Source organism: Astatotilapia calliptera, chromosome 5 (assembly GCF_900246225.1).
Source record: "Astatotilapia calliptera chromosome 5, fAstCal1.2, whole genome shotgun sequence".
NCBI lineage: Eukaryota > Metazoa > Chordata > Actinopteri > Cichliformes > Cichlidae > Astatotilapia > Astatotilapia calliptera.
Genome location: NC_039306.1, coordinates 7,677,185 through 7,820,492, shown reverse-complemented (window position 1 = coordinate 7,820,492; position 143,308 = coordinate 7,677,185). Strand labels below are relative to the sequence as shown.

General features: G+C 38.7%; 10 protein-coding genes and 1 long non-coding RNA gene across 21 annotated transcripts; 5 read left to right on the top strand and 6 right to left on the bottom strand.

Annotated features, from left to right (window-relative positions):
• Positions 1-6,008: 6,008 nt before the first annotated feature.
• On the bottom strand, positions 6,009-11,412 carry LOC113022020 (potassium voltage-gated channel subfamily A member 2). The gene is made up of 2 exons (XM_026166981.1): positions 10,234-11,412; positions 6,009-9,270 (listed from the first exon to the last, which is right to left on the bottom strand). Exon 2 carries the CDS (start codon positions 9,131-9,133, stop codon positions 7,637-7,639), a length of 1,497 nt encoding a protein of 498 aa, XP_026022766.1. The 5' UTR covers positions 9,134-9,270; positions 10,234-11,412; the 3' UTR covers positions 6,009-7,636.
• A 6,988-nt stretch (positions 11,413-18,400) lies between these two features.
• On the bottom strand, positions 18,401-24,293 carry kcna3a (potassium voltage-gated channel, shaker-related subfamily, member 3a). The gene has a single exon (XM_026166980.1). The coding sequence runs from the start codon at positions 23,924-23,926 to the stop codon at positions 22,376-22,378; it is 1,551 nt and encodes a 516-aa protein (XP_026022765.1). The 5' UTR covers positions 23,927-24,293; the 3' UTR covers positions 18,401-22,375.
• A 40,556-nt stretch (positions 24,294-64,849) lies between these two features.
• ngfb (nerve growth factor b (beta polypeptide)) lies at positions 64,850-85,594 on the top strand. Of its 3 annotated transcripts, XM_026166977.1 has the most exons (3): positions 64,850-65,119; positions 78,462-78,598; positions 82,817-85,594. In XM_026166977.1, the coding sequence occupies exon 3, from the start codon at positions 82,828-82,830 to the stop codon at positions 83,434-83,436; it is 609 nt and encodes a 202-aa protein (XP_026022762.1). In that variant the 5' UTR covers positions 64,850-65,119; positions 78,462-78,598; positions 82,817-82,827; the 3' UTR covers positions 83,437-85,594. The 3 variants fall into 3 exon arrangements, with proteins under 3 accessions (XP_026022762.1, XP_026022763.1, XP_026022764.1); XM_026166978.1 differs by lacking the exons at positions 64,850-65,119; positions 78,462-78,598 and adding an exon at positions 80,478-81,151; XM_026166979.1 differs by lacking the exons at positions 64,850-65,119; positions 78,462-78,598 and adding an exon at positions 81,158-82,195.
• Positions 85,595-90,851: 5,257 nt separating this feature from the next.
• tspan2a (tetraspanin 2a) lies at positions 90,852-100,258 on the top strand. The gene is made up of 8 exons (XM_026166975.1): positions 90,852-91,104; positions 93,492-93,594; positions 97,467-97,564; positions 98,488-98,562; positions 98,661-98,750; positions 98,847-98,918; positions 99,071-99,154; positions 99,232-100,258. The coding sequence occupies exons 1-8, from the start codon at positions 91,036-91,038 to the stop codon at positions 99,295-99,297; spliced, it is 657 nt and encodes a 218-aa protein (XP_026022760.1). The 5' UTR covers positions 90,852-91,035; the 3' UTR covers positions 99,298-100,258.
• A 969-nt stretch (positions 100,259-101,227) lies between these two features.
• On the bottom strand, positions 101,228-106,591 carry slc25a55a (solute carrier family 25 member 55a). The gene is made up of 10 exons (XM_026166974.1): positions 106,443-106,591; positions 105,633-105,765; positions 105,194-105,319; positions 104,821-104,876; positions 103,449-103,539; positions 103,233-103,351; positions 102,894-103,089; positions 102,633-102,787; positions 102,432-102,507; positions 101,228-102,329 (listed from the first exon to the last, which is right to left on the bottom strand). Exons 2-10 carry the CDS (start codon positions 105,650-105,652, stop codon positions 102,170-102,172), a joined length of 999 nt encoding a protein of 332 aa, XP_026022759.1. The 5' UTR covers positions 105,653-105,765; positions 106,443-106,591; the 3' UTR covers positions 101,228-102,169.
• A 4,103-nt stretch (positions 106,592-110,694) lies between these two features.
• tshba (thyroid stimulating hormone subunit beta a) lies at positions 110,695-112,125 on the bottom strand. Its single transcript, XM_026166345.1, has 3 exons — positions 112,042-112,125; positions 111,759-111,956; positions 110,695-111,179 (listed from the first exon to the last, which is right to left on the bottom strand). The coding sequence occupies exons 2-3, from the start codon at positions 111,918-111,920 to the stop codon at positions 110,901-110,903; spliced, it is 441 nt and encodes a 146-aa protein (XP_026022130.1). The 5' UTR covers positions 111,921-111,956; positions 112,042-112,125; the 3' UTR covers positions 110,695-110,900.
• A 1,658-nt stretch (positions 112,126-113,783) lies between these two features.
• slc5a8l (solute carrier family 5 member 8, like) lies at positions 113,784-120,744 on the top strand. The gene is made up of 15 exons (XM_026166973.1): positions 113,784-114,493; positions 114,797-114,862; positions 115,125-115,176; positions 115,432-115,499; positions 115,971-116,125; positions 116,389-116,529; positions 116,618-116,747; positions 116,850-116,938; positions 117,226-117,338; positions 118,257-118,324; positions 118,463-118,549; positions 118,688-118,881; positions 119,680-119,789; positions 119,918-120,003; positions 120,112-120,744. Exons 1-15 carry the CDS (start codon positions 114,140-114,142, stop codon positions 120,223-120,225), a joined length of 1,827 nt encoding a protein of 608 aa, XP_026022758.1. The 5' UTR covers positions 113,784-114,139; the 3' UTR covers positions 120,226-120,744.
• Positions 120,745-121,144: 400 nt separating this feature from the next.
• Positions 121,145-122,509, top strand: LOC113022013 (cell wall integrity and stress response component 2). Its single transcript, XM_026166972.1, has 4 exons — positions 121,145-121,243; positions 121,411-121,884; positions 121,996-122,148; positions 122,235-122,509. The coding sequence occupies exons 2-4, from the start codon at positions 121,428-121,430 to the stop codon at positions 122,360-122,362; spliced, it is 738 nt and encodes a 245-aa protein (XP_026022757.1). The 5' UTR covers positions 121,145-121,243; positions 121,411-121,427; the 3' UTR covers positions 122,363-122,509.
• A 145-nt stretch (positions 122,510-122,654) lies between these two features.
• On the bottom strand, positions 122,655-131,108 carry sycp1 (synaptonemal complex protein 1). Of its 3 annotated transcripts, none has more exons than XM_026166966.1 (35): positions 131,043-131,108; positions 130,531-130,660; positions 130,244-130,328; positions 130,099-130,142; positions 129,849-130,013; positions 129,660-129,727; positions 129,479-129,552; positions 129,326-129,384; positions 129,146-129,212; positions 128,919-128,992; positions 128,695-128,803; positions 128,314-128,408; positions 128,036-128,220; positions 127,879-127,946; positions 127,739-127,800; positions 127,517-127,633; positions 127,305-127,409; positions 127,063-127,166; positions 126,846-126,963; positions 126,674-126,744; positions 126,502-126,583; positions 126,341-126,403; positions 126,198-126,260; positions 126,060-126,122; positions 125,831-125,947; positions 125,625-125,735; positions 125,445-125,537; positions 125,279-125,353; positions 125,085-125,171; positions 124,848-124,994; positions 123,888-123,938; positions 123,672-123,743; positions 123,489-123,593; positions 123,253-123,318; positions 122,657-123,155 (listed from the first exon to the last, which is right to left on the bottom strand). In XM_026166966.1, exons 2-35 carry the CDS (start codon positions 130,657-130,659, stop codon positions 123,015-123,017), a joined length of 3,135 nt encoding a protein of 1,044 aa, XP_026022751.1. In that variant the 5' UTR covers position 130,660; positions 131,043-131,108; the 3' UTR covers positions 122,657-123,014. The 3 variants fall into 3 exon arrangements, with proteins under 3 accessions (XP_026022753.1, XP_026022751.1, XP_026022752.1); XM_026166967.1 differs by lacking the exon at positions 131,043-131,108 and adding an exon at positions 130,891-131,032; XM_026166968.1 differs by lacking the exon at positions 123,253-123,318 and having other exon boundaries at positions 122,655-123,155.
• On the top strand, positions 131,068-136,875 carry LOC113022015 (uncharacterized). Of its 6 annotated transcripts, none has more exons than XR_003272393.1 (5): positions 131,068-131,117; positions 132,578-132,646; positions 132,832-132,898; positions 136,379-136,516; positions 136,809-136,875. It is a non-coding gene; the product is annotated as an uncharacterized LOC113022015 (long non-coding RNA). The 6 variants fall into 6 exon arrangements; XR_003272392.1 differs by having other exon boundaries at positions 131,071-131,117; positions 132,575-132,646; XR_003272388.1 differs by having other exon boundaries at positions 131,086-131,143; positions 132,575-132,646.
• Positions 131,704-140,673, bottom strand: LOC113022012 (monocarboxylate transporter 1-like). Of its 2 annotated transcripts, XM_026166969.1 has the most exons (5): positions 140,387-140,673; positions 136,814-137,082; positions 134,264-134,407; positions 133,370-134,143; positions 131,704-132,687 (listed from the first exon to the last, which is right to left on the bottom strand). In XM_026166969.1, the coding sequence occupies exons 2-5, from the start codon at positions 137,028-137,030 to the stop codon at positions 132,452-132,454; spliced, it is 1,371 nt and encodes a 456-aa protein (XP_026022754.1). In that variant the 5' UTR covers positions 137,031-137,082; positions 140,387-140,673; the 3' UTR covers positions 131,704-132,451. The 2 variants fall into 2 exon arrangements, with proteins under 2 accessions (XP_026022754.1, XP_026022755.1); XM_026166970.1 differs by lacking the exon at positions 140,387-140,673 and having other exon boundaries at positions 136,814-137,624.
• Between the last annotated feature and the right edge of the window lie 2,635 nt (positions 140,674-143,308).

The following is a 143,308-nucleotide window of genomic DNA, read 5'->3' as shown; positions in this document are numbered from 1 at the left end:
GACTGCAAAACCAACTTGTACAAAGATTAAACATACAGTAGTCTACTGTGTTTAACTGTTCTGGTGTATCTCAAGTTTGTGGGTTGTTGTGCATGCCCCCAGCACAATACACAACAAACTGAAATTTATCAAGGCCATTAATCACTGGTTTCTATGTGACCTACACCCCCGTTCTTCATTATGTAAAATCTTCTTTTTTTAATTGAACACAGGTTTGTTGAGTTTGTTTAAATCAGTTGACTTCAGAGTATCTGGCCATCAGTAGGATGTGTTTAACCCAGCCCATCTGTTATCCCAGATAAGTGGAGTGTGCGGTCTAGTGTATGAATGTATTGATTCTCCATTGACTATGAAGGAGAACGGTTAGATGGTCCTACTCCATCTAAACTCCCAGGGCTACATTATGTATCTCATTAGACTCAATTACTGATTAGACAATCAAGAGTGTTTATGCAGAGAACAGCCTAGTATTTTTTTTTTCAAGCAGCTGTTTAAGCAAGCTCAAGTCTAATCTTGAGCTACTTAGATTTTACACTTTTTATTTCTCTATTTACCTTTTTTGTTATCTCTAGTTTCCAGATGTCAGATGTAGGGACGTGAAAGATTGCACATAAAACAAAACGATGTTTTATATTTTATTTTAATATAGAGTGTATATAAAAGCTTAATCAGGGCCTTCCAGCCTTTATCTCTCTTAAAATTTACAGAAAAGCATTTCCCACTGCTACTTCAGTTGTTCAAGGGCAAAACTAAATTTGAAAAGTTTGAAATATTTGGTATATGTGAGAAAACAATAAATTTTGATTTTTTTACTGGCTTTGATCATCTCATGATCCTTCAGAGGGAGGCTGACCCTTCAGAGGGAGCTGTGAACCACTAGTCCACTTTCCTTAACCCTGACACACTGTTTGTGCCCAATTTGACACATTTTGAGAATTGACAACAGTATAAATGACCTAAAATGTTACTTTTCAGTCAGAAATTTGATTACTTTTCCTAAAGTGACCCAAAATGTACAAAACGAAAAACATATTGAACCTGTTACAGATGAAATAGACCTTATATCTATTCAGATGGACTTTAGACCCACCATTGTGAGTCAAATGAAGGAAAATGGTAGTTTTAGGGAAATCCTGAAACTGTCAAAATATAAAAGGCATGTCTGTGTGTGGGGCAGTGGTGATAGAGTTAATATGGGACCTTCATATTGTCACAAGAGCTGTCTGTCTTTCCACCACATTTGCTCAGGTTCCTGCAGAAACAAGCACTTGCTGGTCTTTGGAACAGTGAAACAGTGAAGTACAGGAATGATCATATATGGGGCACAGAAGGAAGTCAGATTCAGAAGGTGTCTTGACAGAGACACGAGATCTGCACCTTGACCAAAGACCTATGATCTATGATAGACACGTGATATTGTTTGATATTACAAGTTTTTCCTTAAAAGCAAGTATCCTCCCTGCTCACTGGAACATTTTTTAAGACTTAATCATCCATTTATAAATGTCAGGCTATTTATGCATTTTGAGTTTAAAAATATAGCATAGAATTTAATGCATTCTTGCATTAAATTCTTCTTTGTATAGATTATACATGGAGTTAACTTTGTACAATGTATACAGTTAGGTCCATATGTTTTTGAACAAAGACACCATTTTTGCACACCACCACAGTGAGTTTTATATAAAGAAGGAATAAAATATTAAAATGAAATAAAAAAAAATTAAAAAAATGTGCTTGTAAATGTGCTTCGGGCTTTAATTCAAGGAGTTTTACAAAAACATTGCTTTAACTGTTTAGGAATTAGATTAAACAGAGCTGCCATTCTCAGAGGCTTGAAATTTTCTAATATGATATAATCATATTTTACATCACTCACAGAGGTATTCATCTGCTAAATTAATATTTAACTTTTAAATCTTTGGAATTCAATCTCAATGCTTCTTCCACAAGGTGTTTTTAACAAATTGATTACAATTACAGACTTTGTGTAGTTTCAGCAATGCCACCCTAGAGGGCAGTAATCATTTCTTCCATCGCTAAATCGTTCTACAACTAAAACTGAATGCAAAAAACCCTTCATTAAAAAAAAAAAGCTAAAATATAATAAAATGAAATAAAATAAGCATGTGTCTTGTACACTGCTCTAAACAGCTAAATTTAACAATTTCAAAACTCATGACACTATTTCCAGGACTGGATTTAATTAGAATAAAGCTTAACACCTTGTAATAACAGGGTGTGGTCTGATGCTGGGCAGCCCTGTTGGATTAGCTCCAAGTCCCACAGCACTCATCTCCTAATTACAAGCTGGTAAGCACAGTGCAAGCCTGTATGACTACTCATCCATGCTCCTGTGGGTATGCTACCATCCCTGACAAACAACACACAGTCTCACTCGTTGCTCCTTCACAACAGTTCTGTGGCAGTGGCAGCAACCTGCAGCAGGGCTTTGTTCCTGCTGCCTGTGTCCTTGCTCAGGCTGCTCTGTCCCATCTGCCTGTCACTGTTTGCCCCGGTTTCAGCAAAGAGGCTGCAGAGAGCTGCACTGCATCGCTGGATCAAAGCAAGACTAATGACTAAAGCAGAGCTGTAGCTACAGCACCAAGGCCCCAAGTGCTCCTGTTCACAATGCATTGCTGTAGTTAAAGCACAAGTGGACTAAAGATAGAAGAGCACAAGGCAGCAGCTTGCAAAACCACTCAGGTGTAGATGTGTCTGGTGAGAAGATAACACAAGATATCATAAGAACTCAAGAATAAAAGAGTACTTCATAGATATATAGGAAATTTCAACGGCACATTTTATGGATCTAAACGAAAAAAACCTCAAATAAAAAAATAAAAAAACCTTTATTTAACTGCATACAAAACAAGCTGCTTTTATTAGTACATTTTTTTCCTAGTATGGATTTTTACATTTGGATGTCAAGACCAGAGATCCACAGAAAGTTCACTGAATGATTGAAGGATTTCTTTAAAATTCTTTCTTTCTCTTCACCTTTCTGTGTCTCTGCTCACATTCTCCTCCTTCTCCTATCTCTTCCACCAACAAAAAGCTATTAATAGAACACCCTGCTCTCTCTTTTAAACTGCAGGGAGCATATTCCGTGCACTTAAAGGGAGGCAGAAACTGAAGATACCAGGAGGCATCTGAAAATGTCCTCTACACTGCCCGTGGCTACAAAGATGCCGGCTGTCCTAAGAATAACAACAAAGAAGCTTTTGATCGATTTACGGCATTTTGTATCAGCACAGATGCTCTTCAGCTAAAATTAGCACCTCAAATCATTTTCAGACTAAATACCTTGTTAACATTGTGACGTGTGGGGGAAAAAAGGGTGGATAAACAGTTAAAAAACACCTCTGCTTGTACTGTGTTCATGCCAAAGTCAATAAAACACATGATTTTATGACCAAAAAGGGGCAGAAATGACACACAATAAACACACACAACACAATTTCAAATGAGTTATTATTGGCTTCATTATTGATATTACTTTTTCATGGTTATGATCATTTGGAAGGATTATATGCCTTTTTTAAAATTCTGCATGTTTTTCTTGTCCTTAGATTGTCCTTTTTGTTGTAAAGTGCAGATAATACTATGTTTTAAATTCAGACTTCACATACAGTATATAGTACATGGTTTTTACTCCATCATCCATTGGTTACTATTTACATTATTCTGTCATAGTTCATTTCATAGAAAGAAAATCCATTATCCACTGTATCAACATTGATGGATGTTTTCAGGCCTCTATGAAATGGGGAGGACAAGGGAAGAGGGGGGGGGGGGGGGGGGGAAGTGAACAACTGTACAAATTTCAGTGGATGCCACACTATCAGGCTCTGGGGTCAAAAGAAAAAAAAAGTCTTAAACACACACATGCATTAAGATTGCATATTGACTGTATTGTTTCCTGTATGTATGAGCCTTGTCACACAGAGCTGACATCGCGGTTCAAACAAACCCCAAAGATCAGAGAGCTCATATTCACATTCAGCTAACATGTGAGTGTTTGACATACAGCAGCAGAATATTGCAAAAGTGTTTCATTTTTGCTTTGAGGTTTCTTTCAAATGCTTTGTCAGCTCTTGGGATCGACATGGAATTTATGCCCGATAAAACAGAAAAAATGTACTGAACCTTCTTTCCCCCCCAAACTACCAGCTAATAACAAATCTCTGCATAGATTTCTCAGTGTATTCACTGTTGGGCACCCTTCTCATGGAGTGGATTTGCTGGTGGGTCCCTCAGCAGGTGAGAGATGAAACTCTTAGAGGCTGTGGTGCTCCCCATAAAACAACACAACTTCATGTATAATTGACTTTGTTTAGACTGAAAATTTAAAAAAACAAACAAACATTGTGCAGATTAAATCTGTAGGTTTACAGATAAGCATGATTCTACTTGTCTTTGTGCTTTAAGCAGAAATAATTGCTGATATACAACTACAACATTGTGAACTCCAGTAAATGAGTTGCTACAGTGAAGTTGGCTGAGGTACAATAGCATGCCTACTGTCAAACAAATAGTTAAATGCTAACGTGTAACATTTATGTTAAATTTCTGTCCAACAAAATGGTAAAAACAAAGAAATGACAATAGGATTTGACGCATTGGCATGCATAGACATATTTTTTGGTCAGACTGTGAGTGTTTTCTCTTTTCCCCACATACAAAGATATGCAAATGGCTGTTGCATAAATGCAGCTATACAACCAGGCTAATACACTGACATTCAGCAGTTCTCCTTCTCTCTCCCTCTCAGACTCACAGAGACACACTCACACACACACATGCACACAACTCAAACACCCAAACCAATACTCAACTATTGATCAATAAGCTCTTGGTTAAATTGTGGAGCTCCAAAGAGGTTAATTCTTTCTTTCTTTGCATTTTTTTAAGAGATAGCGTGTATGCTTTTCACACCACCACCTCTACCATATGATCTTGAGAATGTTGCTAATCAGCTGGTTTTTGTTTTCGGTCCTACTTTGAGTTATGACCTTTTCAGGATCTCAGTCCACCTTCAAGCTACTCTTAAAAAAGCAACACATGCAGTTTACTTACTAAAATTCCCTAAAAATGTTTTGAAGATACAGAAAAACAGATTTGGACAAAGAGAGGATGTCAGAAGCCTCGGGTCAGGCAGTTGGACGAGCACATATTGGCAGCGATGTTGTTAAATCACTTTGCTCCTGCAGTTTGAAACTGCAGTGAGCAGAATGAAACCCTTAGAATAAAGATGTACATCCTGACATGACAGAATTCATCAAGACAGTTCTTGCTACAGACCTCCTCCTAATCCATCACCTTTCTAATTACAGAAGACATCCGTGAAAAGATGTAGAAAGGCAAGAGACTCGGATATGAAGTCCGAGGACCCTTGGGTTAGACAGTATCTGCTACACTACTGCTAATTATCACTTCCCATATTGATGTTACTGCCTTTGACTGTTACCTTGGCAGTGTTGAGCAAACAGTGGAAAATCTTACCTGAAAACAAGAATCAGAACCTAATTCACATTTGATGGTAACTTTTAAAGACAGATTGTGCTTCTGGCATCAGAGTGTTTTCAGCGGACAGCCAGACTCTATTTAGATTCTGGCCAATTTAATGTCAATAAAGGCTTTCTGAGAAAAGATTCTGGTTAGGGATGACACAGTTCAGTACCACACTGCGTCTTTCAACAACTACTTCACAAAAGGCAGTTTTGTATAAAGTGAAGCAAACGTCTAGTGTCTAAATCCAGGACGTGTATCAGGTTTGCTGAGAACTCACCAGCAAAGAAAATGGCTAGTGGAAGTGTGTCTTTGGCACTCCAGACAGGCTCCGACACAGGTGAACAACAGTGTTCATAATTATCATTTAAAAAAAAAAAAAAACATGGCAATGATCTGCACATTGTGGAAAGACTCTTGCTTTCTCTTAAAAGTTTGATATTTTAGGTTTTTTTTTAATTCTCATAAAAGTATATGAGCATTATATATATGTGTGTGTTTTGTCTGTATACATTTACTGTTTTATACATAAGAAATAAATATGTCTATTGTAATAATTATACTCTTTTTGTCTTAGAGGCTTCTTCTTTGAGCTTAAACACATGCTAGGAATGTTTCTGAGGTCATGCAACACTAGGAGAGTAGCGTAAACCCAGATACAAGGCAGTTTGGGGGAAGCATTTTTCTATACACTAGTCCTTAAAAGTTAGTATTTTGATCGTGAGGACGTGATCATGTGACAAACCTGTGAGAAAAAACACCACTGCAAGTCTATCACATCTGCAATTGCGATAAATGTCCAAAACTAGGGTGTGAGTTAACGCTCAAAATCACAGCTCGTAGCTCAGTTTACAGCGACCTGGCAAAAGTTAATTGGTAATGACTTCTACGTGGAATGTTAATATTGACAAGGATACCATATCCTGTTACATGTAGGATTTGGCTTTATGATTATTTCTTAAGAAATCCTCTGACATAGTTTTAGGTTCTTGTAACAGCTACCTGCAGGCATCCTTTTAAAAGTGTGGATTTGTACAGAAGGCAGTGTGCAAACAAATATACAGTGGTGTGATGAAGCAAGTGGCAGTCGAGAAACAAGTGGAAATTTCTCAGTCAGATAAAAATGTCATGCAATTATCTACTGACTACGTTTACTAATAACAGCACCTACCTACTGGCTATCAGATAAGTCACAGTTAGTCTACCCATCTATATATGAATAAGTACTTTATGTGTGAAACTGTGGAAAACAAACAAAACAAGAAGAAACATTCAAGTTGTCCTCAAAGCTCTGCAGTAAGACCAGTTTGGGTGAATGGAGGGAGAAAGCTTGCATTGCAATACGTACAGTACATGTAAGACCAAAGCAGTGAAAATTCAAGGCCATTCTCAGTCATTCATCAGATACTGATGTCTACTGGGAACAAAGGTGTCAAACCATGAGCTTAGTGCTGATGGCTGTCATTCATCCTTGAAATTATGTGGTGTACTTAACCACCAACCTCGTCACAAGTCACCCACAGGCCGTGCCAGCGCTGGACTGGGCTTGCTTTATGCTCGCACGTCCTTTTTATCTCTAAATAGTGTAGCATAGGACAGTTTTGTTTCACTGGCTCCAGGAAGCAGCATATGTAGCGCACAAGTAGGGCTCTTCAGAAGCGCATGGCAGAGCAGTGTGCCTTGGGAAATGAGGGATCAAGGGACAGGGGACTTAAGCGGGACTTGTGTGACTTTTTTTTTTTTTCATTTTGAAAGCGATTCTTTTCTCACTGTGTTTTCTCCACTTTCTTTTTGTGCACTACTACTGTGAGCGGGAAATTTGTAGGTCTTATCATTTACTTTTCAAAACAGTCACACAGAAAAAAGCCAACTCCATGCAGAAATGCTAAATTTTCAATTTCCACTCATTAATGAGGAGTTTTAAGGACAAGCTGTGACGAGTGAAGACAGGATGGGCGTAGAAGAAGTGAATGGTATTTGCAATATTTTTCAGTCAATCATCAACAGCATGAATTCTATTGCCTTGATATTTTCAGCACACATAAGATGGGAGGATGTATGCCTGTCCCACCCAGATGCTCAGCTCCACATTTCCCACTGTGACAGGGAGGAAAATATAAGATGACTACACATCTGTAAGCATTTTGGTGATGTTTACATAGTTTGTGTTGGCCAGCGTGCAGTTGGCTGTCTTTAGGTTCTCCTCCTGAAAGTCCTCGTTGCTGTTGTTCACAGCCTCCTGGATCTCCATATAGTCCGATTTACTGATGGTGGAGCCACTCCGACTCTTTTTCAGCTCCTCCGCTGAATCAGCTTTGGTCACGTTGACCTGCAGATACTGCGCCTGTTCTTCACCTTCAGTCTCACGGTGATAGAAGTAGTTAAAATTGGACACAATGACAGGCACGGGCAAGGCAATGGTCAGCACACCTGCAATGGCACAGAGGGAGCCCACAATCTTGCCACCAATCGTGGTTGGGACCATATCACCGTAGCCGACTGTTGTCATTGAGACCACAGCCCACCAAAACGCATCTGGGATGCTTTCAAACTGTGACTCTGGCTCATCTGCTTCAGCAAAGTAGACAGCGCTTGAGAATAGGATGACTCCTATGAAGAGGAAAAAAATGAGGAGGCCAAGCTCTCTCATGCTGGCTTTCAGGGTCTGACCCAAAATCTGAAGCCCCTTAGAGTGACGAGAGAGCTTAAATATTCTGAAGACTCGCACCAAGCGGATGACCCTGAGAATGGCTAAAGACATGGCTTGCTGACCTGCTTGACCATCCTCTGGTCTGTCTGCTAGCTCTGTGCCAAGAGTGATGAAGTAAGGGATGATGGCAACAATATCAATAATGTTCATTATATTACCAAAAAATCCTGCTTTGCTGGGGCAGGCAAAGAAGCGCACTAGAAACTCAAAGGAGAACCATATAATGCAAAGAGTCTCTAGGATAAAGAAGGGGTCAGTGAAGTAAGTGGCTGTGTAGCTGATGATTGTGGTGTTGGTCTCAGGCGAAAAGACTTCTGCTTGAGACTTATGCATTTCCTCTTCATCATTACGGAAAATGGGCAGTGTCTCCAAGCAGAAGCTGACTATAGATATGAGGATGACCATGACAGAGATTATGGCAATAATCCTTGCAGGACCTGAGCTCTCTGGGTACTCAAACAGTAGCCATACTTGTCTCTGAAACTCGTTGTCAGGAAGAGGGCGCTCCTCCTCCTTGATAAAACCCTCGTCTTCTCTGAACATCTCAATTGCCTCCTCACCCAGCTCATAAAAGCGAATCTCCTCTGAGAAAATATCTACGGTGACATTGACTGGCCTTCTTAGTCGGCCTCCTGATTGGTAATAATACAATATGGCATCAAAGCTGGGTCGATTTCTGTCGAAAAAGTATTCGTTCCTTAGTGGGTCAAAGTACCGCATCCTTTTTTTGGGGTCCCCCAGCAGAGTCTCTGGAAATTGGGAGAGCGTTTTAAGTTGTGTCTCAAAGCGCAGCCCTGAGATGTTGATGACCACCCTCTCACAACACTCATGGTCAGCCTCTGGGTCGTAGTCCTGCGGGTGACCCGGGTGCGCCGCCGCCTCGTCAGAGGGGTCGGCTGTGGCAACAGTCATTCTGCGGGGGGAGGAGGCCTGCACTTTTCAGTGAGTCTGGGTCCTGCAGCCTGAAGAACTGCAGGCGGAGGCCAGGAGAGGGAGGGGGCTCAACACTGTAAAGACCTGACGGCCACAGGATGTCACCTAGGATCTGACTGCATATAGAACAGAGAAAGCAAAGACAGACAGCAAGGTCAGGTAAACCTGAGACATGATTCAGCACTCAATACTTTTTACGTTTAGTGCAGAGATGTAAGGAGTTTGCGTAAGCCTGAAGATCAAACAACTCAAAATAGAAGAAAATGAAGCCACCCTCTAAAAACTGTCATAAGATCCGATATGAAATTATGTAAAGTTAGACTGTCATGAGAAAACTGTCAGAGCTAAAATGAACAAGTGGAAACTTGAGGATGTCACTCCTGCTCTTGACTTTGGAAAATTAATATGTAAATAAGCAACCCGCCTTGCATATAAATTACTTCAATGCAGGTAAATGCAGGGGCTAAGGGGCAAATAACACTTACAGGAGCTCATAAATTAGGACACTAATCTGCTGCAATGAACAATATGTGTTGAAATGAATGGGAATACCTTTTCTAGTGAAGCCAAGCATGAATATGGCAATGCAGCAGACACCAAATTCATACAGACAGCTTCCTGTCTAGAATATCATCGAAAACCACTGCAGTCTAAACACCAATGTATGTGACATGCTTAAGATTCACTGTTGTGCCAAACAAATGCAATACACAGCTGCAACATAGACATGACTTCAGTCTAGTTTTGATGGAGCATTTTAGTCTTGAAATGGTGCCTGTTACTGAAATATTCAAAAACATCTATAAATAATTTATCCATAGAAGGAAAAAGGTTCCAAGAGAAAAAACTGTATCTCTCCTCTGCATCATCTCCACTCACAAAGTAGGAGCACAGTTTTATAAAATAAAATAATAACGCTTATGACACACACAGCAAATACATAACTACAGGTTTACTGGTCACTATACATTCTTCTGCTGCAGCGCAAATCATTCCGCCAACTACAAAATGCTACGACTCGTGTTCACATTTAATGGAAATGGAAATGATAGGTAAAGCTGCTTTAATTTCATACATACGTGCAGACATCTTTTTTCCCATCTGGATGTGATTTGATGCTCCTGCTGGACGCTGGTATTAGGGAAGTGAATAACCAGCTGCGCTCACCGGGCGATCTGATTCCAGTGCAGGTATAAAATGAATTTCCAATTTGGGACAGTCGATGATATTCACCTCATGTTGTCTGCGGCATCCTTGCCGTGTACACCGGGTACAGTATGTGCGGGTGTGTCCTCGCTTTCCCCTCCCCGACTCCTTTCCTCCGGGTACGCTGTCGTGGGATGGCGATTGGCAAAAAAAAAAAAGAAAAAGAAAAAAGAAAGGAAGAAAGAAAAAAAAAGGAGGAGGGAACCGATCAAGGAGGTGCTGGTGCTTCCCTTAATAACCAAAGGTGCTGGGATCAGCAGAAAAAATCTTCCACCACTGTTCTCCTCCAAGCATGTATGACTGTGTGACGAGCTGATGGCTGCAGACAGCCTCAAAGGTAAATAGTCCCCATAAGGTGCTCAGAAAGGCAACATCTGCAAAGGGGGGGACAAGGCGAGGCGCGGGGGAGGAAGGGAGCTTAAAAATATAATCTTATTACCACGATTTAATAATTTGAAGGCGTGTGAAAATAATTTGGTTGCTCAGAAGAGTTAATCTATGCATGCGTCAGACAGTCAATTTACATTTTTATTTATAATTTAGGCATAAATTAGCATCTCCACCAGATTCCAGACTGAGATGCAGACATGCTCAGGCAGTGCATCCCAGTATCTAATGCAGAGACAGTTCTGAGAATCTCCTAATAGCCTACATGGTGAGCAGAGCAGCCTCCTCAGACACTGACTTGAAACGACATGCGTGAAAGAACCGCCCTACGTAGTGGGCTAGAAGATTATGCAATTTCACTGAGCAGGAGACCCACGCACACACGTGAACACACATGTAAAGTGGCCTTTATGGCCCCTGCATGGTGTCAGCACGGTGGGAGGCGAGAGATTTTTACATGAAGAAAAAAAACTTTCTGGGCAAAATATCTCTGTTGTCAGCTTCGGCCGCAGGACTGGTATATAAAGCTTAGTCAAACCTGCAGTCAGGCATTGCTATGCATACCAAGAGACGGGCTGGTGATGGAGAAAGGCAAGGGCGGAAAAACGCGCTCCCCATCTGCACTATAGCTTAGCGCTCACCTTATCTGCAGTATGGGCAATTTAAAGGGGTACGCAGCTCCACCACTATTCAGCTGATGGTTAAAAGATGCGATCTTCTCAAATTGCAATGGCAAAATTAAGAGTAAAAAAAAAAAATTTCATTTCTGCATATTTAGTTTATCTTCGAGAAGTTTTCAGGCATTTGATAAAAAGCTGATATATCAACCTGTGGCTACTGTTTTAGGAAATATGTGAGCATGTTCATGCATGACTGTTATTGCAGAAACAACATAAATGCTTGTGGGAGGAGCTTTTTTGATAATCTTTGTTCTCTTGTGCGTTATTAGTATAGTGGAAGTAATAACAGCTTTACTTCTTTTTTAATGCCTGTTCATGGCAGTTACACTCGCAGTCTTTCCTGGCAACACAATTCATGAATAATAGATAGAACAGAGGGACTAAAATAGAGCAAATCCTCCATCATTGCCCCTTGCTATATTCAGAATAAAGAACAAACTCTGTCCTTTCATCACTATTGATGATCACTACCCTCACGGCCCCCCTCCTGGACCCCCTGCAGTTTGCATATAGAGCCAACAGGTCTGTAGACGACGCCATCAACATGGCTCTACACTTCATCCTGCAGCATCTGGACTCCCCAGGAACCTACGCCAGGATCCTGTTTGTGGACTTCAGCTCTGCCTTCAACACCATCCTTCCAGACCATCTCCGAGACAAGCTTTCCCAGATGAATGTGCCTGATCCCATCTGCCGGTGGATCACTGACTTCCTGACGGACAGGAAGCAGCATGTGAGGCTGGGAAAGAATGTCTCGGACTCCCGGACCATCAGCACCGGCTCCCCTCAGGGCTGTGTTCTTTCTCCTCTGCTCTTCTCCCTGTACACCAACTGCTGCACCTCCACCCACCAGTCTGTCAAGCTAATCAAGTTTGCAGATGACACCACCGTGTGGTACGCTGGAGCCACTATCAGGGACAAACAGAGACTGCAGCGTGTTGTGCGCTCTGCTGAGAAGGTGATTGGCTGCAGACTCCCATCTTTGCAGGACCTGTACACCTCCAGGACATTGCGGCGTGCAGCTCGGATCTCAGCTGACCCTTCTCACCCTGGACACAGTCTGTTTGGCCTGCTCCCCTCAGGCAGGAGGCTCCGGTCCATTCGCACCAGAACCTCTCGCCATAAGAACAGTTTCTTCCCCTCTGCTGTTGGACACATGAACAATAACCATATGACTGTTCCCGCTACTAACACATGACCCTACGCTGTGTTCACTGCATCATTCCATGATTGGCACTGATCACCACCTGCACTCATGTATATATCTTTCAACGTAGCACTCTTAATTCTTATTCTCATGTATATATCTCATGTATAGCTCATGCACATATCTTTCTACGTAGCACTTTTAATTCTTATCCCTACTTTTATTTTTTCATGTCTATTTAAGTGCTATTTATGACACTATGTTTGCACTGAAGCACCGCAGCAATTTCCTAATGTTGTAAACTTGCTCAACATTTGGCAATAAACCCCTTTCTGATTCTGATTCTGATTCTGATTCTGATACCTGAGCTGGGAATCAATACTGGAGCTGGGAATGAAAGCGCCGTGGCCAGAAGTGACCTCCTCAGAAGCCAAAGGTCAGTGGGATTCCCTTGGATGAGCAAGGGAGGGAGGTGATTCAGGAGAAACAGGCAGTGGGGCAGACAGCAGGATGATTTGTGTGAGACCTGACTCTGCCAAGGCTTGTCCTGCCAGACCCCGAGACCATCATGGCTCCCAACCTCTTCCCTGCTGTCTGTCTGCATGCCTTCCTGCTGCCACACAAGCTGATACCTCTCTGTATCTCATAATGGCTTTCCCAGGTTAGTTATGACAGCATGGTCATTATTTATGAGCTGGGGGCCTGTTAGAAAGACTGCAAATGCTGTCTTTGAAACTCATTTTCTTACTATTAGGTGTTTTTCTTAAATTAAAAAGTGAAGGTTGTCTACACTCTAAATGCTCTGTGTGCCTTAATCATATGGGGATGTTCAAATGGCTGGCTGGTTGTATAAGTTGGCAGGCGAGGGTGTCAAGAATGAATTTGTTACCAAGAGGTATTGATTTCAGCATCTCCATCAGATGTTTTTTTTGGCTCACTGACATGCAGAAGAGAAAATAAACCTGAGAACTGAGAGACTGAAGGGTCATTCTCACTGATGGATTAGAGGACCAATATATATATATACATTTGTATATATATATATATATGTACACCAACAAAAAATATATACCTACAAAAAATGTTTTTTAATGTTTGTAATGTTTTTTTAAGAAAGGTAGGTAGCTTCAGAAATACTGGAAAATCACTGGAGGATTAGCTGTATTTAGTGTTTCCAGGTGACACAAAAGTGAGCTTACAGTGTAGCAATTGGTACTGCCATTTAGCCGGTACAGTCCCTGGAGTGCAGTGGTCTTTTTATTGATGCTGGAGGTCTGTGATGCCGCCTTACTCCTTCATACTGCATTGCAGCAGCCACAGGTTTCCAGCACACACACAGACACACACAGGAACAAGGTTTTAAACATAGGGTCCACCATGGATCTCTTCAAAACCCTGGCCTGCCTATTACAAGCTCCATAATAACCAACATAATGTGATAAGATAGAAAACAGGAGAACAGACGAGATCGGGCGTGTTCAGGGTGGTATGGCCGTAAGCCGTAAAAAAAAAGATAGAAAACAGGAGGCTGCATATCGCATTCATGTTTGGATTTTCTGCTGCATTAATACAGATTTTCTGCTTCCAGATATGATGATGCAACACTCTCCTGTGTAATTCCTCATTAACAAATTCTGTCATGCAAAATCATCAACAAGACTCCTAGAACAAGAACCTTGCACTAAATCTTATCCTATATATTTTGTGAATTTTCTCCTGATTCTTTTCACTCCTTGGGCTATAGAGCAGTCCAACAATTTTGCTGCTAAAGACATTTTTCCAGTGCATCTTCAGTGAGACTCAATTTATTTGGCCCTCTGGGAGATGAGTCATTTCAGCATTGCTGCTCAGGAACTGAGTTGCCCTGCAAAAGAGGCAGGTTACACATACAAATATGGGACCAGGAATGTGGACACAATAAATAAGTGGCTATGGTACATGGCTATAAAGCAATATAGCCCCTTTTGTCCTTAGTGTCCCCTGGAGCTAACAGTACATCTGAGGTAGAAATGGAGAAAGGGAGGATAGGGAGGACGGAGGACTCTGTAAAGAGAGGGAGGAGAAGAAAAAGGGAGGGAAGGAGAGAGTCATGCTCGTCAGATTGAGGCCCAGCAGGAAGAGGGCAGATGCTGGAAAAGAGCCAGACAACAGGAGAGAGACAAGGACACTGGCCCACTGCGGTATACTGCCAAGCTCCAGCACTCTTAGCCAGATCTCAGAAATATGCACATACGGCCACTACACAAGTTAATTTCTCAAAACTTACAGGCTTGTAGATTACCTGTAGAAGTTTGTAACGTAACAAAGCATGTATACTGCATGAGTTATGTTTCTGTCATGCAAGACAAAAGTTAGTACATGCATCATTTTGCATACACAAGAACACCTGCAGAAATGACAGCAGTACGGTCCTGATGCCGTAGGCCCCGGTCTGTATGGGCCTGGGCTCCCTTGCCTTGGTGGGTGCCGAAGGACAGGCGTGCCTACTGGGGTCAGCGGGGGAGTTGGCCCCAGGTAGGGGCATCTTGCTCCTCCCTTCTTTTCCTCCACATCCCCGGCTGCCTCCCTCTTCCCGCTCCAACACACCCACCCACACAAGTAGGGCCTTGGGGTGCGGGTGTGTCACCAGGGTGCAGGGGAGGCATCCCCCCCCCTCTGGCCCCTTCTGGCCACCTGTCCCTCAATTTTATTCCACAACTTAGACATACACATTACTGACACTCTCATAACACATACATATAGGGCCTTGAGGGTGGGCACGTTAACGGTGTCCAGTGGACGGTCTGTGTATTTAACCCCACCTCTAGCACCAGTGCCCACCTCTCAATTTTAAATCCATGTAGACATTGAGGATTCTCGGGAGGGGCCGTGCTAACACCTTCTGCTCTCTGGCAGCAGCACCATGCTCTCCCGTGTTTTAAATGCACCTTAGAACAACACGACGCAACACTACACATGAGCGAGAGGAGGGAGGTTGGGGTCTTCACACACCCCTGTTCTCTGCTGGCCATTGGGGCGGGGGGGCTGGGAGGAGGTGTTGGCCATCCGATTGGGATCTGGGATTTGGGGCCTCCCTGCTGCTGCGGAGCATGGGGTGGTCTGCTTGCCTCCACCCCGGGGGAAAGGGTAACATCTCCTGGGTCTAGGTGCCGTTTCCCCCTCCAGCGGCAAGGGTACCTGGACCCGGGGTATAGAGTTTGTTTGGGGAGTGTGATTGTGTGTAGAGTGTCCATGTATGTCTATCCCTACATTGGGTGAGTGCTGAGTATTTGTATATGTGTGCATGAGGGTGGGAATGCATGATTGTGTCTGTGTGTGTTTTTCTCTTCTTTCTCTTTTTAAGTGCCCTTTCTCACTGTCCCTCTTCCCTTCTGTTTTTCTTTTCCTTCATCTTTCTTTCTCCCCTTCCCATCCCTCAGTCATGTCTGTCCCGTCTGTAACAACTGAAAATAAAATAAAATAAATAATAACAACAAAGGTCGATCAAATGGACCAATACGGCAAGGCCGTGATGATCCATTTGGCAAAGTAAATCCACTGGGTATCCTTGTTGGTCTCCAGACAACAATTCTGACGGCTAAAGAACCAAATGGGACAGGCAAAAAAAAAAGAAAGAAAAAAAAAAGAAATGACAGCAGTAAACTGCCCAAAACATTTTGACTCCATTCAGTTCTGTAAGCCACCCTGCTGCTGAAAGGAAGGTCTATGAGTCAGTAAATGAGTGAGTCAGTGTCACTGTTGCAGGATACTCTGATGTTGCATTATACAATGCTTCTGTATGACAAAGTGAAATTTAAGTCAAGGTAAGAGCTTGCAGGAGCACTAGGTTATATTACACCAAGGTCAGAGAAGAAATAAGATACTCTGTGTATCGGGGTAAGAGGGTAAAAATAAAACTTTATGTCAGTAAATGTAAGCTTTCTTTTACATGCACAGGAAGGCTCTGTAAATCAAAGTCATTACTTTGTTATCCACCCTTGAATATTTTGCTAAAGTGAGGTTTTGCATCCTTTTTGTAAAAGTTGAAACGGTGCATGAAAGAATTTGCTTTTTAAAAAACATGTGTATTAATGTCTGACTTCCAGTGCTTGACAAAAAGTGCAGCACAGGTGACCATTATCAGATGTGTGGGATTTACAGTGACAGCTACTATGTCACTGATGATGCAATGCCCTGGTTTTTGTTTGCAAGTGAACCAAAACATGTGCCCCTGCCTTAAGCAGGAGTCTGGTCTGCAGTCGACAATGCTGCTGAGGGATGCAGCAGCCACTCTGAGTCACAGGACACCTGAGCGGTGAGTCAGGGCTGCACAGTTTCCAGGGTCACAGTGCTTCAAACTTCGAACCTCACTCAGACGTGACTATTCTTTGTTGATCTAATTCATCATAGATATGTTGAGATAAGGACAATCCTAGAAATAGTATCAATACCAGAAGAAATTGTCCCAAGTCAGCATTGTCGCTGTAGCTGGGTGAATCGTTTGCACAGCCTCCTACGGTTGCTACAGAAACCATTTCTAGGGGCAGCAGAGGGAGGATTTGGACTGTGACATCACTACAGCATTTTTGGTGCCAACAAGATATTTCAGGTAAAGTTACAGCATGATGACAAAGCACATTTTATCCGCTTGCAGTCAGGTGGATTAGTTAAATATAAATGTGTTTAGGAAAAGTGTGAAGTCTGTATTTTCCATCTTTCCTGTTTCACACTTTCACATCTGGTGCATGTTTTACAGCATATGGTGCAGTACCCTACATTACACTACAGTACTTTGACTCCTAGCTTTCTGTGTGGCCTGTGGGGGGATGGATATACGTATGCTTTCTCTAATATGCTTTCTGGGCTTTTCCTTGTCTCACTGAAAGCTCTGAACACTGAGTCTTGATGCAGAAGAGTGAACTTTATGAATAGCCCCCAGAGTGCCATTATGTGTTCTCAAAAGAGCAGATGGATGAATGGCACCGAGAGAAACAATGGCAATATGTCTCATAGTTTCTATTTTTGGCAACACTGAGTTACAGTTTTAGGGCAAATACCGTACTATAAAAAACATATCATCAGCGCAGGAAGGAAAATGTCCAGTGCTATGAGTAATTGTACCGGACACCGCCATTTCTCATCTGGGTGCTTCTATAAAGTTCAAGGATGACATGAGGCAGCTCTCCTGGCAGACACTCCCCATGTTGGCATGCTGGGTATCATCAGAGGTAGCACGCTGCTGTGAGGCATGACTCCTCTCATGTGGAGAATGTTGGCATGATGAGGGCAGCAAAGAGATGAGAGAAAAGGGAAAGCTCCAAACAGGTCTCCTCCAAACCCCCCACCCAGAACTGAACACAATCCTGGATTTACATCTTTGAATCCGCCTGCAGCAGCAGAGTCGGAGAGAACCAGCCGTGGAGCTGTCTGCGATTTTCTGTCTGTGTGTGTTTGTGTACTATGCATGTAAGCTCAAGTGTATGCACCTTCCCCTCCCCAGTGCTTTCTTTTTTTCTAATGACCAAGATCCCACTACTGAGTGCAGTGAGGTATACCAGCTCTCACTGTCTTACAGCTGTGGAGTACTCCAGCATGCTCATTCCAACCACATGGACATCCACAGAGGAGAAGTGACACAACTTGGCACATATATCAAAGCCATAAGTGTACATTAAGGATGAGTAATTATTTGGATTTTAATTCTTGGTCTGCAGTGAATAGAAAAAGAAGATACAACGATACAGAACAAGATTTTGTGTTTGCATATTTGGCTTTTTTTTTTTTTTACATTTACATTTCATTTAAGTAAAAAGTACAAAAGTACGACATGTATTGAAAAAGGTCCTGAATTGTAAATAAATAGGTTGACATGTTAATCTTTATGTATTTGTTGTCATGTTGCTATATTCTTAGCTCTAAATGCAGAAATGAACAATCCAGTGTTTTATCAATTTAGAGCATAACAACACCGATCTCCTAATAAGATAATCTCTAATGTCGTTCTTACCTTTCACAAAACCAAAAAATGAATAGAAGATATGTTGTACTGGAGATGTATCTTGCAAGCACAGCTGTCGAGCTTTGTAGATGATTAATGGTAGTGGGTAAATCACAAGCATCGTTTCATTTTCTCCTGGTTAAAAATACATTAAAGAAGGGGGAAAGAGAAAGTACAAAACCACTCAGCAGTTCTGAGGCAATGCACCTGGAGCTGCAGGACACATGGTGTCTTGTCTGCAGAACTGAGAAAACAGAAAACTCAGCAAAGAAGTGTCTAATGGTTAAACCAAGCCACCTTACTTTAAAGTATGTTTAAGGTGACTTTAAGTCATCTGTAGGTTTCTGTACCTTTTCAGATGTTAGGTTCACCTTTGTTACACATTTGTGCTTGTGTTTCTGTGAAATCTCTAACAACAGCTTTGAAGAGAAATTAACTTGTTAACATGGATCAAATTTTATGATACCCAGGCGGTCTCAGTCAATTCTGTGATAACACCATTACAAAGAAATACTTTTGTAGATCCCTTTAGAAAACATTACAAGCAGGAATATATCAATTTCATGATATAATCATAGCAACCTTTCTGAAAGGCATTTCACAAGGCTATTGTTACATCCCTTTGCTTTTTCTTGGTTAATGTTTCATCATTTTGTTTATTTGTTTCAATGCTGCACTGGGAACACAAGATATGGCTTTAAAAGCAACAGTCCGGAAACAGGATAGCATACTGCAAAGTCAATTTCAAGCAACCTTGGTGTCCTTTTTAGTGCTTGTGCAAAGTTTTTTCCTTTTTTTCCCTAGCTCTAGCTTGCAAACTGTAATTCTCTTTGTCTCATGGGAAACATGAGAATTATGGGTCACACTAGACGCCTCTGGATTTTAAAGTAGTTTCCTGACCTGCACGACAAATCCCAGATAGTCACATTTGCTGGTTCTAGGATAAGACACTGTATCTTCCTCAGCGGTGCACGTGTAACAATAGTAAAAATAACAATAATCATTGCTAGATTCACAATTTTGTCTTCAGGAAAAATAATATTTTTATCTTCCACAGATTGAATATAATCCATAGATGCACATACAAAGTACTTATAAGTGGTTCTTCCTCACTTTACCACAAAAAGAGTTTGCAGATAACATGAAGGCAATAAATTTCTTCAATGACAATAAATTATTGTTCTTACCATAAAGTCTAATTTTATAAGGCCTATCATTTTCAATGTCTGTTGACAAGATGATGTGAATATAGCCTTGAGGTCTTAGTGTTGACTTTATACAAAAGATGATTAAACCTTTAAATTTATTATGTTATGCTAGTGTATGGAAAAATGGAAATAACACCCCTGTAATCAGTCATAAATATATATAACTGAATATTAATGTTTCTAAAAATGTTAGCAAAAACATTTAATCTTCTTAAAATAGTGGCTCTGCATTTAAATTCCAGATACGTGCTGTCAGCCACCTAATAAAGTGATTTTTTACTGCTTCTTATTTCATTCACAGAGGAAAAAGGCACCATAAATTTAAACCTTTAATGAAGTTACTTCTTTTTTGGGATCGGTTCTTCATCTGATAGATCAAAGTCTCTTATGACAAACTTCCATAAGTCTCCAGTAAACATAAACATAAATAGACTCGTTTAAGATTTTGTAAGGGTACTGGGGCTTAAAACCCACAATCAAAACCAGTCACAGATACAAAACGTTCAAAAGGTTTTTTGGATTTTTTTAAAATAGTTAAAAATGCTGTGAGAGGACAATATTACATACAAGTTGGTCAAAAGAACACACTGACTATTTGACAAATCTTTAAATGTGTATAAAGGCACCATATACCACATATTCACCCCTCAAGACTCTATCTTCCAAGTTCAATGTTTAAGCCCTGCCTGAAAGCAACAATTGTACTGAGCCACTAGAGGGCAGTACTGAGCTATTTACAGGTCTATTTCGTCTATCAAGGTTCCACACCACGCATCAATTTTGAAATCAAGCATGACTCCACAGACTGTTCAGAGGCCTTAAAAACAAGTGAAGTACTTAATGATACATGACGCACTTGATGAAAATGGTGACTTTTAGTGTGATGTCCCAGTACTTAAAGATGCCAATTACATGATACTGAGAGAGCTCCAGATCCTCCAAATAAAAATAATTAGATGTTAAATTTTTATGAGAAGATTGTTTAGCCAATCTATATATTTTTCATACCTTTGCTAAAAAAAATCGGCCTTTAAATGTTAAGGTGTCACATTTTAGTTATGCTATTCTAAAGATTAAATCATTAATCATTTAATATAGAAAATGATCAACAAGTGAATCTATATGAAAAGAACTACAACTCAGCTCTAAAATTAACAGAAGCAAAGTCATAATTGAACTTTTGTAACTGAACTTTTGTAAACTTCTCATTTATGATGCAAACACTCATGTATTATTAGAGAAAATGCTACTCTGTAACGAATTGTTGGACTGACTGGAGTTTTGCTTTCTGTTTAGCTACACTGTACCAAAAAGCTCACGTGCACAGTTCTGCAGGTGGGAGATGAAAGGCAGCTGACATCCGTTGGTGTGCCAGCTCACATAATGGCGCTTTTACATCTGAAAAAGAGAGCAGCATTCAGTAATACAGTGAGACTGTAGCCTTTCATTGTGTTCATGTAATCTGAAGCTGTGGGCTTCATTTTCCCTAAATAGTTACAGTAATAATGTTGCTTGGTTGATTCTGCCTTAACCATCTTTAAGGGAAGCGATGAATCGCCAAACCCAACCCAAAATAATATGCACCATTTTCCCCTCCAAGGACAAGAAAGCAAAACAACAGTTTGTGAAGATGCAACACAATGCCACGGAAGTATGAGAGGGGGTTACCCAGGAAACCACCGTAGCCATGGAGACTGCATCACAAGGCGGTTCAACAAGCGGAAGGCGGCGATGCGCCGCGCGTTCTACCTCCCTTTATCCATTCTGTCATCACTGCGCACATGACCTCAATCACACAATTATTCACAGTTTTCTTGTTTTCATGCTCCTCCTGCTCGCTTTGGACAAAGTTTGCTAAGATGCAGCACATTTATTCTAAAGAATATACGAGTGACAGGTGGGACCTGAGTCAGTTCATTTGAGTTTTATTCAATATAGGCTATATAGGCAGTTCTGGATTAAAATACACTGTACGAAAAGCTCAACTCATATTTTATGATAAGCGTTTCCATTAACAGCACTCTGCGTTTTTATTGCCTGAATAATAATCCGAACAACATGTGGACAGGTTATGATATTAAATATAACCGAAACAGGCATTGGGCTATATAAATTACCATAGTCTATTGATTTCCACGAAGCACAAGACGTCGTTTTTGGACTGGTGGGTAGATTCAGTAGAAGACTATATGCTACACGTCTATCCCAGTCATGAACACCAACAACGGTCGCATTATAACATCAAGATATGTAGGCATCGTGTGGCTTTATAAGCTGAAAAATGTCTGTTTTAACAAGCTTTTTTTTAATTTATTGTTATTATTTCCTCTGATTTGAAGCAAACACTTTTCTGTGCGTGATTTTTTTTCCTTTTTTTGCTCAGGTTAATACTTGTTGATCACGGAGAAACACTGAAAACAGAAAAATCTTCACTGAAGTATTTTTGTATCGTTTCCATTTGCTTTGGTGCAAATAAAATAAAGATTAATACCTTGTTAAAACAGAAGTTTACAGCTTTCATCCACAGATATGGACTGACACGTTACGAGTGGCTATATAAAAGTATTATAGGTACTGTCTCATCATGCTTCATAAATGATCCATGGCGGGGTTCATTTACACGTCCGTGAAGATCTTTTTGATGTTCACGCAGTTCTGGTTGTTTTCGGTGGTGAAGTTGGGTTGTTTGAACGCACTGTTGATGCCCTCCTCTATCACCATGTACTCTGACTTGCTGAGAGATGAGGAGCTGCACGACCTCCTCAGCTCCTCTGAGGGGAGGTGCTCACAGCTACCTGTAGTGTGATACTGTGGGTACTCCTCTCCATCAGTCTCTCTGTGGTAAAAGTAGTTGAAGTTGGACACAATCACTGGCACGGGTAAGGCAATGGTTAGCACGCCTGCTATTGCGCACAGAGAGCCCACTATTTTACCACCAATAGTGACCGGATGCATGTCCCCATAACCAACTGTGGTCATGGTGACAACTGCCCACCAAAACGCATCTGGTATGCTGGAGAAACTTGAAGTGGGGTCGTCTGCTTCTGCAAAGTAAACTGCACTGGAGAAGAGAATAACTCCGATAAAAAGAAAAAATATGAGCAAGCCAAGCTCCCTCATGCTGGCCTTGAGGGTCTGTCCCAAAATCTGAAGTCCTTTTGAGTGTCGGGAGAGCTTAAAAATACGAAAGACCCTCACCAATCTTATCACCCTCAGGATGGCGAGGGACATCGCCTGCTGACCGCCGTTGGTTTGCCTCTCGGCCAGCTCTGTCCCCAGAGTGATAAAGTAGGGGATTATGGCGACGATATCAATGATATTCATTATGTTTTTGGAAAAGGTAGTTTTGCTGGGACAGGCAAAAAACCTGACCAGCAACTCGAAAGAAAACCATATAATGCACAACGTTTCGATGACAAAGAAAGGGTCTGTGAATGGACTTGACGTGAAGGGAGCAGTGCCATTAACTGCGGGTGCCACTGTGGCTTGGTCTCTGTCATCCCGGAATTCCGGCAGAGTCTCCATACAGAAAATAACAATTGAAATTAAAATAACAAGCACTGAAACGATGGCTATCCCTCTTGCTGGCCCAGAGCTTTCAGGGTACTCAAACAAAAGCCAAACCTGCTTCTGGAAATCATTTTTGGGGAGGATGCGCTCCTCTTCTTTTATAAACCCTTCATCCTCGCGGAATTTCTCCATGGCCTCCTCACCGAGTTGGTAAAACCTGATCTCCTCTGAGAAAATATCAATGGGAACGTTAACAGGTCTCCGTATGCGCCCTCCTGACTGGTAGTAGTAGAGGATGGCATCAAAGCTTGGTCTGTTCCTGTCGAAAAAGTACTCGTTTCTCAGTGGGTCAAAGTAGCGCATCCTTTTCCTCGGGTCCCCCAATAGCGTGTCTGGGAACTGGCTGAAAGTTTTCAGTTGCGTCTCGAAACGTAAACCAGAAATGTTGATGACCACCCTCTCGCAGCATCCCTGGCGACTGCGCTCATATCTGTCCACCGACAGGTGAGGCGCTGAGAGCACGGCGGACTCCTCCAGCATGTTTTCCACCGTCATGACGCCCTTCTCCTCGGCATAACCCCGGTTGTCAGACTCGTTGCGTCCCCTGTGTCCCGCTGACGCGTGCGGAAGGATCACGCTGGAGGTCTGGTCATCCATACAGGTGGTTTTCAGTCTGGAGGAGCAGGGTGCGCCACGCCACTCCCAGCCAAAGCTTACAGCTTTGGAGAGTTGAGGCCGACGCCAGTTACAGCTCCTCCAACCATCACCTATCTCTGCCTATCCACACGCTGAAGCGCTGCACTCCCCTCTGGCTTTTTTTTCCAAACACGCCGACACCCACCCACAGCGCGCATATGTCTGACATACGTCCACCACCCGCCCAATCGGAAATTAACTTGACACTTAATGTCGAGCACCCACCCTTGTGTGGCGAGCCGAAAACACTTGATGAAATCAGATCCACACCTGTTAGATCCAAGTTTTATTCTTACGCTGTGAGCTCGTGCGAACCCGTTATTATCTTTATCACGTGGGAATGACAACAAATCAGCACGCCTGCCAGTTCCCTTTTAGCAAAAATAACATAAAGGGCACGAATCCAAAATGTATGCGATTCACCTCCAACACAAATGCAAAAAAAGAAAATCATAGAGGAAAGCAAAGTCCTCGTTCTAATCTTCAATTGAATCTTATTTGTCCTCTTTTCCAACAAAAACAAAACAAAACAAAACAAGTGTTGTTAGATACAGCTTCACTTTTCCAACAGAAATGACATCATAAGGATTTCGATAATCAACCGAAACAGAGGGATGTACCGGGGCAACTAGATACGTGCCGTTTTCAAGCAGCGCAGAAAATGAAATTCTTGCATTTCTGCCATGTGTCTTCTTTCTTGTTGAGGAGGTGTTGCTCTCCATGGTGCTGAAAACAAGCGCGCCCCAGTTGGTAAATCTATGCGCGCGCTCTTTATCAGCACTCAGCTGAGTTTATTACGTGCTCAATTTGTGTGTATTCGTTTATAGATGCTCTCCTGGATATTGCCAACATAGCACATAAGCTCCAGGATCAGTCACCTCATTTCCACTCGAAACGAGTGCCCTCACACACACACACACACACACACACACACACACACACACACACACACACACACACACACACACACACACACACACACACACACACACACACACAGAGAGAGAGAGAGAGAGAGAGAGACTTGCCATGTGTGCCATGTGTTGATAGAATCGCCTCAAAGAAGAGTCTGAGTGTCAGTCTTTGTTACGGCTGCGATTAATGACGAAAATGCAAAATCAGTGTTGTTTCTAATTCATCCTGACAGGCTTCATCAAAGGAGTCTGTCACCGTCTGTGGTTTAGGATGACAAGCAGGGTTAATGAGGTCAAATGGGATTCAAGGCTAATGCACAATGCACCCTTTTGTTGTTCTGCCATTCTAGGTTTTCATTTCAACATGTGAACACCAAAGGAAAAGCTGAGCCTCTCTTCTCCCCAAATGCGGCAACATCTAGTACTCTACTACGAACATACTTTAGAAAATCCTCTTAAAGCGGATGACACTGATCCAAAAAACCTACTGACCACCACTGCTTGGGAGGTGGGGGAGTGGGGGGACATCATAATATAAAAAAGACAAGTGGTATAGTTCTGTAGTAATGAATTTATCAAGTTTTAGAAAAAAAATCAGCTTATTTATCTTTTTAAGTAGATGTCTAAGAACAACAGTACCATTAATTCTCTTTTGTGAGGACCTGGAAGTAACACATTTCCCGAAGAACGGCCTTTTCTTTTCTCCAAAGAAAATCTTGACTTGCCATGAAATATCCATTCTGCGTAATAGATCTAACAGTGTCTAACTGTTTTTTTCAAAGACCCACCTACCCCATAGATCAAGGCTTAATAAGATTCTTTTAAGAACCCAATTGGCACAACAGTCATGATACTTGTCTGTTTGTATTAATGGTAGTATGTATAAGCTAAGAAATAAATTACACCAAGGTGCAAAAATATTATTAATAACACAAAGGTATAACATTTTTGCCCCCAAAGTGTGGAAGCAAACAGAACAGCCTTAATGATGGTGCACATACACATTTTGTTCATTCTTAAAACACACACTGTCATGCCCAAAGTGATCAATAAAAAAAGCAGAGTTACTTAACTTATTGACACTTGGCTGGTGTGTTTGTGACCATGTGATCATGCAGGTCACAAACAGCACCGCCATTTCTCCAAGTCAGTATCTCAGTTCTGGACACCCTCCTTTGTCCTTATGACTTTACATCATCCTCAGTCCAATATCAATCTTATCTCCTCTTCTTTGCAGGTCAGAATAAAATGACCCCCCTTTGACCCTTCTTGATCAAATATCTTGATCCAGCTTTGTACTACTTTCCACACTGACAGAAACCCTACTTCTTACTAATCTCTTATATTCTACAGCAACAGACTGCAACATCTGAAGAGCATTTCATTTTAAAAATCATAGTTCAATACAGCAATTATGCTGTAGAACAGCGGTCCCCAACCTTTTTTGCGCCACAGACTGGTTTATGCCCGACAATATTTTCATGGACCGGCCTTTAAGGTGTCGGGGATAAATACAACAAAATAAAACTAGTACCGGTACCGAAAAAAAGAAAATTTATTCATAACACACGTGAAAAGACCAAGGAAAACCGAGTAAACGATAAAAACGATAACAAAATAACGCTGAAAACCGATAAAAACCCAGAAAACCATACATTTCACACCTGAGCCTCAACTCTCGCGGCCCGGTACCAAACGACTTATGGACCGGTACCGGTCCGAGGCCCGGGGGTTGGGGACCGCTGCTGTAGAACACACAGTTATACACAGTTATTTCATTTAAATAGCTTTAACGTTACTAACATTTATTGTGAAAATGAAATAATAAAGTGACTCACTTTACCATTTCATGCTCTAGTTCTGATTGCAGACATTTAATAAATGTCAATACAAGTCAGCAAACACAGAGTCCTGATGTAGAATTTAGACAGTCAAAGATAACAACAAACAAACAAACAAACAAATAAAAAGAACAATAAATCTTTTAGCTGATTTTCCTTGGCCACTTTACATGGAGCCCAATAATGAACCATTGATTTAATTTATAGTGAAAACAATGCGTGTCTGTGGTTCCCATTACCTAGAAGAATTATCTGACAGGGCCTCAAATAAAAAAATGTTTGATAGCATATGAAACATTTTGATATGTGAAAAAACAATGCATAACAGAGAAGATATCAGTCCAACCTGATGTCAATGTAATGACAGGACCCCTAACCTGATCCAGATTTCACATTAGCGCTGATTCCAGCTTCCCAAATCTGAGGATTTATAGCTTTTTATATCTATTTTACTGTCTTTGACTTTTAGACAGGTAGTTGGAGAAAGTCGGAAATCTGAAAACACATACTTGGAGTGTGGGAAAAATTGACAGGCTAAAGAAAATGAAAGAAAAATAATTAATAAATGTATCAAGAAAGTGTTTAGTAAGTTGATAAGCAGTGGCTATAATCATCTACTTACAACAAAAATTATACTATGCTAATAAGAGGGAACATACTAAGAAGACTTTCCACAACCTGCTATACCACTACTATATATATATATATACAGTGATGAGGATGATTATTGTGGGAATGCTCATCTAGGGCTTAAAGATAGAGTCATGAATAGACGTTGTTTTGCTTCTTCATTTAATTTAAAAAGAATAAAAGTGGAGTGCTGTGGGGCGGAACTTCACGTGGCTTTATTTTATATAACTGAATTTCTTGAAGTCTGGTCATGTTTAAGTAATTTTAGTGTAATCTCTAGTTACACCAATTCACTCCCACTCTACTGTTAATAACGTGCACATAAATTTGATTAAAAAAATTATCCTTTCCAGCAAGAATATCATGCTGCTATTAAAAGTCTCCCAGTGGTTGCAAATCAGTGCGCATGGGAAGTTTTGTCTGGGTCTTTGTCTCCATGGCAACAAAACATCAAGTGTTTTGTAAAAAGACAAGGAGTTAAGTTGAAGAAGTTACATAACTTCCGGTCCGACTCGTGCAGGAGCGGGTGGACCGAGAGTTTTTTTTTTTTTTTTTTCTACATTCCCACTGAGGGATGAACACATTACATATCAGAACTGAAAGGAGCCGGTCTGTTTGCATGTAACGCAAGTGCATTTTTTAACTGCAAGGCCACTTATTAAATGCAAATGAACCAGTTTAACATGAAAACACAGACATAAAGTTTCAACCCAGGACAGGAGAATCACTTGGACTTAAAAATAAATGCCCATTAAACCAGCTTTTGGCTTTTGACCCTGTGAGAAAAAAACAAAACACGTTATGGTGGGAGTAGCAAAGTTGGTTGTTTATATACAGGTATAGTCATTTCCTGATTGCATTGTTTACGAAAGACAAAGAAAAATTAATAAAAATAAACTTTAATTAATAAATTCACCTTCAGATGCCATCACTAAAATAGCCAAGCTGTCAGACAATTTTTAAAACTGTCAACACTGCAGGAGGTTTGTCGTCTTTAACTTAAAGCCAAGAATTCTTGGTAGATTTTAGATATGTTCTGCACATGCTTATTTCCAATATCACATGCATTTATAAACGCTTAATAGCATTTCTATTCCACAAAGTCACTCGCTTAATTTTCCAAGCCCTCTATCTATTGGCTGCCTGTTGAGAATAAAACAGACCTATTATGTATCCAAACCTCTGGAGCTGAAATCCGCTAAAGATAGCCTTTTATCAGTCTGGGAAGTTAGAAAATGACTTATTAACTCTGGTGGAAGCTGGAATTTTAAGTGACAATACAAATGATATTTTGTGTCTGGTCTGAAGGAGAATTTAATATAATAATCCCTTCCCAGAGATCATAACTGCATTTTTCATTCTTCAACATTGTCGACGGTGTCAGAGGAAAAGGAGGATGGTTTTCATCAGAAGTGACAGTGCTTGGACTGCTCTTTGAGTAATGAGGACCGAGGCTTTTTTCTAACTGTTCAGTCTGGTTCACAGGCTCACACTGGTAGATCAATAGAGGCAGGGAGAGAGAGAGACCAGCATCTATCGATCAGTGGTGCATTGGCTGCGATCCCGCACAGAATCATCGAGCATTCACACTGTCCATTGACACAGCTATCATAAGTCACAGTGAAGGTCGAGGTCATAAATAATGCAACAATGCTTTTCTTACCACAGTTTTGAGCAGCCACACAAGGGGTTAAATGCGGACTGGAACTGCTTGTTCCCCTGTCAGTCCATATCAAAAAAGCACTACGACAAATTCAATCTGATCAACTTCAGGCAGTTAATATGTCATAATCATAAGCTATCAAATACTAAAATGGCAAACCTGTTTACTGATAAGCAAAAATATTGTGTCCACCGTGTCTATGTTTCTGCTTATGCTGCCTTCATAGCTACCAACATCTTTATCTAAACCATTCCTTTGACCTTGCATAGTATGAAATGGACCAAGTCCATGCAACAGTACATGAATGCTGGTGAAGAGTTAACATTGTTGCTAGAAATATCTACCATCTGTTGTTCCTGAGGTGGCCCATTAGCTCTCCTACAGGGGACTCTTTGCCTTATGTGCTGGGCTACTGAAGGAAAAAACCCTCACTGGCTCTCTGTCATTCAGTGTTTGTCCTCTGCCTCCGTGTGTTTTAAAGTGATTGTAAACAAGGATGAAGTATGTGATGACATCTCTTGGACAGAGCATGTCGGGTGTCGCAGATTAAGAAGTGGCGATGCTCTCCTCAGTCGTCCTCCCACTCTCATTATATCATCTTTGAAGATTAGGTCAAGCTGGTACATTTGCTGGCTACGAGGCAGCTTACCAGATTTCTGGCTGAGTTTGTGCAACTTTTCTTTAAAGGTATCTTGCTGTGAAAGCTTGATGAGAATAAGTGTGCTCTTCGTTTCCTGCTTATTTAAAGGTTCTGTCATCCTAATACACTTTACGAGTTGTTGAATCTGATCAATGACGTTCACAGTTCGTATCGAGAACCATTCACCATCCATTCTGAAAACCTTGGGTGTGAAAAACTATTTACTTTGGAGTCTTGACTCAGTACTTGGATTGCCATATTTACAACTGTTCCTACCAATCACTCTTAACCTCCTAGGACCTGGTGTCCACATATGTGGGGATCACATTTTGGGTTGTCTAGACCAAAATACTACATTTTGCTCTACAAGGGCCTGATATCCACTTACGAGGACATTATACTGCCACTGTTCTATTCAAATTTTAAACAAATATCCTCATATGAGAATCTCATTTTTCTCAGAAACAAAAATTAGGTAAAAAAAAAAAAATCTGGTAATTCTTTGTTTTTACATTCATCAGGTGCCAATCAGCCCAGATATCAAAGAGAACTTTAAAATGCATACCATGGAAGAGTTCGGGTCTTAGGAAGTTAAGCTGTTTTGCTTTTTAACTGTTTCTCTCTTGCATAGGATCTCAGGTCGATTGAGCCAGTTTTAGTTAATCAGCTCTGCTGCCATGAGGCCAATTATGACTTGATCAGTTTTGACCACGATCTGGTGCCAAGCTCAGGGGTCAAAGGTTTCTCTAATTCTCTACAGTTTGGGATAAAGAGACGAAACCTTTTAGCTAAGTTAATGATGTAGTCTGGTACTATTTGTGAATCTTTCCAAAAATGCTTTCTGTTAGCCCCGAGGCTTATAATTTCTTTAGTTTATTGCTCACAATAACAGAGCTTGGTGCAGGCACAGTGAACTCACTTACCTATGAATACACAATAAGGTTTTCTAAGTCATTCACATAACTCTCTTGCACTGGGTCCAGAGTGATGGACAATGGTTCATCCCAAACAACACCTTCTGACATATTGTTTATAGTACTGTCTCTTCAGGTCTAAGGCCACCATCTAGAACAAAAGACTAGACTCTAATTAAGTTGGATAATAAAAAACTTTTTTTTATTAAAGCAATATTAGTCATGTCAGCCTGGAGATTATACCTCACATCAGTAAACGTTTTTAATGATACTCTTTGTTTTTTATCTCCATTTTGTTCTCTGTATTTTACCACCTTGTCACTGCATTTTTATCTTTACTAGCATGGAAGTTATCACAAATCCGATCAAATGCAATCTTATCTGTTTGTCAAAAGTTAGAAACCCATTGTGGGCTGTTGTGTGCTGATCTCAATTCTGTGAGTGCCACTGAAAAAGCTGCAAATACAAAAATTTTGGAATCTGAAATTCGAGTGACCATCATCAATTCCTATATTTATACTAAACATGCTTTTCCTTCCTGAAACTTCGAATAGATAAAGTGAACTAGGATCCTTTATTGTACACAGGACTGCATCTCTCACTCTTTCCTTTTAACTCATCCATATTATAGAGTCCGCACTTTGCTTCGATGACCTTGAGGTTTCTTTGGTTTTCAAGCTTTTTCAGTTGCTGATGTGCGTCAGTGGCTGCCTCCGTTTCAATTTCAACTCTCTTTGGAGGTAACTGTGCAGCTGTCTGTGGTCTCTTAGCTGAAACACTTGAGGACACTGAGGGATGGTCTCAGCCATGGCCGAGTGCGGTGGCTTTGGGGCTGTGGATCTTTATATGGATCTAGCATATTCAGTGAAACGCCATGTGTTCTTTCGCTTTAGCATCAAATTCCTTTGAGTTCATAGTCAGGATTCTCACAGTCACTTTAGAGAAGCCATGTTTTTATGTCCCAGTGGTCATTACCATTAACATGTTATGGCTTTCTCTACCGATTTATTGTGATATTTTTTGTCTTTTCCAAGCTTTGATCAAAATTCGGTGTCCTATGATTTGTAGTAATGCTTGCTAATTATTGTGAATATAACAAAGACACTTAAAGAAAGACCAATCTCACAAATCACACCAAAAACTATAGAAATTAAGCAACTTAAAAAAACAACAAAATCAATTTTAGAATACAATTTTATTTATTATTTATAATACTATTAATTTAGAACAATATGGAAAATTGATGTACACTTCTTCTGTTGCCATGGCAACACATATAAGTAAGTCTTACTCTTGTAAATTGGTCTAAAGATGCCAGTCCATGACATGGCAGACAGATGGATAATCACACTATTACAGCCCACCCACAGCTTATTTAATACCCCCAGTTAACCTAGCATATACAGGGAGTGCAGAATTATTAGGCAAATGAGTATTTTTTCCACATCATCCTCTTCATGCATGTTGTCTTACTCCAAGCTGTATAGGCTCAAAAGCCTGCTACCAATTAAGCATATTAGGTGATGTGCATCTCTGTAATGAGAAGGGGTGTGGTCTAATGACATCAACACCCTATATCAGGTGTGCATAATTATTAGGCAACGTCCTTTCCTTTGGCAAAATGGGTCAAAAGAAGGACTTGACAGGCTCAGAAAAGTCAAAAATAGTGAGATATCTTGCAGAGGGATGCAGCAGTCTCAAAATTGCAAAGCTTCTGAAGCGTGATCATCGAACAATCAAGCGTTTCATTCAAAATAGTCAACAGGGTCGCAAGAAGTGTGTGGAAAAACCAAGGCGCAAAATAACTGCCCATGAACTGAGAAAAGTCAAGCGTGCAGCTGCCAAGATGCCACTTGCCACCAGTTTGGCAATATTTCAGAGCTGCAACATCACTGGAGTGCCCAAAAGCACAAGGTGTGCAATACTCAGAGACATGGCCAAGGTAAGAAAGGATGAAAGACGACCACCACCGAACAAGACACACAAGCTGAAACGTCAAGACTGGGCCAAGAAATATCTCAAGACTGGTTTTTCTAAGGTTTTATGGACTGATGAAATGAGAGTGAGTCTTGATGGGCCAGATGGATGGGTCCGTGGCTGGATTGGTAAAGGGCAGAGAGCTCCAGTCCGACTCAGACGCCAGCAAGGTGGAGGTGGAGTACTGGTTTGGGCTGGTATCATCAAAGATGAGCTTGTGGGGCCTTTTCGGGTTGAGGATGGAGTCAAGCTCAACTCCCAGTCCTACTGCCAGTTTCTGGAAGACACCTTCTTCAAGCAGTGGTACAGGAAGAAGTCTGCATCCTTCAAGAAAAACATGATTTTCATGCAGGACAATGCTCCATCACACGCATCCAAGTACTCCACAGCGTGGCTGGCAAGAAAGGGTATAAAAGAAGAAAAACTAATGACATGGCCTCCTTGTTCACCTGATCTGAACCCCATTGAGAACCTGTGGTCCATCATCAAATGTGAGATTTACAAGGAGGGAAAACAGTACACCTCTCTGAACAGTGTCTGGGAGGCTGTGGTTGCTGCTGCACGCAATGTTGATGGTGAACAGATCAAAACACTGACAGAATCCTTGGATGGCAGGCTTTTGAGTGTCCTTGCAAAGAAAGGTGGCTATATTGGTCGCTGATTTGTTTTTGTTTTGTTTTTGAATGTCAGAAATGTATATTTGTGAATGTGGAGATGTTATATTGGTTTCACTGGTAAAAATAAATAATTGAAATGGGTATATATTTGTTTTTTGTTAAGTTGCCTAATAATTATGCACAGTAATAGTCACCTGCACACACAGATATCCCCCTAAAATAGCTAAAACTAAAAACAAACTAAAAACTACTTCCAAAAACATTCAGCTTTGATATTAATGAGTTTTTTGGGTTCATTGAGAACATGGTTGTTGTTCAATAAGATTATTCCTCAAAAATACAACTTGCCTAATAATTCTGCACTCCCTGTATTGTAGGTTTGAACTTAGAACCTTCTTTCTGTGATGTGATAGTGCTAACCACAGCAACTAATCCATGTTGAACATACTGTAGTTTCAAGTAGATAAGGTCGTAATAGTGGAAACAATAGTGGCAATACATGTCAACTGTACTTTGAGAACCTTGATGCTAAGAATTTTGCATTATACATGCTGTATGCTTCTGTAAGTCTGCCTCACTGGCAAGGAATTGCGAGCAGCTACCATTTCAGCAATGCATAAAACAAGTGTGACACATACGGAGGACAACAAGTGAACTCGGCTTCACATTAATTCATGTGCCTTAATGTCATGGTGTTGCACTTTGAAAACAAACACTGAACGCATAAACATTACCAGTGCATACATATATAGGACTTAATTTTGCTTTGATGTGGATTACACACATGCATGCAAACAAAAGCAGACAGAGACCAGTAAACTCAGCCTTTCCCAAATAAAATTAAAGGTTTGTACAGAAACGCAAATCCCATAACTCAACTGATGAATGACAAATACTTGTGATTAGCATCATCTGACCTTTAACACAGACAGCACCAAATATGAATTTCTATCAGGCTCCAAGGCACAGTTGCAAGCAGCAGCCATGCTGTCCACAGGGATATGACTTAATGTCATCCAAATATAAAAGATTACAGCGGTAGTCATGGATGTGAAACAATACATGTTCTGTTGCTATTCCAAACTTCATCCCTGCAGTGACGTGTGAACGTCTTGGGTAAGAAAGAAGTCACATTCTGGAGAAAAATATCCAGCCCGCTTGATTAGAGGTCCCTGCTGAGAAACTCTGCCCGTCTATGACACCCTCCACCGTAATGGATTGATAGGGCTACAGAGAATGACCCCCCTGAGCACTGGCCTATTGCTTTATGCCTACCTCACACAAGTTAGTTCTCAATAACAAAGAGACCACAGGCATGGCTTGGATGCTAATAAAGTCACTTTGATTGATTGTTGACTGAGTTTGGTCGTATATTTTGCGAACAGGTTGTTTAAGGTGGAGCTATGACTAACAGAATTAACAGTGATGGGTCTCGGATTAACTGCCATACACATGTGTTGTGTTTAATAGCTGTTTTATACATGAAACATCATCATAACTATTATTACTTTCTATGTATGCTTTGTTTGGCTTAAGACTATGATTATGTCTGACTTTAAAGATTCAATCCACTATAATGCAAAGCAGGCAATTCTAATATTTGAGAAGATGAAATTACTGATTATTGCTGCATTAAATGGAGCAATACAGGAGCACAAAAATTCTGTACCTACAATTCCAACAGGTACGATTCAGGATTTGATCAACAAGTCATCACTATCATGCCGACATACTTGCAATTCTTTTTTATTTGTATTTGATAATTTCTTAATATTAGGCTGTGCGATTACTGCACATTATCAAGCTTGCATCTCCCTGAAAGAAGTCGGCGTGAGAGACATCTTTGAAGTGAGAACCACAGTTTGTAAGGAGCAGATGGGCTGACTAATGTAACTCCTGACTGGTGCTGTGTGTCTCACTGCCAAATCACACTGAGAGATGGCAGAACGGCTCATTTGGGAATGTAGCAGGCTGCAGCAGGAATCACCAGGAAAGAGGGGACCAAGAGCTCAATTAAAATGGTTATCACAATAAACAACACCCAGCATATGCTTATTTAATCGCTGTCTTTTTGGCTGCAGACTCACTTCTCTTGTTTATGTGACAATTTGATATTGTTTCTGAATGCCAGAAGATGTGGAAATCTCCATGTACCTCTGCACAAGAACACTGATGCAAAACATCCTTAAGAGGAAGCATTTCATTGAAAGTGTGGGTGGCTTTACACATGAACTGAAATGTAGATAGTCTAACCAATATATTAGCTTCAGGCTTGAAGTAACCCAGAATTCACACTAGGTTTCTACTATCCAGACTTTCAATATGAAATCTGCCTTCATAATTACATTTCAGCTTTTTAAACATTTTAATTTTCACACTAGAGATGTATACACAGATTTAAGCACCACTAAAACAATTACTGCTGGTGCTATTGTTGCGACATAGCTAAATTCATCCACCATTTACTCTGTGATGTAGAGAGTAATTAAGCAGTTAACACTGGCTTACAAAATGTTTCCTCTAGTTTTACAAATAAACAGATATAAAGGTAATCACCAATGTCACTGCTTAAGGGCAATTTAGAAAATACATGTAAAATTTTATATTCCAAAATGAATGTGCTGTAAAACAATGCTATTTGTCAGTAGGATAAATAGTTATATGAAGAGATAAAGATATGTACTGATGTCTACAGTCTATAGCCATGTTTCAGGCCACTCTTAGATTTTTTTTTTTTGCCAGACTAGTTGCCAGAGTTAAAATTAGCATGCTTAGACTCAACAAACCACCACTGTAATAGGCTACATTGCGTGACCATACATTGTCTGCATGCAAATTTCAGTATACATCATTAAATATCCAACACTACCATTACCAATTTACAAAATGCCCATAATAGCATAATGCTACTGGCAATATTACAGGGAAAACAAAGTATTCACGGGGTTTTAATTAGTCCTGTAAAAATCTAAGCACAAATATATTGCTTTGAGGTGATCATGTAGTGCCAATCAAATACACTTGATTAACTGATCATTACCAAGCATAAACATCTCTGTAAAACAACAACAAAAACAAACAAACCAAAAAAAAAAAGAAATAAAACAAACAAAAAAATCCTAAAGGCTATATGTCAGACTCAAATCACCTCTGTTAGCATGTTAATGTTAAAGTTCATAACATCCAAATAATCTTTTCCCTGAAAGAAACAAAATAGCATGGATTGGAAAGTTGCATTTGAACCAACCACTGCTTCTTAGAGAGCCCTGCAAGGGATATTGGAGAAAAGAAAAGATGAACTTTTGCGAGATCTCCGCTACTTTTTGATAGTTCTGTTTCTGTCCGTACAGAAGGGCCCACGGAGTAGATATGGAGGAGGATTTAAAGCGTTTCCCGCAGTCAAGAGAGGTCTCACAAGAGGACATCATGCACATGCAACAAGACAAAGCTACGGAGGCCCGCAAGGGACACTGTAGAAAAAAAAATGAAGATGAACTTTTGCGAGATCTTGCAAAAGTTCATCTTTAGTTTTTCTTCTCCAACTGTCAAGCACGGTCTTGGAGGGATGACGATTTAGGCTTGTTCGGTAGCCTTTTGAGTCAAATGTGCCCACAAACCTAAATGAAAGATTGGCTGAAATTCCTGCACAATGATGTGAGAGGCTGACAACGTCTCACTTCATAGTGAGAGACAAGTAAAAAAATTACTTTACGCAATTGCTGCCATAGGTGGTTTTATAAGCCACTCAGTTATGGGGATTTACTTAATTTCTCTGCATAGACTTTCTACATCGCAGGAATGTATATCAGCGACAATTTTATATTCTGTCAGTATTTTTGTGGCCAGTTTTAACATAGATTGCTCACTTTTCTGGATAGTTTTTGTAAAAATGTAAGACAATTAGACTGGTGCTACATCTAGGGCTGTCATCAGGAGAATTAGACTCCAACCTCAATATGTTAGACATTTTGGACCAAACTGCTGTGTTTTCTTGTCATTTGTGATTTTTCCATTTATTTACAGGAGAAGAAAATAGGAAACGGGCCAAAAATAGAAAATACATGTGCTGGATCTGGCCAAGTCAAGCTAATATCATTGTGCAGACAGGTGGTGGCATAGCTTTGATGGTATTTAGGTTTTCCTTGTAGTAACCATGGTAACCACTGTAAAAAAAAAAGGGGAGGGGGGGGGGGTTCCCAGTGCTTCAATGATGCAATGGGATTTTGCCAGCCCAGTATTCCAGGCTGTGAAATTAACACACTGAGATTAAATTTCACAGCCTGCTGCCCACTACACACTGTTCTCCAAGCAGCTGAATCCCCACATGTACACACACACACACAATGCTTTTGTTTACACATAGGTAGGAAGATATGTAAAGCAGGATTAGCGATATCCTACATATTTGACTGCGTGATTTACAATCCATATATATATATATATATATATATATATATATATATATATATATATATATATATATATATATATATATATATATATATATATATATATATATACACTGTATGGGATGCTTCCATAAATGCAAACAAAGATCACCCACATAGTGTCATGAATGAAAACAGAAACACACATACTGTCACCATGCTGAAGTATCACCGAAATAACAACCCCACGACTGCAGTTAATGATGTGGCTCTCTGCTATAGATGTTTTCCAATCAAATTCTCCTCTGGAGCCCTAGGTGGAGAAGATTCTTATTATGTACCTGCCACTTGTGATTCACTGTCTCAGCACTGGTACATTGACAGGAACATCATTTATACTCCAGTTATTCCACGCTGACACGTGCCGCCGATTGAGAAAGGGCTGTATAGATTAGAGTTGTCTGAAGAAAAAAAAAAAAATCATCTTTTAGTGTAATTCTGTTTTACTAGATACTGGCTTCAGTAAAAAAAAGTCAAAGAACACATGTAGGCAAATAATGACAGGTTTTAAAAACAACCTCAGATTAGCTGAACTAATTTAGAAGAGAAAACCAAACCAACTGTAAAATTATTACCCCAAGCAAGTGTCATCTTTCACAGTTTATACTTCAGTTCTTCTGTACTGGTTTTGCAGTGGCATTCAAAGTGCTCTAAAAGCAGACAGAAGTCTCTAGAAAGGGATTTAAAAACAAATGGGAAACAAACAAAAGATAAAACAAAAGCAAAACACAAACGAAAAGCAGAAACACTGACACAGAAGCACACCTGTAGTGCTGTTGTAATGTAGTAATAAACTGGAAGTGGTCCCAAAAGTAAAAATATGCAATACAGGCACCAACACATTACAAAGTTTTTCATTTAGCGAGTACAGTTTGACTGTCATTGTAACTAAATGGGCCCAAAGGCTTAATAAAAATGAGGGAAGAGGGAAAAGGCTTTCAGACATGTGGGGTATGATGATATGCACAAGTCAGGCTAGGCTGGGGACAAGCATTGCAATTTAGTTTAGGCTATAAATGCTGTGAAACCAAGACTAGTTTAATTTTTGTTCACCTCCAAAGGCTTAGATGAGTTCTTGCAATGCACTACTGAACAGTAAGCCTCATGCTCTTAAACCTCATCTTTGTGTTTTGAATCCTTGGAATAGCCCCTTAATATATCTGGTCCTATTGTGCCATTGTACACAATATGAGTAAAGATTACTGGCAATTTATGAGATTGTAGCACTTACAGGATTACAGGATTTTTGCATTATTGTGGTGAACTAATACACTGTCCTTAATCTGTACATTCCATCAATACATATTTCCAATAGCATTTCCAGAAAATCCATTATGTTATGACCTTGATTTACAATATCAGATATTACCATAAAGAATTAATAATTCAATTACTGTACATCAGATTGCATACCCTATAGATTAATACTGGATATACAGTAATGTGGGTCAAGATTTACAAAAAGATCAGAGATAATGATCCAAGTTGCAAAAGTTGCACATCTACATTTATTTTCACCTTTAAATTAGGTGACAAAAGGAAATTAATATTTAAGAATGTGAAATGAAATATATACTGAAATACATTCCCTGGAAAACTGTCCAAAACATCAGAATTTACTTAAAAAATAATTAAAATTACATTCAAGTCCAATAATCTTTATTTAGACTGACTGCTTCCCTATGTCAGTAACCACTGACTACTTCAACAGCTTCACATAGGTCCAAGGATGTGAGACTGAAGCTGCATATCGGTGATGACAGCGACAGCATCCCCGCATGACTCTAGGTTGCAGGACCATTTACCTTCCCCGGCATCAGTTTGCATTGAAATATTTGCTGATAGTGCTGTAAGAGGATGGCTGAGGCAATGATCCAGGTCAGTGGAGATGATGACAGTGCCTGGGCACAGCTGTGGGAAAAGACCCAGTGAACGACCCATCCAGTGTTATTTAAAAAGAAATGCACAATATATTATTTAAAAAAAACAGAGTGTAACGAAGTACAAATTCAATTAGCATATTTATAAGTATTTATTTCTACCAGTGATGTAAAGGTGAAAAATGTACAAAGTTTACAACACAGTTCAGAGGACAGATCACCTAAGTGTTTGATCTTATTTTGCACACTGAGCGGAAAGGTGTGAACCATCCCTCTGAACCACACTGTAATTTTCAGGGGTTATTACTGTTAACAAACCATAACAATCAAATCCAATCATCCCACATTCAGAGTAGGCTCCCCTTCATTTCTTTTTAATGGTAATGGATGAGCAATTCATCCTTTCTAAAAATCCAAACAAAAGCAAACAAAGCAGAAAGCTTTATGAGGACAGACTTCAAAGCGTGAGTTCTCATTAGACATGTTATGCCTTTGAAGAGCCAGCAATCCTCAGTGCAAAATCACAGATGGATATCTCTAAAAGCTCTGTTTTTGCCTCCCACTGGGGTTCCTGTAATTATAAACACATGAGCTGAAAGTGTTGTTTTTGCCTTTAAAAATGTAGCATATTTAGAACAAAGTGTTGTTCTGTGTGTCGGTATACTATCAATGACCTGTAGAATCAATTCCTGTACTGACACTTTGCTACTGAAAGCCAAAGTGTAGCTATAAATCCTGTTGAACTCTATTTATTTGCTCCATTAAGGGGTTCTGTACTTGTACTAAATCATGTTGCAATGATTTAATGTGAGAAAAATAGGGCAGTTTGGTGAAACTACTTATAAGAATGGTTTCCAGTTACCATCAGCATCATAACTCATTGAAAAATATTACACTGTGACTCAATATCAAATTCAACCCTGTAATATCCAGTTTTTAGTTTTATTGTCACTCCTTTCTTGGATTCTCTCTAAGTTCTGTTTTTGTCTCCACCAACTCCTGATGTATTTGAAGCATGAGTGCATTCTATGATCTCTAGTTTGGTGTCTTACTGCCTGTATGTGTGTAGTTATCAAGATCAACTGAAATCAGATTAAAACATACCGAGTTTTATATTTTAATATCTTTATTCTAGATTCTATACAATACTTTAGTTATTATTCTATGTTCCATTTAATATCTTATGTCCTATGTTTCAACATAGAGTAGTGTCTCAATTCCATTGTATTTAAGGTGACAATAAATTCAGTTCAATTCAGTGTATTTAGTGTGGTTACTTCGTGGTTCTTCCACAGCTATATACTCCATATGTTCACTATGTAGATACTGACTTTTACTGGCTGCTGTGATCATGGCTGAACATAGATGTGGAATTCAAAAAAAGCTCAGTTAAGCTGAGTGAAGCTCCAGATTTGGTGTTATTGTGCATATCTGTAGGTCCATCATTGCAAGCGATCCCTTTCACGTTATTGTTACAATGAAATTTTGACTTCAGCTAAATTATAAGGTTGGGCAAATTATCCATCACCCTCCCAGTTGTACTGCATCAACTGAGTAATTGGTCATTATATACGCCCAGACACACCAAAATACAGCATTGAAAGGGAAAAAAAAAACATCTGTGAAGAAAGAATTGTTTCACATTTCAGAGAAAAAATTTTCATCCTCCTTTCTTAACTTGCTATCAATATGGAGACTTATTACACTTTCTTACTTACATTTCTTAGAGAAACAGGCTGCATTTAACCTGGACTGGTCATCTAGCTCAGTATCAACACTGATCTCATTCTCTAAGGAAATACTTCTTTCATATCCAACTAAAAACTTAAGAAATAACAAACAAAGGCAAGACTCTCAAATGATCACAGAATTAGCAGTTCCAGATTAGAGAGACATTCCTAAGTCAATGTGTGCTGTTTTGGTACAGACTAGCCAATCTAATTATTTACATAATGTTGTCTGTATAATTCTGTGAGTTTAATTAGGACCTCCATTAAAGCAAATTGCTTAAGTTTAATTTGTGCAATGCCCCAGGCAGCATGAAATCAAATTAAAAATATTATAGATGCTTTTTGAATTATTTTGTACACATCTGCACAAAGTTAAGCCTGTAGTGTTTGGTACTTTTAGAAATGGAATCTTTATTACAGTTTTAAATATTGGATTTAACAATCAATTTAAAAAAAAATACAGTCATACATCATAAAAACAGATTTTTTTTTAATGAAAAATTTTATGGGACTCTTTACAGGACTCCCATGATTCATTATTCCACTGCTTGTAGAGCCACCTTTAGCAGCAATAACTGAGCTTAACTAAGGTGAACTCTGAACACTGTAACTGAGTTTTGCTAGCATTTTGTTAGCATCCTACCACAGTATTTCCATGGGTTGAATTCTGGATGTGCAACTGCAACACCTCGACTCTTCTTTTTCAGCCATTCTGTTGCAGATGTATTGGTGTGCTTGGAATATTTTTCCTGTTGCATGGAGCAATTTGGCCTAAACCTTAGCTGCCACACAGATGATCTAGGAATTGATTCTCAAATACTTTGATATGCCGAGGATTGTTTTGTGATTGCAAAACAATCCCAAAGTTCTTGCAAGTTCTTGGGGTAAATTTACTAGAATGTAAATTCCTGGGAAGGGAGTGTTGTGTTAGCACACACACACCTCTGCTTTTATAGAGGTGGTCACACTTGCTGATGCCCAATTACTTGTAAATGCCTCTGAGTGCTACTTGTCCTAATTCCTATGGAAGCAGTAAGGGTGTACTTGATTTTTCGCAGTACTTCACATAATCATGTGAAAATTTTCTTTTTCACACTGGTGTAAGTATTTTCAGGATAATTCCAAGTTGCTGTGGTGTTAAAGATGAGATGTGTATTTTGGTTTTTGGTAAACAAACAGCTAAGATGTAATATTATAATTCCCATAGCCTCCACTTTGTTATTTTCAATGAAATATACAGTATTTGTCCAGATATGATCAAACATGAGAAGTGTCGGGCTCATTTACTGGAGCGAGCAGAGCTTGCAGTTTTCACACAGATACAGTAATTCATGCACACAATGAAGACAGCAAAAAGTGACATATTTATTCAAAAACATCCGCTCCGACTTTATATGTGTCACATTTGATACCGCTCACATTTGTTCTCTCAGCACATCTCACTAAACAAACAAGTAAGAGATATTGGACACAGTGGCTGCTCATGCCACACCAAAGGGAGGTCTCACTCCTTCCTGCCTGTGCAATTGCCTTAGCTCAATGATTTATGAAAAGGAGAACAATCTGCACACAGATGGGACATAGATATAAATATTCTGACCAGTCAGAAGAAGGCCAGAGTACACTTGTATTAGCTCAGGTGATCTATAACTCAAAGGGAATTTGAACTATGCTGGATTCAAGTACAAAGAAAAGTCCACCAGTAAATGGTTGAAAAATAAAGGGAAAATGCAAAAAAACAAAAAAGTTCTGAACCATCAAGTTAATCAGTCATACTTAAGATGTAATTTTTAATATATCCTCAATCAAAACTGAGAAATAATTCTTAAGATTTTATTATGATTTTTCTTTATTTTCTTCAGGCTATTTGATTGTATGTGGTGGAAGTTGGGACAGTTTGTTTGTCATGGCAGTTGTTTACTACCAACACCTGATCCAGCCGGCAGATTTCTGGGCCAAAACGGCAGCAGATTATTTTCCCCCTGATGTTTCCCTGGCGAATTAGAGCCAATTTTATGTGATGAAAAACCCTTCGAAAGCAAGATGCTCATTACACTGTTTTATTGATTTTAACAGTAAAGTCAAGTAAGCTTAAACTGTAAATCAGCTAGCAAGACTTTACTGGACGATGCTGTCAGAAATCGATGGATCTATTGAATGTCTGATACAATCAGCTGAATCTGTTTGCATTTAGCACCAGTGAACTCAAACTGACACTAAGCTGTGACAGTGGTCAAAAGTATGCCTGGTACAGTCTCAAGGGAGGCAAAAGGAAAAGCTTTGGATTCTCATTAGAACAATGTTGACATTTTTATACTATATATATATATATATATATATATATATGTTTTTTTTTTTTTTTTTCATAATTTGTCATGTGGATTCAGACTGAATTTTATTTGTGAATCACTGTCCTTTGATTAGTGGAGAGAGACTGACAGTGTGCTATGCCATCCATTGATTTTTACTTCCACCACACTGTGTCCTACATACTACATCCCACATTACATTGCACTCCTCTGAGACTGGGTGCAGCACGAAAAGCATGCAGCTGTCTATATATAGTCATCATTATTATGCAGCAATACCTGAGTATGAATAAAGCCTTTGTTCAAAGGTAAGTAACCTATAAAGCTGTCAATTTCTGAACACTCAACTGCATCATCTGACGCGCTCCTCTGCATATCTCGATCTGGTCAGATCATAATAAATTCTAGCCTAGGACTGCCACAAAGATGAAGTCAGTCATGTCTTCAGGGCTTCATTCTGCATGCCATACTACTGCTGCTGATTCTGCTGTTGCTGCTGCTGCTGACATTTTCTTTTCTACCAAAATTCCTTGTAATATGATCTTGGCAAAACTCCTTAACAAACAAAACGTAATTAACAAATTTTGAGTTCTCCAATAGCAATATAGTGTTACGCTATACATTTACTCTCACGTATATTGACAGGCTTAGAAACAGATGACATAATCAAAAGGAATGTTATCGGCATGAAAATCTAAGTGTCAAAAGGTTTTATTGGCATCTTATATAAATTACTAAAAACTATTTCAAAAGGACTTAAAGAAATCCCTATGATTCAGTAGAGTGTGACATACTCCTCTGCAATTAACATCAAAACCTGTAACATCCTAATTCAAATTAAAGACTAAATAAAAGTAGAATAACTGCAGAAAACCATCAAGTTATAACTATACATACTAAACAATGACACCATGAATCCACAGGAGGGCAGCAGATAGGTTTTACTAACTCAACAGTCCCTCACACTCCTGGAAGACTGATGATGTATTCTTGCCATCTTGTTCTCAGAAGCAGCGCTGCTGGACTGAAACAGACATGAGAAAGATCATTTCAAAATGACATCAAAAGCTTGGAAATGCTTTTAATCATAACCCTTTCCCATGTGGAAAAGTGACCCACCAACCTCAGTGTATATTAGGAATATTTAAACTGAGAGTCTGCTCACCGCAGCCTTAGAGCTCAGGATGTTTAAAAGCAAGGACACAAATGTAACGCTGAGCATGCTACACAAAGGTGCAGTGGAATTTATGCAATGTGAACTGACTGAGTAATAACACCTGTTTGGATATCCTTTATGTTCCAGAAGGTTACAGTGTACATTCAGGACCACTGAGACACCAACAACTGACCAGAGATAATGAGAACTCATAAATCATCTACGTTACATCTAGTTTTTAAGAACATACATTTCTCCAACTGGGTCTGCAGCCATGTTGACTATCATGTAATACAGAATGGACACATCTGGTGTCCAGATTGCCAAATATTTGGGAGCTATCTTGTGTATTTATTTTTCATGGTACACGTGAGCCTAATTAAGTTTAGTTGCATGACATCAAGTACAAAAAGTAAAAATGGATTCAGTGCCATATGTTTAGGAAAGAACCCCCAATAATAAAGTTAAATAACGTGCTTAACAGATTTCAGGTTTTTTTTTTAGCTACTTTTGAGTTTCACAGTTTGTGTCATGAGACATAAATATGAATAAATATATGTATTTTCATAGTGAATCTTATTTGTGTGCATGGTAGTGATTTTTCTGTTTGTAATACAACAGTTTTCACATATACTGACAACTAATAATGTTATTTTCTTATTACTATGAACTGAAATTGATTTAGCTTGACTAAAGCTTTACCTTAGGTATGACATTTGTTAGAAGGAGCTGTCCTAGCTGAAAGTTTTCTGGTGATCAACACACATTTCAGAACTCCCTCGGGTATTTTATTGAAGTATATATTTTTATTTAGAATTATAGACCTGGCAGTGTTCAGAAGTACAACCCAGTTTTCCCAAAACGTTGGATGTTTTCAGAAATCTGAATAAAAACAGAATGCAAACATTTGAAAACCATTTAAGCATCTTAACTAATTAAAGATGGCAAAAACAGATTGCATCTAAGTTATATTTAATGGCAGCAAGTTGTTTCATGTTTACAACTGAGTTGCATCACTTCTTCTAAGAACACCCTGGAGACTGAGGAGAACAATTGTTGTCATGCTAAAAGTAAAATGTTTGCTATTGTTGCTTGATATAGGGTTTCAGCAGCTAAACAGTCCAGGGCCTTTTTCTGTTGTGTTTTATAATGTGCCAAATGCCAAAAAGGTCAAGATTGCAGGCAGGTCATTTTAACTTCAAGGCTCTTTAACTATGAACCAATTGTGTTGTAATACGTGCAGCATGTGTTTTGGCTTTGAGTTAAATGAGCAGCATCTTCCTTTGCCTGAATGAGCTTGCAGTACCAGTTCACAGGTTGCTGCAGGCTGGAGTGGCACTTCAGTTCATAGTCGATCTCTCAAGGAGCAGAGGAAGGACTGCTATCACCTGCTACAACAGTTCACTGGACAGGAAACTGAACAGGACTATGAAACACCACCTCAGTGAACTGGCCAGTCTAGTGGTACGGAGGTGACAGAGGCTGCTGCTCAAGCTATCTTTCAAAACAGCAGCAAGGGGACTGTCCATTACCAAACTCCAGAGAGGATAGCATTGTTCTCTTACAGGGATGAAAAAGTTAAATTAAAAAATGCTTAAATGATTGTGTAAATATACTTTGGCAGCTGTTACTGGGATTGCCTGCCTAAGTAAAGTCTTTATGTGGGAAACAATGTAAAATGAGCTTGGGCCTCAGTAAGGAAGATCTGCTGGGAAACTGCGTTCAGAAACAAAGGTTTTACTAAACCAGCGTTGTCATTTCTACCACATAAATGTATTTTTGTAATGAGGGAATGTCTGAGATCCCAAAAGTTGAAAGTCTTCTTCAACACGGGCTTTCAGCATTTTGCCTTGGTTAAGATGTTTCTCTGGCCATCCTTTTTTTTTAAAACAAAAAAACAAAAAACAAAACATATTGTTGGCATGAAACTGAAATAGGCATTTATTAACACTTTTCTACCATTCTAGAAATCTAGAAGCCCCATCGGAAATTAAACTGCATGCCCCCACTGTTCATGTACTTTGGTTCCTTTTGAATTTAGTACAAACCTTAACATGACACTCACTGCTTTGAAAAATAACCACATTTGCTCTACTATATGCCATTTCATGCCAAAAGCAATCCCTATTCTGAAATCACTCTTTTTAAAAATAATCCCCAATGATTTCCATCTAATGTGTTATACACTTAAAATTTGTGTGTGTGTGTGTGTGTGTGGGGGGGGGGGGGGGGGGGGGGTGAGCAGTACCCATAGTTACTACAGTGCTGAGGTACCAGGAAATGCAGAGGTTACTTTGAATCTGTATATACTTGATGCCTTTCTCCTGCCTCCATCAGGATGTGGATATGTATGTGTAAGTTTAGGGAAAGACAGTGTTATATCAAATAAACTACAGTTAACATGTGTTAGGGAATGAAAACTAACACTAGAAAAAAGTGTTGTAGGGCCAATATGACAATAAATTCCTTGGATACTGAGCAGGCATGAAAAGCAGACCAAGACCAACTTCTGAAACACAATATCCAAAACTGTCACTTGAGAATTGTTCACTAACATGGAACATGAAGCTTTTCCCAGTAGTCCAAAACATACTACAACATGATTATAGCTAACAGATTGAAAGATAATTACAGAGAGACTCTCCAAATAACCGCAAAGGCACAGAGCTGCTATGAGGGAAAGTCTAGTTTTACATTTTAAGAAATCATTTCCAAGTTGGCCTCATACATTGTTGCTGCTGACAAAATGTTATCTTCTTTCTTTCTTTCTTTCTGTGAGGGGCTCTTTGGTGGGGAAAGAGAAAAAAATGACATTTTGTTGGCCATAAGTGTACAGCATTTAGTTCGTGTTTCTGCAACTGCAAGATGATAGTATAGAGAATTTCCTATAAAAAAGACACAGGCCTGCATTTTACTCACTTGGCAAAGGCGGAAGGTTTGATCGCATACAACATTTCAAAGACTAGAGTGTCACCTGATCCTCTGTGTGTGAATGTGTGTGCATGTGTGTGTGTGTGTGAGTGTGTGTGTGATGCATGCATGTTCGCATGGTAGTGGGAGGTCCTTAATGCCTTGGGGCAATAGTATAATAGGCACTAACCCACACCAGGGGCTAAAACCTTGCCAGCCCTTGCACAAACTGACCTGCATCAGCCATATTTGATTTCAAGGCTAATCTTTGAATTGATTAGCTGAAGACAGATATGAAAATAGGCCTGGTGAGAGGGCTGGGCTCTTCTGACATGCTTTAAACTTCTTGTCAGGCTTTTATGATGGCTGTAAAGGTCTTCATTGTTCAATATAAAAGTAATGCAAAAGGCAAACCCAAGGACTTGTTGGATCAAATATAGAGAGCTAAAATAGAGGAAAGGAAAACAGAGTTTGTAAAATGTTTTTTTGTGATTTTTTTTTCTGATTAATTTAGTCAACCAATAAAAGCAATTACATATGCTAATATGTTTTTGTAAAGTTAATTAATGCAATGAAAATGCAATTCCAATATGATTGAGTGAGCAGAGCTTATGGTCTTTGTAGAGCAGAGTGAAGAAGTGCAAAAATTGGAAAAAATGGAAATTGCATCTATTGTTGTTTACAAAGAAGTCTGTATCTATGACTGAGGAAATTGTGCTGAATTAAACAGTCAATTTACAACAAGTACATTTAATGTTGGGAAACATTCCAAGTCCATGACAGCAAATATTCGTAGAAAAATCGTGGTATATGTCACAGCAGACTCCTCTGTCAAACTGTGACTGAGTCAGTGTACCATCCTTCAGCACTAAACTGTTGGACAGTGGCCACTGAATCAGTGCCGGAGGGCATCAGTGGTGGGAGTTGAGCCAGCTCAGAGATATAGTGCCTTGTAGAGAGTAGCAGACAATATCACAAACCCCTATTGTAGCTTAGTATTACTTTGACTGACGTATATCTTCTGGCACTGAGATCTTTTAGAAATCAATGACCATCTTGACTAAATTCCACTGTGAAAGACAATCTATATACTGTGTGCTTATGCTTCATTGCATCATTTAGTTCATTTGTCTTTCTGCAGTCATTTCTTTGCTAAACAGACAAAAACATTTGAGTCATGGTCGCAAATTATTAATGCATAGTAATATGTCTAAGATTGTGGGTCAAGAGATTAAAAAAGAGGATAAGGAAATGATTAATGAAAGTTTGGTGACAAATATGCCATTTGAAATTGTCCAGATTTTCTTGGTTGTATTTTAAATCAGTTTCATATTTGTACCTTGATGGTGGCAAAAAAGTAAAAAAAAAAAAAAAAATCATATAACATGTTAGTAACATCCATCCATGTTTACTCAATTCAAGGTTGTGATATGACTGGAGGAGCTGAAGTAGAAGAAAGCAGTTGAAACCAGTGGGAAATGAGAAGGATATCAATTAAAAAATGTATTTGTAAGAAAAATATTCAGAAGTACCCGACTCACTGGACCCTCTACAGTTCGCATACCGCCACAACAGGTCCACTGATGATGCCATAGCCCTGACACTACATACTGCCCTGTCACACCTGGAGAAGAGAGACACGTATGTGAGAATGCTGTTTGTAGATTACAGCTCAGCATTCAATACCATCGTTCCCTCAAAGCTGGACAGGAAACTGCAGGATCTAGGACTGAGCAGCTCCCTCTGCAGCTGGATCCTTAGCTTCCTGTCTGACAGACGCCAAGTGGTCAGACTGGGCAGCATCACCTCATCCCCCATCACACTGAACACTGGTGCTCCACAGGGGTGTGTACTGAGCCCTCTCCTGTACTCACTCTACACCTACGACTGCACAGTCACTAACAACTCCAACATCATTGTGAAGTTTGCGGACAACACTACAGTGGTGGGTCTTATCACCAATGGTGATGAGACGGCCTATAGGGAGGAGGTCAGCACCCTGACCCACTGGTGTCAAGACAACCATCTCACCCTCAACATCGCAAAGACAAAGGAGTTGATAGTGGACTTCCGGAGGTGCAGAGAAGTACACACCCCCATCACCATCAATGGCGCTGCTGTGGAGAGAGTGAGCAGCTTCCAGTTCCTTGGTGTACATCTGGCTGAGGATCTTACGTGGTCAGTACACACAAACAAAACAGTGAAGAAGGCGCAGCAGCGCCTCTTCTTTCTCAGGAGACTGAAAAGATTCGGCATGAACCCCCGCATCCTCAGGACCTTCTATCACTGTGCCATTGAGAGCATCCTCACTGGATGCATCACCACCTGGTATGGCAACAGCACCGCCTACAACTGCAAAGCTCTCCAGCGAGTAGTGCGGTGCTCTGAACGGATAATTGGAGGTGAGCTTCCCTCCCTCCAAGACATCTACAGGAAGTGGTGCCTGAGGAAAGCGGGGAGGATCATCAAGGACTCCAGTCACCCCAGCCATAAACTGTTCAGACTACTTCCATCAGGAAGGAGGTTCTGCAGCATCCGGTCCCGTACCAGCAGACTGAGAGACAGCTTCTTCCACCAGGCTATCAGACTGCTGAACACGTCATAGACACCTCAGCTTCACTACTGGAACTTCAACATTATGCACTCCATACTGTACAGTAATGCCACTGTTTTGCACATGTGTCAACTCTGTATATTTTTATATATTTTATTTTTTACTCTATTTAATTTGTAAAATATGTGTATACACACACACACACACACACACACACACACACACACACACACACACACACACACACACACACACACACACACACACACGTAGAAAAACATTTAGTATACACATCCAGAAATGCATATACTATTATATATTGTACATATATTTATTAGTTTCAGATGTAGCCATTCTTGTATTTTGCTTGTTTACGTTATTGTATTTTGCACAACTTTGTTGCTTGTGAAGCTCGCACACAAGAATTTCACTCACATGTACTGTACCAATGTACCTGCACATGTGATGTGACAATAAAAGTGATTTGATTTGATTTGAAGTAATATTCCCATCATTTGATGCCATTTGTAATTGCAAAAAATGAGTCACATTAATGAAAAAACAGAAGTAAATGTAGTTGAAGCAAAATAGATAAAGAAATAAAACTGTATATTGTTCTAAAGAGATCTCACAATAAGAGACAGGTTTTAAGCATATCTACAGTGTGACATTACATATTCTTCCCGCCTTAAGCGAAGCAACCAGCGAGAAAAATAATGAAACACCATCAGCACATCCGCATGACATCTGTGGCAAATGAGAACTCATCTGTCAGCAGTCAGCTCTCTCTGAGCGACACAACCTCCCACCAACAACACACACCAATCTCTTTCTAAACAAACACAAACAAGAGAGAATAGATCCCTCGATCATCATCACACAGCTGTAAACACAGATGTGCTCAGAGTCATGTCATTTAACAGAAACAGACATGGCTGAACAGGAAGTACAGTACAGCCCGAACACAACACATGCACACATGTGAGGACCTGGTGTAGACTATAAAAAGATATAAAGCCATTACATTTTAAATGAAGGGAAATTGTGGAGAGACTTTAAATTCCAGATGTTGTCACAGCTGGAATCATGGATTTAAGAACTATCGAGTAGCCAAGACAGTAAAGGCTCCAAAAGCTTGGCGTGAAATTATATAGAACAGAGGATACATTTTTTGAATTCTTCTACTCTCAGAGAAATTTAATCCAATGCAGGAATGGTTCTTTCTGTCATAGACAACACAGCCATTGTCCTCTGAGGTTAGAGAGCCTTTCCTGAAAGACTGTCTGCCTGGTGGCCCCAGGCTAATCTGAGCTGGGCTGAGTGGAGGTCACAGGGCACATGCTTAGCCTGGTTTTGGCTGGTGGTCTGAGCACAGATCTTTCAGATCACTACTTAGGTCAGGTGGCTCAATTTGCTTGAGATAATCTGTGAAAAGCACTTAGGTACATTTTAAAAGATTCTTATTTTTAGCACGTGTGTTTCAGATTAAGTAGGCTACTGTGGGCTGTAATGTAGCCTATCCTTAAATTAACTGCGGCTACATTAACAATATATTTTAAGTTTTGGAACAGAGTGTATGACTAATTCTGGCTGAGAAAGATGACCTGCTCCTCATCTGACTCTGCTTTGTCTTTGTGGTAATCAAATCTGAATGTTTCATAGAATGAAGATTAAGCCCTCACTTCCTGCTCAGCTCAACAAAGTCAGCTGTCTGTTGAAATGCCGGGCCTGAGCTGATGTCGCTGATGAAGGCCAGATGTGGATTGCCTAAGCGCGCACACTTTCTTTCTTTGAAGAAATTGGGAGTTACTGTGATTCTTAACAAACCAACAGACTGACGGACTGTGGTCCACCATCAAATAATACTCTGGTTACTGGTAGTTCACACAGTGTTAGCCAAAACTAATTTAGGTTTGGAAGCGATCCACTATTTTAATGCCGCATGTGTATCAATACTTTTTTCCATTCCTGGGTTTAATTTCTTTACCAAGAACCTGTCTATCCTGGAGGATTATTGTAAGGTCACAAGGATACATCCAAGTTTATACCAGAACAGGGGATAAAGTGGGGCCCAAGTTATTACTCTTTTGTTTTCAACACTTCATGTATTTTATAATTGATTCATTTTTTGTTATCAGAACGCATGTTGAAATAAGTGTGGTTTTTTTAAACCACACAACCCCTTCACATTCCCATTGGAGCTACTGTAAACATGAGCTATAATACTTGTACTTTCATGTCCCATGCACACACTGAATAGCTTATCTCTAATAACACAGCAAATCGTTCCATGACTAGCCTGCATCCACTTATATAAGAACAGATCTGGATTCTCAAATCACGTTGATCAAAGGTAACGCAATAAATGTACAGTATATGTACAGTATATCCCATCCTGACCTTCAGAAAAGACCACAGTTACTGGAAGAAAGACTCTTTACCCTTAATAAAATGCAAACCGATCCCACATCTGGATATCACGGACTGGCCATGCGTTAGTGCCAAATTAAAATACTAACACAATGAGATTTTACAATATGTAACAATAAATGTCATTTAAAATGCTTTTTTCTTTCACTCCCACAACCTGTCTGGTAAGTACAGCACACAAAAATGTGTCCAAACTGCAAGGTCATGTCTAACCACTGGAAAAATTGAGCTGCCTAATAAAACAGTTACGTTTCGGTTACGTTTATTCCAGTCTTTTACACGAATTCCCAGCCATGTCTGAAGGTGTCCAAAAACCATGATGAACAGCAGAAGAGCCTGGTTTGGCATGAGTGACTAAATAGGTTTATGTAAATGAGTTTCACAGGATGTCAGTGGCAGGCCAGGTCCCAAATCCCCAAGGCCCAATAGCTCCAAAGCAGGAAGAAGCCACTCATCTAATAGGTCTCTCGGGGGTGTCTGGTCATGCATATACCCTAAAGTGAAGACGAATTGTATCGTCGATGGACGGCAAATTGGGCCCAAGTCATTATGTAGGACAGAAAAGCTACAAGGAGGCTCCTGTGCAAACATAGGAAAACCAGAAGGTTGCTTTTCAGATCACTGCCATGGCACTCCTAAAAATACCAGTGATGCCATGAAAAGTTTAGACCAATAATCAAAGCCAGAGTGTAATCCTAATGTAATATGGTGAGCAGATTTTGCTTCCATATGTTCTCATTGGATCCAGATGTGTAAGAGTGGTAGTAACATAAATAGGTACACGGTGAAGTGCTTATTTAAATGAAAAAAAAAAGGATTATTATCTAACTTAAAAGAAAAAAAAATAAAGCGTAGACTATCCAGTGACTTTGTCGAATTTGTTGGGGTCAGATGGGAAAGAAAGGTCACACAGATCCAAACACTCACTGCCACATCTGTACTTTTTCCACACCTGGATTAGTTTACACTATCTCACCTTTAAGCACAAATTTCTTCTTGAAACATTAGCACTATTTGCTCACACTCTCTCTGTGTTTGAAACATTCTGTAACTTTATATCATTTCAATATAAGGGCTGCTGTTAACAATTACATCAGCTTAAAGAAGAAAATTTGAACAAATTTAGCTTCTGGGAGAAAATAAGCACTGGCAGTGACTTGATGAAGAAATGTAATAGACTAAATTAACATACTAAATATAATCAAAGTGTTTTTCATCTATTTTGTAAAACAAAATTATTATCTATTCCAGCATTAGAGTTCAAAAGTTCAGTAAAACAGAGAGCAATCTTAGCCAAATTAACACATCTGCAATGGAAAACTATTAATTGCAAAGAAAATGATAACATCTGTCTCTAAGTAACATCTGCTATCTCACTTTAAAATAAGAAGAACATTACAAAACTAAACTGGCTGAGACGATACTTGTGGGAAATTTTGAGAAGACAGATTTTATTTTTTATACTAGATCATAATCAGAGGATGACTCCTCTGCAGCTACATAATGAGATACAGACCAACTGTGAAGCTTCCAGAGCAGGATGTTTAATTCTTCTTAATTTGGTTCTAAAACAATTTCAGCTTGGATAGAAAAACAGAAGTGAGCTACTGTAGCTGCCAAAAGAGACTTGTAAATGGCGGTTTGTTGTAACAAATTAGCAAATGGAAAACAGTTAGGAAAAATATGGAAAAATACTAGTGGCAACATGCTCACAATAACGATTCTAAAATGCTGATGTTTAGCCCATTTTATTTAATAATTGCAAACCTAGAAAAGAGAGAGAGAGTGAGATTCAAGTTGAATATTGGTGATATTACAGTTGGAGTGGAAGGATCAACAAACTCTTGCTTATTTCACCTCCTAAATCAGATGCATTTAGCTTGCTTTTCCCTGGTCACCTGCAGTGGATTTATGCCTTAAGAGGGTCACGGCTGGAGGACAACTGAATTGGCTTGTTTCAGTCACAGCATTGTACATTAGTTGCTACAGAAGCTTTGAAAAACCCCATCAAACACACGGGACATGTGTTAACCATGTTTATGGTTGGTCCTTTTATTTTGACCCTGCCACAAAGGCAGTAGTTACTATAGACACGTCTTGATGCTCAATCTTCCAGCCAAAGAAATCCTAGAAAGCGGTTTCTGTTCATCTGGACATTGTGTTTTCAGTGGAAGAGAAGTTTCATCGCCCACCCAAGTGACTTCTTCAAGTTTGCCCAAACTTATAAACAATACATTTGCATAATTACTGAAACTGGCACCGTTGGCTAAAATCTCTTATTGGTGAAATCAGTTTTATGATCAATAGTATGCAAATTGTCAAATGCAGTAGTCTTAAGGGATCATCAAGTTCAAGAAATAAAACAGTAATTTGGATACCCTTAGTTATGGTTGTAGACATATTTCAATCTGTACTGGACTAGTAACTGACAAACTGACAACTGAATGTGAGCTATTATACTTAAACACACAATACAGAGAATTATGAACCATTAGAGGATGAGAGAAGCAGGCACTAGGACCTGAAGCACTGGCGAGTCACACAGAGCTTGCAGCCTCTGAGAGCTTCTCACTTACTTTCAGAACAATTTTCAAACAAGTGCAAGACTCGGAAAAGACTGTGTGGGATAATTCACAGAAGAGTTTGCTCTTCGCCCTCTTGGCTTTCTCTGGAGTTGGACACAAACTGGAATATATTTCAGTAAGCGTGGGGAGTCGTACGACAGTGAGAGAAACTAGAGCTTTTTTCAGGTAGAGAACTACTTTATCATCATCTACATTGCATGGAACTACTATAGCCTCAAGGTAGATCACATACATTCACTTGTATTTTTATTTTTATTTTTATTTTTATTCCTATTTATTATATTTATCCCCTTCGTATATTTTATTTATATTGTCTCTGTATTTATATATATGTGTGTGTGTATAACTCTGTAACTTCTGTCGGTGCTGTGCTTTTTGGAAATCGAATTTCCCAGAGGAACCCACCCGAGGGATTAATAAAGTTCTATCTAATCTAATCTAATCTAATCTAATCTACATACAAGTAGTCTAGTGTGTAATGTATAATTTCTAATCAATTTACAAACAAAGGAAATTTGTAGAATTGTGAAGATTGTTCTTGTTAGTGTGGAGAACAGGTATTGCACAAGATAAACTTTTACATGCAGCCCAAGACGATTTTAATATTTCCTGTTTCTCTATTTTACTGTAAATGCCTGCTGAAGATTCCTAGAAAAGGGGTTTAGTGTTGAAGTTTAACAGGGAGCTGATCATCTGCTTCATCTCCTCAGATACTGTTGAGGCTTAGCCTCATCAGGTTACAACAGCAGCGGTCAGACCTGCACTCGTCTCCTTGGGCTAGGTAATGTTCTCAAAGCATTCCTGCAGACTTTGTGTATTTGCATGGTATGTTGGACTGGAAACAAGAAGCTAGCTGCAGGGTAGTTTTCTCAAATTATGTATACCACAGAGTTAAGACAAATTATTGCATTCTTGGCATAATAGCAGGTGATTAAACTGGAGACAACTCGCTATGCTTTTTAGATAAAATTTGCTTTTAGAAATCTAACCAAAACTAACATATGATTCATTTTGGACCTATTAAAGAACTCATTTCCCTTCCTCTATTGAACCCATTCCTGAGAAATTCACTCAGACTTTGGTGGAGCGTTGAACATCTTCCAAGTATAGTGAGTTTCCTAACAGAACTAAATGAGCTAAATAATACATAGAGGAACAGAGCAGTTGGTCTACTGTTATCAGCTGACATGAAAACCAAAATGCATACAAAAAGACGTCTTTTCACTCAAACAGTGGGAGCAGTAGGGAGTTTACATGGGTAAGCAGCTATGAAATTAGAGGCTGTTTTCTTAAGAGGAGTTTGGTCTCACTGATTAACTGATTTGCATTTTGATGTGAAAAGGTCAGCAAATAAAAACAGATGAATTTTTCTCAAGCTCTCGCTGCATTGCCAAATGCTCATTTTCTATCACTGGAAGATCATTTTCAATTTTACACTCCATCATCTGGAGCAGATGTAGTCTTCTAGTCTTTTGGAGTGTCTTTGGAGAAGCAGCAGGAGTTGATCCAAATAGTGTAGTTGAGTCAATAAGGCTTTTAAAGAGAACTTGTTGCTGTGTTTTCTGACGTAGGACAATGAGCAATGACCACAAGTGTGCTTGTGGATAAAATAGCACTGACTATACCAAAAATAAAAATAAAAATTACCATGCAGCTCTTTGACTGAGTTTTTCTACTTTTAAAGCAAGTAAAAATAAAAAGTCCAAGCTTTCTTGAACTTCACTCATGCTAAGGAACAGCATATTGTTAAGTATGCCAATTATGTGCTTTTTTTAATTCATAAAAATTGGATGGATGGAAGGAATGTATTTCATCACATCTTTAATTTATTTACTATTGTGTCTGAACTTTTAACCTAATGTGCTAATCAAGGTGACAGGACCTGATAAGGTACTTTCCCAGAAAAGAAGGTTGCACAGACTCTCTAGATGTTTTCGTAACGCTTCCAGATTTAGTCTGCACGTAATGAATACTTTCATCTCTGAATCATCAGTTGAATATTTTTTTTCCCCATCAGTCGATCAGTTGTTTGTGTGATAAAATGGAAAACATGTCTATCACAGGCTGCAAGACGGAATGTGACATCTGTGAATTGCTTTTTAGCACAGCAGCTGTATATCCACATTGCTGAGCAATCTGTTCCACAGGTGGATGGACAGAATCTGGCAGTCCAGATTTAAATTCTTCAGACAGGTTACAGATGCTTTATGGCCCATTGGAGTAGAACCAGTGTGTGAAGGTTTCTATTCATTTTTGAAAAAAAAACAAAAAAAAAAACAAAAAACCCCCCCCAGAAAATAAATAAAAATCTCTGTCAAGACCACCTACTTATACCTTAATCTAGAAGAACAGAAAGTGAAACAAATGGCGTCTACAGTAGAGATGTGGTGGTGAAAACATACAGCTGCATTCTGGATTACTGTCATCTTGAATTTTGTTATGATTCAGCTTTTCTTTAGATTGACAGGTACTTGTCTGGTTCTTCTCAGCTCTCTGTATGGTTGCCAATTAAATGAAGTCCAGTCCTAGCTTGTTGATGACAAAAAAGAATTCCTGGAACTTGCATGTATGTCTGAAACACCAGTTTCATATCAAATACACAAGCGTGAGTAGTTTGTGCCAAATAATTGGAAGCATGGTGTACAACAGATGTTGCTACAAAGCAGCTCCCTGGGAAGCTGTGCACTACATCTGAATGTACACAGTTGCAATGGTAATATCCTTTGATATTTTGCTGCCATGCAAAAACAAATAACACACACAAGTCCAAAAGCACAAGATATATAAAAACGGCTTCTATTCTATCAATACCAAGTTTAACATTGACTCTGAACAATAACCAATTTGGTGCCAAGCTCAATTCAAAGTTCACATTTCAGTTTACTTTGGAAACTCTCAGTACTTTTGGGCATTGTTGCCATCTTCTTTAGTAATACTTCATACTTTATATTTTAGCATATAATCTTTTTGGAATTCTTTACTTTGTTCGTGACACACTCAGCAACTGAAGCAGGCTTTATAAAGCAGAGGGCTCAAATCAGTAAAGCTTGTCTCTGGATGATGTGCAGTTACATGTATATGGCTACAGCTTTGTCAACTTTGACTTTAATTATAGTGGAATGGAAGTAAACTTTACAGACAGTTTTATACTGAGCAGTTTTTTAGAATATAAGTAGTGATGCTACCTTTATACTATTTTCACCCTTGTTCATTAACATTGTATATGACCTTGTTAAAATACACAAAACACATATTTCCAGAATCCTCCTCTTCTTCTATCCTCAAAAAGAGCATGACAGTAATTGTCTACAGCAACGGAAGCCTCCATTACTCCGCCCCTCACTGGCATCAACCTGATTGGCAACCTTTCATATATAATTGCATCAGCATCCATCCTTCTATGCAGACATGTCTCATCATCTTTTATAGCCTCGGGCACTGTTCAAGGAGCGCGGTACCACTTACAAAGCACAGAAAAACAGGGGGTACCGTTAAAACCTTCTGCTGTACAACTGCAGACAATTATTTATCTTAATTACTCAGCAGGAGCTCCTCAGTTTGATATCACATTGAGAACATGAAGTTCACTATAGTTAGAGGAAGTGCATTAACATGGCACATAAAAACAAGAGCTGTCTGGGACTGTATGTCTTTGCCAAGTTTGAAAAATTCCAATATGAATGAATTGACTAACTGGATCCAGAAGGATAACTGGATATCCATTAGGTGTGCAATGTTTTTTGTTTCGGATTCGTAAAGATGCAAATTTGTCCAGTTGTGTTCTCTCTTGCAATTGTAAATAGCTTCTCCAAAATATTCCTAAAAGTTAAATTTCCTAAAAGTTCAGAACTTCCAAGTTGGGCAAAGCCCCACCTCTATTCATGTTTTTATGGAAATCCTTACATAACTTCCGCGTGAACCTACTATCAAACAGCAAATGGAAAACAGATAAACCAAGCCAGTCACACACTGGGTGTTAACAAAGTAAAACTATATATGTGTGGATTTGAGCAGCAGCTAAAACAGGCCTGTGCCTGTGATTAAGCTGTATTGCCTCTCTCCAGTGAAGTGCCCTTGCAAGCAGGAGTGCCTCATCATCTGAGAGCACAAGTTTCAATAAAGCCACACACACACAGTGTGTGAACTGTGATTCATTCTCCTTATCCAGCACAGCAACTACAAGTCAACTCCATAACCCATCGGTAACATCAGCTCTTTCATTTAGAGCCTACTCTAAATTGACAGCGAAAGAGAAATAATGCTCTTTTGTCTTTCAGTGTCAATTACTTCAGCATGTTTTCAGAATATTTAGTTATTTATTTAAAAAAATCTTTCAAATCAAAATTGATGCTGATGATTACCATTTTCCACTATCCGCCAAAGTGCCAAACTACTAACACAGATAAATAAGCTTGTCCCGTGTGTATTCACTGACTGGAACCGCTGCTTTTCCATGCTTGTATTTTGCCTGAGTCATCAGGTATGGACTAATTGTGTGAAGGAAAATTCCTTTTGATTCGAGCCAGTAAAAACACACAAAGCAAAAGCCCAGAAGACCACTAAAAGAGACCACATACAAACAGTCAAATTTGCTTGAAAAATAAACCGTTAAATACAGCAACATGCGTGCATTTTTACATATACACTGCAGCTTTTTTGATGTTACGTTATTTACTCTGCATAAAAGCAGAGGAGAATTTATTTGGAAAAGCTGCAACCATAATATAGGGATTCAGAAAATTGCTGTGACGAAATCAGTGGCTACAGTAAAAAAGGGCCACAAAGGTGTAAGAGTGTATGCAAGAAGCAGTTGATTGGCCATAAAGGTGCAGCTATATCACACGCTCACTGAACCAAAACTTTAAACAGTCACTTTGGTAAGAGCTTGCCGCAAAATGGAAACAAAAGCCAGAAAAGGAAATCCAGTCACTTTTTCCACAAGGTGACAAAGCAACAGCGATAGTTCAGAACCTCCTGATATTTGTTACACCGGTGCTTAAAATACTTTACTCTGCAAATGCATAACTTCAAAAGACTTTTTACATCAAGTCACTGGAACACTATGGACCAAATATAAGTGATGGCTGGATTCTTTTAAGACCAAAAACATATTGTGGGTAACTTTTTTAGACATTAAAAATGAAATCCGATGCTCGAATTGGCCCTTTTTGGTAATTGTGCTGACAGACACAAACAGCAAAGGCTCAAGAGGGCCTCTTATTTGTGGAGTAAATTTTTTTCAGTCACATAAATAAATAAATAAATAAATAAATAAATAAATAAATAAATAAAATCTCAAAAGGTGAAACAATAATCTTCCTGCCACTCTAAAAGATCTGCATAATATTTATTATGACAGGGACAGATTCAACGCTGGTCGCAGCAAGAGTCTGTAAATGAACAGAGAAATGAAAGCAGCTATTCAGTCCAGGCGTAGAAGGCTTATCTGATCTGGCAATTGATGTTTTAATGTTCTGCAGTAATTGCACTGGCTGCAATCTTTAACATAAAAACAATAAACAAACATTATCAGCCAAAGAGATGGAAACAGCTCTGGTGCACTGAGGCTAATCTTAAATGGACTGAAGTTAAATCACAAGTAAACTTGATAGTGATATACAGTTCATCTCAGGCTAACAAGGTCTGCCATAGTTTAAGCACAAGCTAAACTTCCACCACAATGTTGAACGTGATGATGCTGACACCTCCCAGCAGTCACTGTTGTAAGTGTATATCTTGCTAAGTTTTTTGGAGTACTTGAGCAGAGCCTGTGCCTTCCTTCAGTCTCTTGTGTTTAGTTACACTGTGTATAGAGACTGGGGTCAGCTGTGTTTCCTCAGTGCACTGAGACCAAACACAACCATCAGTGAGTAATGAAACTGTCCTTGTTAAATCCACCATTTACCACTCTCATGTGGTTGTTTCTGTTGTAGTCCCTGATTATATTTCATGTCTTGGGTTTGGGAAATATAAAGAAAGATGCAGTACGACTTTATGATGCATTCTTTCTGTAGCTGTTTTCACTTATCTTTGATGTCACGAACTTCAACAGATTATGTTGTGTGTCTGTGTGTAGATGTTAGGTCTGCTGTTTAATCCGAGAGGTCACAAAGGAAGTATGGTCCAAGTCAAGACCTCTTTTGCTAACTGCTTAGCTTGTAAATACTAAATCACAAAGCTGCATTATAATTTGAGCAGATTGTGTATCTTATCACACGAACATAAACAATAGGCTGCTATAGTCATCCAGATGTTGCAGTGTGTGTATTCTCAGCGATAACTCTAAAGTTTCAGTCTGTTCCATCACTAAAAGCTTTGGAGCAAGAGACTGAATCCACTCTTTAACTTTTGCTGATAGACCGACCCTCTCTGATCTGCTCTTTGGCACGACACATTTCAGTCTCAGTTTGGACCTGATGTGGTCTTTTGAGTTCCAGCGCCAAGGAGACTTCCACACATCTGCCTTAAATCACAGCCGACTGCAAGCCCCGTTTCTCAAAACAAAGGTCATGCTGCGTTTGAAATGGTTTCGCACATAGTTGCCTGATAACAGTAAAACAGAAAATCGCCTCAACTAGATGCAACAGGACAGCAGTCAAGAGAACGTGGAAATCAAAGCCTTCAATTGCATGCCATTATCTTTCTTAACATGATTCCTTTGAGCAGTTGCCAAAAAAAAAAAAAAATTAAGATGTTTCACTTGTGCACAAGCTGAGACAGGTTTGCACTAATGGAAAAACCATTCATTCACAACATCCTTTTGAATATTGTCATCACGTGTATATTTGAATATTGCAATAATCAAATGTGTGCATGTGGCCAGAACCTTTGCATAATCAATGGTGATAGATAGATAGATAGATAGATAGATAGATAGATAGATAGATAGATAGATAGATAGATAGATAGATAGATAGATAGATAGATAGATAGATAGATAGATAGATAGATAGATAGAAGTGTACTGTACATTACACTGCTTTTTAATTATACTGCTGGTAGTCTTAAAAGTCAACATTTGAAATGTTACTGTTTACACCCCCTAGCCCACTCTTTACTCATTTTGATTGAGGAAAATAAACAATGGAAAGTATCCAAACTCATTCTATGCTAATGCAAAGTTAGTTTGAAGCTCTGGTGTAAAGGAGTTATTTCATCATGATTTCAAGGGCGGAAATTTTGTTTACTCCAGATTTCCAAAACAGATCTCAGCTGAGATTTCTTGATGTTACCCAACCAAAGCTGCAGTCTGCTGAAAATCTTTCACTCACTAATATCATTCTTTCAGCAGCTACTTTTACTATCTATATTCCCAATTATCATCTGCAGCTGTTGCTCCTGTGTGGGTGTGCTGCTTCGTTGACAAAAAGACTCCAATTTAAATACACAGCAGGTGGCCTGATGCAAGATCTGTATTCATAGTGAACAACCATTTCTCCAAAGGGAGTATCAATGAGAATCCAAGAACTGAACTATCATTCATATTTACACTGCAGGAACACAGTCATAGGATATTTTTATTCTTATCAAATCTGAATGTGTGTTTTTAGCCCTTCTTTATTGTATAGTTAGTGAGAATATAGCTACATCAAAACTTTGCCATAAAATGTAAAATAAAAGTATAACTTTGTAACGGCAGAGAAGATCCTGTGTCTTTTTGGCCTTTAATGTAACTTCTTCAAGTGTACCTACATGCTGTGAATCGTACAAAATAGCCGTAGGAAGGAAAATACTCTACAGTAACCATAGAAACAAAATATGCCCCATTTACCCCTGAGTGAAAGCACTGCACAAGTTAAGAGATGTTTAGACATGGTCATTGCTGCATCTTCCTGCCTCTCCTAGCGTATCCATGAAAACACCACAGCAGAGCAACATATGTGGTTAATGAAGGGATTCGTATCCATCAATTAAGTATGAGTGACTCAGAAAAAAAAGAAACGGGTAATACAGGGAATTAAATGTTTTGTCAGCTACAAAAATCTAATGTTGCGCCATATATTGGCATGGTGACAACTGAGCAAAAATATCTTAAGGGTTTTAGAATTTATTCATAAATACTTGCTTTTCGCTTCCACAGTCCAGTCGGACCTTTGACAGCACAAAAATCCATGTACAAAGCTGTAAAGTTTTAATCAGAACTGTTCAAAGAGAAAATAAAATCTGACAATGTGAAAACTAGAAGAGTACAGTCCTCCACCAGGGCTAAAAATTTAATGGGTGCTTCCATTGACACTATAGGGGATGATACTCCAAAAATTAGCAGACATCTACATGGAAACTGGATGGCTGTTGTCCTGTCCGTGCTTCCAATCAACAGCCGAACTGGAAATTATACAATCTAATCATGTTGTTGCACTGACAGGTGCATAAAATGGAGGTTCAGAGTTTAACTCCTTCCCTAGTGGACAGCTACTAGGGTTAGCTCTTGTTTCTCTTTTTGAAACGTAGAAATTTCCATCTTATTTTAGGCCTGCTTCCAGAACAAAATGAGCATCATTTAGTGAGGGTGATCTATAAAGCTTGCTAGCCATAGAAAAACCTGGACCATATTGTAATGGTCATGAAACTAAATCTTTATATACTGAGATGTCAAAACTCATGATTAAAGCTACATCTATTTATGGATACATCCAAACTAAAACTGACTTCTTTTTATCTGTTTTGCTTAGCAGGAAATTTGGAAATATAATAATCTGGTAATATTCACAATAGAGATGGCACGATACCACTTTTTAATGTCTGATACAGATATCATAAATTTGGATATCTGCCGATACCGATATGAATCCGAAATAGTATGTTTTTTAATCAATAAAACTGTTTTTTAATATCGTGCTGCTTTTTGTATAAGTTCATACTCAAGTTAAAAAAAACAAAAAAACACTAAAGCTATTCTGTTATACCTGTATGCAAAAAATACACTGCACCCAAAATATTTCATAGTTCAGCAATACTGATCAATCTAATAAACTTAAACCTACTCCATCCTCCCTATTCTGGTATTTTAAAGACTAAGCAACCTAACTAATAGGGTTGCCAACTCCCAGCAAAAAAAAAAAATTAAAAAAAATAGGGAACCACCCTCCACCTCATGATGCTTAATTGACGTAATCAACTTTAATTTGATGCAGTGTGGGGAAAAAATGCACAGAAATCAATTATTTTTCAAGGACAATTAAATAATGGTGACAACTACAATCTATATTCCTTTGGCAATAAAGTATTGGGAAATTACTGTTTTCCTTTATGAGTTAGTTTAGTTTGATTTTAAATGTTGTCCACAGTACCACTACCTATTAAGCTTTTTTACAGCCACACTGTGGTCGAGGAAAGGAAACTTAACACATAAAACAAAACAATTGTAAAATCCTGGTAATTAAATTATTAATGCACTTAAAGCTCAAAATTTTACCATGACTGCAACTTTAGTGAATTTTGAGTCTGAGGGTAAAAAGTCTGCACAAATGCAGCTTCAACTGGTGAGCAGTTTTGCATGAATGACCACAGCAACATAATCAGCAGCATGTTATTCAAAGCCCATTGGTGGCTTTCAGATAAAGTCGCCTGCACCTCCTTTCCTCTTTGAATGAGCGCCTAAGAGGATCAGGTTACTAGAGAGACTGTGTGACTTTTACCATATGAATGAAGCAAGAGGTAGATTGTCCCTGGTCTGCAGCCTGGGTTGTGTGCCACCACAGGCTGCTTGTCAGTCAACCCAGAAAGGGTCCATTAAACTGACTCCATTAGAGCTAATGAGTTGTAGGTCAGTGGCTATGGGTGGCCTCTCCATTCATGAGTAACAAACCATATAAATGGCAGGCTTGCTGATTTCATTAATTCACACCACCAAGAGGAAGAAATGTTGCCAGTGTTGCAGCAGAGCTTGCACAGTGTGCCATCAAGTAAAAGAGGAAGCAGAGTGCTCATTACCTCTGCACATCATTATATGTAAGGTAGGGCTGCAAGCATCATTAACTTTTATTATAAATTAATTTGAGGTGTTAATCCCAGTTAATTGTTTAGGGATTTTGTTTTTTGCCTGTTTTGTTAAAGTAATTGTCCCCAAACACAAACAATAAAAAGGACAAGGAGGAAATCATTTGAATTTTCTGAATGAGTATTTTATATAGTTTATGTGAAGTAGCACATTACCTGTGTCCCAGATTAGTGCCAAGAGCACTATATTCATCTCAGAGATGTAGGCAGCAAATTCCACTGTACCATCTTGAAACCATCACCAGGATTGAAACTTCTTGCAAGTAAGGCCAATAGCTTGGTAAACCTAACCACAAAAATGTTGTTTTTCATAAATAATTGGAATAAATTAATGGAGAAAAAATACAAAGGTGAGTTTTATATTAGTTCATGATATTGACTGACAAAATGACTTATCAGCAAATTTTGTAAATGTCTGTGTATTAATTTGCACATGCTGCTTTTAGTCATTGCTGTAAATTCTAACATTATAGAACATGAAAAATGAACAGCAACAAGTGGCATTTCAGAAATGATGGTGTACATGCTTGAATGAAGCTTGGATATCCCACAGTATATTCTGATAAAGACTAGAGCTCTTCCCGAATCCCTGTGTAACCCCAACAAGCATACACAAAGCTCAGTATAGTAGAGAGTCAGCAGTGGCTAACCAGCTCCAAAACCTCATTAGATAAATAAGCACAAAGCAGCTATTATGAAAGTCTACAATCGGGAAATAAGAATATGGAAAAACGAATGGGGTGTGAAGGTATGGTAGCAGCAGCTGCATGGCCAAACCACAAATCGCATCCAGCTATTCTGAGGGAATACAGTACCAGTAAACTGAGGCAATTTTGCAGCTACTGAGCTCTGAATATTACACAAGCTGGGCCAGTGGTGTATTTTAGTCATAATCATATCACAGTAAAGTCCAATTTGAATGTGAAACAATAAAATTGAGCTTTTTGTTTGAACAACAGTGTACGGTAGATGAGACCAAAGTTGATTGGCTTAACCCATGTGGAAAATATATATATAAATCTTGTAAAGTTTGTAGCTGTCTTGTGAGAAAGTTTTTTTCTATTTCTTTTCCATATGGGAAAGCTTATATTTTTTTTTTCAAATTAGAAGATTTTTCCAATGTTGTATAATTTTTAACGTGCCAATAAATTATCCTTTCAAGTGTCAAAAGTCTTAGCAAAAGTTCAAAAGCCTACTCAAAACTCTCTCTTAACAATAGCTGTACATATAAACATGGAAATACCAAAAACAACCAAAGAAAAAAATAATTAAGCTCAGCCACACAAAGAAATAAACTCTTCTAAATACTCGTACATGTAGTCTATGAGCAAAATACCCAAACATTAACAGCTCACAAACTGTCAGCAGATCTAAGCGCATGGGCACACTTAGCTTGTTCAAGTTGAGTGAATCATAGCATTGGATAACTGATGAAACTTTAGTAAGTGGCCAGCTTTGGGTCTTAAAATATTTTCTAACTCCACATCCTTTTTAAGGTCAGTGGCTGAAACAGGCATCCATTAAAGAGACATGACACATGGTAGAACTAGCTTACACCTTGCAACCACTTTATGTTCATCTTGTTGGTACCTGGTAAGATCTCCTTCAGAGCTGCCTTGTTTCTTAGTGGCACCGGTTGAAGAAGGTGCTAGAAACAGACCGCATTTGCTGCAGATCCATGGTGCAAATCTTTGTGCCACCACATCACAACTGTATTCCATCCATCCATCCATCCATTTTCATCCGCTTTGTCCGGGGCCGGGTCGCGGGGGCAGCAGCCTAAGCAAAGAGGCCCAGACCTCCCTCTCCCCAGCCACCTCCTCCAGCTTATCCGGGGGAATACCAAGGCGTTCCCAGGCCAGCCGAGAGATATAATCTCTCCAGCGTATCCTGGGTCTGCCCCGGGGCCTCCTCCCGGTGGGACATGCCTGGAACACCTCACCCAGGAGGCGCCCAGGGGGCATCCTTGTCAGATGCCCGAACCACCTCAGCTGGCTCCTTTCGATGTGGAGCAGCAGCTGCTCTACTCTGAGCCCCTCCCGGATGGCCGAACTTCTCACCCTATCTCTAAGGGAGAGGCCAGCCACCCTTCGGAGGAAGCTCATTTCTGCCGCTTGTATCCGCGATCTCGTTCTTTCGGTCACTACCCACAGCTCGTGGCCATAGGTGAGGGTAGGGACGTAGATCGACCGGTAAATTGAGAGCTTCGCTTTTACACTCAGCTCCCTCTTCACCACGACGGACCGGTGCAGCGTCCGCATTACTGCAGCTGCAGCCCCAATCCGTCTGTCGATCTCCGGCTCCCTTCTCCCATCACTCGCGAACAAGACCCCGAGATACTTGAACTCCTCCACTTGGGGCAGGAACTCATCCCCGACCCGGAGTGGGCACTCCACCCTTTTCCGGCTGAGAACCATGGCCTCAGATTTGGAGGTGCTGATCCTCATTCCCGCTGCTTCACACTCGGCTGCGAACCGCTCCAGTGCGAGCTGGAGGCCCTCACCCGATGAAGCCAACAGAACCACATCATCTGCAAAAATCAGAGATGAGATTCTGAGGCCACCAAAGCGAAAGCCCTCCGCCACTTGGCTGCGCCTAGAAATCCTGTCCATAAAAATTATGAACAGAACCGGAGACAAAGGGCAGCCCTGGCGGAGCCCATCACCCACCGGGAACGAGTCCGACTTATTGCCGGCAATGCGAACCAAGCTCTTGCAACGGTTGTATAGGGATCGAATGGCCCGTAGCAATGGGCCAGACACCCCATATTCCCGCAACACCTCCCACAGGACACCCCGAGGGACACGGTCGAATGCCTTCTCCAAGTCCACAAAACACATGTAGACTGGTTGGGCAAACTCCCATGCACCCTCAAGTATCCTGGAGAGGATAAAGAGCTGGTCCAGTGTTCCGCGACCAGGACGAAAACCGCATTGTTCTTCCTGTATCCGAGGTTCGACTAACGGACGAACTCTCCTTTCCAGCACCCTGGCATAGACTTTCCCAGGGAGGCTGAGGAGTGTGATCCCCCTGTAGTTGGAACACACCCTCCGGTCCCCTTTCTTGAAGATGGGGACCACCACCCCGGTCTGCCAGTCCACAGGTACTGCCCCTGATCTCCACGCAACATTGCAGAGGCGTGTCAACCAGAACAGCCCTACAACGTCCAGAGCCTTCAGGAACTCGGGGCGGACCTCATCAACACCAGGGGCTCTGCCACCAAGGAGTTGTTTAACTGCCTCAGTGACCTCGCCCCCGGAAATTGGCGGGTCATTCCCCTCATCCCCAGACTCTGCTTCCTCCTCGGAAGACGTGTCAGTGGGATTAAGGAGGTCCTCGAAGTATTCCTTCCACCGCCTGACAATTTTCTCAGTCGACGTCAGCAGCGCTCCGCCAGCACTATACACAGTGCAGGTAGAGCACCGCTTTCCCCTCCTGAGACGTCTGACGGTTTGCCAGAATCTCTTCGAGGCAGCCCGAAAGTCTTTTTCCATGGCCTCTCCGAACTCCTCCCACACCCGAGTTTTTGCTTCAGCCACTGCCCGAGCCGCATTCCGCTTGGCCTGTCGATACCTGTCGGCTGCCTCCGGAGTCCCACAGGCTAACCAAGCCCGATAGGACTCCTTCAGCCTGGTGGCTCCCTTCACCTCTGGTGTCCACCATTTGGTTCGGGGATTACCACCACGGCAGGCACCAACCACCTTGCGGCCGCAGCTCAATGCAGCAGCTTCGGCAATGGAGACGCTGAACATGGTCCATTCGGACTCAATGTCCCCAGTCTCCCTCGGAATGCTGTTGAAGCTCTGCCGGAGGTGTGCGTTGAAGATCTCGCGGACTGGGGCCTCTGCTAGACGTTCCCAGCACACCCTCACTACGCGTTTAGGTGCACCAGGTCTGTCCAGCGTCTTCCCCCGCCACCTGATCCAACTCACCACCAGGTGGTGATCAGTTGACAGCTCAGCCCCTCTCTTTACCCGAGTGTCCAGAACATATGGTCGCAGGTCTGCTGATACGATTACAAAATCGATCATCGACCTACGGCCTAGAGCATCCTGGTGCCACGTGCACTTATGGACACTCTTATGTTCGAACAGGGTGTTCGTTATGGCCAAACTGTGATTAGCACAGAAGTCCAATAACAGAGCACCGCTCGGGTTCAGATCAGGGAGGCCGTTCCTCCCAATCACGCCCCTCCAGGTCTCGCTGTCGTTACCCACGTGAGCATTGAAGTCTCCCAGCAGGACAACAGAGTCTCCAGGTGGAGCACCCTCCAGCACCCCCCCCCCCCAGGGACTCTGAGGAGGCTGGGTACTCTGAACTGCCACTCGGCGCATAAGCGCAGATGACAGTCAGGACCCGTTCCCCGACCCTAAGGCGCAGGGAACAAACCCTCTCGTCCACCGGGAAAAACCCCAACGTACCGGCAGCAAGCCGAGGGGATATTAGGATACCCACCCCAGCCCGCCGCCTCTCACCAGGGGCAACTCCAGACTGAGACAGAGTCCAGCCCCTCTCCAGGAGACTGGTTCCAGAGCCCAAGCCATGTGTAGAGGTGAGCCCGACTATATCTAGCCGGTACCTCTCAACCTCACGCACTAACTCCGGCTCCTTCCCCACCAGAGAGGTGACATTCCATGTCCCTATTGCCAGTCTTGGCAGCCGGGGGTCAGTCCGCCAGGGCCTCCGCTCCTGGCCGCCACCCGGCACACAATGCACCCAACCCCTATGGCGCCTCCTGCGGGTGGTGGGCCTGCGGGAGGATGGGCCCATGTCTCCTCTTCGGGCTGTGCCCGGCCGGGCCCCATGGACTAAGGCCCGGCCACCAGACGCTCGCCCTCGGGCACCCTCCCCGGGCCTGGCTCCAGGGCGGGGCCCCGGTAACCCTATCCCGGGCAGGGTAAACTGTTCCCTCGATGTCCTTTTCATAAGGGTCTTATGAATCGCTCTTTGTCTGGTCCCTCACCCAGGGCCAATTTGCCATGGGAGACCCTACCAGGGGGCAAAAGCCCCCAGACAACATAGCCCCTGGGATCCCAGGGGCAACTGTATTCCATCTGATTAAAATCTGACTGTGGAAGCCATTTGTAAACTCAGTCAGTAAACTCTGTCATAGTAAAGAAATCAGCTTTGTGACATGACATGTTATACTGTTAGAAGCAACCATCACAAGATACAGTGGTACACTGTGGTCACTGTGGGGTAGAAGCATGCAGTGAATCACAACCGACACCATGAACTGCTGATAAAATGCAGGATGGATCCATGCTTTCATGTTGTTTATGCCTAATTTAACCCTAGCTTTAAAAGCAGTAGAAATCAGGACTCAGTTTCCTGCTCTCAGCTGCCGGGAGTTACACCCAGTGTGGTCCTCTGGTGGTGTAGCCCATCTGTTTCAAGGTTCATTGGTGCAAGAGATGTTCCTCTGAATACCTCAGTTATAACGACTGGTTATTTGAGATACTGCTCTGTTCATATCAGCTTGAAACAGTCTGGCCATGCTCCTTTGACATCTGACATCAACAAGGCATTTTCTGCCAGAGAACAGCCACACACTGGATACTTTCTCTTTTTAGGACCAGTCTCTGTAAACCCTAGAGACGGTTATGTGGGAAAATTTCAGCAGCTCAGCAGTTTCTGAGAAACTCAAACCAGCCTGTCTGGCACCAGCAACCATACTATGTTTAAAGTCACTTAAACCATCTTTCTTCCCCATTTTGATGCTCAGTTTGATTGGCTCATTAGATGTTGCGGTAAGAACAGTTGAACAGATGTACCTAATAAAATAATGTATGTTACATAAACAATGGTCAGTACAGCGGTGGTTTTAATAACTGAAAAAAAAAAACCCCGCAAGTCTGAATATCAATAGCGCATGGTCATTATTATACTGATCATTAAAGACAGTAAAATTCTGATTTTAAAGTTTAATTTGATCACTTGGCTGTTCTCAAATATAAAAATTGGGAGATGTTGGATTACTGAACTATAATATGGTTTTATAGAAGCAGGGAGCATGAATCACTATGAAGGTTTTCGATGGTCCACGAGACCATCAATAACTCATCCATTTTATCTTAATTGCTTAGGCATAATTTATAGTCCTATAAAAGTTATAGTACAATCAATGAACTTTTATTGATCCCAACCTTATTAACTGTTAGAGCAGCAAAAATACATATGAGACCAGATAGGGTAATACATATGAACACTACTTATAAGAAGCATTAAAAAAATTTCAATGCATTTAAAATGTAAACTTAGATGAAGCTTAAATTTTAAACTTATTCTACTATTGTCCCAAATTTAAAATTAGGTTAAGTTTAAATTTTAATGACTAAATTTACTTAGTCTCCCAAAATCTGGAAAAATAAATCATTACAATTTATACATTTTTTGATTGCCATTTCCTTCAATTTTGCCCTAAACAAAATTGGAAAGGACAGATAGTTTGCTCATTTGTTTTCTCAGTTTTTATATCATGAATTCGTTCTGTGCCTCTTTCACTCACTTAGTCCCTGCTACTTAAAATATGGAGTGTAAGTAAGATTTATTTAGAGCTTTTTCAGTTATAAAGTCATAAAATGTTATACAATAAAACAAAGAAGACTAGAGAGGCAAAAATCATCATCTTTACTAACATCAAAACACAAACATAAAAGTGGAGTTATCCTCCCTTCATGATTTATGTTTCAGCTATTTCTCTTTTATATGGCACGGATGGCAAAACTTCCAAAATAAGGACACACCTGTTTAACTTTACTCATAGCTCCTCCTGATGCATTTCAGGAATTAAAATATCCTTCAGCCGAGATCAATTTCTGCTTCACCGCCACAGGACAGAGTGAAGAGGAGATGATGAGAAATGAGAAAGGCCATACCATTTTGGGATCATGCTCATGCAGACTCAGTGAGTGTTTTACTGATGATACAAACATCCTGATCATTCCTGTGGTATTTCATCGGCTATGGTCTGGGAAGTATTCAGGCTTTTCCAGGAGGCTCCAGTCAAATTAAAGCCAATGTAACAGAGCACATTATCCAATTGAAAGCGTCGAGTTTATTCAACGGTAAAGTGTGCCAAGAAATACCATTTTCTTCACTGTGTTAACATCAAACAGACGGGGCAATTTTATTCCACTCAGTCATCAGGCAGTGATGAGTCAACACAAATCCACATCTTTCCCGTATAGCCATGTGCCGCTGTTACCCATCTGCTTCAAGTCTCAATAAGTAGAGCGATGTGCAATGCCCCAGCGCACACTAATGTGTACAGTTGTGTCAGATGCATATTTATAGCCCACCTAGTAACTTGAACGGATGTCACGTTCACTTTTCACATCTGGCTGCATGTTATTTTTTAACAGGTCAGTAGCTGTAAATTTGTGTGTCACTGACCCAAATTCAGATCCTCAAAATAATTCACATTTGTTTTCTGTTAAAATGATCACAATCTTTTTGGATATGCTCAACTACACTGTTAAACAGAATTGACATTAACACGAATCCATTATTGTTAAGCACAATTACATTTTGCCATTTTCACAAAAATCTGCTGAAACAACGACCTTTATTCACTCATTAAACGCAGCATAAGCCAATCATTTATGTATTTTAATACATAAATTATAATTTTTAATTCATTAATTCATTATCAGTTAATAATTACTGTATTATTTTTTAATAACCAAAGCATTTGCATGTAATATGCATCTGCAGTTGTGGAATGTAATTTAAAAAAAGAAAATACTTAAAAATAATAATATTTCTAGAATAATATTTTAAACATCATATAAAAAGACGCTGAGCCATAAAGGAATAACATAATTATCTTGCAATTATCTTGCAACTTGAATTCAAAAGTGCCTTAACATTGTCACACCACATTAAAATTTAAATTCAATCACAAACAGCATTTCAATAACCATGTATTTTAATCTGCATATTAAGCAAATATCTCAAGCATCCCAATTATTTTCACTTTGTCTGACACATTAATTTTCCCTGATAAATGACTAAAGGGTCCATGAGACTTATTAGGCAAGTTAGTTTTCCCCTTTCAGAATGAAAGGTGTTTTCTCCATAGCATAGCATAGCAGCAACTCATTAGCACCGATGCTTCACAGCTAAAAGGCAGTGGGTTCAAATCTGCCTGTTTGTGTCTTTTCCCTTTACTGTGTAGGTACAAGAAAAAAACTCAAACAGTCCAAGGACATGATGTTAGGTTATTTGATTATTCTTAACTGGCTGTAAGTGTAAATGTGAGAGTGTGCAGTTGCCCGTGTTTGTGCATTAGACTTGTGAAAGACTGACGACCCATCCAGGGCGTGCTCTCTTTGTTGCTTAAATCACCTGTAATTCTGAACTGGATAAAAGGTTAAGAAAATGAATGGGCATTTCTTTATTAGCTGGCCCCCAGCCTCCTGTCATCTTGAAAAGGGGCCTTTGGGCAAAGCAAGTTGCTCCTATGATCACAAGTTCATTAAAGATTTACACTTATTTTATTCAAGTCATGGCAGACTTGTAGTCAAGACCGCCTAAACCAAGACAATACCAAGACCGAGTCAAGACCAAGACAACGTCGAGACGAGACTAAGACCGAGACCAAGACAAAAAAGTCTTTAAACTGCAGCCAGATGCTGCTTCATTTACGGGTGTCAGGCATATTAATGTTTTTGCAATGCACTCACAGCCCTCCTCACCGCTGTCTACTGTCTCACTCACTTACTGAGAGGACAGACGCACGCTCCACTTGACTGTCGCGTCTCTCACCCTCTCTGTTTTTCACATAATGATATTATCCTATATCCTCGCATGTGATTGGCTACAATCGGGAGGGATTGGAGCATAGCTGAGCCACTGTGTGAGAGCTGAGCAGCGAAAGGAAATTAAGTGAGGAGCCGGCTCTCGCTCAATGGGAGTCGGCTCTTCTGATTCACTACAAAGCACTCTCTAAGCACGGCTCTTAGAGCTGATGCTTTTGCGCATGACACATTATCGAATGTTACGTTGTGTGTCATGGATTTTGTTGACTCCAAATCTCCCAACCACTATGTCGATCTGAGACAGCAAGATAGAGACAGCGAGACCAAGACAAGACTGAGCGATCTGAGACCAAGACAAGACCAAGACCACGTAAAAATGGTCTCGAGACCGGTCTTGAGACATCCAACTCTAAGTCATGGCATGATGTTGTATATGCTCAGTGTACCATTCACCTCAAAATCCCCTAGGCACATTTAGAGCTCAGAGTAATTTGACACCTATCACATTAAATGTCCATTGCTGTCAAGCCCAGCTTTAAGTAAAACTAACCAAACTTCTCAACCCTGTTTGCACTTGGACATAGGGCAGGGCAATATGGCCAAAAATATTCATCGCAATATCTATTTGAAAATTTGCGATAAGGATATAACTGACGATATAACTGACGCGAGACAAAATAAATAAATCCCTCAATGTATTTTCACTTAAACAAGCAGCTGTTTTTTTATGCAAATTCCTTGCTGACAGTTTAACCAAAAGGCATTTCCAGTGGAAATTGGCCAAGATATCCTGAGCATAACCATGTATAATATCCACAAAACTTAAAAAGAGGTTATACACACACACAATACGGTAATATTATGTTGAAGCACAGTACGTATCACTCCGCAAGGCTCCTGACTACAATAGCTGTAATGCTCCAACAATCCATCAAGCGGTGCGGGTTTGTAGCTTAAAGTCGTACTAAAACATTTTTTGACATAAAATGTACGACATAAAATTGGTTCGAGGTCAGTAAGCACAACCAGAATTCATACATAAGGAGCACCGGATTATAAGGGGCACTGTTGATTTTTCAGAAAATCAAAGGATTTTAAGAGCGACTTATTTTCCGAAAAACACACTAATAACCAAGGCCCACTTGCGTGCTCTACCAAAAATTGTGCTTTGGTGTGTATCTGACAGATGAAAGCCAAACCAGTTCCACACCACTGAAGTTGCACATTTTTACAAACCAATTCTGGTTCATCCGTTTCATTCAACGATCCGCGTTTGCCCTTCTCATTCTGCGTCACCACCATGCTTTTTCTGCCATGTGTGTATGAAAACAAAGGCACTGCGCATGTGCATTTTACCCATATTCTATCACGATATTTAATTTTCTTATCATTACCTAACATTATACCGGCATTACCGTGAACGGCATGATATGGCCCAGCCCTACTTGAACAAAGGACTGGTTGATTTATAGTTTTCGCTTTTACATGGATATACATTTATATACTACTCTTATATAGTATTGTTAAGTAGCTTGAAACTTTGAAAAGTTTATCCAATTCAACACAAGAGTAGGTACTATTGTTAAAATTCATAGCAGCAGTCTACTGCACATATAGACCTTTTAGAAACTGACCAATGTATCCTTTGGAAGCCAAAGTCCAATATTATGTTTTCAGGGAATTACTGACAATAGAAGAAAAATTGTGAATTAAACAGACCTTTTGCTTCTACAGGGAGTGCAGAATTATTAGGCAAATGAGTGTTTTGTCCACATCATCCTCTTCATGCATGTTGTCTTACTCCAAGCTGTATAGGCTCGAAAGCCTACTACCAATTAAGCATATTAGGTGATGCGCATCTCTGTAATGAGAAGGGGTGTGGTCTAATGACATCGACACCCTATATCAGGTGTGCATAATTATTAGGCAACTTCCTTTCCTTTGGCAAAATGGGTCAAAAGAAGGACTTGACAGGCTCAGAAAAGTCAAAAATAGTGAGATATCTTGCAGAGGGATGCAGCAGTCTCAAAATTGCAAAGCTTCTGAAGCGTGATCATCGAACAATCAAGCGTTTCATTCAAAATAGTCAACAGGGTCGCAAGAAGCGTGTGGAAAAACCAAGGCGCAAAATAACTGCCCATGAACTGAGAAAAGTCAAGCGTGCAGCTGCCAAGATGCCACTTGCCACCAGTTTGGCCATATTTCAGAGCTGCAACATCACTGGAGTGCCCAAAAGCACAAGGTGTGCAATACTCAGAGACATGGCCAAGGTAAGAAAGGCTGAAAGACGACCACCACTGAACAAGACACACAAGCTGAAACGTCAAGACTGGGCCAAGAAATATCTCAAGACTGGTTTTTCTAAGGTTTTATGGACTGATGAAATGAGAGTGAGTCTTGATGGGCCAGATGGATGGGTCCGTGGCTGGATTGGTAAAGGGCAGAGAGCTCCAGTCCGACTCAGACGCCAGCAAGGTGGAGGTGGAGTACTGGTTTGGGCTGGTATCATCAAAGATGAGCTTGTGGGGCCTTTTCGGGATGAGGATGGAGTCAAGCTCAACTCCCAGTCCTACTGCCAGTTTCTGGAAGACACCTTCTTCAAGCAGTGGTACAGGAAGAAGTCTGCATCCTTCAAGAAAAACATGATTTTCATGCAGGACAATGCTCCATCACACGCGTCCAAGTACTCCACAGCGTGGCTGGCAAGAAAGGGTATAAAAGAAGAAAAACTAATGACATGGCCTCCTTGTTCACCTGATCTGAACCCCATTGAGAACCTGTGGTCCATCATCAAATGTGAGATTTACAAGGAGGGAAAACAGTACACCTCTCTGAACAGTGTCTGGGAGGCTGTGGCTGCTGCTGCACGCAATGTTGATGGTGAACAGATCAAAACACTGACAGGATCCATGGATGGCAGGCTTTTGAGTGTCCTTGCAAAGAAAGGTGGCTATATTGGTCGCTGATTTGTTTTTGTTTTGTTTTTGAATGTCAGAAATGTATATTTGTGAATGTGGAGATGTTATATTGGTTTCACTGGTAAAAATAAATAATTGAAATGGGTATATATTTGTTTTTTGTTAAGTTGCCTAATAATTATGCACAGTAATAGTCACCTGCACACACAGATATCCTCCTAAAATAGCTAAAACTAAAAACAAACTAAAAACTACTTCCAAAAACATTCAGCTTTGATATTAATGAGTTTTTTGGGTTCATTGAGAACATGGTTGTTGTTCAATAATAAAATTATTCCTCAAAAATACAACTTGCCTAATAATTCTGCACTCCCTGTATCTGGATTTTTGTTAGATTGTTTAAAACCAAATTTTAGCTAACTTAATTTGCTGTTTTTAAAACTTCTTTTCTGAAGGAGAAAACCTCAAACTGCAGGAGATTTCATATATCAAAAGTTAATTTCCATGAATAGAAATGTTATTTACTGTTATCTATTGTTGGTATGACAATGAAGTCAATGTTGTCTTCATTGGGAGGGTATTTATGTTTTCATGTTGTTTATGTCAAATTCTGACATTACCAAAACAGAATTTTATAACTTTATTGTCTAGTTTTAGTGAGCTTCCTGTTTCTAAAAGAGCTCATGCTGCTGTTACAGGGTCACAAGTTGAATTGACAGGTGGAGAAAAGCTCTTTTGAGATGCTGAACAGTTCCTGTGCTGCTGCAGATTCTGCACAGGAGCACGCCACAGTAATTTTGATTAACAACCCATTTACTTCTGTTTATATAAGCTGCTTACATTTCTGTCATTTTGCACACGTGCCATATCTTACTGTTTTTAACTTGCTCAACCATGATTTAAAGGCATAGCTTAAAATGAAAACACGTTTACAATTAAGTTTCGGGACACAGTGTTTTCTGGAATGAGCTCTTAAATATTTTCTCCTTGGCAGGTTTAACATTAGAACCCACGAGTACAGTAATATGGCAACAGGAACAAATGTTCTGCGTCTGGTTAGTGTGATGGATGATCAAGCTCAAATGCCTTTCATCACTGCACAAAAATGAATTGCGGCTGTCTGTACCAAATCAAATCAATAATAAAATGCAGTGATAAAATAGAGCGAGACGAGACAGTAAAACTGATGTTTTGATTTATCACAATGGCTTAGAGTGTCTAAATATTCTGTTATGCACTCATATACTGTACAAAATACCAAATTCCATAGTGATCTGGTTCTGACTTACTCGTAAATATTCATTCAAGTTTAAATGTTTGAGGCTATCTGTCTGAAGGTACAAGACTGTTTAAGTCTAGAAAATCTGTCAAAGCTCATGTGTCCAAGAATTCAGACAAATGTTATTGTGTTAACGTTAAACTAACACGCCATTTCCAACCCCTAGAATAATGTACATGATGGAGGTCTGCTTCTTGATTTCAATATGTTTCAGTATGTAACGATGTGGTGAGAGGGGAAAACACATTAATGTTCTCTTCCCTTATTTGTCTTGTAAAGAATGTGTTTACAGTGGGTTTACGAGCTGGCTAAGACAATTTCTCCACTTGTCTGTCAACAGGATTGAAGAGGCAGAGGTGTGCTGGATGGCAGCCACAGCCAGGCCTCATGGCAGGAGGTGCCCATAACACACAGAACTCTAATCACATCCTCTAGGAGCCACAAAGGTGGTACAGTTCACGTGCATACACTGAAAAGGTATATATATGTGTAAATGCAAACAAGTCTCGAAACAGATCAGTTTTTTTCATGTGTTTGTCTTGTTTTGTTGTAGATGTCTGTTGTAGATAATACATATGTAAAGCTAGCAACACTGTGCTTATTCAGCATGGCTGTGTTCACACTGCATCCTCAGTGTTTGTTTGTTTTTTGTTTTTTTCACATTATCCATTCAGTTCTGCTAATATCAGATTCCAGTGTAAACTGGTCACTGTCCTGAACTGACCTGCATGTGCCGAAAAACAATAACAAAGGCGTCACTCACATTTGCTCTTGCACAGAAGTAAATATGGAGACCAGTACAGCCAGTGTTTACATTTTCATTTAAACGTTGATGTGCAGAAAAAGCTGGAAAATATGTAGCCAGATGTCAAAGAGAGATTATGGTTTTTAGATTATTTTAATTACGGTTTGTGTGGTAGCAACAGCTGCTACTTCTAGACCTGAAGGTTTATAGTGCTGTCAAAAGTTTGTCCCATTTCTGTTTTTTCTTTTTTTGTGTGCATATGTGCCACACGTACATATTATAATATTAAACACATTTTAATATTAGACAATAACCAAAGTATAAAAAATAGAAGATATGAATGGGGTTAAATACGAAATCATCTGGAGGTATTAGATTAGGCATTTTACAATACTGGTGCACCGGTGGCGGTTTCTTTGTTTGTTTCACTCAGCTCTGAAATTTCTTTTTTAAGCTTATCAGCACTTATTTTCCTGTGTTATTCCCCCACTTCCAAAAATCTGAAACATTACAAAAAATTGACTCTGCTCAATTTCAATGTGCCAATAAGCCATGTCACACATTGGGTACATTTGAGCCATTAATGTGTTTACGAATGTCAAATTAGCCCTGACATGTCTGTATAATTTTGAATTTAAAAGAGAACATAGACACCGCATTGTTGCTGGTCTTTCACTTTTCTTGTTACTATAAGCAATGCTGCTCCTGGGAAGATATTGTTCTCATCTTAAGCTTTTTCCTTGCTAATTTAGTCTGTGTGATGTTTGCTATGCTATGCTATAAAGTGATCTTCCTCTGTCCCCTAAAGTAATCTAAATTGGCACTTAAAGGCAGAAAAGAAAAGAAAAAAGAGGTGTGGCATATCTTCACTGCCTTTGTCTGTTTATTTCCAACAATGATGCAGTAATGATTTTGTCATGTCAAAATGTTGCACCAGGTATCAATAACTTGAACTAGACAGACCTTAAAAACCTATAATATTTTAGTTCTAGCTCACATTATGTATTGTTGCACAGGCTATAGTTTTTCTTTTGATTTGTTTTGCCAACAATTTTAATCCACAAGTGCTCACCCTGCTACCTGAGGCAAACACAGCATATAATAAGCCTACCCAACAGAGCCTGCTATTGTAGCTATCACAGGTGTTGACATGCCTGTGATTCCTGTTGTATTAAATGAAGGACACAGCCTGTCAACTTAAAAAAGCCATTAAGCACAGATGTTCTGTTCTGTGTTTTGTGGTGAGTCATGACACGATGAAAAGAAAATGACATCAAACACGTCACATTAATGTCAATTATATATTTCCCTATGTGTCACGCCTACTCTGATGGGTAATTTTGTTTTTTTGGGTATGTTATTCTTTAATTTTCCACCATTTAATTCAGCACTGTTTCTGTCTAGTTTTCCTTTTTTTAATAAACAGTACTGTGTACATTTTTTTGGACAATTTAGATCAGGGGTGGGCAATTCCAGGCCTCGAGGGCCGGTGTCCTGCAGGTTTTAAATGGGTCCTTGATGCAACACAGCTGATTTAAATGACTAAATTACCTCTTCAACATGTCCTAAAGGCCTGGTAACGAACTAATCATTTGATTCAGGTGTGTTGACCCAGGGTGATATGTAAAACCTGCAGGAGGAGACACAAATCCAGCCTCTGGGAGTCACAAGCTAATGCTAGTCCCAAGTCCACACAAATAGAAATGTCAGGAAGAGCATCCGGCACAAAGTCTGTCCCAAATAAACGTGTATCTATCCACTGTGGTGATCTCTTGGGAATTAAAGAAGCAGACAGTACAAAATATGGGACTTATAATCTCTCCAACTAGTCCTTCAACCCAAGTCAAATAACCCGTATCCACGGATTAGTCTTACTGAAAGGGGCAAATAAAGCAAGTATTTTTCACATCAGTTAAGTTTCATTTCAGCTCACAAACCTTGAAAGAAGAGTATCAGGTTTACAACAATAAAACCAGGTTGTTGAGTGGTCATACTCTAGAACAGTATTTCCCACACACATATTTCACATTAGAAAAATCACACGGCACATCACCAAACAAAATGATAATTTAGTAAGGATGGTGCAGGAATTTCCTCTTATTTTCTTAGTCTTAATCACAAGTATCCATAAAGGTTTCCTCTTTCCTCATTGATCACTGGACCTGGTAGCTTGTGACTCCCAGAGGCTGGATTTGAGTCTCCTCCCAGTATACCTTTTTTGCTTTATTCTGACCACTACTCACACTAGCACCTTCATCTGGGTTGGAATTTTCTCCAGGACCCAGGTCAGACTGACTACTTTTTCTTTTCAAATATTTACCTTTTGCAACTCCATGCTGAGTTATCTCACTTGCAACATGACTAAGTAATTTTTTATTCGTCTTCTTCGGTTATAAAGGCAGTTGGTAACCCATTAAATTGGAGCAAGAAGTTGTACTGTCCTCTGGTGGAAGAGAATATAATTGTTCTTCCCGTTACTCACACCGGTCGCTTGGTGTACCAGTCAGGTGAAACCAAATAATCTTCCACAGCACACCTGATCATTTCTCACGGCACACCTATGTGCCATAAGAATGGTTGGAAAACACTGCTTTTAGGAGACACTGAATGAGGGTTTGACCAAGGACATGAACTGCAGTAAACAAACAACAGTCTTCTATATTAAAGTCTGGCATTTTATTGACCCATTCACCCATTCCTGCAACTCAACCTTAACCGTCATTCATTCAGCTCTGTGCACCACATCATCTGACTTTCTCACTTCATAACTGCCGCAGCCACTAAAGTGCACTGCTATCACTAGGAAAAATACAAGAAAATACGAGTGTTGTAGTGGTCTTAAATAGCTCAGAATTAAGAATAAAAACCTCTAAGACCTTCATGGATAGGAAATTCCTGGGCTATCCTTACTCACCATTGCTTAATATCCACAATTCACATGTTATCAATTTAAAAAATCTATCACATCCTGTGTGAAATAAAAGAGAGGGAATACAACAGTGTGCGTGACTCATAGCCATAGCCTGCTGCAGTGATCACTGGGACAATAAATGGTGTACACATGAAGTAACTCCAGAGAATGTCTTCAGGCAGCCACAGATTGTTAAGAGAGTTCACTGTCATCTTGTGAATGTAATTGAGTTAGTAATTTTTTTATATTATTGCTAAATTAGATATGAAACATTGTACTGCTTTCTGTTTACATGTATAAATCAGCTCAAGGACTCTGCAGCCTTGGCAGCAGCTGCCTAATCAGGATTTGCAGACTCCACCCTTAGCAATGCCAAACACAGACTTTTAATAAATAGTGCATGTAAAAACTGTTAACGGTAAGTCATCAAACTTAATGTCAGGAAAGATGTTTGGGGTTTCTTCTGCTTTAAACAAGAGCTCCAGCATGCACGTACATAAAGGGAATCTCACAGTTCAACATGTTGAGGATTGAATAAGTGCATGTGGAGATTAATACTACATTGTAAAAAAAAAAAAAAAAAAATTAAAATTCACTATTTTTATCTAGGTAAGCAAAAGAACATTCACATAATTTTAAAACTGCAAAATTATACATGTTAATTGCATACAATACAAAATAATTGGTGATCAATTACATTCTACACCTCCCCACAACTCTAAAGAACATTATAGCATTTTTCATTGTTTTCGTTTTCAAACCTCCACCTGTCACGGCTTCAGGAAGCCCATAAACAGTGATATAATACGTATGGTGAGCACAACAAAAACGCGTTAACTGCTAAAGAACCACCTAGTTCCCTCAGGAGTTACTGGATACCGAAAAGAAAACAAAAGAAAGGGAATATCACTTGGAAGCATCCTATACATATTAATGTTGATGTTACTACATGTCTGCTGAAGAAGCTCTATGTTTCATATGTAATGTTTCATATCCGCTGTAACATCTATGTGTTTTCCGTTCTTATTGACACCCTCAGGTCGTGTGCCCATGAGGTCGTCCATGCTGGTCCTGTTCCTCTTCTTAAGTGCCCAGGCTGTGGCCGCAACCAGAGGGGACTTGTACACCACCACCACAGCGGCACAGGAAAACACTCCAAGTGACAACCCAGACTCTATCCCGGTTGTTGATCCCAAACTCTTCACCAAGCGCCACTACCTCTCACCCAGAGTGCTTTTTAGCTCTCAGCCCCCTGATGCAGAGCCATCGGGGTCACAGAGTGCTGGCAGAAGGACCCGAAGGCAAGCAGGGCAGCCTCAACACCGCGGGATGTACTCAGTATGTGAGAGTATTAGTGTCTGGGTGGTCAACAAGACCAAAGCCACGGACACCTTAGGCAGAGAGGTGACAGTCCTCCCAGACGTGAAAATCAACAATGTCAACATGAAGCAGTACTTCTTCGAGACGACATGTCATAGCCCTCGATCAGGCAGCTCAGGCTGTTTAGGAATTGATGCGAGACACTGGAACTCCTACTGTACTAATTCACACACTTTTGTGCGAGCGCTGACTTCATTCCAGAACCTGGTGGCGTGGAGACACATACGCATTAACGTGGCCTGTGTGTGCGTGCTCAGCCGCAAGTCCTGGCGGCAATGAAGACTTACGACACGCGCACACAGATTCACAAAGCCAAATGCATTACATACACAGACAAGCAAACAGGCAGGCAGAAGTGACTTTTTTTTTCACATAATTTATCACCAAAAACTTCTCAACCTCTGCACAAAGTAAATTATTAGTATATGTCAAAGTATCAAGACTGCATGTATGTACACCAGACCTGGGTCAAAGAGTATCTGCAGCTGGTTTTGTGTTTTGGTTGTTTGCTTTGGGGTTTGTTTGTTTTTTTTAACTGTTTGAAGTACCACGCTACAGGGGGTGTAGCTGTGCCGGTATCTATTTTAGCTGTGGTTTATATCAGACTCAGCTTATGGAAATTCAATACGCAGCTACGTGCTCAGTTTGACAAGTGTGCGTGCTCTGGATTTATCATAACTTTTAAGCATTACACTGAAAAATATTCTAAAATACAGACAGGAAATATTTTTATGTACATATACACATATTGCATACATTCATGGGTTATGTTTGCTATACTAAGTGCACAACTGTTTCCTCTGTGGCTCATTCCAACCATTTCCTCTCTGTTTTCAGCATTGCTGTATCTGATGTTTCAAGCACAAACATGTGCATCTTTTAAATGCCAAAGGCTTGGAATTAATTTGTTGGTGTAAAAATTCTCCAGATTATAAAATTATATTCTATTATACACTTCTTGTGTTTGGTGTATCCAACCAGTAATGTAAAAGTGGCAACGCCATGCTCCAAATGAGTGAATTTATTGAATTTTTGTAGCATCATTTTCCAAGCGTTGCATAGTCCCGAAAAAGTCATCTCATAAGCGCATAAATTTTCCAAAGGAGAAAACAGCGAGAAGGGAGGTCTGATGTGCATACTACCTGACTATACACCTAAATAGTCCACAAAAATAAACTAAACATGGAAACAAACTAATTAAAACATTAGGAAAAAGTAGTAGCTTAGTGTAATAAAACATGGCCTCAATAGCATTTCCCCCCTCTTACTCTATGGAAACTTTTTAGCTCCATACATTTACAAAGGTAAATAGGAGGCATAATAAATATTTATCATCCAGGAGCAACAATCAAATGCCAGGATGCCATAATGACAGGAAATGGAAACAAAGACCAAACCAAACTGCAGACGGGAGGTAAATTTGCTGATGCAGTGCAATTCAAATGGAGAACATTATAGTGTATAAGAAAGCATGAAAGATTAATTCTGGTTCATTGCGTTAAGGCAGAGCATACAGGTACAAGCGGATGATCTTTTGCTTTTATACTTTACTTTCAAATTATCACTTATACCACATCTACAAATACAGACCTAAAATGCAGCAGAACCACAGCTAAATGGCACCTTTACATGATGAATGATGATTATAAGATCTGCTCCAAACATCCATATGTCATTCAGACTCTGAAAATGGTAATTAAGGAAACTGGTTTCAGCTGTCTGACTTTCCTTGATTACTAACTGCTCAACAAAGAATTTAGAAATGCCTCTAAAACAATATGCTGTGTGTGTCTGATCATTTGTAGTCTAGTATCGCTTTTGATAAATACAAATATTGCTCATATAATTCTCTTTTATTTTGATGCAGATGAAATTGCTATCTTAGTGCTTAAGGCCTGAACTGAACTTGTAATGCTGCAGTAGTTTATATATAGCTGTTATGAACAGATCTCCCAACCCAAACTCCTCTAATGTAACTGCGCTATGACATTAGTTTGACACTTGAAGATATTAAAAGTAGAAATATGTCCTTTACTTATACGTTGATTTTTTATTATGTTGGACAGCTATTCGGTAATTGCAGAAGGTTTCATTCACTGCTGTTTAGTTAATGCCTGCTGGGTTTAGACTAAATCACAGGAACATTTTAAAGCTGCAGCTTTTACAGACACAGACCTTGGGTTTAAAAGACCATGTGATTTGGTTCCAGAAAGCACAGGCTTAAACCTGCCTTAACCTTAAACTGCAGCTCAGCTTATGACAGAGTAGCAGCCTCTAGGACTTTTGGCACAACAACACAGTCAAGCTTCTTTTCTGCCAGTCATTATACTGTCATGCAGCCCATTTACTGAAGAAGACTAAATCAATCCACAACTTTGCAAATACAATTTGACCCAGGCCTGATAAAACCAAAAGTGTTTTTTTTAATAAATGTTGTTGTTGATATTGTTATTTATTAAACATTTACAAACATGCACTGTGTGCTTTCTGTAGTGTTCTGGGAAGCTTGCTGCTTCCTTCAGCAAAAAGGAAAGCCCTGACAGAAGTGAAAAAAAGAGAATTCCCATATGGCTTCGTTTTACCGCCATTTTTTTTTTTTTTTTTTGGCTTTGCTTTGTGTTTTTCTCTTGCTATCATTCTACAGTGCATATGAAACAAAACTGAAAAGACAAACACAGGGCAAAAATGATTGATAATACAATACCTTTCCAATGATATTTCAGTGCTCTCAGCGAACACAAAATTATTCTCCAGGCAGTATCGATTGGGATTTTTGTAGGCTTGCAGCCTAATTTTGTGTCCCATCGGGTATTTGAGGTGTCTGATATGATTGAGCGAACATGGAACTAATGTAGAAATGCAAACAAAAATCAGATGAGGTTGTATTCCTGGAAACCTTGAGTTTTAAGATAAAGCAACAGGGCTCAGCTGCTAAAAAGAATGCAACACTTCCCCCTAGAGGTCAAGACGGAAACATGAAATTTTTCCTAAAAATAATACTTTCACAAATAAAAACGTGACTCCTAACATGTTGGATTTGACAGATATTAGACTCCGCTCAGGCAATAAATTGTAGCTAGTTCCCCACGTTTCATACACTACCTCCACAAACTAAAAGCAGCACTGATGCTCACTTAAATGAACAAAATAGGACAAATATTAATTTGATTTTGTTATAGATCGTTTTTCCATGGTTTCTAAGAAAATAGTTGTTTGTTTTTTATAATCGCGTTATAAAAAGCCTTACGTTACCACATGCCAGACGTCAGTGTGCATGTCCATGCGCATGCCTCGTGTTTAGTTCAGGGCCCATGCGAAGCCCTCGGAAAAAGTAGCGCTTCTTTGTTTTGAACATGTTTATTTCATTTTATTGAGCAACGCGAAATTGACGGGAGTCCCCAAGCTGCTGTCCTGTGGCAAGTGGAGAAGAGTCAATATGGCTGAAATGAAATGGAAAAATACTGTGTATGTGTAACTAAAATGTATGAAATAAAAAAAAAAAAAAACCATTCAGTAAAAAATTACACCCACATCTTCCAGAAGGTGTAATTTAATTAGATGGTTTGACCTACTGTTACTTAATACATTCATAACGTTTTTTGTCTTAAAATTAGTCCTGAACACAAGAAAATAATGCTGTTGTTATTATTGAGCCTTTTATTTTTGTTATTGGTTATTTCCGGATATCGTTTTTAGGATGGATTAAGTTATGAATGTACTAACAAGGTACCTGAGCTTACATAATTTCATAGATATAATTTTGTGTCACGCAGTATGACGCAGTAATCCTACCTTGCAAAGATACTGAAATTTGTTTGAAAGGTCCAGTAAAAGTAAAGGCTGAATAAAATTTAAAATGCATAAATTGTTCATATCAACTAATAGATTTATAATTTAAGATCCATTCAAAGTGAGCATTGTGGCAAGGATAAAGATAACTGCATAAAGACCGAAACAAAGTGGCCTCTTTCATAAGTAGTGTCTGCAAACCACAGCTGAGAGACTTGATATTTCGAGCTCTGTCCACTGGATGGAGACAATGAAACGCATAGACGTTTTTCTGTTGCGTACAGGTTTTCTCTTACTCTAGCGGTGCACATTAGGGGTATGGAAATGTACTTAAATATTTTGAGTGACATTGTTTATATGCATTGCAAAGGAACTAAAGATAACTGTATTTTGCTATTTTCGTCAGTTATTTGTTCTAACTAAAGTTGTCTTTTGAAACAGTAATTGGCCATTTTTCTAATTAGAGGTTTAGCACGGCCTGTTCAAAGAAAAAATATAAAGTGAGATTTGACTGCACTTCACCTCTGGTGTCTCTTGGCTCATAGGATGACTCATACTTGCACCGTATGGAGATCAGGTTACATTTTTGCACCTCATTTACATATCAAGAACAGTAGAAGAGGGTGAGGAGGTAAGGACAGTGTGTCGGTGGAGGGATAATGGGATTATGGCTCCATTATACCCTGAGGATATCGTTTCAGTTTGGATGCACTTCCGCAGTGATAATTACAGTCCTGAATTCATGACAGGATTGGGTAACCGAACTGATATCGGGTTAACACCCATCCAGTCCAATGATCTTATTCTGGGTCACATGGAAACTATTAATCATTTGTAATTCAAGTGTGTACAATGCCATCTGTTTATCTCTATAAAAAAAAGGAGAACTGCTGTCATTGTCATACTTTTTTCCTTGTGTTTGTTGAGTCCTGTTTGATTTCTTTTTTTTTTTTTTTTGAGAGAGCGAGAAAGAAAATAGAGGTGGTAGGCAGTGATGTGATGTGTCTCATGATCCACCCATGCTGATTCTCACTGATACTCTGGCAGACATACAGGGAGGGTCGCTGTTTCCCTCCCACATCACTGCAGCAAACAAAGGCACTACAAACAAGAGAAGCTTGCATGTCACAAAGCGTGTGACCCCGAGATGACCTCCCTCCGTCCTGCAAAGAAGGCACAGAAGAGCACTGGCAAATCTCCATACATACTCTTCATTCACAGGAATCAGCTTGCATTATTATTAATATGATATATTATATTAATAAAGTCTTCATGTTTTAAGCACTGACTTATGAAAGATGTTCACTCTAACTTTGTTTTTAGGCAATGTTCATTTAGACTCATTCTATTTAAGGGTGAATGAGACAGCATCAACTAAGGTGTCTTAGTATGTGTCATAAGAAGAGCTTCATTGTGCTTTGGTGTTGATTCTCTAAGCCCCACATCTGGCTGGATTATTCCAAATTATATTCCTTCATTTTAGGTGTGTTGAAGATGTTAGTGGAAAACTCTGTCCAGTGTGCTGCTACAAAATCTCTGCTTTTAACAACAACAACAACAACAACAACAACAACAACAACAACAACAACAACAACAACAACAACAACAACAACAACAACAACAACAACAACAACAACAACAACAACAACAACAACAACAACAACAACAACAACAACAACAACAACAACAACAACAACAACAACTCAACTTTTACTTATAGTAAATGTAACATAGCCTTTTAAATAAAGTTACAGCCTGTGGTTAAATTATAGGAGGACATGGGAGTAGATATTTGTATGTAGGATGTACATCCATATGCACCTTTACTAAGAATAAACAAAATTAAGAGTCTAAGATTGAAGACAGGGACTAAGATTTTACATTTTAGCTGATAAAATATTAAAACTATTTTCTTTCTTAAAATTCTGTCTATAATACACATATAACAATGATGCAGAACTAAAAAAAAATGTTTAATTGTGTTTTTTTGTTGCTTTGTTTTGTCAAAGCCACAGGGAGCCACTGGAGATTAGTAAAAGATATGTATGTCACTTCGAAGCTGAAGGTTTTCAATCACTCGTCCAGGCCAAGAGAGCGGTCCTAAAGTCTCACATAATGATCCCGACAGCATAACTACATCCTCTGTAGGGGTCAAGCATTTAAACCCATCTGTATTTTAGTACATTAACTTTATCTCAGGCCAAAAGAAATTTGTCTTTTGTCACACTAATTCTGAGATCATGTACAGACTATATAACATATTTGATGTTTATTATGTTAGTTTAACATGAGGCTCAATGTCATTACTTTTGCATGTGTTTAGCCAAAGTACAATAAAAACATGTCAATGCTGCTGCTGCTGATCATTTTGGTTATTGGTATGTTGTTGTAAATTAACAAAAAAAACAACACTTAGACACATAAGCAAAGATTTAAAATGTATTATTATTTAAAAGCACTGCAAAATTAAAAAGAATATATTCAAATATTTGAATTTAACAAAGAAAGTAAGTAAGAAAAGAAGAAAGCTTAAAAACATTGCATACAAAAATATTGGTTATTAAGAGAAAAGCAAATGAATGGTTGAATGTAGGACCGGGATAGGTCCTACATTCGCACAAAGTGAAAGCATTAGTAGGTTTACAGTAAATAAAGTCCAGACTTGCCTCATAGTTTGTGTTTTTTCTTGTCTTCCTCCATTCTCCATTTTCTCTCCTCTTTCTCCCCACTCACAACCAGTCACAGCAGATGACAGCGTCTGCCCGAGCCATCTGATAGAGGTTCCTTCCTGTGAAAATGGAGTTTCTCCTTCCCACCTTCACCTAATGGTTGTTCCATCTTATACTATAGGTTCTTTTTCAAACGTCAATATACTGAGATGCCTAATGATTATCTTCTTTTTAACATTATCAGTGGTAGTATTTGGGTATGCAAGTCTAAAGAGGAATCATGAATGGCACACTCAAAATTAAACGTGTTGTTAAGAGCGTTCCATATTTTCAAATGTATTCCTGAGAACTGTCTGCTACTTAGTCTTACACCTGACTAGTCATGTGGGGAAAGATTACATACTGGACATAGCTTTTAAAATTACAAAGCTTAATCTTTCTATTTATAGACTGTGTACCTGCTACATTTGTATCTAATTTAAAGTCGAAACTATTGCCCATTTTCAAACATGGCTTATTCTTTGTTTTACCGCCAAACTTTTTGTAATATGCCGTCCTAGCAAGAACAACAGGTCTACATAAGAGATCAGATAATAACATCTCCAAAATCCTGGCTATGTCTCTGCTGATCTTATTTTAACTATTAGGTCACTGTGTTGTAGGTGCACACAAGAAGCTATTTTCACACAAACAGGGATATCAGTGACTGGCAGAGGACAATGTTAAAAGTGTCTCCATGATAAATTCTTGCCCAACGTCTAATGTAAAGGTCACACACATAAGTAGTGGAATCCAAAGTGTCATACTGTCACACTGATATAATTTTCATGTAATGCAAGACTATGCCAAGATGTGCAGTAGCTCCTCAAGACTTTACTAACCTGAAGTTCAAATCTACCATATTCACTTCAAAGTAGAATTTAAAATAAATACTGCAAACAGATGTTTTTGTTTCACCAGTTGTACATGTATTGTTGTGTAATTCGGTATTCAGTCACGATTACAAAATTCTTTTTACTTGCAAAACATATGATCAACCATGTTGTAAGAAATATTATCTTCGTAACAATGCTGGTTAACCCATACCACCGGCTTTCCCCTCATTTATTTATTTTTAAGCCCAAATCATTGGTGTCGAACACACAAATGAACCCCTCTCTCTGCTCTCGCTGGGAGACCTCTTGGTGTCTCTCTCAGGGATCCCAGATCGTCCCTGAACCCCACCTTGGGTACCTCAGCACTCGCGAACGCTTATGGGCGTGTGCAGATGGCGTGCAGCAGCACTTGTGCGCATGTTTCATGTCTGGATGGTGTAACGGCGCAGGTCTTCATTGCATGGGTTGATGTCCAGCTGAAAGACGCTGCAAAATAAGAAGGAATCGCGCAATAGATCGGAGACTCCGACAAATCAGGTGGCATCATGAGCAAAGTGCAGGGTGGGATGAAATGTGTGAAATATCTGCTTTTCGCTTTCAACATCATCTTCTGGGTAAGTCCGCTTCGGCAGCGGTTTGCCAAGAATTAACGTTTTTTCTCTCTGAAAAAGCCGGATCACCGTTTTTGTTGTTTTTTTATGGTTATTTATTTGTTTTGTTGTTTTCTCTTTAGGAAGTGAAATTGATTCGGTTTATTTTTAAGCGACTGTGGAGTTTCGTTGCCTTGTGAAAAACCTGTTTGTTCCTAGCCTTGTTTACACGTTCAATGTACTGAAGGCTGAAAGTCCGTCTATTGATATTATTTGGTATGGCTTTTAAATACAGCAGCCTTTGTTATTCCGTACAGAGTTAGGAGTTAATGTTGTCTGGCAGACCGCCTCAATGCACCTGCTCTGTTCACACCGTCTCCCTCTGACTCCACACTGTTTCCCAAAATTCTCAAACCAAACCTCAGCTATATAACCCAGAGTCTTCTTTTCATCTGCGTTCATTAGTGGCTGCTGCTTTAGAGTTGGTCATGATTTATTGTTGCACCAAGTACATGCTGCAACAAATACACCAGAGCTACTTTTCCAACACAGATCCCAGTTCATGATTTGACGTTGAGGTGTGACTTTCCTGCTGCAGGCGTGTGAAGGGTCCTTTTTTTTTTGTTTTTCTTTTACATGCGGGGTTAATCTATTTGGGGAACATCATGAAAGGTTTTTGTTTTGGTCTGCAGTGCTGCTCAGATAAGATTCCCCGTGACTCAGATTCACTTTCGATTATATGCCAGTGACTTCTCATATGACATAAGTTTCTTGGTGTTTAGAAGGCTAAATGTGTCAGAGAAGTACTTTTAAGCTTCTAATATTTTGTCAGTTTGCATGTAGACTGTAGTATGCAACCTTAAACATTGGATCAAGATTCATTCTTTTTGTATTCTTTTATATTCTGCGTGAATCAAAGAATATAAGTATTCCAATAAGGTTTTAGGTTTGCCTTTTTTGTTTTTTGTTCTGTTCACCCCACAAATGTATCTCATAAACTTATCAACCCTGAGTTTGGGAACATCAAGGAAAACTCTTGCCCCTACTTGAGGCTGCAAGAAACCCCCCCCCCCCCCCCCCCTATTATCATTTTCAATCAGTGCTGTGTTTAGATAAATAGATACATTTATTAGGTCATTAACAAAGAGCCTGTTTGGGTTTACTCTTGTTTGGTTTTCATTATTGTCTCTTGCAAAAGATACTCAATATTTTACTGCTAAATGATACAGTGTGAGTTTAACTGGCTGCATTGACTCATTTGTGCTCTGTAAGACGATCACTTGTGTCATCCAAAGTGACAGCAGCCTCTTTGTTCGGCAGTTTTGGGACTGAAAGCATAGCTGTTGTGGTTGTAGCCAAAAGGGGCGTACAGTACGCTGTCATTTTGGGGTGCAGAGCCAACAAGCAGCCAATGCCAGTGTGAGTTACATCACCCAGGCACTGTGAGGCTGGCACAGCCTGTGGCTGAAATGCACCATGGGAGATGGACCGCTGATTCTGATGCTAATTCTTGTGTTCAAATGTGGTACTTTGATGGGCCATGAGGATGCATGGGCTGTTGTTGCAGCGTGGCCTTATTTTCAATCATTTTATTGTCAGAGTACCTCACTAAACCTTCCTAAAAAAAAAAAAAGAGTGGCCCAGTCCGGACTGAGTTTCCTGCAGTGAGGGTTGGAGCTGCAGCTTGAGTTTTGTTCCTTCGCCTTGAGGCGACTTTTTGTTGTGATTTGGCGCTATATAAATAAAATTGAACTGAATTGAACTAACAGAAGACACTTCCACTCTTTAGTTTGGCTGAATCTGAAGAGCAAGTCAGGAAAAGGATCTGAGAGTGTTACTGAAGATGTGCTGCTTGGGATTCCATGCTTTTACAAAATTTTGAAGATTAATTTTTTTTCATCTGCATATAACATGTGACACTTGTCCTGAAAGAACATATAAGGAACATGGTTAGGATTAATATATAACTATGACACAGACAATATCTTTTACCCTTAATCCACATTTGTCCTTTTATTCGTTTTGGCTTTATTTTTGGATGTTTAAATTAAATAATGTTATGTAGGAGGTTAAAATGATTCATTTTCTCAGAGTAAAACCTGGTTTCAATCAAATGTGTTATGGTAAGCCAAGCTCTCCTGGAGAGGAAAGATGCTACTCAGCATAGACACTTTTTTGCCCCCCCCCCCCCCCCCCCCCCCCCTATGAGTATTATTAGCCACTTTAGCATCACCTGCAGAATCGTAACTACCTCGTGATAAATAAAGACTAAAAGAAAACATGAAAGTGCTCACTGTTTAACTGTGAAATTATTTCTGCACAAACAGAAGAACTTCTACTTACCACTCATCAAATTCAACAGAACTATAAAGTCACAAATAATTTTGATTGTATAATTTATCAATCCCCAGGTGTCTGGATTGTTGGTGCTGGCGGTGGGACTGTGGCTTAGGTTTGACCCAAACACAGTGGACCTCCTGACAGGCGATGGCGCCCCCTACACCTTCTTCATAGGTATGTCAGAGATTCTATAGCCTCATACATATGCCTGTCTCATCTTCTGCAGAATAAAACATATATGTGGATGTGGATAAAAAAAAACTAAAATCCAAAATGGATCCAATTTCTTCTCAGCAGTTCACCATCTTGATGGATCTTGATTACACCATCTTGATTACATGGACCCCCTTGAAAATGAGATGAAACATCCCTACATGTTTATCTACATTAAATAAATGTTCAATGTGTAACATTTTAAAGGTGCCCTAAAAAATCCCACATACAGAGAAGTAAATACACGTGTACACATGCGGATGAGACCGAATGTCTGGTACTGTTATCCCTTACAAGTATGAAGAACCCTTCAAGTACTGCTTGACATTTAACAGCCACATTTTATCTTCAGCGCATCGAAATGTTTTACTTCTTTGCACAAACCACAAGGAAAGTTTGTTTAATAAAACATGTAAGTTAAAACATGTCCACAGTTACTAGGCCCGTTTAAAGGAATTTGTCATTCGAAGCCCTCAATTCTTCACTTTCACTTTGAAAGTGGCTAAAGTATGCGCACAGAGGAAGTGAAATGTGATAAACTGATTGAAACTTTCCATTAGTGGCAATTCTCCTGTTCGTGGGATACGAAGAAATTCAAATCTTGACATAAATGCTTATTTGGTTTTGATTCGACTGAAATAACATAAAAACGACCAGTCAGAAAAATGTACAAACGATGCACGAGAGCCTTTAACTGATTAATGAACAGCTCTGTCTGTTTGCTGAAATATCGTATAAGAGTGTCTTTGCAAAGCTCACACAGTAGATTATTAAAACATACAGTAGACAAGACAAACAGCTAGTGTTCAGCACTCCATACAATAGGCCTTCTCTCTGACAGTGTGTGGGAGCCGATGATTAGAATGAAGCCTATTCTTGTTACTCCCGTTTAAGCCATGACCTAAAATGGTGACTTCACTTCATCAGCTCTCTGCTCTGCCTTCGTGGAACTGGCTGCCTCTCTCAGGACATGCGTAGCAGGTTGGGTGGGGCCAGTGACAGAAGACTATATCCTGCTTGCAAACCTAGTAAAAAATGAAAATAGAGCAAAGAAGAGGGGAGGGGGAAGCAGCACAGGGCAACCAAAGGCAGTGTTTTCGATTATACTTACGATCATATTGCCAAGATTACAACCTAAAACGTTTCAAGATACAGTAGAAAATAAAAAGTACCATGTTACTTAAGTCATCTGTTGATGCAGTGTACTCCAGATGAGGTAACTTCTCTCCAGCTTGGTTTTATTTGATATGCAAATATCCTGGAATTTCTCTGTTACTGTGTTACATCTTTATGAGTCATTTTAATCAAATTCTCTGTCCCACTGTTCTTTACCGTCCCCTCCTCACTTTCCCATTTGCAGTGATTATATTTCTCACTTTAGGTTAAGCAAATCAAATGTAATGTGAATTACATTTTCTTGATTAAAGAACATTTGGAGTGCAGTTAAAACCGGAGCATATGTTGGTCTGATCAATATTTTGGAGGTAAAATAGCTGATTAAAAAACTGGCAGAAACCCTGGAAGGCTTCAGAAGGGAAGGAGAGAGCTAGACAGAGAGTTTGTTATTGCCACCTCTAAAACGAGATGCTGTGACTATGACTAATATGTAACTGTGTGGAAAAAAATCTCAGAGGGTGGGTGTGATCTGGAAATCTTGTTTTTCTGGCTACTGTACGAGACAAACATGCTTCACAAACTGGGTAGAGGAGTATGCTGATGGCAGGTCTAGTTGTCAGCCAGTTATGAGCCAATTGTATGCCTGATATCAGTTGTTACTGTATCATCAGTAGGGATCCTCTAATACTAGTGGGCTCACAAACCCAAAACTCATGTCTCCATCATATAAATCTTCTACTTCTCCTGCCTTCTAATGCAGATGTTTGTGGCTGTGTTAAGATGGCGCCAAGATAGTTTGTTGGTAGTCCACATAAACCAGCAATGCGGGCTGCACTCTGTAGTGTTTTCCCTTAAACTTAGTCTCTGTTCTAGAAAAAACTGAGGTTATAGCATACAAGGAATTTCTTTGTAGTGAAGTCAAGCAGAAAGCTGACCAAGCCACTGTCTGAATTACTTGTGTGTGGGTTTTGGGGGTATTTTTTATTTTTATTTTTGGTGTGTTTTCTTATTTGTGGTGAATTCCACAGTTTCCTTCAGTGTCATCAAACTAACTGTTGTCTTTCGGAGAAATACATGCAAGTGCACCTCCATAGCCTCTGCATGGGCTGAATTCCCACAATTGCTCTTTCTGCAAATGGACAACACAAGCCCATAAATCCGGCATTTAACTGGAAACACTTGGGTTCTGCAGAGGATAACTTTGTGCCTTTGCAGCCAAACGTTATAAGCTTCCTGGGCAAAACAACTGACTGTTGCTCCCACTTCTAGCAATGAGACTAAACAGAGTGATACCATAATAAGGCAAAGTGGCAGCATTCTCTCTGAGGGTTTCATTTTCCATTCTATCACCTTTGTTACTCTCTAGTGTGTAAACAGCCATTACATGTGTATATAAGATGGAGATGGAGCTAAACTGAGAGATGTTACAGATGTTTATACTCAATAATTTGTATTTCTAAAAGATACGTGAAGCAGGAAGTGCACTTGGCAGGTGTCTGGTAGATGGTAGATACCTCTGGATTTAATGAGTGAAGAGCAAAGAGCAGATATTAAAGTAAGTGTATAAGTGTTGGGGAAAAAATGAGCAGCTGAGATCACTTCTGTGTAGACAATTGTATATAAATTGAAAGCTTTCATGGTCCATTATATTTTCCATTGCTTACCCAGACAACTTTCTTTGAAGCTCTGTATCCCTATAGATCCCTTCAGCTCAGCAGTGTATTCGCCTCGTCTTTACCTTCCCTTTTGTCGCACAGCAAGAAAACAACAGCTTGCATTTGCCCCATGTGGATTAATTAAATTGCTGCAGTGGTTGCTGCCTGTGTCACCGATTAGGCCCTTAGCATGGACCTAAGGGACCTGCTTGGTGTATAGTTACAGTGCGAGGGGGCTCAGTTGCAAGGACTAGAAGCAGGGGAGTAGACCGAGAGGGTGACGTCACTCAGGCTTGAGGAGAGCATAGATGGTGGCAGACGCAGTTGAAATCTGCAGCAATCAAGCCCTCTGAAAATTAGATTTTGGAGGACAGATGGCATCTGTGTGCTTCTTCACCCTGCAGGAGCATGAATGGACAAAGTCTAAGTAACTGGAAACCCTACTAATGCATCAAAAGAGTCAATTAGAAGCATCATTTCTCAGTGGGCTCTCTAGGCCTATTAGTTTTCTTTCAAATTTGATTATGATTTTGAACAGACTCTGCCTATGCTTTAGACAGCTACTCTATATACGGACAGGACTTCAAGCTATTTCTGTAGCTGCCCAGAGCAGGAAAGAGTCCAGAACTGTGTTTTGTTCAACCCACCTTTTTTCAAGTGATCAGAGATGCTATAATGTAACGTTAAGAACATAATTCATTTGTGCCAGAGATTCTATGTTTCAGATCATGAAAAACTTCAAATTCATTGTTTAAAGTAGCCTAATAAATAGACTGAATTGTGTGAGTCTATTCAGAGATGTTCTGCTACCGAAGATACTTCCACCTACAAACACAACACAAACAATCCTTTTATAAATTCTGCTCCAGCAAAGGCAACCATTGCATCACGCTGACACCCTCAGTGGAAACTATAAACTGCAGCCATGTGATACTGAGAACACCACGATCAGATGCTTCTCATATGTCTTTCACAATCTTCTTGTTTATAAAACACAAAACATTAATTTTCCATTTTTTTCATTTTAAATGCACTGATCTATCGTCTGGTCTCTCTCCTCAGCCGTGTACATCCTTCTTGGTGCTGGTGCGTTGATGATGGTCGTGGGGTTCTTAGGTTGTTTTGGGGCCATTCGTGAGTCTCAGTGTCTTCTTGCATTGGTGGGTTCAAAGCGTCACCTCTCATTGCATTTGTATTATTTTTATATTTGTTTCCATGAGGCTTAAATTGATATTACCGTTAAATTGGTACTAACACTGAAATAACTTGATGTGTATGCTTCTGATGAGTGATCGCGAAGATGTATAGAATTAGGCTGTCTAATAACAAATGAATAATAGACAAATATTAACTTTAGTTTAGTGTAATCTTTTTTTTTTTAACAACAAGGCCCTTGTTTTCTCCATTTGTATAAAAGGGCAGAATTATACATTTCTTTCTAAGGGATTTCAGAAGAAATCACCAGGAACAGCCCACAAAATTGTATGGCCAACTGTTGTTCCCCAATAAATGAATCAATCACTGATTAGTTTTTGTGTTGCGTGTGTGGATGACTCCCACTAGAGGCAAGGCAAGGCAAGGCAAGTTTATTTGTATAGCACAATTCAACAACAAGGTGATTCAAAGTGCTTTACAGAGACATTAGAAACAAAAACAAATAAAAAGCATGATTTAAAATTGATTAAAACAAGCAAACAAACTAACTAACTAGTTAACAAACAAACAAACAAACAAAACAGTATATAAAATCAAAACAGATAAAATCAGAACAGTAGATAAAATCAGTAGTTAAATGTAAGTTTTGAAATTTAAGCTTAAAAGTGTGGATTTGGTGCTTTATTCAAATGCAGCTGAGAATAGGTGAGTCTTCAACCTGGATTTAAATAAACTGAGTGTTTCAGCTGATCTGAGGCTTTCTGGGAGTTTGTTCCAGATATAAGGAGCATAAAAGCTGAATGCAGCTTCTCCGTGTCTGGTTCTGACTCTGGGAACTGATAAAAGACCGGATCCAGATGACCTGAGGGATCTGGAAGGTTCATACTGGGTCAGGAGGGCGATAATAGTCCTTGTTTCTGTTCTGCAGTTCTTTGCTTGCCTTGTGATAATCTTTGGAGCAGAAGTCACTGCTGGTGTGTTTGGATTCCTAAACAAGGAACAGGTGGAGTTATTTGATGATTAAATACAAAATAACAAAAAATATTCTCCGTTTTTTTTAAATCCCATAACTAACCCTTTTTTTTCTTCTTTTAATAACAGATTTCTGAAGAAGTCCAAAAGTTTTACAGTAGCTCCACCCTCGACTCTAGTCCAAATGGAACTGCAATAGTAACGACTTATTATAAAGCTGTGAGTAAAACTTCGCCATCATGTTCAGGGTTGCAATCAATACCATTAAAATCATGTTGTGTTTTGTTTTGTTTTTACTTCTTTTTATATTTGCAGCTGAACTGTTGCGGAGTTTCCACATTGGAGCCAAACAGTGATGTGTGTGCAGACTTCCCAGAAGACGTCAAGGTAAACCCCTCTGCCTGCAGGGACACTTCATAGTCACATGAGGGCAGTAAAACACCATTTTAAAATGAAGCACTATTTGCTGTGATGAACCTACTTTGCTGTGTGCAGAATGATCGATATGAATGTTTCTTGCTATTTTTGCTTGATATTAGGACTGCCTGACTGCAATAACAGACTTCTTCGATGAAAAGCTGTATATCATTGGATACATAGGGATTGGTATTGCAGGAGTCATGGTGAGAAAAGTTTGAGTTTTTTAATTAATTGTGACCGATATTCCTCAGGTAACCACAATATGTGTCTGTGATTTCAGATTATAGGAATGATCTTCAGTATGGTCCTGTGTTGTGCCATCAGAAACAGCAGGGAGGTTATATAATTGGTGAGCTGACCCCCCCCCCCAACCGTCGCCTGATCATATGGTTACACAGCCCTTCATAATCAACTTGTCTGCATGAGAAGGGAAACACCAAAGTTACATTTCAGTCACTTCTCTTAGTCCAAACAAGTGCGGTGGGGGAGGGCCTCCGAGTATCACAAAGAGAGAACAACAAATCTCAATGCTCCCACTTATCCACGGACCACATGCAACACGATACGCTGGATCGTTAACATCACACCTTCTTCTTGAGTCCACCAGCACTGAAATTCACTTCCCTCTTCTTTTCCATAACACATGCTTTGCTTTTAGCTCGACTCTGTGACATTCCTCACTTTTAACATGTCTTTGTTAGACTGCCGGTGCTCCGCAAAGGCCAAAGTGCTGCCGTTGTAGATGCAACACAGCACACAAAGCCTTCTTTGACACAGGAATGTTGTGACTGGGGAGTATTGCTGTAAATATGGATCCTTATTTTCACTTTGTGTGCTTTAGCATTTTGAGGACTAGCCTACCTTTGCAGAGTAAATTTGCAGAGTAAAATTCCGTCATGTGCCTATTTATTTAGTTACGATCAAGCCTCCTACTACTGGACTGTTTGCCTATATCTTTTGATTTGAATATGTACACTGCACCAGTGCTTGCTTCCTGTCACCACTTTCAAGTATTTCTACCGTAAAGCACAATAGCTGAAGTGTAGACATGATTTGAAGCCAAAGGGTTAGGATGGTCTCATGATAAACTGCGGCGTTGTAAATCTCCAAATTCATCTGACAGCTAAATAATGCTTTGTGCTGACCTCTTCTGGAGCATGTTTGGGATGTAACAGTGAGCTAGTTTGCATTTTGTGTGAATTATTGTGGATGTAAATTTTGTTGGTGTGCCAATAAGATGTGAATTATAGAATAATATAGTTTGTCATACTGTTAACCGTAATAAAAACATTGGGTGCTTTTATTTAGATGTTTTCAGCTTCTGTCCTCGGAGATGAATCACATGTGCACTTCTTGTAAAGTGGAACAAGCTGAGAAGAACTTCATTGTAATTTGTGGTTAGTGAAGTACCTGAACATGTGAGCAATGTTCTGTTTAGGTCCACGGATGACAAATTTCAGTCACATACAAGGCAAGAGTTAAAGGATATTGACTAATAATACTATTTACTGAAAATACTAGTGATGGTAGTATATTCTATAAATCAAGTTTATAGAAAATATCAAGCGTCATGGGATTTGGACAAAATGTCTCTACACAAGGCCTGCTTAGTACTTGCTCATACAGAGAAGTGGGGAATTCCACCACACCAAGGTATGTTTTACAATTTTCAAAGACAATAATGAACCGATAAAGTGAAATATTACACTGACTTCAATCTGCCGTTAGTTAGTGTGGACTAAATCATTCACCTCAGCATGTGAACTTGCTCAACCGTGATTTGATGCCCTCCTGGTAGTAAAGCTTCCTGAATGTGTGGGTCAGATTCAGACAGCCTTTTTAACAGAAATAACTGCAGCTGCATTGCATGAATGTACAAATGTGCAGAGAAGAAAATAGCACTGTGTGCTGCAATATCTGGCTGTCATTTGACTAAAAACAAGGGACTAGTTCTTCTCATTTTCAGCATCTGGGATTCCAGATATTTGATTTGTATAATACGTTTATGGTGAGCCTTGGTACACCCCCTCAGTTCATTCACTCTGAAACAAGTCAACTTTCTTCCGATTGAGTGTGTGCATGAGATAGCCTTACTAAGGAAATCACTGATGTCAGCAGGAGGCCAGAGTCGAACAAACTCTTCGTAAAGGAACATTTAGAAAAATCGAATGTAGTATGTTTACATTAATGAATATGTCATAAAGCAATAGTTCTGAACTACAGCAGTTATTCAGAATACCTTCATAGCCCTCAGTACTTAGTCAAACAGTACAGACTGGGTACTTCAAGTTTTTTATTAATATACACAAGTACAAAAAGCCATCACAATCATTGGTATGTAACAGTCTTTTTTTTCCTTTTAAAAATAAGCTCACAGTAACTGTAATAATGCTCATATTCTGTCAATTTTGCCTTGCAGAATCAAAACTACATTTCAAACTGCTTTGTTAAGGCATGAATCACAAAGGACCTTCTGGATAACATTTCAGATGAAATATAAAAAGTGTGTGTGTGTGTGTGTGTGTGTGGACGTAGACAAACATAAAATGTGCATGATTGCATCTCAAGTTTATGACAGTTCACATAGCACTAACCAACTACTGCACTAATGTCAAGTGTAGGACACAGCTTATGGTTTGGTAAGCCATATGGTCCCAATTTCATTAGGAAGGTTCATGATTAGTTAAAGTAAACATGTACACAAAGCAGTTCACAAAAAAAGCCTTTCCAGCAAGTTGTGTAAACTGGGCCCTGTGAACTTTCAGACTTTTGTTTCTAGATTAAGGCTCAGCAACATGAGACAGCAAAGAAGGAAAAAAAACAAAACAACAACACATAAATAAAGTACTACAAACTCTCATAACAAACTACTTTAAATAGCGTCAAAAACAAGTTTTAGAAAAAAAAGAAAAGAAAAAAAAGAAAAGTCGTGATCAAGAAAGCAAGCTCCCTTCCCTCACAGAGGGAAACAAAACAACTGTTTAGGGTCAAGAGAGGCCCCAATGCAGTAAAGCTAACAGCTTCAAGCGCAAACACTGGCTTCAGCCTACTGAACAAGTAACAAAAGGGTTTAAGTGCAACACCACGTTTTGACCGTAAAGATAGTGAAATCATAGGTCTTTCTGTCTACTTGTTTTTCTTGCTGTAAACTGAATACATGTAGCAGCTAGGTCTTCTACCAGGTCCCATGCATAGCTAGTCAGCAAGATGATATGGTCTCATGGTCCTAAGAGGCGTAGGGGTGAGTTGTCAAGGATGTATTCACCAACACCAACAAAGTACATAACCTGTACAATGCCAAACAGAGGTGCGATGACCAGAGCCCGGCAGCTGGCACCTTTCAGGAATGCTGAAGGCCCCTCCTTCTGCATTATTTTACTGTCAAAACAGAGGAACGAGTTTATTCATACACACAAAGGTAGGAAAAGGAAAAAAAAGACATGCAATTTATGCAACTGTAAAAATGATTCACTGTCATACCTTACACAATCCACCACTCCACTGTAAGTCTCCTCACTAGCCCCCTTGTTCAATGACTGCAGTCTGGTCTTCACCACTAGAAGGAGAGAGAGCAGGGGGGGGATTGTTAAAATTCCAGTGTTGCTATTCAACAGGAGACAACTGGGTGATCCAGCTTAGGGCGGAAAAAAAAAAGCAAAAATAAATAAAAACACCACTCACCATCACAGGGGTTAACCGCCACCGCAGCAGTGGATCCTGCAGCACAGCCTGAGAGGAAGGCCCAATAGAAGGGTGACGACGCCTCAGGACTTGGTTTGCCCAGGCGATTCAGATTAGCAAACAATGGGAAGTAAACAATAGAAAAGGGGACATCTCTGGAAGAAAGTAAACAAAATATTTTCAGACTAAAATCCTGGTGAAGTTCAACTGCCCTGTCAGGTTCACACACAGCTTCTCATCGTGGCGGTAGAAGTGATTTACCTCATCAGTGTGGCCCCCAGACCTTTGTAGAGCCCCTGGATGCCCTGCGTCTGGAGGAGTTCTTTTGCAATCTGTGTAGCCGACACAGCTCTTGGTGCAGAAATGACCATGCCAGAATTGTAAGAGCGACTGAGCACTGCATTAGTGGCCACAAGCTTTGTGGGAGTCATCATGACTGGTTTCTGTTGTTGGACCGCTGTACAAAAAAAAAAAAAAAAACAAAAAAAAAAAAAAAACCCACACACACATAAGATATATATAATTATAAATGAGGAACACAGCTATAAATGTAAATTACTGACACTGATGCATTTAAAAAGGGCTTTGCATGCTTCTTACCAAGTCTGCCTGCATCCTGTAGTTGTATCTTGAGCATTTCCATGGGGGTAGTAACAATGACCTGGCACATGCCTGCACCACAGCCTGCCAGCATCTCTTTGAACACTGTCAGCCCCTTTCTGTTAAGAGTGAGACATGTTTTAAATAAACCACCTTTAAAAATAATAAATACATATTGCCCATTTCCAAGAAGATCCTCTCACAGAGTATGCTTACCCGTCTTTGGCAAGGTGGTGCCGGAAGAAGTCATTGGCAGCCAGCTTGATTGCCTTCTCAGGGGTAACCAAGGTCAGATTTACAGCAGCACCTGAGGGGAAAAAAAAATAGTTAGCACTGAAGACAGAATCCAGTTTTCCATTCAGCACATGTACAAAAACATACCCCGCCACTATCATTACAACATCAGAATGTAAAGAGTTAACTGTACAGTTAATTTACACACAGACAAGACATATACTCAGTTTAATTGAGCTTAAGTAATAATTGTGAAGGGGGATTATGTCAATTTAAAAAAAAAAAAAAAAAAAAAAAAAAAAAAAGTAGTAAACAAAATATCAGGAGGAAAATGAGAAACAAGCATAACAACACAACATAAGGAACAATAGGGCAATGAAGATCCAGAGGAAGATGCAAACACGAAATCTATGAAATAAACAGAATCAGGGTGTGACAACAAGCAACACTGTGTAGAGAAGACTTCAAGAAAGGAAATAGATCTTAGTGACAGGATGCATGTCAGTGAGTAGGTTAGTGATGACAGATAAAATAAAATTAAAAAAAAAACATTAGAGAAAGGACAGACTGAGTCCTTGACTATGCGTGTGAAGACTTTGAGCAAACTTAAATGTTCTATGGGACTGAATATGCAAAAAAATTCATCTTTAGTTCACCACAGATTTGTTTGCAAGCTCAACCAAAGTCTGCAAAGACACAATTCATAGTCTGGAAAACAACAATAATCCAAAAGTTGACAGGACAGCAAGAAGACAGCAAAGTAGTTACTGACAAGTCAAATTACAGAACAAATAGATGGCAAAACAAAAACTTGAGCCTAGAGTTTTAAATAGAGCAATATTGTAAGAACCATTTAATGATTTGCCTCCAGCGTGGCTGCGCCTTATCGGCTAGCCTTCAATATCCCAGGGGGACCCAAGTCTGTAATATGAAAAACACAGATGCAAACAAACATTCCTCACACAGACAGAGACCCAAACTAAGAGGTCTCCAATTTCTTTGCAGACTTAGTTTCCTTTTCTAAGTGATACACTAATAATGAAAGTATATGCTCTCTGTTTTAACAAGTACAATATTACATACTATACTACAGTGAATGTAATACTTTGCATGAGACCATTTGACAACTTCTCCTTTACAACTGGACTAAGAGATATATATATATAAAGCATCCAAACACAGCTAAAATGCAGTCTCTCAGTACTTGTTAAAACAACAAGTGTGGCCAGTGGTAACCGTATCAATGTTAACCTCACAACAGAGAGCTTACCCTCTCCTATATTTAATCCTCTTGCAGAACTTCTACCTCTGCTATCCTACTGCTTCTTAATATTTAAATATGTACAAGCCTTACCTCTGTACATTCCAAAGTATCCCTCTGATCGAACTGTCTTGACAAGGCAGTCCATCCTACAGAAGAAAGCAAGGTAAATATTACCGGTGTGACAAAACACGCCAGTTCATTGAGACAACAGGGGTGGACTAAGGAAATTTAAGTGTTACAAGAGAACACAGTTCAGTAAATTTCCACTCTATAAAGCAGTGCAAAGTGAGTAAAATGACCTCACTAGAGAGGAATTTCTTAAAACCTACATAGTCATTACAATTCAATGCACAGCTGTCATTGTGAGATCAGTATGAATAGCACTGACTTACACCAGGGCGTGGTAGGTATAATACCTGGGGGCTGTGTGTTGCTTAAGTCAACATTAAGCAGAAATACTCACATGCTTTTGTAGACCTGCTGACCTCGTCTCTGATTCTGCAACCTGGTCTTTGCCAAGTCAATGGGGAAGACACAAGTAACCCCAACAATGCCAGCAATGCCGCCATTAATGAGTTTGGCTGGGAGGCTAAAGAGAGACAGCAAAATAAAAATAAATAAGTAAATAAATAATGTCACAACTTTAATGATGCTGTGTTTATTCTTATAATTTTGAAAGACAGACTATGATTATAAACTGTTTAGAAGGCTAAAAGCTATACTCCAAAGATAATCAGTTTACAATTACATGAAACACAAAAGCAGAAAAATCATGCTAATATAAGTCACCAAGCTCATCTAATCATTATGAAATAATAATAAAAAAAATAAAATAAAAATAAAAAAAACATTTGTACCACTAGACCACACATGCACAGAATAAAATAGTGCATGAAGCGTACCTGATCTGCTGCTGAGACATGACAAAGTGATAAAGCTTTGAAAGAGTGACAAAGGAAGATGTATGAAAAAGTAAAAGCAAAAATCAGGTGATGTAGGTTCAGGTGTTCTTCAGTGAGGTGAATGAGCAGAGTCCTAGACAGAGAAAGCAAAGGGAGTTACTAAGTAGGTTTCCAAGTAGTCACAGACCTTACAGAGAAGCTTATTCCACCCACGAGGGACTTTAGGTTATCTATGTGCCGCACAGTCACAAGACCATGATGCAGCGGATGTGCTATACTTGCGCTATGAGTAGTGCAACCCGTGGGCGTGTTTAAGCTCACATACCGCACTCCATATATGGGCGTAACCGTCTTTCATAAAGTTAAGATTCAAATCTGGCGGCTACTGCTGAATTTCTAAGTAACTCTTTCTGAAGGCCGAGGCATAAAATATAGATACTTTGTATGAATGTGAGTTACGAGGGATAATATCGATGCAAATATACGAGATGGCGTTTCCATGCAAATATATCCCTCTACCGAGCATTTTAATTGCATTAAAAAATATAATTAAAAAAAAATGCACTGGCCAATGGAGTTTATACTATTTATAATACACGCTTTGGGTTAAAAAAAAAAAAAGATATTGACTACCGCATTGTTTTCAGTTCCACATAAAGAAAGTGGCTTTTGAAGGCTACTGTCATTGAGACGCCCATTCATTCGTCAACATTATGAGAAATAACGAATAAACTGGAGACAAAGAATCAAGCAGTGAATTTAAAACCATTTCTAAACTAATTGAATATAGATTATTACGGATCAACTTACCAAATAAATGATCTCGCAGTAGTTCTTGTTTGATTGTTTCGAGCGAATAGTCAGTACTTCTGTCTCTTTCGCTAGTTGAAGCGCTAATAAAGCTGAGGGTCAGAGTAGCTGGAATTTTCCACTGGCTTTTTTTAAGGGGCTGGCGCTTATCTGACTGCCGCTTGATTTAAAGCCAATCACAAGTTTCTATATTGTTACTTTATTTTGATTGGAAGGTAGATACATCAATCATTAGCTGATTCACCAATTACAGCTTTACACTGCTTAAGCCCAAAAAGAAAGAAGCTATTTTTTTTGTTAAGTTTAAACATTCAGTTTTTCAGAACCAAAACCTCACTGTTGGATTATTTAAAACTGGTCTTTGTTGGGAGAGATTACCCCATTCTTAGTAAAGAAGTCCTTCCCCATGTCTCAGAATAATCTCAAGTTAAAAGTGGATTAATCCTATTAAAGTCGCCATGGCTTTGAGATTTGTGAAATGTGCTGTCCGACTGCTAATGGTGTTATTTGATTCGATTCGATTCTACTCTATTCTAGCACCCAGGGGCAACTACGGTGCTTCTTTAAATGACTGAACTTGCTTTTATTTAATCACAATTAACCACTGTTTTCTGCTGAGCAGATCAAGATGTTGAACATAAAAAGCATCATTAGTTCAAAAAAAATATAATGAATTGTTTATAAAAGCTCATGCACTGAAATATTTATAAATTCTGCTTTCTATTTTCTAATATTGCCACTCACGGTCAGGATTTTCTCTTTACTTCCCTTCAGCAAGATAGCTGTGGGTGGGAAAATGTACCCCTTTCTCTTATCAGTCTTAGAATAGGTTGAACATGCTGTGATGAGCAGGTCTGACTGTGTCCAGCTGGATGAATCAGATACAGAGTCATAATTTGCTGACGAAGAAAAGGTATCTTCATCAATAAACCCATATTATAGTCATAAAAGTTTTTCTTTATGGTAAAATAAACGTGGCCTTAAAGTTTAAATGAGAGACACAAAGACAGCATATCAAATTACTCAAAGGAATGTTTCCCGGTTTTAGTCAGAGCAGTGCATTCTACAGACAAGGCTTCAGGTTTTTACAATGTATTTTTTAACCACATAATTTGGAAAATTCCGGAGTGAAAGATCTAGAGGCTTTAAAGTTGTGGACACATCCCCAAACCAGGAAGTCGTTTACCTCTAACACCTACAGCCAAAAAAATAATAGTGGGAGGTGCATATACCTTGCATGTCATGTCAATTTTGGCAAGCGATTGTCTCTTTCGTAACCACTATATAGTCATTTCTTCTCTGCTCACTGTTCACTGTAATAACTTGTAACAACATGCCCTAGTGATGATCATCTGGTCACTCAGTGTTGTTAAAAATGTGAAGTTCAATCAGACATATTAGCGTTATTGAGACAAATAAAAAATAGTTTTTCTGAGAACCTGTAATATAGAAAATCCACAGTCTTTTATACAGGCAACGTGATGTGAAACTATATTATAAGAAGAAAGAAAAGCTTAAGGAATCACCAAAGTCAGGGGGATATGTAATATCTATAGCACGAATAAAGATATTTCACAGAATAAGTACAAAGTCATTTTGGAACGAGAAGTAAATTTAGAATAGAGGAGCAAGTCAGTGGAAAAGGTCACTAGGACAAATCATAATACTTTCTTTCATCATGCTCAAAACAGTTGAATGAAGATAAAAAGACGAAAAAAAGACAACATCACATAAACCTATTTCTGTACAAATGTGTTTTAAGAATTGGTCTGAACAGAGTGACTGATTCTACAACCTTTGCAATCTAATTTTATACTAAACTGAAGTGTTTGACAAGCAGACCAACCACCAATGACTTTTCCTGGACCCACTGGTGATTCCATTGCTACAAAAAGTTCTCACATTTTATCTAGCTGAATAAACACAACACAAGCAAAACTTTATGGTTTGTCTGAATGAACGCGTAATCGGTATGTGCACAACATAGCTGGTTGCTTTGGAATGCTGACAGAGGCAAATTCCATGCTTTTATCCGTTAGGGTATTCAGGTTTTCAAAACTACACCACTACAAATTTTCAGCCAAGCACATCAGACCATTGTGCCATACCAGACTGATTATTCTGGAGTCATGTCTGGTCAATTTTTAATACTAACAAAGATAACTCTATGTGATAAAAACATTTTACCTTCTCAACACATCAAAATTAGGAGGGGTGGGAGTGGGAGCATATGTAGCACAATATTTCATATTTAGTGACAAAGTCAGGACACTGAAATGCCTCATCCCAAAATGGATAACACTGCGCCATTTTGTCAGCTGACTTTTTGCAAGGTTAAACAGAGTATCAGGTTGTGGGAAGCTGTACAAGCTCAAAGCCGACTAGTGGCTCAGAACACCTGTGTCATTGTTGTGTAAACGTGTCCCACTTCCTTGTTTTCCCTTCATAGAGATAAGAGCGTCATATCCTGTTCTTACCCCAAAATTCAAAATGCTCCAAGGTTACTTCAAGATTTGAAACACCATAATCATGTCAACCATTAGTGTAGTTAAACTTCTTATAAGGGGTTATGTTGATGAATAAAAGTGAGAAACAGCCTTTAAAGGTCTTTAAATCAGATGTTTTGTTGGCTTTTAGGTCACAGGACTTCTTTTATAGTTCATGTTATACTCAGTTCTCTTTAAAATGTTGTAAAGTGTTGAAATCAGTGAGGGCTGCAGAGCCAATAAAAAAAACTTCCATCAGTGCAAAGACATTTTAAACAGAAGCTATCAGAAAAAAGAGAAAGCCTGTTATATATGTAAAGACTGAATATAAGATCATGAAAGAGAAATGTCAAAGAGCTCCACATGAAAGACTTATCATGCATTCTCACACTCTGAATTGCTGAGCTATAAATAAGCTGCAGCTGTCCCCCAAAATTTCCACTGTGCACTGGAAAATACACATATAAACACTGCATCAAACTGATAGTTACAGTGGACAAAGTCACACATTAAATTTGGTTTTGTTGAGTCTTCTAGTTATATTGTTTCCAAAAAAATCTAGTAACGTATTTTAACAACCTCAAGGACAAGACATTTAACCCTTGTCTCTATAAACTGTCAATAAAAACCAAATGCAAAAGTTTGCAAATCTTTTAAAGGTGACAATATTTTTGTTTAATAATTAAAATGGTTTTAGTGGGTCAATGGTAATAGACTGTAGGCTTACCACATTAGCTCCCAGTCACTTCTTTCATTAAGGCGTTCTTTTGGAACATATGTAGACTCTGGTTTAGCTTTTTTGTTTTGTTTTGGCTTACCCCGAAAAAGACTTCATGTTAGGACGGTGTTGCAAGACCTGTATGGGCGTTGAGTATTAATGGTGCCTGAACTGGATAAGCAATTAAGAAAAAGAAAGATATACTGATGACTCACAGTGTAAGAACCCATCACCACTTTTACTTCTAGAATATTCTGGGATGCATTTTTCATGCCCAATTGTGTCACAAATTAACCTCAACAGTTATTAGAAGTTTCCTAAAGTGTTCACCATCAGCTTCCTTATTCCTTATGCTCGGGTGATCGTGGCTCAAGAGTTGGCAGTTCGTCTTGTAATCAGTTCGAGCCCCGGCTCCAACAATCTCGGTCGTTGTGTCCTTGGGCAAGACACTTCACCCATTGCCTACTTGTGGTGGTCAGAGGGCCCGGTGGCGCTAGTGTCTGGCAGCCTCGCCTCTGTCATTGAGCTCCAGGGCAGCTGTGGCTACAATATAGCTGCCATCACCAGTGTGTGAATGGGTGGATGACTGAATGTAGTGTAAAGTGCTTTGGGATCCATAGGGACTAAGTAAAGCGCTACACAAATGCAGGCCATTTACCATTTATGCTTTCTTTTGAATGTTTTCAGTTAAATATGGGCTTTAAATGATTTGTAAATTATCACATTGACATTTTACACAATGTCATAACTTTTTTGGAAACAGCTTTAGTTGTGTCAACAATTCGTGGTTTTCCAGAATGACTATCAAGGTAAATATAGTCAGTGATGTTGTGAGTGTCATGGCCTTGTGTAGTAAACAGAAAGCTAAAGTCTTACACAGGATGTGATTAAGTCAAGTACTGCTTAGTCAGAGAGCTATTTAGAGACTTTAATTCAGTTGTAATCAGACTGCCCTTTTCCGAGCACAATAAGTCTGAGAGTCACGCTCACAAGAGAGTACAAATGAATATATAACGATGCTGAAAACAGGAAAAATGCACTAGGATCAACCCTCATTGTAAAGTTAAAAGCAAGCCTGCAGCACAGACATATTGGCTAACAAAGGCAGAATTTAAAAAGCTGGTACAATTGGGAAAGGTACAGACGGTACAGATCTGACAGTATATGATGACGCTTGTCTTTTCTCAGAATATGGATGTCATGTACTTCCACAACTAAAACAGTGTTCTTGTTATGGGAACAAGAACATGTGAGTCAAAAAGGGATAACATAGTTGCTGTGGCCAGGATATGGGTAGATACGCCTAACAGGCTTGGTACACTTTGTTCCATCCATGCTGGCTCTGTGTGCGCACTCATCAGTGTCAGTCCTGCATGCACTGCAGTGGCAGCTGAGAGCCACAGGGTAGGTGAAGACAGGGTTGGCTTCAATGGGACAGCCAGGCAGAATAGCAGTGTGGTATTCAACCTTATCATAGGTGCAGCCCCTCTGGACAAGGAAACGTGGGCCAAGAATATCCCTCATGTTGCTGTCCTGGTTATCACATATAAGCACAGAGATCAAACTAAACGAATGACGATTACATAGAATCTAGATAACATTGGGGAAAAAGAGCTGGAAATATTTTTTTATGTGACTATCTAGCTTAAAGTCTGATAACATTGGCTAATAAGAAGTCTGTCTTGATATGTATTTATTTATTTATGTCGAATATTTGCAATAGACAAATTATGAAGTGCCTTTTTTTGGGGTTTTTTGCCAGCTTTTTTAAAAATTTCTTAGTAATTTACAACATTAAAACCGCAAAGGAAATTGTAAGCTTTCAGTGTAAAGCCCATCCAACATCTAAATAAAGTCTCCAAAGCATTTATAAAACTATGTAAAAAAAATGCTAAAATAAAACTAAATAAAACTATGTAAAAATATGCCAAAAATCACATATTCTTACTACCTTTTAGATATCTCTTTCTAATATTTTGTTTCATATTTCTTGTCATATAATTTTTGATATGGAAAAACGATTATTTACTAAGCACTTCCAGTTTTCAATAACCAAAAACAACATGTAGACTTTTTTTCTTTTTCATTTTTTTTAACATTAGACATACATACCCTTGAGTAGCAAAATCCCATGCAGATGGTTGTGTTTATTGCAACACAGAACTCACATTCTGGCTTTTCCACATACAGGGTGAAATCAGTGGGCAAACACATGGGAACAGCAGGGCTAAACATCAGAAAAAAGAGCCAGCAGTTGAACACTGTAACCTCCATGTTATGTGTCTCAGTCAATCTTAGTCTATTTTGGTCCTGTTTGGGAAGAAAAGGTAAAGAGACCAGTCAACAACATACAAGAGAGATCAGAGGTTTGGTTTCTTGAATATTATTTTCTTACCCTCTGTATGCATGAGTCACCTGCTTGATAGATGTGGGCACTTTCAGGCCTAATGATGCTCTGAGTCCAAACATCTCTGCTAAGCAGTATTTATACAAACATATCTTAATCTATCTTTACATAAACTGCATGTTATCTATCTGTGACAAAAAACGATCTGTTGAATTTTCAGTCCATTATGTGGATTACATGAATAATGATTTCCTTGGTAAACAAAGTTCGTGCATTAGCCATGTGGCTCTGTGCAAAGTAGTCTAAGCTACTGTACACTAGATGTCACAAAACACACAAAAAGCTTATTTTCTGCTTTAAAGAACGCATTTTTTTTTATTAGAGGGCCATTCAAATTTTAACCCGAGATGTTTTCTTTACCAAACAAGCCAATCTGTTACTCATTTATGTAAAAATTAACTTGAAAACTTCTTATAATGCAGAGTTGCACACCGGCAGTGTTAAAGTGACACCAAAAAACATGCAACAATGTGAGTCGCTCAAAACACTCAACAGTCACAGTCCAGAGATGACACTGGTACAACACAATCAAAAAGGGTTATACAACCCGATTTTGTATTACTAAAGCAAAAGTTACTGTAAAGATAGAGAGAATGAATTCATGATGATAACATCTTTAAAAAAAAACAAAGGAAGAGTGCAATTCTCACCTTCACTTTGTGTCTCCTTATCTGTAATTTAGTTTAATGATTGTCGAACATAGTCAAAGTCTCGTACACGTTAAGTGATTTTGCAACTGTTTTGAATGCCATTGTTGTGTTTCTGTGTATCTGTAGCCCACTAAGATCAATGCAAATATAAAAATATTAGACAACAAAGAAGTACAGAGCAGGAGCTGGATATACTGATTTCTTTTTCATTTTAGTCAAAAGGTTTTTTTTTTTTTTTAGAGTAAAAGTTTTTGCTCTAATTACAGTTACCATTAAAGTATATGTACATGGTTAACCTGCTGTCATCATTTAGTTTATCAGTGACCAGGAATATTGCTCACAAGATGATTACGATACATTGAACATTTGAACAGTAAAATACAATGTTAGCTTCCACCTTAAACTGATCATTCGTTCTCCCCAGCTATTGTTCAAATGCACATACATAAACAGTGAATTTTACATTAACTTTTTAAGAATTTAGAGTAACTGATTCTCTCATAAAAGACGTCTTGAATGAAACCATCCATGAAACCGCTAATATTTAATGAACTAGCAAGTGCAAATGATTACACTTACTTTTTCTCTCTAGTGTGCAGTTTTTTTTGCTGTAGCTATGCTTTTCACTGACACTAGATGTGTGACTTTTGTGCCTTTCTATGCATTACTGGAGAGATAATCAAATACTGAAATGCTAAGTAAGGGATTAGCAATCACATATGACATGTATGGAAAATAAAACACAATGTCAGAAAACCCAAAATATTTAACCCACATTCCTCCTCTTGAAATTCTTAACATGACCAATAAATACTGAATAACCATGAGTTGCACACAGACTCCTCATAGGTGTGTCAACATGTCATTTCTTTTTAATAAGAAGTGACACCATAATAACATTATTTTCTGTCCGAAAAGAATACACCACGTGATAATGTGTCATAAAAGAAGACACACTAGAGGCTCATCAGTTTTTACAATTAGGAAAAATACAGAAGGCTTTACTACTTAGTGTAGTGGCCTTGATAGATTATTAACTAAAGTGAACTAATCTTTATAGTCACTAGGAACCACCAGAGTGGACCAGATTTCTGTCAACAACAAGGGAGACAGTTGAACTACCTCAATGTTCTCATCCATCGAAGAAAGTTTTCTTATAGTTAAAGTGGCTAAGCTGCAAATAATTGAAGACTAAAACCAAGAAAACTCTTGTAAAATCTGAGGAGGTCAAGCTATAACTTTTCCACTACGCAGCGGATTTAAATTTCTGACAATTGATTCTGAAATGCACTGCATGTCAACTGGATTTAAGGGCAATTTCAGGATAATTTAAAGGGGAAGGACTATATTTGCAAGATTGAAAGTTATTGAATTCTGACAGAAGTTCAATATTGTGTGTCAAAGGAAGACCCTTTGCTTCTCCTACTGAATCAACCATGGTGGGTACAGGAGGTCCAGTGGCAACTTTCTCTGTGTGGGATTATGTGGTGTTTGCTGGAATAATTCTGCTGGCAGCTGGCGTTGGCCTATTCCAGGCTTTCCGAGGTCGCAAGGAGGCTAGCAGCGAGGAGTTCTTACTGGGTGGACGGCAAATGACAGCTGTGCCAGTTGCCATGTCGCTCACTGCCAGCTTTATGTCTGGCATCACAGTCATTGGTACACCTGCTGAGTCCTACCGGTTTGGATCTGCTTTCTGGATTTTTGGCTTCGCCTATGCTATCATGTCTGCAATCAGTGCTGAGCTCTTTGTTCCTCTTTTCTACCGACTGGGGGTCACCAGTGCCTATGAGGTAGGGAGATGGTAGAAACACTGGTGAACATATGAATCAGGAAATAACTTAAAATGCCAAAGATCAATAAAGCAAACAACAAAAATAATGTACACAGCTTGGTGCTGGTTAATGAAGGTTACTCATTACAGGTTACTCATTACTTGTTAAAAGTGATTCCAACATAGTATGCAAAGAAATATCTAAAGGATTTTTTTGGAAGTTTTATTTTTAAAAAAAATACAGTACACAGTACAGCAATCTAGCAAATTTGTGGACCAAAAGATCCTTCTATTGATATCCAGGGTTCGTTTTCATTTCTAGTACCTGGAGTTGCGATTCAGCCGCCCCATTCGGATAATTGGGACATCAATGTACATCGTCCAGACGGTAAGCAAAGAGTTTAAAATGATTAAATATATGATCAATTACTTTATGAATTTTGACTATTAAAACTGAAATTATTTAGGAATGAAAAGTTGAGGAAACACCAATGATTAAAATGTTAAAGGTAAAATGAAAACAGCACCTGCTGTTTTTTTCTGTTTGACTTTATGTAAACCTGTTTCTTCCACTTCCAAGAAAGCATTAATATAAAATATATGCTTGTTGTTTTTCCATGTAATCAGCTAATGGTGACATTTTTCCTCAGGCACTGTATACCGGTTTGGTTATCTATGCTCCAGCTCTTGCTCTAAATCAAAGTAAGCCAAAAACCTCATAAAACACATCTTGATAATTGAAGGACTTTTAGCTTTAAGCCTCACTAAACTGTCACCTGCTCATAAAACTTCTACTTCTTCTTAGTGGAATATTAGTCATGAGTTAATATACTAATGATTCTTTCATGTTTATCCTATATAAAGGTTTATTTAGAAAAACAACCAAAACCCAAAAACTGAAAAAAAAAAAAAAAGATGCAGACAGAACCATAATGAAGCTTATTTCTTATTACTCAGTCACTGGACTGGATCTGTGGGGAGTGTTGGTGGCTACGGGAGTGGTGTGCATCATCTACTGCACTTTGGTTGGTACCATCTAATGTAAAAAAGTATTATATTTATTTAACTAGTTGTTTTAGAGAAGCATGAACTGAAAACGTTGTTACGCCAGAGGATGCTTTCAGCTGGTTTTAAGTTTCAAGATGGCGCCAGTGTGTGTGGCTCGCCGTCTGGCTCTTCCTCTGTTGTGTTTAATTTTCTTTACTTATGCTATTAGCATGTACAGCACTTTGTGAACTCTGGTTTTATGTTAAAGTGCTTTATAAATAAAGGTGGTATGGTATCGTATTTCTAATGATAAACGTTTTGGTTCATTGAGGTTTTAATAAGCAGTTTTTCACTTACATATGACTGAAAATAAAGTTATTGGCTCCTTGATTATTAATAATTGTACACATCCAAACATTATTGTGACTCTTACTAAGGAATCAGCTCGACAGATTCTGCAAAAAACCTTTACAATGTGACGCTTACTCTAACATCAATGTTTACTTCAGGGTGGTCTGAAAGCAGTAATCTGGACAGATGTGCTTCAGATGGTGGTCATGCTGGCAGGTTTTGTGGCTGTTATAGCTAGAGGAGCTGTACTGCAGGGAGGCCTGACAAAGATTTGGGAAGATGCTGGTGAAGGAGGCCGACTACAAGCTTTTGAGTAAGTACACAAGCAGACTTATGTCCAATAGTGAGTGAGTTTATTTTACAATAAAAAACGGGCAGGGTTTTTGAATCACATAAACTGTGATTACTAATTCCAAGGAAATTTACTAAAAATATTTTGCATCCAAAAATAAATATCATGGATGGGAAGCCTGCTAATTGGCTTCTATATGCCATTCCACGTTAGAGGTTTGTGTTGCTGAAGTCCTCAAAGTTAACCTTCAATATATTTTCATATTATTGACATTTCTATCACAGTTTTGATCCAGATCCCCTGAAACGACATACTTTCTGGAGCATAGTAGTTGGCGGTAGCATAATGTGGGCGGCAATCTACGCAATCAACCAGTCCCAGGTGCAGCGTTATATCTCCTGCAAAACCCTGGGACATGCCAAAATGTGAGCATTCCTGTAATTCAATACAAACAGTACATTGCTGAGTCTGAGCAAAATTTTATGTGCTGACATGTCTTTTTTCATCTTTCAGGTCTCTGTATGTGAATATGGTTGGCTTGTGGATAACTGTAACTCTGGCTGTGTTTTCTGGTCTCACCATGTACTCCATTTACAAGAATTGTGATCCACTATCAAACGGTGATGTTGCCACCCCTGACCAAGTAAGTAAACCTGCAGTTTTCTCTTTAGTCCTCACCACCTTTCCTTTTATTGTGCAACAAAGCATTATGTGTAACAAAACATGGGTTATATTTATCAACCAGCTGTTCCCATACCTTGTGATGGATATTCTGGCAGACTTCCCTGGAATTCCAGGCCTGTTTGTGGCTGCAGCATATAGTGGTACCCTGAGGTGAGAGCCTTAGACATGCAAAAACATGTTATTTTAGAGCTGTGCAGGGATCAAGACCTGATAAATTAACATTCTTAGAAAAGAACTGCCTTTGTTGCTGCCTGAGAAAAAGTCACTAAGTAGTGAACAGGATAATATTTTTGCATTTGCATTACTAGACATAGATAATGCCATAAAGTACCATCTGTTTCCTGAAACTAGCTTCTCTGTGTGTAATTATCATTTTAAATGCATCAGCCTGACTGTTGTGTTCCAAGTCTAAAAGCTTACCTTTGTATATTTTTCAGCACAGTGTCTTCCAGCATTAATGCCCTAGTTGCTGTCACGGTAGAAGACTTTATTCTACCAGTGTACAAAGACCTCACACAGAAGCAAGTGAGCTGGATGAACATGGGCCTGAGTAAGTTGCAGAAACAAAAAACTTCCAAAATAGTCCAAAAAAGCCTTGAAGCAACTGTTGCTGCAATTTGGCGCTATATATATATATTAATTAAAGTGAATTGAATTGAAAACCCCGAATAAAAGCTTCATCGTGTCTGTAATAACGCAGCTTAATAATAAGACTTTACAGCTCTTTGTTTATAAGTAGTCACCAACAACTGTTCAGACTCCTATTATCCCAGACCCTTTGAGATTGCAAGAGAGCAAGTGACATCGAGATTACAATCTTATCTTGCTATTTTAAGCAAAGGATTCAAAGCATTTCCTCCATATAACTTATGAAATGATTAGAAATATATCATAGATAATCATTTGAGCCTGCGTAATACCTCTGAACAAAGGAAGTCTTGTCAATTCAGCAAACAGACAAGTCATGAAGTCGTAAAAAACAATTGTTAATAATTTATATTAACAGACCTAACAGAACAGTCGGTACTGTTACTGTTTTCAGAAGGTGTAATTATGGTGTAGGTCGTTCATTTATGAAAATATTTTTGCAGCACATAGCTTATCTTTTTCTTCTTTATGTCATACAGACAGTTTTTAGTATGGATCAATATGCTGTTTTTGCACAAGGTCACAATGATCTTGTTCCTTGCAGTCCATTTTAAAGTGCTAAATCATTTATGGTAGGAAAAAAACATGATTTCTACTGGCCTCACATCACCTTTGTGGACTTATTTTTCCATAAGTTATGATGATAAATTGAATTATATGAAGAAAAAAAACCCAAATAAACATTTGCTTTTAAACAGAGTTAAGTGTGCATAACCATAACATTTGTTCTAGAAAACTGTAAAACATGTTGCCTATCTGAACAACTGAATTTGCACTGCGAACGTTGTAAGCTGGATCTTTTATATTTTTCTACTCGCAGGTGTTTTCTTTGGAGGAGTGTGTATTGGAATGGCTGGAGTAGCTTCCCTGATGGGAAGCGTCCTGCAGGTAATCTGAATCACCATGAACACAAACTACTGCAGTCATTTATTGCTCTTCAGCTTCACCATGAGGTGAAAGTTGCAAACTACAGGGTAAACTACTTTTTTCTTTTCTTGTCTTTTTTCCCCCCCCTTTTCTTTTCAGGCTGCTCTTTCTATATTTGGCATGATAAGCGGACCGCTCCTTGGTCTCTATCTATTAGGCATGTTTTTTCGCACATCAAACTCAATAGTGAGTATTTCCTTGCCCTCAGACTTCTACTAGCACAACTGCACAACCTGATAACACATAAAAAAAAAATATTGCCAAAGTAATAAAAATGTGACGTCCTAGAGAAAGTAGTTCACTGTGTTCATATTTACTTTTCAGGGAGGACTTGTGGGAATGATCATTGGTCTAGTGTTGACTCTGTGGGTGGGGATCGGAGGCCAGATTTACCCACCAACAGCTGAAAAGACAAATCCTCTTCCACTCACCACTGCAGGCTGCAACAACACAATAGGCCAAAACTATACAACAATAACTCCCTGGACCAGTCCAGTGACTCTGACCCCAGAGCCTGAGTGAGTCATTTTACATAAAAGACTGATGCAAAACCTTCTTTTGCTACTCAGCAACACAGTAAAAATCACAGTAAACTTTTATTTAACAAAAAAAACAACAACAACAACAGCTGTTTAATAGCTGTCTAAAAAGGCATAATTAAACCTCACGAATCAACTACAAAAAGTACAAACTTCTCTGGAAGTTTGTACTTTTTGTACAAAAAAGTGAAGTAAATGAAAAATGAAAAAGTAAATGAAAAACAGGAGAAAACGTAATCAACAAAAATGGCTTCTCACGCCTACTAGGCTGCTGCAGTGAAGGATATATACAAGGTGAACAAAATACACGATTGCTACTTGACAAATCTATCTACAGCTATTTACAAAATTGAAGTACTAACGCCAGACACACACACGAGGTTATGCTTGCAAATCACTTTGTCAAAGAAACTCTACACAGCAACGAATCAAAACAAAGGTTCTTTGTTGGATGGTGGAGGTTAGGAGAGAGAGGAGGGAGCCAGGTGGCTGTCATCTGGTAGTTAAGTACGGGAGGTGATTAGCCAATTATCTAATCCAAGGACAGGAAGAGACTCCACCCAACTACCAGGCACGCCCAGGTGTCCACCTCCTAAGAGAGAGGGGAAAAAACCCACCGCCATCCTCTGGTGGGAGGAGTCACACATAAAACAAACACTGCCAACATTAGATCATCATAACACAGTTGTCAACAGTTGAAAACAGTTGTCTGCTTTAAACATAAATTTTTATATATAGTCTAAGTATATTAAAATGAGTGATTTTTGTTCATTTCAGTTATAGGCCTCCTTTAGCAGACACCTGGTACTCTCTGTCTTACGTCTACTTTTCTCTGTTGGGCGTTCTGACCACAATTGTGTCTGGCCTGCTTGTGAGCGTGATCACAGGTGAGATATTACTTTTTAGTCTTTACTTTAAGCACTGCAGAAATCTAGTCCATAATATTATGGTATTTCAATTATATCAAAACAAGGATAAAATCGAGGGAGTATGTATTTTTTTTATACATATACAGGTGGATGTAAGCAAGACAAGATGAACTCAGAGCTGTTTGTGAGGAAGAATGACTTAACCTGCTTCAGCTGGTGCAATAAGTCAAAGGTATGATGCTTACCCCCTAACAAACAAAGGAAGAACATATCAGCAACCCTCTCCAAAATAAACAAAAATTTGGTGTTATAAATATAATATGTTTTTAACCCAATACAGGAATCAGACATCACAGAGAAGCCTTCAGCAAACATTTGCATGGGAGCTGACAACCCAGGATTCAAAGAAGATGACGTGATGAGCAAAGATGTTGAAAAAAACACAAGACTATAATATTAGTCTATCAATGACATATTCTGTCTTGGGGTCATTTTAATTAAATTTAAGAAAATATACTCACACACATAAAGCACAAGCATAACCCCTTTATTAGCATCTGATGATAATGGTATTTATATTGATACTAATCATGTGTCGAAAATCTAAAATTGAATCACTCAAGAAATCGTATTTATGTTACTGACATATTTCAACAAGACAGAAACAGTGTATTTAATACAATGATGGAAAAAGAAATCATTGTTTATTCAAGTCAGATGCCCACAACTTCTGCTCCCCATGGGCTGAGATGTTCCCGTTTCATGTTCACTTAGACAACCTTGTTATTCCATTTATCGCCCTTTATAATTGCTGATACCAGATTACAGTTTCATAATATATCTGAACATTGCACTTAATTTTATGCCGACACAGAGATACATATTGGAGTATTGTTCACTTTTACTGTACAGTGTGATTACTGTTTTGAAGGAAGTGTTTTGAAACATGAACAATGGCTGTTTGTTTATTACAGAGTTGCTTTTATACGGAAACTATTGCACTCTTTATGAGCTGCCTGTACAAGCTGGTAACAAATTTGTCAATAAAATATTTTGTAAAAAAAGTGTACTCAGTAAAAAAAAAAAACCTTAAATCACACATACACAAAAAACTCTAAAAACTTTAGTGCATGAACTGTACACACACCCCTTTTTCTCTCTCTATATATATACATGTATTGTCTTTTGTATTGTCTTTTTGGTAACTGTCTCTTTAAGGCTTGTAAAATATGTTTGCCATAAAGAAACAGACGCTGATCTCTGGACCGACTTACAACAATGCCTTTGTCTCCTTAGTAACAAACAGTAGAGGAAGTTTAAGGGTAAAACTGCCCTGCCCACATTCACCTGCCACCTGTATCAGCCACTTTCAATCCAGGAAGTGAACAGTCAGTTGAGACATGGAGGCACACTTTCAACCAGAGAATTAAACTAAACTAGGCTGCTGTTTTCACTCTTATTAACTAAACAAGGTGAGCTGGTTTTTCTTTCTTTTTTCTTTTTTTTAGAATTAGTTTTTTAAACGGTTTGAATTTACTTAAAATTTCACAAGAGGGATTTACATGTTTGTGTAATTTAACTAAAAAGATCACATCTAGTCTTGTTCAGTCTTGATTTCAGCTAATGTTTTTCTTTCTAGTTCCAGATTAAAAGGCCATGGATGTAAAGTTTACTGCCCTGGCTTACTGCCATCTGGCCCTTTTGTTCAGTGTGGCCCAAACAGAAAATGGGACTAGCACTCCTCAACCAACCTTTAGCTTAACGACCCTTACGACACTAACTCAGTCTGACTCTACTTCACCAATCTCAAATTTGACTGAGGAGACAACACTATATACCAGCACACAGTTGGATAACAAAACTGTCGTTAGCACCACTGCGGCAACAACCGAGAGGACAAGTCACTACCAGACTTCTCAGTCAGCAACCACCTTGACTCCTCTAACAAACAGTACAACTCTGAGGACTACAAGCTCTAGCACTCAAATGTCAACATTTACTGCACAAACAACGGCAGCAATCCAGACCACAGTAGGTAACTCAAGTACACCAAGTACTCCAGTAATTACAACTGAAAATGCAACTCATACTACCATGAACAGAACCAGACAAGGTAAGCATAAGGCTCCATTCTTATCTGCAGTTTTATCAACAACTATTCATTTTTTTTTTTTTATATAATTTGCTGATTATGGTAATTCTTGCTGTTTTACTTTGTTGCTAGATGTGGGCCTCAATGTCTCTGAAAGGAATATGACTATTGTCTTCAGCACTGTACTTGGAGCATTTGCTGTGTTGTTGGTTTTTCTTATGTTTCACAAATGCAAACAGAAAATACAGTACTTGCACCAACCTCTCAATAATGCTCAATACACAGGTAAGGGACTCTCCTTCATCAAACAATTAGTTCAAACCCTTTTATTTACTATTGGCAATTAAAAATACTAATCTAATTTTAAACAGATACATTTGTGGCAGATGATGACACACTCGTTATTTCTGGAGGACTTTATGATGGCCATCCAATCTACGACAATGTACCAACAGCTCCTGCAGACCAGTCTCAATTCCACCTTGAGTTTCTCCATTAAAGACACAGAGTTTCTATAGTCTGAAATCTACAGTTTAGGAGTGGGTAAAACCAATGTACTGAACTAATGTAACCAATATACTTTCAAGACTGAAATACAACTCCTATGATGGTCTTTATAAGAGAAAAGTGGTCCTTAGAAAAGGAAAATGAGAATAGGTAGGACATGCAAACAAGTACAAAACTGATTTTTGAGAACATTGCTTTTATTTTTACAACACCAGAATACATAAATATATTAACAGAGTAACTTGTAACAACTAGAAATTGTCAAAGATCAGCAACATAACCTTGTGATAGAACATATTAGATTTCACGTTAACATTAAAGATGAGTTATTCCAAACATTAGCACAACAGCAAAGTAATACATAAGTAAAGACATTGACTCTGTAGTAGGTAGAAATTTAATCCTAAACACCCATAAATAAACTTACTAAAAGCTGGCATCTTAACACTAAAACCTTCTTCTCATTGACACTATGTTTTAGTTGAACCATAGAAACATATTCCATTCATGTTTTTGTGTTATTTTTAGTCTATTTGTTATTCAGTCAATCGTGTATTATTTATTCATTCTCAATAGAACTGTATTTCAAGTCACCCACCTCTACCAATATTGTTATTACTGCTAATCTGACCTAACAGCCATACTTAGGCAAAAATCTTCTCATTGGTCTTCTTCTTTTTTTTGTCACAGCCAGTAACAGCTGTCCAACCAGCATCTCTCATTCTTTTCATTGCAGCCAGCTTTAAGGAGTTTCCTGGTGATTTATGAATGAGTGGGCTCTGATTCTGTAAAAATAACACACACATACACACATATAGGGATTTTTAAAAATCAAAGTAAGTATATTATATGCCACTTTGTTGGATCATAAAGGCACATTACCTTTTTGAGAATGTGGAGTTTACATTGTGAATCTGAACTTTTATGTGCAGGTGTATTTGTAAAGGTCTATCAAGACAAGAAACAGAGGAATACACATTAATCTGTCCTAGCGAACTTGCAGAAATGGTAAAATCACATTCACATAACCTGCAAGGTTTATGCCATTATTTTTTTTAAATATTAACAAGCCCCCACCCCCCAACCCGAAAAAACAAAAACAAAAAAACATTGCTTACCAAGAGATCATTTTGATCTGAGCTGTCAGACTTGGGGTCAAGTTCAATGGCGCTCTTTCCCCACTGTGCTGACTGTTCAGAAGGGGGAGTCCTTATTCTGTAGGACTATAGGGGAGTAAATGTCAGTGAATATATTCATATTTTTTCAATTTTGGAAAATGTCAGAATGGTATACTATATTACTTTGATCTTTGTTGTTCCAGCAATATGGTTTGTAAGACTTCTTGGGGTTTTCATGTCTTCACTGCTGATGCACTACAATTCAAAGTCAGTGCAATCATTTATCATAAAACTTAAAGTAAATAAAAGCATATCGATACATGAATTATGTTATAATTTATTCTGTCACTATAGCCATTTTATATATCTACTTTATGAATAGGTTAAATTGCAGTCTACCTTGGATTTTGGTGTTCCACATGATGCTCTGATAAATTCAGTAGCAGATTCCTTAACAACAATTCAAACAAAGTTGTTTCAGAAAAAGGCTGTGGTAATAAGGTTACATTGTACTGCTTTGCACTCACACACAAAGTTTTGCAGTCGTTCCCTACAGCTATAGGCAATTATTAGCAGAGTCTTCCATGTGAACTGACTAAGAGTATCTGGCGCCAGTATTCTCAGGCCCTATAAAAGCTGCTAGCTTACTAATCTCTGAGAGATGTTCTTCATGAATTTAAATGTTTTCTCCAATGCGTAACACCCATGCTCATATTCACACTGCTATTCTTGTTAATTGATGGTTTCTAAATAAATCTGTCAACTCTGGTGCATTTTTAGTTCCCATGGCACATTTGAGACTCTCATTCAAACATATGAATATATACCTTTTTTTACTCATACACAATAAATACATTTAAAATCTCTTTTCTTTCTCTAAATAAAATCCAGGTGAATAATAAACATTATGAATAGCTATAGGGCTACAAATTGAAAGGCTAAAACACCATGTCCACCAAAAAAAACAAACCAAAAAATGGCAATTAAAATCTTCGCAAATATTATGGAAAAATAATAAATGAATCTATTTGTCCGTTTTGATCCACCAATCACTTAGACCAAATATCGGCTGATCCTGACTCAGCTGAATGTTGTTCTGTTTTTGTCTTTACCTATAACCTGGTACCATGGATTATTTTTCTAATAAATACCAGTTCAGCAAATTCAATTGGGGTTGTATTTATTTTTCATAATACCCAAAACCAAGGATGTACTATATCTGAAGTAGAAAAGGCTATTTTGAGAAATCTGTAGTTATAAAAACCTTAATCATCTGATTTTCTAAGCTTACCTTAAACAAAAATGTCTGAAACAAAACGTGCTTAATCTGTTGAAAACATTTTGGTCGATAAAACTCACATATGTTGTACGAGTGGCCAAACTCTGACCATCTTTGCTGTAGGAGGAAGTTTTCTTGGCCTTGAAGAAGTCAAATGTGTGACTCTTTGAAGAGTTCTCTTTTGGAACCTCTGAACTTTTCCCTTGTTTATAGTTTGAGGCAGCTACCTGTAGTAGTACACATACAATTTTGGGTCAACTAAAAGTAATGACAAAGAATGCCATCTAGTGGCAGCCTATGAGCTGCATGCACTGTACCTGTTTGTCGCTCCCTTGTGACAGCAGAGTCCTTTTCACAACAGACATTTCCTGCTTCAGATCACTTGTTTTGTTTCTGAGGTTTTTCTAAATTCAAAGTGTTTGTTACATTGTGAGCTGTCTCTCTCAGAAGTATGACAAACAAACAGCTGTATTCATAAATCCAACATAAACTGATTTAAAGTAGGATATACCTTCTCTCTTGTTTCTGCCTTCAGCTCTTTCTTCAGCCTCTCATTTTCAGACTTATGCTTTGAGAGGTCCAATTCCTGATTTAGAGAAATTTGTGATGCAAATGTTAGGATATGACATATTTTCTGGTCAATCATTATTAGTGCTACTTAGCATGTTTCTTGGTACCAGTGATTTTTCACGAGCAGTCGCCTCCATCTCATTCTTCTTCTTCTCTTCAAGTTCTGCGTCCTTTTCTTGGACCATCCGGTCATACTGGCTCTGGTAGTGACAAGTTGGGTTCATTCCAACACAATATACATGAGACATATTTATCAGACAGCAAAAAGGCCATTATAATAACTTTACCTTATGTTTTTCCATCAGAGTGACCATATCTCCAATCTTATGCTGGCATTTAAGTTCTGTGGCCTCCTTGTTCTTAATGGCTTCTGCTGCTGTTATTCTAAGTTTCTGGACCTACAACACAAATTGGTTCTATTATTGTAAATTCAATTTGAAGGAGGTAAATGTTAATTAAATTGAAATTACAAATTGAAAAATAAAAAAGTAACCTCTTTCTCAAGTTCTGCTGCAAAAGTCGATTTTGACTCAAGAGCCTTGAGCAGTTTCTCATGTTCTTCTCCTTTGAGTTGTTTAAGGTTCTGGGACTCATTTTGAAGGCTGTTGATCTAAAGATTAAAGCAGCATCTTAATTTTCCAGTCTAATACTGATTAGCTTAAATAGTTCACATACGTATTAACAACTGGAAAATAAAAACACAAAGCAAACCATCCCCATACCGTTGTTTCAAGGTCACTGGATTTTGCAATCTCCTGTGCCATTTGTTTCTTAAGCATTTTATTCTGAAAATATACAAGTGAGGACAATAAATACCATTCCACTCCTTTTATAGCTAGAGTTTCATGGTCATTACAAACCTCTTTCTTGTATTCCTCCTGGGCTTTAAATTTAATTTCATATTGTTTTCTGAGTTTGCACAGCTAAAAAGCAAAGATTTTTTGTTTAGTTCCAGAAAATGATCAATAACAACAGTATTTGCAATTTCACATTTTTCACTCACCTTTGTTTCCACAGCTTTGATCTGTTTTTCTTTTTCTGTGATTTTCACCTGAAGTTGCTCATACTGTTCACACAGAGCATAAAGAAGTCATAATGAACATGTTTAGAATAAGCATCTTTATAAATCCCTGTTTCTACTAATAATTTAGTTAAGATGCTTACCTTTTCTTCAATTTGCTTCTGCAGAGTTTCTGTTTGTACACATTTCCCCAGGATTTTGGTTTTGACTGCAGTTAACTCATCTCTATTGCATGGAAAATTAATATTTAAATCTCAAAAACTGTGCATTCCAATCAGGAAAAAGTATCTTTAAGCCTCTGAAGTGCATATTCACCGTAAAGTCTTGTTTTCTTCCACCAGCGTTTGAATTTCTCCATCGAGTTTTAATGCCTTCTCCTCACTCACCTGAGTCAAAACAGTTTTCAGAATTTGTGATTCATATAATAAATGAATTAATAATAATACAAATAATAATAAAAATGACAATAATATAATAAAATTCAAACCTTCATGTTTGCCTCAATAGTTTGCACGTTAGATAATCCATTTTCAAACTGCTCTTGAATGGCTGTCTTCTCAGACTGCAGCTCATTAAAGTTTGATAATAACTCTTCATACTTTACTCTTAAAAATGACATAAATAAAAAATGAAACATATTACAACAGCGTAATAAAATATTATATATGCTAATATGATAAAATGGCTGTCTATTAATAACTCACTCATTTTGCAAAATGTCTTTCCTCAGCTGCTCCATCTGAACGTTGCATTCCTTATTTTTCTTCATTTCAGTACACAGCTGTTCCTCCAGCACCTGCACTTTGATCTGCAGGTATATTGCAGAGAAGCAATGCATTGTATATTTCAACCCAATGAATATATTTTACTACCAAACACATAAACAGCTTTCTCTAGTGGATAAGAGGTGAGGGGATGAGAAACAAAATTAAAAACATGTAAATACCTGAGTCAAAGTGGACTTCTCCTGTAAATGTTCTTTTTCCTTTTCAGCAGCTTCACAAGCCTTTTTCAGTGAATCATTTTCAGCAAAAGCATTCTCTGCTTCTTTCTGTATCAGGGAAAAAGGACAAACAATTTTAAGTATCTTTATTAGGCTATCTGATACAGATCGTCTTTTCTTTTTGCATTAGGTATCTATTTTTCTACTTATATCACCTTAACCAAGTGGATTTCTTCAGTTTTCTTTGAAAGCTCAGCCATGAGTTCCTCCATTTTAGCTTGAGTGAACTGAATTTTAGCCTTCACTGACTCAATGGATTTAGATTTTGTGTCCTAATAACAAGAACACATATTGTTTTGAAGGTATGTAACAGACTTGGGCATGCAAGGACTGGTTTTAGAGAGAAATCGTACACTTTCCCTTCAAATAAACCGTACCAGTTCATCTTTGAGAATTTGGATTAGGCCATCTTTCTTTGTAGCTTGGTCAAAGGTTTCCCCTGTTGAGTAAAATATTTCTTTCGACTTGAAACCACATCACCTAAAAATATCAACACATGTTATCCGGTGGGACTTACCTAAAACTGTGTTTCTCCTTTCAAGTTCAGTGTTGTTTTCTATAAGTTTATCCTCAAGCTCTTTGGCCCTTCAGAAAAGTAAAAACAAGAATATAATGACATGAGGAAACACTGTACTTTATCTAGAAAACACTGTGAATGAAGGAGTTTAATATACCTCTCTTTCTCTAGTGCTAGTGAAGTCTTTAGCTCTTGAATGGTTGATTGAATGCACTCTAGCTCCTCTGCTTGCTGGTTTTTGACTCTGTTGAGCTCCTGTAAACTGAGATCTTTGCTTTGGATGACCTCAGCATACTCTTTTTTACTTTGTTCCAAGGCTGCAGCAGTAGTTTCCTGATTTTTCTTTGTTGGGTTATTAATATTTCAGTTAAAGCATATTGCATGCAACACAAGAGCCCAATTTCAGTACAAAGAAAAGAATCTCAAGATACTCACCTCAGTCTCTCTGCAGCGCTGCTCAGCAATATTCAGTTGTTGAAGAAGAGATTCCTGTTCAGCTTTTGCACTTTTGAGAACTTCAAATTGATGATCTATAAAAGCACATATATAATATTAATATCCCCAAAACAAAGTGTACTAACCTGACCTGAAGTCTGGAAAAGAAATAAAACATTTTCACCTTATACTAAGCACCTTTTCTCATGTTAATGAGCATCTATCCAAATATACTGTCATGACTCTAATACTTCTGCATATTTAATACTGAGTAATATTTAAAAAATGTCTTGTTATGAACACACTGTTTTTATTACCAGTGTAGCAAAGTTTATAAAATCAACATTCACAGCTTATCTTCAGATCTAATTATGATGTTACTTGTTGACTGTTGAAGTTCATTGCAGTGCTTCTGAGTTTCATCGAGGTCCAGCAGGAGTTTCTGTAGTTGGGTTTCCTTATCCTTAAGTTTTAATTGAAGCATGGTTATCTGTAAAGAACATGTCAGTCATTAACGTGTCAAAATTTGTAAAATTTGTGGAAATATATTTCATGCCAAAAGTTCCTCAAATAAACTGATGGAAGGGCTTTTTGCCCCCACCAACCTCTTCCTGTTTTATCTTAAATTCCTGCTGATATTTCTTTTGTAGATGGTCAAATTGCAGTAAGTCTTCTTTGACTGAAAAACAATAAAACATGCTGTGTTGATGGTCAAAGTGTCACTAATTCATCTAGTTCCACTTAAAGCCTAAATACATTTAAGGCATTTTATTGAGTAAAAGACATAACATTTTGGCGTAATAGCGGCAAGAAGAAATGTATATATATATACCTTTCTGCATCTCTTGCTGATCAGTTTCTACTCGGACACGTAGGATTTCAAATGCGGCAATCATTTTCTAAATGAAAAAGTAATAAACTGGCAATCAAACCTCATCATTTTACAATGTTTTGGTCAACAAAATATAATAAATTAAAAGCTACTACTGGCAAATATTTTGTGGTGTTTTACCTTAACGCTTTCGTTGTTTTCAGTAAGGAGGTGGTGGGTTTCCTCTCTTTCAGCTTCAACTGCAAAACATTCACAGCAATGTACCGTTTATTTCTGCACTTACTAAAGCTGATAAAGAAAAGTATTCTCCAGATCACCAGAATTTTTACTTACATAAATGTATTTTCTCAACTGACGAGTCAAAGGTTTCCTTGAGTATATTGCACAAGTTCCATGTTGAATTGTTTCTGCATTTTAAAAATTGAGTTTTTAGCATTTCACAATTAAAGGAACAAAACAAAGCTAAATGTAATCAGATCATCATATTTATCTTAGTTTCACAAATCACACATACTTGTTTCTCAGTTCTTCATTTTCACTAATCTGCTCCTCCAGCTTTATGCTGAGACTTTCATTTCCAAACTGCAGACAGAAAATACATTAAAGAATTCAAAGTTATCTCTTCCTGTTGTAAATGTTGTACATAAGTAGATAGACAGAGATAAGCATAAGATCAAATAAGATCAGTCTGTGGGGTACACACCTGCAACTCCTGAATTGCCTTGCGCTGTGTTTCAATTGTTCTTTTGTTATCTTGGAGCCTTCTTTCCTTTTCCACAGTGTCAGAATAAACTTTAACCTTCCAACACTTAATTTTCTCAACTTCATCAAACAGCTTTGAATAAAGCTGACCAGGATTGCAATTATTCTGGAAAACATCCACAGTTTAGGAAGTAAAATGACACACACAGACATATTCATGCTGCACATTTCTGTGCAATAGAAATATTTACCCCGTCTTTCTCCATTGGTTGCATGAGTTTCATCTTCAGAAAGTCTTTAGTGGGAAACAATAATTAGTTTAATATTTATAGTGCAGTTCTTCTGTTGGAAGTGATAGAACTGGTGTTGTTAAATAACACAAAGACACACAAATACCTTGTTTGGGCGGTTTAGTTGGTGCAACCATGTTTGTATTGGGGAACAGGATGTTTTTCTCTTTGTCAAAGCATTCACTGTAACTCTGGTGGAAAAGAGCAGTAATATTTAATGTCATGTGTGTTAATAATTACTGCCTCATAGAATGCTGCTGACAACACACATACAATGGTCATTGCTAAGGTTAAATAGTTACTGCTGAGCTAGCATAGCGGTGCTTTGAGTTTTTTCATCATTGTTTAGCTTCTAATTATTAACTAATTATAACGAACTATTTATTGACTTACAGGTTGCAATGCTTTCATGAAATTGCCTCTGTCTTCAACTATTTCTTGAGGTTGAACCGCAGATATTGGTCCGTTATTCACCCTGGGAGGCACCAACAGCTTGAAGCTAAAACGCTGATCTCTCTCCATTCTGGAATAGCCATACAGCAATAACCTAGTTATTTAATAATGCGGTGTTTTAAACCAAGACATCGTTAATAAACACCACAGAAATGCCAGAAGACTACAAATAACTATTATCTTCCCTTTTTACCTAATATTCACAAGTCAAATAACCCTAAACATTAGCTGGTTAGCTAACAGTAATTAGCTTTTTTATTTGTGAGTCAACTAGGCTCGCAGACAACAGCTAACAGTTACCTCCGGTATATTAGAGCAGCGTTAATTCCCACAAAATACAAGATAAAAAACCAATAATAATAGTCAGTAGTTTAGAATGTTACTTAATAAACATCAATGTGGTAATTTACTAGGTACTACGTGTAAACTATGACATTTTTTTTAAACGTTACCTGTTAAACTTGGTTAACGGTTATAACGCGACCACCCTGCACGAGGCGAGGAAGGACTCTTGCCCAACTGTTTAAGTGAAGACTATTCTTGTGTCGTTCAGGTTTATTTAAATATCATACTTTATTTTTTTATTATCTTATTTTTCTTCTTCTTCTTGATGATAATAATAATAATAATAATAATAATAATAATAATATAAGAATAATGTTTGTGGTAGCAGTGGTATATACACAAAATTAAGTTGTTTTTTTGGTGGGCGGATGCTGTGTCCCTTTAATTAATATTTAATGTGTAAAATTGGCAAAATAAAGCAAAATTTTATATTATAAAATGAAAAATGAAGGTAATACGTTATAGTCAAGGGTCTAATTTAGCACAGATATGCAGTTGGAGGTGATATATGTCATATAAGAACAGCACTTTGTATCTTTGAAACCATCAATCAGTTTGGTACATAGTGGAGAATATTAATTATTCTCTGAACTCTTGTATCAAAACTGATATGTAAAAAATATTACAAACAAAATAATAATGTAGAATTATTCTTTTTTTCCTGACGTTAAGATTTAATTTTTAAATAAATTATGTTAGCACATAACAAAAATATCATACCATATTTCTATCTTAGATTCAAGAAAAAACAAGACACAAGACACAGTGGAGTATTACATCCTTGTTAAACAGCCTTTTATTTGACTTTTTCCACAAAATTCCTTTTTTTGCAGTCAGTGGCATGTTTTCCATCATAAGGCAAACCGCTAAACATCAGAATTATTTTATAATTGGCATAATGCATTATCAACAATGAACCAGAAAAAAATAACATTTAAAAGAATTTAGAATGAGAATGAATGTGCTTATGGAATAAACAAAGTGGCATGGGTGATACTTCTGAAAGTTAAAAAAAAATTGCACTTTGCTGTGATGTGCTTGGAAAGCTCATGCTGTCTTATAAATGTCGTGAGAGAGAAGTGAGAAAAGAGAAAGTGTCTCTTAAAAATAAAGCTTTCTACTGGTAACAGCAAACAAACGAGAGCAAAACACTTTCATTATGTGATTGTACATTTCAGAAGGTTAACATGCTAAAGGAAATAAAGTTATAAAGAATGTTATAATGATTATTACCAATAAGACAGACGTAATTTAAATTGCTTATTTACTATATTTATGAGGTTTAAGTATAAATATAAGAGGTATATATTTAATGAGGATTGTGTATTTGTGTTTAAAGGACTTTTATAATTGTGGCTATGAGTTCTATGGTGGGCTTCAAAAACAATGCATAATCAAACTGATGAGGAATTAATGCTATTGTTGCCTGTTGAAAAAGCATGTTTCTTTTGATGAAAAATTACCTCACTAAGGACAATAAATTGACCCATGTTGTAAATTGACTTGATGCAGGACTTTATACAGTGTCCTCTGTATTCCTAGCTTCTGCCACCTCTTTGGCAGCATTGTCCCTGTTGGACTTTTGTTCTCCAACTCCCACCACTCCTCTCCTCTCCTCCTTTTTTTTCTCTTTGTCCAGCAGCCGATAGTTCAGCCCCATTCCTGCAAACAGGAAGACACTAGCAACTATGAGGATGATCCCACAGCCCTGGTAGGTGTACTTGTAATCATGGTAGACATCTTTGAACTTCCCTGTGAAGACAAAACGACATCATACAGGATCATTTGTTTCTGTGCATAAACTGTATATAAAAAATGTAAGTCTTGGTTTGTGCACTCACATTCAGAATTGTTCAGATGGATATTTTAGCTGTTACCCTTTGTGTGTTTTGATAGTGGTGCAAGGGCTGGTACTGACTGAAAAACTACAGACCCTACATGCTCATGGCTTTTCACTTACAAGGTACTACACTCAATGACATAATGTGCGATAGTCTATTCTAGTGGAACAGTGTAAGGGTCTATGTGTTGCCCCTGTGATGGGCTTGTAACCTGTCTGGGGAGACCACACCTCACGCCCAGTGACAGCTGGAATGGATGGATGGATAATCTAGCAGTCTAAATCAAAATTACAAAATGAAGACAATATTGTGTTGTGTAACAGCTGAAACTAGAGATTGAGACCATAAACCTATAAGCGAAGTCTTTACTGAAGTAAAAGATTGAGTGACCAACAAGGCCATTTTTTTATACAGTTGCACTTCTTATTGAGACTCAAGGAGTGCCCTCTGCTAGCCAGTTAAAAAATAAAATTAAGCACTTATGTAGTGGCTTAACAATCCACTGTATAACTTATATATACAAGTGTATTAGTATAGTAAGTAGTTATAGTAAGTATATAGTAAGTAGTTATTATCATTAGTGGGGTACTCACCAAGTAACGGCGGACCTAATAATACAGGACCGCACTCAACAATAGTGACAAGCCCAACAGCACTGGAGAAACGCTGCGTTCCGACTAGGTCCATTAACGTCTCGAACAGCACTGCACTCAGCCAGCCAAAAGCAAACCCAAAGAAGATGGCATAAATGGTAAAGCCTGTATAATCTTCTGATATTGGAGCTAGGACATGACACACGCCGTTGTACAGTACTGAAGCAGCAAAGAAGTACTGTATCCTGGAACGGACCCACTTGGTATTGGCCACCATGCCCATTGAGGGTCGGGCAAACATGTCAACAAAAGCGAGGATAGACAGTAAAAAAGCTGCCTTCTCTTTGGCAATGTGTTTACTCTTGGCATAATTAGAGAGGAACACCAGCGGTGCAAAGAGGCCAAAAAACATGACAATATTTCCCACTATGTAGAGCAAAAAGCCACGGTGCTTGAACAAAGTGAGGTCGATAAAGCTGTTAATGGTCTGCAACACAGTCTTCCTCTCTGTGGTCTTCTCTGCAGGCTTGGGTTTTGGTCCTATAGGTCGCATGAGGGAACCTGCAACACAGCAGTTGAAAAGCAGGCCACCCAGGATCAGAAAACTTCCTCTCCAGCCAAACTGATCAAAGAGCCAAGTATTAATAGGAGCTAGGGTAGAAAGAAAGACAGGACTTCCAGCCATGGCAAGCCCATTAGCAATAGGTCGCTTGTTGTAGAAGTACTTTCCAATCATTGTGAGAGCAGGGTTAAGGTTGAAGGACAATCCCAGACCTGAAAGATTCAGTAAAAATATGTATAAAAATGAGCATGAAACAGTGTTTGAAAAAACAACAGTGTACAAAAAAAACAAGTTAGTAACAAACAAACTTGAAAATATTAAAAACTAGGTACCTCCAAGAACACCTATGCAAAAGTACAGTGCTTGAACAGATTCACAGAAAGAAGCAGCAATGAGGCCCAATCCTGACAGGCATCCTCCAGCCATCATAACGGGACGACTCCCATATTTGTTAACCAGGATGCTGCTGATTGGACCTGAATCAAAAGAAACAAAGAACAAATATAGTAAATATATAAATATAGCATATATATCATGTCGCTACATGTTTTTCATCTATTCAAAGGCACAATTCTAATTTTAACCACCAGAGGGCTCTAGTGCCACAGCTGTGTCTCAGCAAATTCAAACAACTTCAGCAATCAGTTTTGTCAGTGCTGCACTGCAGTAGATGTGCTCCCAAGCCATTAATAATGCGATCTGTCAGAAAAACCACAAAAGCTGCAATGAAATAATCATTTATTTGATCCAGATATTCATAAAAATTGACAGAAGAATAATTTGTTTTGGAGCTCTTTTTAATGTACTCCAAACACAATTGAAATGATCATTAGAAATATCTCAGCTCAGACAAGCGGGTGGGGGTATTTGTGTGAGTGTACTGGGGTGATTTTCTCACTGGTGTGTACATTGGGGTTAAAATAACACTGAATCTTCTGTTATATATATAAATATATATATAACATATATAAATATTAGATTTTGATACTGGCTATAGAGAAAGAAAGACTGACTGTGCAAACAGTAACCAGCTTATTAAGATTCATGCATACTGGATTCAAAATCAGCTCAGGAAAATTGCTATGACTAGTAGACAAATGACTAAAATGCACTGAGGGCTCGGGTCGCAAAACACCATCTCCATCTAAGACATGTAACAACCAGCCTAAATGAGTATGAGGATCCACATGGAAGACACTTCTGCCTTCCTGCCAAATCTCTGCACTAGCCAATGAACCCAAATGGAAACTGACAGTTTTTGTTTAGAGGTTGTCCAGACTCATTTGCCAGCACGGTGCAAGACAAAGGGTTTTTAAATTGTAATGCAGGCAGTCTCCTCACAAACAATGAGTTCTTTCCTTCTGCGTTGCAGGGTGGGTTGCTTATGATAAAAAGGTTGGAGACAAACCAATGTAGAATATTATGAATATAATGAATCAAAAATTGAAGGAGTACAGAGGTACGCAACAGTGGGCTGTTAATGAACTTCTCCTGCTGATGTGTTCTGAATGTTTAACATAGAGATGGCAAGAGGCTCAGCTGTCATCTGCTCACGGCGCTGACAAACATTGCCTTGCTTATTCTCTGTTCTCAATTACTATGCGTAGCTTGCCTTCATCTGTGTATATTTACATCAAACATTTGCATTAATTGAGGGAGTTACACTTATCCACGTATACTAAGACACTGCAGCTCATAACTTGTTAGGGCATGTGAGGCTCTAAGAGCCAAGTGAAACAAAAAGAAGTGATTAACAAACATCCACTTTGGTCCATTATGTGTTACAAATAAAAAGCAACACCATGGTAAAGATAGGCAAGTTGAGAACAATCAGTTACTGTTACAGTGTAACTCAATAACCTTAAACCATTGTTCCTGCATGCCTGAATGTCACTCTCCAGAAGCAGCTGCTTGTTAAGTGTTGCTGAACAATAAGCAGCATTGATTTCTTCCACGGGGAACACGATACTTCTGTTGTACAGTAATGAGGACTTAACTTGAATGTGAAGTTTTTGTTCGCCTTAGGAACTTAATACTCAGAGTAAATAACAGACATGTGGCACCTTGGTTTCTTGGGATGTTTTCACCTGGGATGTTTTGATGCAATATGTTCACCATTATGCACACAGTGTAATGCTAGCTGAGTGAGGCCATATTTCCTATTTTATTTTACTGCTAGCAAATCTTACAAACAATTTTACACATAGCCCCATGTATAAAATTTGACTGACAGTGTATTTTATATGGAGCTACACTTCCCACTTCACACATTAGTTTGGAAGCTTTCCCGAAGCTTCCTTGAGACTAGATGCCTAAGTCATCATTTTTCCAGTTCATCACACACTAGAGCAAAGAGAACAGCAGTGTTTTGATTTCAGAGGAGATGGCCTTTTGGGACAAGAAGGACTTCTTTGAACTCTGATCTCTCTCTGTTTATTTATCGTGAGCTTGAAAAGGGCTTTATCGTCATCTGATTGACCAGCCCAGAGTGACATCATGAAGTGTCTCATTCATCTCATCAGTGCAAGAACACAAACAAAACCCCTGGTGGTCTTCCAGTCTCAAAGCACAAGAGAAAAGAATGGGTAGGTGTGCAAGGCTTAAACTCATTCATATGCTCCAGAGAAAGATAATGTTGCAACAGCATTTCAATGGAACACTTGAACTTTTGTTTTGCCAGTTTAATTTTTTCAGCACAGTAATTATGATTATGTGTGATCTCTCTGTGACTGAAAAGCTACACAGTAAGCCTGTATTTCATCAAAAATAAATGATTTTTTTTCTTATTTGTAACAGAACACTAAAGGAATAAATGTAGTATGGTCATGCTAAGAGCTGGGTATTGATTTCAGCTGCTTGTCTTGGATGGTACTGTAGCTCACCTCCGCCGTACGTGACGGCTAACATGATGGAGGAGATCCAGGACACCTGGCTACTTGTCACATTGAAGATCACCTCAATCTCTTTGAAGAAGACAGTGATGGACTTGGGAAATGCATAGGAGAAGCCAATAGAGATGAAGGCTCCAATCACCACCATCCATCCCCAGCCACCCTCAGGTGGTGTGTAGCCTTGAGGACCACCGACGGCTGGTGGCATTGTTCTTCGCAAATCTCCTCTTAAAACTCAAGAAGTTTTACAGATACAATGACTGTTTAGGAGAGAACAAAGTGACAGAGAAAGTCCTTTGATTAGTTGCTTGTAATTCTTAAAACAGTTTAACAAAATGATATTTGTGTTTATGAATTAGAATACAGAAGACCTTTGGCAAACAAGCTGAAAAAACTTTATTTCGTTAAGTGCTTAATAAATATTCAACCCATCAATAAACATAGAAAATTACAAAACATTTTTCCGTTTCATACAGCTGCACAGTCATTTGTGATACATTGTTCAATTTACTGTCCTCTTTTACTTGAACTTGATATTTTGTCCTCAGCTTTGAAACATTTGACATCAATAAAACATTCTTATATCAGTTTTGTGACTAGAAAGCGTCAGCAATAGATCAACTTTATATTCAAGTTGATCTTAACCAGTATGACCTTGCAAACAGAACTCAGATTTAATGTTTTCAGTATTTCCAAACACCAGCAGTGGTTTTGTTTCTGGCTCACCTCTCTTGTTTAGTAATATTGTTAGTACATTTTACTTTGGCATTGCCTATCATGGCAGCTTCTGAAGAAGGAAAATCAAACTAACAAATTTTCTACCAGAGGCGTAATTTTCACATTTTCACACTGTGTTTATCAAATAAACATTTGCTTTTATTTTTTTTAACCTTCAGTAAGTTGATGTTACTTTTTTTTTTTAGTTTTTAGAAAACTAGAAAAAATACACATCAGGTACTGTCTCACAGTCTTGATTTTAATTTTCCTTTTTCCAAAATGTTTTCATGCATTTCATGCTCCTTGGTCTCAGCGCTAACTAGGCTTTTCTATTCTTTGGAAGCCCTTTTGGCCATTTCAGCCCTTTTGGCCACTTCACCATATAGCTTTGTCATGCATTATACAGTACGAACCTTCTATACCGACCTATAACTTCTGAGTAACCCTGCTTTGACGATACCACATGTGTATATGAAAAGATTCATTATGTTGCAAAAGCATTTCCCCAACTTTAATAACTATGTTCAAGATTAAACATGGCATTTCTGGCCTTGCTTTGCTTTGAATTGATCTCTGCATGCATTTACTAAACTCCCACCCGCTGATCTCACACAGTTTCACTTTAGAAATGATGAATACGAGTCCATCTGCAGAGTCAAACAACTTACTGTATTGTTTACACAGGGGAGACTATCCAGAGAGAACATCGATCAGACCACGAACACAGGTTGAATTCACACTGCTCAATAGCTCAGGGCTACGCTGTGGAATGGCTGATGATGTAGCGTTTTTCAGCCAAGGAGGACTTGATTTGGTTGATGAATTGGGTTAGGACTCTGAAAACTTATTGGATAAACCAGTTGTGTGCAGCACGTAGTGAATATTTAATGTTTTAAAGAACTTTTGTTATTGAGCTGGGATTTTAGCATCTGCTGTGCAGCTGTAAATGTGCCTCCTTCTTTATCTTGCAGCAGCAATACACTGAGAGAAATAAGAACTTACACTGCCACTAAATCAAATCAGTTTTGCATATCAAAGAAATAAGTTGTGTGTGTGACATTATTGGTTATCACTAACAAGGAGTATTTGTTTTTTTATGCAAGTAAAAATGCTAAATGACTGTTGTTTTTGAGGAACATTAAATTGGTCCATCAACCAACTGCACTGTGTCTGTACTTTTCATACTTCAATGTTCTGGCCGACTTGTCAACCAGTGAGCATTCATTTATGTTTAGAAACATGCAATTGGGATTTTGGGAGGGCTGCATGGAAAAACTTTTGTGCTGAAAAGCTTATCCATAGACTCTGCACTGACAAATACATACACAAACTGACACAAACATGGAAACAAAAAGGTGTCCTAACTGCAGCTCTGTACTCTGATGATGTTCTCTGCAACCAGCATTAGAAAACGTAACTGTATTAGTTTTCTACTCAAAATAGATATATATTTTGTCATAGTTTCTTTTCTTTTTTAATGTGTTGCTTCCAGTTTAATCTTGTGTTTTCATATCCATAGAAAGTTCAGTGTTGTTTGATGTTACCTGTCCATTGGTTAGCTTCATATCAAAGTTAATCATGTTTTACCAATAACATTGTGACAGCCCAAAGATTTTTCCATGAAGTGACCACAATACAGCAATATTATTTTACAAAGCCTAAATGTCTAAGTTTGCACCACGTTTTTTATTGGCCTTTCTTAATAAATGCTACTTTAAAAATCAATGTTGTTCAACACACTGTAGGTAACAATAACATTTGAGTTAGTTTAGGTTAAGTGTAAAAGTTTTTTAAAAAAGGTTTTAACCTTTAATCGATCAAGGAGCCTTCTCCTTTTGGAAACTATGAAATTACGAGAAAAGGGAATGAAAAGATTGAATAAAGTCTAGACTCTTAAACAGGATAATATGCCAGGAAATGTTGTTACAACAGAAACAGGACTATCTGTACTTTTAAAGAATAAAAATTCAGCAGTTGACATTAAATGATAAATGGAGGAACAAGTTAAGACAGACAGGACCCCAGGATAGAATAGCAAATCTGCAGAAATAATGAATAAAACAGATAAGTTCTCACTAAGGATTGACTGCCTGTCTCTAAAATAAAGAGCAAAATATCAAATAATTCAGTAAAAACTGCCGAGAGTCAATTCATTCAAGCCAGGAAGGAGTAGACAAACATGCAGAGGTATAAAAACAAACTCCCCTCACGCTGTAAAGGTCTAAATAAAGTAGCCAAAGTGGGCGGCCTGAAAGTGCCACTTGACAACACACATACCAGCACAAAGCAGGGTGGGCTCAGCAGAGGACATCAGCAGATATACAAAAGGATTTGGTGCCTGTGCTTAAAGATGTGAGGCTCAACTGATTTAATTTGAATTCATAAGATTAAGTTTGGTAAATGTATCTCCTTTTCTTAGTAATTAATTTTAGTCTCAACTCTATGTACCCATATGTTGCCTGAATTAAATTGTCAAACTAAGAATAATGAAAATAAAAAAGAAATTACCTTTAATATGGTTGAGAAACCACGCAATTTTAAATTTGTGCCAAATTGGGCTCTTTTGCGGAAGACTTTTCATTCATTCTGCCCGCTTCAGGCCTTTTCTGACCCCAGCTTTCTAGTACCAATTTTAGACAGAAATGAATTTGTCTGTTTAATTATAGATGAGAATAATGTGTTAAATATTTGCTCAGGGATATTGCATTCTCACATAATAAGTATTGTTATAACACTAACAAAGCAATCCATTTTTTATGAATATCCAACTGGAAACAGACTAGTTCTTGAAGTAATTATTTTAAAAATGATGTCTGGCAAATATTATATGTATATCAAGGATCTTACCTTAGCAGGAACTCTTGAACAGGGACAGATGAGCTCTGCAGATAAAGTCTCTGAGGGACGTTAACACAGTGCAGACATCACAGAATCGGACTGAGTGGCTTTGGATATATATTAAAAAAATACAAAAAAGAAACACTACATTTGTTTCACAGACTGTCCACAAAAAATCAGTGAGTCGGTGCCAGGCTACAAGTTTCAACACTGTCACTGTTTCATCTGAATAAAGTAGAGTTCATTCAGTGCCCAGATCAAACAGCTGGACAATCTGGACACAATGGTGCTAAATGGTGAGGCCAGTCAAGATCTTATTGGCTATGCAACACGTAGAGCCATGCCCCTACGGTGCTTTCTCCACCCCTCTGTCATGTGCTGAGCTGACACACAAGGTCAGACTAAGGCCCTGCATACTGCACTCTATAGTATCCATGACTGTATGTGCTCCAAGAGGATATAATAATGCCTGCGCTCCAGAAGATTAGATGCTGTTATCAGTGCCATTCACTTGAATTTTATAGGAAATCAATTTTACAAATATGAAGGACATTGTTTATTCAGCCACCTGAAAGAAAGACTTTTGTGTCATTCCTTGTTGAGCCTTTCTCCCAGATTCCCTGAGGAACTATTTATAAGTCTGTATCAGGGCTTGGGACAGGAAAGGCCTGAGTACACTGGGTTACTGAAACAGCATGTGCTTCCAAAATGCCTTCAAATTCTTGACACCCTTGAAACATTATTTCTTATTGTTAACTTGCTTTGTGTAGTTCACCTCATTTTTCATCCTCCAATGCTTTTTATTGCTTTTCAAACAGAGGATGCAATAGAGCAACACCTACAATTCAGTGTTTTCTCCTGGGCTGGTATTTATTCACAGGAGCAGAGTGTGAGGAATAGAAATGGATTTGGGGACAAAGGCATTCAAATTTGTATCTGCTAGTTTCGTTCAAAGGCTGAATACACAGTTCTTAACAGAGGAACTTTTTCTTTAACATTTAAGTGCATCCTTTCACTTTGAGCCATGCACATGGCATTACTTGAACAATGTACAATTAAGTTTTTGTTCCCACATGAAGTTTAATAGAGGAGTTTTTACTTTTTCAGAGAAACATCTCACAATAAACTGGCACATAGCATATCATCATTGCCATCATATGAGAAATAAAAATAAAAAAATCAAACAAACGTTTAGTTTCTCTACAAGACTGATATATTGTTTTTTCTTGCTTTAAAAAATATACCTCAACAGCTTCTTAATAAATGATGAATGATTTTGTTATACTTTCATGGTCATCATGGAATTAAATAATAAGGACTGAATAACACTGGCATCAATTCAAAATGTGTTATGACCACATCTCTACAACACTCATGACATTTCCAGCTTTAATTGTTCCTTTTGAACAATGTCATTTAGCACCACATAGTAGGATAAAGGAGGAAATGTTGAAAATCACCATATATGACTTGAATTAGCCCCCTCAGGGGTGTTAGCATGCCTATTTTACTTGCTTTTTCTGCCTTCAGTCCAAAAAGGACTCAAGTGATTCTGTCAGATTAAACCACAACATGCTCTTCTCTTGTTGCTTTGACTGTATCTTTTATGTGACCTGCAATAGCCTGTACAATCTCTATGTCTCCTTATGGAGTCCCTCCAAAGAAATAATAGGATTCTCTGTCAAGTACAGAACCTGCCGCCTTTATCAGCATAATCACTCTCAGAGAGCCAACTCTCAACTCAAAGGCTCAGGAACAATGACGTCACACTGTCTTCTATTTCATCCTAGAATATCTGGTTATCTGTGTCTACGTGTCAGACCTGACGTTGCCTTGGGAGTTAATTGTTCTAATCCTATTGTATAAACAGGCAGAAGCAGAGAGGTTTCTGAGCATGACGAGGGGTTTATGTTTACTAAGCTGGCTGCAGGTTATACAGAATGGAAAGCGCAGTCGTGTAAAACAAACAACATTTCAGTTTCAACAGTAAAGTACAGTGTGTTTGCACTCTTAGGTAATAATAATAGCAATTTCAGCCACGTACAGTAAAACTGACTAGCATGCTGATATTGTTGAGTGTGGTCAACGATGAATTTAAACTCTGCTTAATTTATATAATTTTTTTTCACATGCTTGAGTAACTGACGCATGAAGTGAAGCATGATCCCCTGAGTTAAAAAAATTCTTTACTTTGTGTTAACGGAATGATTGATAGATTTAATAATAATAATAATAATAATAATAATAATAATAATAATAATAATAAATAATTATAATATATAAACCTTGTATAATGTATAATTCTTTTATGAGCTGTTTTGTTGTAAGTCATAATTCTTCCACACTGTTTAGCAGAAAAAAATGTCTGAGGCCACTCTTGGGTTTAGAGAGCACTACAGTAAAATACCTTATTCATTGTCAAAGGGATTAGAATTGATTAGCTCAGCTATGTGAGACACAGCCTATATAGAGTTTTTATAAGCTGTAGTAAGAGCACTATATGTTCTCATTTGAACAAGGGCACTCTCAGACAACATACACTGGCATTGTGCTTTGTTCATTGCTGTGACTGATTCCCAAGACACTGCCTGGTCTACAGTGTTTTCTGTAACCCTTACCTTAAGAAGTGTAACATGTAACTCAAATGGTAAAAAAAAAAAAAAATCTTTTTCTACATAATAGAAGAACCACTTGTACTATACAGTTGGTTATTTTGGAAAAAAAATATAAAAGATACAAAAGATCTGTAGGTAAAACAAACTTTTTTATTGATTTGTCTCCATCAGTTTCTGGTACAAATATTAGTGTGCTCCATTTCTGATTCAGTATACTGGCTTGTACTGCTCAGACCAGTATATAGTGGAATGTTACCATGGCCTACAACAGCTACATAACTAGGATGGAAAAATAACTGCTAGTACTTGCAACAAT

Excerpts from the sequence above, each read along its gene's own strand:
- LOC113022020 (XM_026166981.1), bottom strand. The coding sequence starts at position 9,133 with ATGACTGTTGCCACAGCCGACCCCTCTGACGAGGCGGCGGCGCACCCG.
- kcna3a (XM_026166980.1), bottom strand. The coding sequence starts at position 23,926 with ATGGATGACCAGACCTCCAGCGTGATCCTTCCGCACGCGTCAGCGGGA.
- ngfb (XM_026166977.1), top strand. The coding sequence starts at position 82,828 with ATGAGGTCGTCCATGCTGGTCCTGTTCCTCTTCTTAAGTGCCCAGGCT.
- tspan2a (XM_026166975.1), top strand. The coding sequence starts at position 91,036 with ATGAGCAAAGTGCAGGGTGGGATGAAATGTGTGAAATATCTGCTTTTC. Across the intron at positions 91,105-93,491 it reads CTTTCAACATCATCTTCTGG|GTGTCTGGATTGTTGGTGCT; the intron begins GTAAGTCCGCTT and ends ATCAATCCCCAG. Across the intron at positions 99,155-99,231 it reads TTGGTATTGCAGGAGTCATG|ATTATAGGAATGATCTTCAG; the intron begins GTGAGAAAAGTT and ends CTGTGATTTCAG.
- slc25a55a (XM_026166974.1), bottom strand. The coding sequence starts at position 105,652 with ATGTCTCAGCAGCAGATCAG. Across the intron at positions 105,320-105,632 it reads ATGTCTCAGCAGCAGATCAG|CCTCCCAGCCAAACTCATTA; the intron begins GTACGCTTCATG and ends GTCTCTCTTTAG. Across the intron at positions 103,090-103,232 it reads ACAGGATGCAGGCAGACTTG|CGGTCCAACAACAGAAACCA; the intron begins GTAAGAAGCATG and ends TTTTTTGTACAG.
- tshba (XM_026166345.1), bottom strand. The coding sequence starts at position 111,920 with ATGGAGGTTACAGTGTTCAACTGCTGGCTCTTTTTTCTGATGTTTAGC. Across the intron at positions 111,180-111,758 it reads TGGGATTTTGCTACTCAAGG|GACAGCAACATGAGGGATAT; the intron begins GTATGTATGTCT and ends TGTGATAACCAG.
- slc5a8l (XM_026166973.1), top strand. The coding sequence starts at position 114,140 with ATGGTGGGTACAGGAGGTCCAGTGGCAACTTTCTCTGTGTGGGATTAT. Across the intron at positions 116,530-116,617 it reads ACCCTGGGACATGCCAAAAT|GTCTCTGTATGTGAATATGG; the intron begins GTGAGCATTCCT and ends TTCATCTTTCAG. Across the intron at positions 117,339-118,256 it reads CTGGATGAACATGGGCCTGA|GTGTTTTCTTTGGAGGAGTG; the intron begins GTAAGTTGCAGA and ends TTCTACTCGCAG.
- LOC113022013 (XM_026166972.1), top strand. The coding sequence starts at position 121,428 with ATGGATGTAAAGTTTACTGCCCTGGCTTACTGCCATCTGGCCCTTTTG. Across the intron at positions 121,885-121,995 it reads CATGAACAGAACCAGACAAG|ATGTGGGCCTCAATGTCTCT; the intron begins GTAAGCATAAGG and ends CTTTGTTGCTAG. Across the intron at positions 122,149-122,234 it reads CAATAATGCTCAATACACAG|ATACATTTGTGGCAGATGAT; the intron begins GTAAGGGACTCT and ends AATTTTAAACAG.
- sycp1 (XM_026166966.1), bottom strand. The coding sequence starts at position 130,659 with ATGGAGAGAGATCAGCGTTTTAGCTTCAAGCTGTTGGTGCCTCCCAGG. Across the intron at positions 127,410-127,516 it reads AAGAAATCCACTTGGTTAAG|AAAGAAGCAGAGAATGCTTT; the intron begins GTGATATAAGTA and ends TCCCTGATACAG. Across the intron at positions 125,736-125,830 it reads CAGCAGAACTTGAGAAAGAG|GTCCAGAAACTTAGAATAAC; the intron begins GTTACTTTTTTA and ends TTTGTGTTGTAG.
- LOC113022012 (XM_026166969.1), bottom strand. The coding sequence starts at position 137,030 with ATGCCACCAGCCGTCGGTGGTCCTCAAGGCTACACACCACCTGAGGGT. Across the intron at positions 134,408-136,813 it reads AGCCGTCACGTACGGCGGAG|GTCCAATCAGCAGCATCCTG; the intron begins GTGAGCTACAGT and ends CTTTTGATTCAG. Across the intron at positions 134,144-134,263 it reads TTGCATAGGTGTTCTTGGAG|GTCTGGGATTGTCCTTCAAC; the intron begins GTACCTAGTTTT and ends TGAATCTTTCAG.